Below are 144,179 nucleotides of genomic sequence, written 5' to 3'. Positions count from 1 at the left end.
GGGAAAAACATTCAGACCCTCATAGCAGTGTTTTGAAATCCTATGTGAGGGAAAAACTATCAGACCCTCGTTGAATTGTTCTGGAATCCAATATGAGGGACAAACACTCTGAACCCAGCAGCAGTGTTCTGGAATCCTTTGTGAGGGATAAACTTTCACAGCCTCATATCAGTGTTCTGGAATACTATTTGAGGGACACTCAGAACCCAGCAGCAGTGTTCTGGAATCCTATATGGGGGACAACCACTCAGAAACCAGCAGCAGTGCTCTGTAATCCTTTGTGGGGACAAACAGACAGATCCCAGCAGCAGTGTTTTGAAATACTACGTGAGGGACAAACACTCAGAACCCAGAAGCAGTGATCTAGAATCATTTGTGAGGGACAATCATTCAGAACCTCGTAGCAGTGTCCTGGAATCGAACGTGAGGGAGAAACACTATGAAACCAGTAGCAGTGTTCTGGAATCCCATGTGAGGGACAAACACTCAGAACCCAGCAGCCGTGTTCTGGAATCCTATATGACGGACAAACTCTCAGAACCCAGCTGCAGTGTTCTAGAATCCTTTGTGAGGGACAAACATTCAGAATGTCATAGCAGTGTTCTCGAATCCTATGTGAGGCACAAACACTCAGAACACAGCAGCAGTGTTCTGGAATCCTATCTGAGGGACAAACACTCAGAACCCAGCAGCACTGTTGGTGAATTCAATGTGAGGGATAGATATTCAGACTCTCGTAGCAGTGTTCTGGAATCCTATGTGAGAGACACTCAGAACCCAGCAGCAGTGTTCTGGAATCCTATATGAGGGACAAACTCTCAAATCCTCATAACAGTGTCCTGTAATCCTTTGTGAGAGACGAACTCTCAGAACAGAGCAGCTGTGTTCAGGAATCCTATGTGAGGGACAGTCGCTCAGAATCCAGTAGCAGTGTTCTTGAATCCTATATAAGGGACAAACTCTCAGACCCTCGTAGCAGTCTTCTGGAATCCTATGTGAGGGACAAACACTCAGAACCCAGCAGCAGTGTTCTGGAATACTTTGTGAGAGACAAACATTCAGATCATCGTAGCAGTGTTTTGGAATTTTATGCGAGGAACAAAGATTGAGACTCTCGTAGTAGTGTTCTGGAATCCTGTGGGAGGGACAAACACTCAGAACCTAGCAACAGTGTTCTTGAATCCTATGTGAGGGACAAACACTCAGAAACCAGCAGCAGTGTTCTGGAAACCTATGTGAGGGAGAAACACTCACAACCCATCAGCAGTGATCTGGAATCCTATATGAGAGACAAACACTCACAACCCAGCAGTAGTGATATGGAATCCTATGTGAGGGACAAACATTTTGAAACACGTAGCAGTATTCTGGAATCCTAGGTGAGGGACAAACTCTCAGAACCCAACAGCTGAGTTCTGGAATCCTCTGTCAGCTACAAATATTCAGACCCCAGCTGCCGTGTTCTGGAATCCTATCTAAGAGAGAATAATTCACACACTCGTAGCAGAGTTCTGGAATCCTATGTGAGCCACAAATATTCAACTCTCACATCTGTGTTCTGGAATACTATGTGAGGGACAAACATTCAAACCCTCGTTGCATTGTTCAGGAATCCTATCTGAGGGACAAACCCTCAGAACCCAGCAGCAGTGTTCTGGAATCCTATATGAGGGACAAGCATTCAGACCCTCGAAGCACTGTTCGGGAATCCTATGTTTGGGACAAACATTCAGACCCTAGTAGCAGTGTTCTGGAATCCTACTTGAAGGAAAAACTCTAAGAACCCAGCAGCACTGTTCTGCAATCTTTTGTGAGGGTCAAACATGCATTCATTCTTAGCTGTGTTCTGGAATCCTATGTGAGGGACTAACCCTCAGAACTAGGCAGCATTTTTCTGGAATCCTAATTGAGGGACAAACACTCAGAACCCAGGAGCAGTGTTCTGGAATCCTTTGTGAGGGACAAGCATTCAGACCCTCCTAACAATGTTATGAAATCCTATGTGAGGGACAAACCCTCTGAACCAAGCAGAAGAGTTCTGGAATTATATGTGAAGGACAAACACTCAGAACCTAGCAGCAGTGTTGTGGGGTCATATGTGAGGGAGAAACCCTCAGAGAGAAGCAGCAGTGGTGTGGAATCCTATCCTAGGGCAATGATTCAGACCCTCGAATCAGTGTTCTGGAAACCTATGTGAGCGACAATCACTTAGAACCCAGCCGCAGTGTTCTGGAATCCTATCTGAGGGACAAACATTGAGACCCTCATAGCAGTGTTCTGTAATCCTATATGAAGGACAAACACTCAGAAAAAACTAGCAGTGTTCTGGGATCCTATGTGAGGGACAAACACTCTGAAACCAGCAGTCGTGTTCTGGAATCCTATGTGAGGGACATACATTCATAACTTCGAAGCAGTGTTCTACAAATCTGCGTGAGGGACAAACACTCTCAACCCACGGGCAGTGTTCTGGAATCTTTTGTCCATGGACAAACATTCAGACACTTGTAGCAGTTTTCTGGAATCCTATGTGAGGAACAAACACTCAGAACTCTGCAGCAGTGTTCTGGAATCCTATGTGAGTTACAAACACTCAGAACCCAGCAGCAGTGTTCTGGAATCCAATGTGATCGAAAGACATTCAGACCCTCCTAGCAGTGTTCTGGAATCCTAGGTGAGAGACAAACACTCAGAAAACAGCTGTAGTGTACTGGAATCCTATGTGAGGGAAAAACACTCAGAACCCTGCAGCAGTGTTCTGGAATCCTTTGTGAGGGACAAACATTCAGACCCTTGGAGCATTGTTCTGGAATACCCTGTGAGGCCAAACACTCAGAACACTGCAGCAGTGTTCTGCAATTTTCTGTAAGAGATAAGCATTCAGACCCTCCTAGCACTGTTCTGGAATGCTATGTTTGGGACAAACTTTCAGACCATCGTAGCAGTTTTCTGGAATCCTATATGAGAGACAAACACTCAGAACACTTAAAGAGTGTTCTAGAATCCTTTGTGAGGGACAAACAATCGGAACTTAAAAGCAGTGTTCTGGAATCCCTTTGAGGGACAAACATTCAGACCCTTGTAGCAGTATTCCGGAACTACGTATGAGGGACAAAGATTCAGAACCCAGCAGCAGTGTTCTGGAATCCTTTGTAAGAAACAAACTTTCAGACCCTCCGAGAAGAGTTTTGGAATCCTATGTTTGGGACAAACACTCAGAAAACAGCAGCTGTGTTCTGCAATCCTATGTGAGGGAAAAACACTCAGAATCCACAAGCAGTGCTCTGGAATCCTTTGTGAGGGACAAACATTCAGACCCCTGTAGCAGTGTTCCAGAATCCCAGGTGATGGAGAAACCCTTAGAACCCAGCAGCAGAGTTCCAGAATACTATGAGAGGGACAAATGCTCAGAACGTAGCCGCAGTATTCTGCAATCCTATGTGAGGAACAAACCCTCAGAAACCCGCAGCAGTGTTCTGGAATCCTATGTGAGGGACAATCACTCAGAAACCAATAGCAGTGTTCTGGAATCCTTTGTGAGGGAAAAACATTCAGACACTCGAAGCAGTGTTCTGGAATCCTATGTGAGTGACAAACATTCAGAATTTCCTAACATTGTTCTGGAATCCTAGGTGAGGTACAAACACTCAGAACCCAGCCACTGTGTTCTGGAATCCTGTCTGCGGGACAAAGATTCAGACACTCGTAGAAGTGTTCTGGAATCCTACGTGAGGGACAAACACTCAGAAACCAGCAGCAGTGCTCTGGAATCCTTTGTGAGGGACATACATTCATAACTTCAAAGCAGTGTTCTACAAATCTACGTGAGGGACAAACAATCTGAGCCCACGGGCAGTGTTCTGGAATATTTTGTCCATGGACAAACATTCAGACCCTTGTAGCAGTTTTCTGGAATCCTATGTGAGGAACAAACACTCAGAACTCTGCAGCAGTGTTCTAGAATCCTATGTGAGTTACAAACACTCAGAACCCAGAAGCAGTGTCCTGGAATCTGATGTCACCGACAGAGGTTCCGTACTTCGTAGCAGTGTTCTGGAATCCAATATGAGGGACAAACACTCAGAACCCAGCAGCATTGTTCTGGAATCCTATGTGAGTAACAAACACTCATAACCAAGTAACAGTGTTCTGGAATCCTATGTGAGGGACAAACACTGAGAACCCAGAAGCAGTGTTCTGGAAAACTTTGTGAGGGACTAACATTCAGAAACTCGTAGCAGCATTCTGGAATCCTATGAGAGGGACAAACCCTCAGATCCCAACAGCAGTGTTCTGGAGTCCTTTACGATGGACAAACATTCACACCCTCCTAGGAGTTTTCTGGAATCCTATGTGAGGGACAAACACTAAGATCCCAGCAGCATTTTTCTGGAATCCTATGTGAAGGACAAAAACCCAGAACCCAGGAGTAGTGTTCTGGAGTCCTATGTGAGGGATGAGCACTCAGAACCCAGCCACTGTGTACTGGAACTCTATCTGAGTGAGAAACATTCAGACCCTCAGAGAAGTGTTCTGGAATCCTATGTGAGGAACAAACAAGAAGAAACCAGCAGCAGTTTCTTGTAATCCTATGTGAGAGACAAACAAACAGAACCCAGCAGGAGTGTTCTGGAATACTTTTTGAGCGAAAAACATTCAGAACCTCGAAGCAGTGTTCTGGAATCCTATGTGACAGAAAAATATTCAGACCATCCTAGCAGTGTTCTGCAATCCTATATGAGGGAAAAGCACTCAGAGCCCAACAGCAGTGTTCTGGAATCCTTTGTGAGGGAAAAACATTCAGACCCTCGTATCAGTGTTCTGGAATCCTACGTGAGGGAAAAACGTTAAGACCTTCGTAGCATTGTTCTGGAATCCAATATGAGGGACAAAAACAAAGAACACAGCAGCAGTGTTCTGGAATACGTTGTGAGAGAAAAATATTCAGACCCTCGTAGCAGTGTTCTGGAATCCTATGTGTGGGACAAACACTCAGAAACCAGCAGCAGTGTTCTGGAATCCAATGTGAGCGAAAGACATTCCAAACTTCGTAGCAGTGTTCTGGAATCCTATGTGAGGGGTAAACACTCAGAACCCAACAGCAGTGTTTTAGAATCCTAAGTGAGCGACAAACATTCAGAAATTTGTGGCAGTGTACTGGAATTCTATGTGAGGGAAAAACACTCAGAACCCTTTAGAAGTGTTCTGGAATCCTGTGTGATGGACAAACACTCAGAACCCAGCAGCAGTGTTCTGGAATCCTATGTGAGGGACAAACAATCAGAAACCAGCAGCAGTGCTCTGGAATCCTATGTGAGAAACAAGCAAACAGAACACAACAGCAGTGTTCTGGAATCCCTTTTTGAGGAGAAAATATTCTGATGCTCCTAACATTGTTCTGGATTCCTATGTGAGGGACAAACTTTCAGAACCCAGCAGCAGTGTTCTGGAATCCTATGTGAGAGACAAAGACTTAGAATCCAGCAGCAGTGTTCTGGAATCCTATGTAAGCAACCAACATTCAGAACTTCATAGCAGTGTTCTGGTATCCTATGTGAGGGACAAACACTCAGAACCCAACCACTGTGTTCTGGAATACGATATGAGGGACAAACATTGAGACACACGTATAAGTCTTCTGGAATCCTATGTGAGGGAAAAACACTCAGAAACGAGCAGCAGTGCTCTGTAATCCTTTGCAAGGGACAAACTAACAGAACTCAGCAGCAATGTTCTGGAATTCTATGTGAGGGACAAACATTCAGAATCTCCTAGCAGTGTTCTGGATTTGTATGTGAGGGACAAACACTCAGAACCCAACAGCAGTCTTCTGGAAAGTTATGTGAGTGACAAACACTCAGAAGCCAGCGGCAGTGTTCTATAATCCTTTGTGAGGGACAAACATTCAGACTCTCGAAGCAGCGTCCTGGAAATCTAAGTGAGGGACAAACATTCATAACCCAGCGGAAGTGTTTTGGAATCTTCTGTGACGGACAAACATTCAGACCCTCGTAGCAGTTTTTTGGAATCCTATTTGAGGGACAAACACTCAGAAAACAGCAGCCGTGTTCTGGAATCCTATGTGAGGGACAAACACACAGCATCCAGCAGCAATACATTGGAATCCTGTGTGAGCCAGAAAGATTCAGATCTTCGTAGCAGTGCTCTGGAATCCTATGTGAGGGACAAAAACTCAGAACCCAGCTGCAGTGTTCTGGAATCCTATGTGAGGGACAAACACTCAGAACCCAGCTGCAGTGTTCTGGAATCCTTTGTGAGGGACAAACACTCATATCCCACCAGCAGTGATCTGGAATCCCTTATGATGGACAAACATTCAGACCCTCATAGCAGATTTCTGGAATCCTATGTGAGGGACAAACACTCAGAACCCAGCCACTGTGTTCTGGAATCCTATCTGAGGGAAAAATACTCAGAACGCAGCCACTGTGTACAGCTACCCTACCTGAGTGACAAACATTCAGACCCTCGTAGAACAAACAATAAGAAACCAGCAGCAGTGCTCTGCAATCCTTTTTGAGGGACAAACAAACAGAACCCAGCAGGAATTTTCTGGAATTCTATCTGAGGGACAAACATTCAGACACTGGTAGAAGTGTTCTGGAAATCTATGTGAGGGACTAACACTCAGAAACCAGCAGCAGTGTTCTGGAATCCTTTTTGAGGGACAAACATACAGAACCCAGCAGCAGTGTTTTCGAATCCTCTGTGAGACACAAACATTCAGAACCTCCTAGCAGTGTTCTGGAATTGTATGTGAGCGACAAACCCTTAGAACCCGGCAGTAGTGTTCCAGAATTTTATGGGTGACAAACACTCTTAACTCAGCAGCATTGTTCTGGAATCCCATTGGAGGGACACACGCTGAGAACCCAGCAGCAGGGCTCTGGAATCCTATGTGACTGACAAACAATCAGAATCCAGCGGCAGTGCTTTAGAATCCTTTGTGAGGGACAATCCTTCAGATCCTCGAGGCAGTGTTCTGGAATCCTATGTGAGGGACAAAGACTCAGAACCCAGCAGCAGTGTTCTGGACTCCTTTATGATGAACAAACATGCAGACCCTCGTTGAAGTGTTCTGGAATCGTATGTGAGGGAGAAACATGCAGAACCCAACAGCAGTGTTCTGGAATCCTATGTGATTGACAAACAATCGCATCCCAGCAGCAGTGTTCTGGAATTTTATGTGTGGGACAAAGACTCAGATCCAAGCCACTGTACTCTGGAATCCTATATGATGGAAAAATTTCAGACCCTCCTAGAAGTGTTCTGGAATCCCATGTGAGGAAAAAACACTCAGAAACCAGCAGCAGTGCTCTGGAATCCTTTGGGAGAGAAAAACAAACAAGACCCAACAGCAGTGTCCTGGAATCCTTTGTGAGGGAAAACTTTCAGACCCTTGTAGTGGTTATCTGTAATCCTATGTGAGGACAATCCCTCAGAACCCAGCAGCAGTTTTTCGGAATCCTATGTGAGCGGCAAACATTCAGGACTTCGTAGCATTGTTCTGGAATCCTATGTGAGGGAAAAACACTCAGAATCCAGCCGCTGTGTTCTGGAATCCTATCTGAGAGACAAACATTCAGACACTCGTAGAAGTCTTCTGGAATCCCATCTGAGGGACAAACACTCAGAAACCAGCAGAGGTGCTCTGATATCCTTTGTAAGGGTAAAACAAACAGAATCCAGGAGGAGTGTTCTGGAATCCTATGTGAGGGACCAAGTCTCAGAAACCAGCAGCAGTGTTCTGGAATTTTTTGTGAGGGAAAAACACTCAGAACCCAGCAGCAGTGCTCTAGAGTCCTTTGTGGGGGACAAATACTCAGGACCCAGCAGCACTGTTTTAGACTCCTTGGTGAGCTGCAAACATTCAGATCTTTGTAGCAGTGTTCTGGAACCGTATGTGCGGGACGAACCCTCTGAACCCAGCAGCAGTGTTTTGGAATCCCATGTGAGGGACAAACACACAGAACCCAGCAGCAGTGCTCTGGAATCCTTTGTGAAGGACAAACACTCAGACCCTCGAAGCAGTGTTCTGGAATCCTATGGGAGAGACAAACAGTCGGAACCCAGCAGCAGTGTTCTGGAATCCTTTGCAATGAAAAAACATTCAGACCCTCATAGAAGTGTTCTGGATTCCTATGGGAAGGAAAAGCACGCAGAACCCAACAGCAGTGTTCTGGAATCCTATGTATTGACAAACATTCAGAACCCAGCAGCAGTGTTCTGGAATCCTATGTGAGGGACAAACACACAGAACCCAGCAGCAGTGTTCTGGAATTCAATGTGTGGGACAAAGACTCAGATCCCAGCCCTTGTGTTCGGGAATCCTATATGACGGAAAAATATTCAGACCCTCGTAGAAGTGTTCTGGAATCCTATCTAAGGGAAAAACACTCAGAGACCAGCGTCAGTGCTCAGGAGTACTATGTGAGGGAAAAACAAACAGAATCCAACAGTAGTGTCCTGGAATCCTTTGTGAGGGAAAAACATTCAGACCCTCGTAGCAGTGATCTGTAATCCTATGGGTGGGACAAACCCTCCGAAACCAGCAGCAGTGTTCTGGCATCCTACGCGGGGGACGATCTCTCAGAAACCAGCTGAAGTTTTCTGAAATCTTATGTGAGCGGCAAACATTCAGAACTTTGTAGCAGTGTTCTGTAACCTTATGTGAGGGAAAAACACTCAGAACACAGCCGTTGTGTTCTGGATTCCTATCTGAGAGACAAACATTGAGACACTCTTAGAAGTGTTCTGGAATCCCATGTGAGGGACAAACATTCAGAAACCAGCAGAAGTGCTCTGAAAGCCTTTGTAAGGGACAAAGAAACAGAATCCAGGAGGAGTGTTCTGGAATCCTATGGGAGGGAGAAACTCTCAGAAGCCAGCAGCAGTGTTCTACAATTCTTTGTGAGGGACAAACACTCAGAACCCAGAAGCAGTGCTCTGAATCCTACGTGAGGGAAAATCACACAGAACCAAGCAGAAGTGTTCTACAATACTTTGTGAGGGAAAAACATGCAGAACCCAGCAGCAGTGTTCTGGAATCTTTTGTGAGGGACAACATTGAGAACTTCGTGTCAGTGTTCTGGAGTTGTATTTGAGGGACAAACACTCTGAACCCAGAAGCAGTGTTTTGGAATCACATGTGTGGGACAAACACTCAGAACCCAGCAAGAGGGTTCTGGAATGATATGTGAGTGAAAAACACTCAGAACCCTGCAGCAGTGTTCCAAAATCCTTTGTGAGGGACAAACCTTCAGACTCTCGAAGCAATGTTCTGGAATAGTATGTGAAGAACAAACACTCAGAACCTAGCTGCAGGGATCTAGAATCCTATGTGAGGTACAAACTCTCAGACTCCAGCAGGATTGTTCTGTAATCCTATGTGAGGGACAAACACTCAGAACCCAGCCACTATGTTCTGGAATCCTATCTTAGGGACATGCATTCAGACACTCGTAGATGTGTTCAGGAATCACATGTGAGGGACAAACACTCAGAATCAAGCAGCAGTGCTCTGGAATCCCTTGTGAGGAAGAAACACTCAGAACCCTGCAGTAGTATTCTGGAATCCTTTGTGAAGGACAAACATTCAGAACCTCTTAGCAGTGTTCTGGAATCTTATGTGAGGGACAAACACTCTGAACAAAGCAGCAGACTTCTGGAATCCCATTTTGGGGACAAACACTCAGAGCCCAGCAGCAGTGTACTGGAATGCTATGTGAGTGACAAACACTCAGAACCTATAAGCAATGTTCTTGAATCCTTTGTGTGGGACAAAAATTCGCACCCTTGAAGCAGAGTTCTGGAATCTTATGTGACGAACAAACATTCAGAATCCAGCAGCAGTGTTGTGGGATCCTATGTGATTGAGAAGCACTCAGAACCGAGCAGCAGTGTTCTGGAATCCTATGTGAGGGAAAAACTCTCAGAATCCAGCAGCAGTTCTCTATAATCCTTTGTGAGGGGCAAACACTCAGAACACAAGCAGCAGTGTTCTGGAATCCTATGTGACGGACATACAATCAGAACCCACCAGCAGTGTTCTGGAATCCTATGTCAGAGACAAACACTTAGAACCCATTCACTCTGTTCTGGAATCCTATCTCAGGGACAAACATTCAGACACTCTTAGAAGTGTTCTGGAATCCTATGTGACGAACAAACTCTCTGAAACCTGCATTGGTGCTCTGGAAATCTTTGTGTGTGACAAACAAACAGAGCCCAGCCACTGTGTACTGGAACCCTATCTGAGGGAGAAACATTCAGACCCTTGTAGAAGTGTTCTGGAATCCTATGTGAGGAATAAACAAGAAGAAACCAGCAGCAGTGCTCTGGAATTCTTTGTGAGGGACAAACAAACAAAACCCAGCAAGAGTGTTCTGGATTCTTTTTGAGGGAAAAACATTCAGACCCTCGCAGCAGTGTTCTGGAATCCTGTGTGAGGGAAAAATATTCAAACCCTCGTAGCAGTGTTCTGGAATCCTATATGAGGGACAAACCCTCAAAACCCAGAAGCAGTGTTCTGGAATCCTATGTGAGGAAAACATTCAGACAGTTTTAGCATTCTTCTGGAATCCAATATGAGGGGCAAGTACTCAGAACCCAGCAGAAATGTTCTGGAATCCTTTGTGAGGGATAAACATTCAGACCCCCGCAGCAGTTTTCTGGAATCCTATGTGAGGGACAAACACTCAGAAACCAGCAGCATTGCTCAGGATTCCTTTGTGAGGGAAAAACAAACAGAAACCAGGAGCAGTGTTCTGGAATCCTATGTGAGGGACAAACTCTCAGAAACCAGTAGCAGTGCCCTGGAATCCTTTGTGAGGGACAAACATTCAGAACCTCGTAGAAGTGTTCTAGAATCATATGTGGGAGACAACACTCAGAACCCAGTAGCTGTGTACTGGAATCCTACGTGAGGGACAAAAACACACAAAACCCAGCAGCAGTGTTCTGGCATCCTAGATGAGGGACAAACACTAAGAACCCAGAAGAAGTGTTCTGGAATCCTTTGTGAGGGACAAACACGGAGAAACCATCAGCAGTGTTATAGAATCTTTTGTGAGGGACAAACATTCAGAACCCCGCAGCAGTGCTCTGGATTCCTTCTTGAGGGAAAAACAAAAAGAAACCCGGAGCAGTGTTCTGGAGGGAGAAACTCTCAGAAACCAGCGGCAGTGTCCTGGAATCCCTTCTGAGGGACAAACATTCAGACCCCCTTGGCTGTGTTCTGGAATTCTATGTGAGGGACAAACACTCTGAACCCAGCCACAGTGTTCTGGAATCCCATGAGAGGGACAAATACTCAGAACCCAGGAGAAGTGTTCTGGAATCATATGTGAGTGACAAACACTCAGAAGCCAGCAGCAGTGCTCTATAATCCTTTGTGAGGGACAAACTTTCATACCCTCTAAGCAGTGTTCTGGAATTATATATGAATGACAAACACTCAGAATCAAACCGCAGTGTTCTGGAATCCTTTGTGATGAACAAACTTTCAGACCCTCGTTGAAGTGTTCTGGTATCACTTGTGAGGGACAAACATGCAGAACTCAGCAGCAGTGCTCTGGAATCCTAGGTGAGGGAAAAACAAACAGAACACGGCAGCAGTGTTCTGGAATATTTTGTGAGAGAAAACCATTCAGACATTCGTTCCAGTGTGCTGCAATCCTTTGTAAGGGACAATCACTCAGAATCCAGCAGCAGTGTTCTAGAATCCTTTGTGAGGGACAAACATTCAGATCCTCAAATCTGTTTTCTGGAATCATATGTGAGAGACAAAGACTCAGAACCCAGCAGCAATGTTCTGGAATCTTTTGAGAGTGACCAACACCAAGGACCCAGAAGCAGAGTGGATAGCAGTGTTCTGGAAACCTATGTGAGTGACACTCTGAACCCAGCAGCAGTTAGGGACAAACATTCAGACCCTCGTAGCTGTGTTCTGGAATCCTATATGAGTGACAAATAATCAGAACCCAGCAGAAGTGTTCTAGAATCCTTTGTGAAGGACAAACATTCAGATCCTAGTAGCAGTTTTCTGGAATCTTATGTGAGAGACAAACGCAAAGAAAGCAGCAGAAGTGTTCTACCATCCTAAGTGTGGGACAAACACACAGAGCCCAGAAGCAGTTTTATGGAATCCTATGTGAGGGACAAACACTCAGAACCCTGCAACAGTGATCTGGATTCCTATGTGAGGGACAAGCATGCAGACCCTCATAGCACTGTTTTGCAATGCTCTGTGAGGGAGAAACTTTCAGAATCTCGTAGCAATATTCTGGAATACTATGTGAGGTACAAACCCTCAGAACTCAGCCACAGTGGTCTGGAATCCTATGTGAGTGACACACAGTCAGAAACCAGCAGCAGTGTTCTAGAATCCTTTGTGAGGGACAAACATTCAGACGCTCGAATCAGTGTTCTGTAATCCTATGTGAGGGTCAAACACTCAGATGCAGCAGCATACTTCTGGAACCCTTTGTGATGGACAAACATTCCGAACCTATGTGAGGGACAAATACTCAGAATACAGCAGCAGTGTTCTGGAATCCTATGTGAGGGACAAACACTCAGAACCCAGACACTGTGTACTGGAATCCTATCAGAGGGCAAACATTCTGAACCTCATAGAAGTGTTCTGCAATCCTATATGAGGGCCAAACACTAAAAAATCTGCAGCAGTGCTCTGGAATCCATTGTGAGGTACAAACAAACAGAACCAAGTAGCAGTGTTCTACAATCCTTTGTGAGAGAAAACATTCAGACACTCGTAGCATTGTTCTGGAATCTTTTATATGGGACTAACTCTCAGAACCCAGCAGCAGAGTTCTGGAATCCTTTGTGAGGGAAAAGCATTCAGACCATCTTAGCAGTGTTCTGGAATCCTAAGTGAGGGAAATACATTCAGACTCTCGTAGGATTGTTCTGGAATCGTATATGAGGGACAAACACTCAGAACCCAGCAGCAGTGTTCTGGAATCTTTGTAAGGGAAAAACACTCAGAACCCAGCAGCATTGCTCTGGAATCCTACGTGAGGGACAAACACTCAGAACCCTGCAGCAGTGTTCTGGAATCCAATGTGAGGGACAAATACCCAGAACCCAGCAGCAGTGTTCCAGAATTCTATGGGAGGGACAAACCTTCAGAACCCTGCAGCACTTTTCTGGATTCATTTGTGAGGGACAAACACTCAGACACTCATATCAGGGTTCTGTAACGCTATGTGAGGGAGAAACATTCAGACCATCGTAGCACTCTTCTGAAATCCAATGTGAGGTACAAACACTCATAAAACAGCAGCAGTGTTCTGTAATAATATGTGAGGGACGAACAGTCAGAAAACAGCAGTAGTGTTCAGGAATTCTATGTGAGGAAAAACCCTCAGAAACCAGCAGCAGCGTTCTGGAATCCTTTGTGAGCGACAAATGTTCAGACACTTAGAGCAGTATTCTGGAATCCTATGTGAGGGACAAACACTCAGAACCCTGCAGGAGTGTTCTGGAATCCTATGTGACGGACAAGCCTTCAGACCCTCATAGCACTCTTCTGGAATGCCCTGTGAGGGACAAACATTCAGACCCTCGTAACAGTGTTCTGCAATCCTATGTGAGGTAGAAACCCTCAGAACTCAGTAGCAGTGTTCTGGAATTCTATGTGAGGGACAATCCCTCTGAATCTAGCAGCAGTGTTCTGGAATCGTATGTGAGGGTCTAACACTCAGAACCCAGCAACAGAGTTCTGGATTGCTACGTGAGGGACAAACACCCAAAGCCCATCAGCAGTGTTCTGATATCCTATATGAGGGAAAACCACTCAGAAACCAGCAGAAATGTTCTGGAATCCTATGTGAGGGACAAACATTCAGACCCTCGGAGAATTGTTTTGGAATCCTATGTGAAGGGCAAACTGTCAGAACCCAGTAGCAGTGTTCTGGAATCAGATGTCAGGGACAAGCATTCAGACACTCGTAACAGTGATATGGAATGCTTTCTGAGGGAGAGACATTCAGCAGTTCTCTGGAATCCTATGTGAGAGACAAACACTGAGAACACAGCAGCAGTGTTCTGGAATTACTTTGAGGGACAAACATTCAGACCCTTGAAGAAGTGCTCGGGAATTATATATGAGGGAAAAACATTGAGAACCCAGCAGCAATGTTCTGGAATCCCTTTGTGAGACAAACATTCAGAGACTCGTAGCAGTGTTCTGGAATCCTAAGTGAAGGACAAGCATTCAGATCCTCATAGCACTGTTCTGAATTTCTATGTGAGTGACATTCAGACCCTCGTAGCAGTGTTCTGGAATCCTACATGAGGTACAAATCCTCAGAACCTAGCAGCAGCGTTCTGGAATTCTATGTGAGGGGGAAATCCTCGGAACCTAGCAGCATTGTTATGGAATCCAAAGTGAGGGACAAACACTCAGAACCCAGCAACGGTGTTCTGGAATCTTATGTGAGGGATAAACACTCAGAACACAGCAGCGCCAGTGTTCTGGAATCCTATGTGAGGGACAAACAATCAGAACTCAGCAACAGTGTTCTGGAATTCTATATGAGGGACAAACTCTCTGAACCCAGCAGGAGTGTTATGGAATCTCATGTGAGGGACAAACACTCAGAACCCAGTAGCAGTGTTCTGGAATCCTATGTGAAGGGGAAACACTCAGAACCCAGTAGCAGTGTTCTGGAATCTTATGTGAGGGACGAGCATTCAGACATTCGTAGCAGTGATACAGAATTGTATTAGAGGGACAAACATTCAGACCCTCGTTGCAGTGTTCTCTAGTCCTATCTGAGGGACAATCATTCAGACATACGTAGCAGTGATCTGGATTCCTATGTGAGGGACAAACACTGAGAACCCAGCAGAACTGTTTTGGAATCCTATGTGAGGGACAAACCCTCAGAACCTAGCAGCAGGGTTCTGTAATCCAATGTGAGGGACAAACAATCAGAACCCAGAAGAACAGTTCTGTAATACTTTGTGATAAAAAAAACATTCATATCCTTGTAGCAGTGTTCTGGAATCCCATGTGAGAGACAAACACTAAGAAACCAGCAGCTGTGGTCTGGAATCCTATGTGAGGAACAAGCCCTCAGAGCCCAGCAGCAGTGTTCTGGAATACTTTGTGAGGGTCAAACATCCCAGACACTCAGAGCAGTGTTCCGGAATCCTTTGCGAGGAACAAACACTCAGAAACCTGCAGTAGTGTTCTGGAATCCTATGTGAGGGAGAAGCATTCAGACCCTCATAGCCCTGTTCGCGAGTGCTCTGTGAGGGCAAACATTCAGACCCTCGTAGTAGTGTTCTGGAGTCTGATGTGAGGTTGAAACCCTTAGAACCCAGCAGCAGAGCTCTGGAATCCTATGTGAGGGACACACACTCAGAACCCAGCAGCGGTGTTCAGGAATGCTATTTGAGGGACAAACACTCAGAACCCAGCAGCATTGTTCTGGCATCCTATATAAGAGGGAAACACTCAGAACCCAGCAGAAATGTTCTTGAATCCTATGTGAGGGACATACACTCACAAACCAGCAGCAGTGCTCTGGAATCCCATGTAAGGGACAAACATTCAGATCCTCGGAGCAGTTTTCTGGAATCCTATGCAAAGGGCAAACCCTCAGAACCCAGTAGCAGTGTTCTGGAATCCTATGTGAGGGACCAGCGTTCAGACACTCGTAGGAGTGATGTGGAATCCTTTGTGAGGGACAAACATTCAGACCCTAGTAGCAGTGTTCCGGAATCCTATGTGAGGGACAAACACTCAGAACCCAGCAGCAGGGTTCTGGAATCCTTTGTGAAGGACAAACACTCAGAACTCAAAAGCAGTGTTCTGGATTCCCTTTGAGGGACAAACATTCAGACCCTCGCAGCAGTGTTCAGAAATCATATGTGAGGCACCAACACTCAGAAACCAGCAGCAGTGTTCTGGAATCCTTTGAGAGAGACAATCTTTCATACCCTTTTAGCAGTATTCTGGAATCCTATGTGAGGAATAACCTAGCAGCAGTGTTCTGGAATCCAAAGTGAGGGACAAACACTCAGGACCCAGCAACAGTGTTCCGGAATCCTGTGTGAGGGACAAACACTCAGAACACAGCAGCTGTGATCTGGAATCCTGTTAGAGACAAACACTCAGAACCCAGTAGCAGTGTTCTGGAATCCTATATGAGGGACAAACACTCAGAACACTGTAGCAGTGTTCTGGAATCCTATGTGATGGACAAACACTCAGAACCCAGCCACCGTGTTCTGAAATCCTCTGTGAAGAACAAACACTCAGAACCCTATAGCTGTGTTCTGGAATCCTATGTGAGGAACAAGAATTCAGACACTCGTAGCAATGATACAGAATGCTGTGTGAGGGACAACCATTCAGACCTTCGTAGCAGTTTTCTGTAATACTTTCAGAGGGTCAATCATTCAGACCTCCGTAGCATTGTTCTCGACCCCTATGTAAGGGACAAACACTCAGAACTCAGCAGCAGTTTTCTGGAATCCAAAGTGAGGGACAAACACTCAGAACCCTTCAGCAGTGTTCTGGAATACTTGGTGAGGGACAAATATTCAGACAATCGTAGCAGTGTTCTGGAATCCTATGTGAGGGACAAACACTCACAACCCAGCAGCAGTGTTCTGGAATCCTATGTGAGGGACAAACACTCAGAACCCAGCAGCACTGTCCTGTACTCCAATGTGAGGGACAAACACTCAGAACGAAGCAGCAGTGCTCTGGAATATTTTGTGAGGGACAAACATTCAGATAATCGTAGTAGTTTTCTGCAATCCTATGTGACAGACAAACATTAAGAAACCATCAGCAGTGTTCTGGAATACTTCGTGAGTGACAAACACTCAGACTCTCTTAGCAGTGTTCTGGAATCCTATGTAAGGGGTAAAAACTCAGAACTCAGCAGTAGTGTTCTGGAATCCTATGTCAGGGACAATTACTCAGAACCCAGCAGCAGTGTTCTGGACTTCTATGTGAGGGACAAACATTCAGACCCTCGTAGCAGTGTTCTGGAATCCTATGAGAAGGACAAACACTCAGAAAACATTAGCAGTGTTCTGGAATCCTATCTGAGGGGCAAACACTCAGAAACCAGCAGCAGTGTTCTGGAATCTTTGGTGTGGGTCTAACATTCAGACACTCCTGGCAGTGTTCTGGAATCCCATGTGAGGGACAACCATTCAGAACCCAGCTGCAGTGTTCTGGAATCCTATGTGTGGGACAAACACTCAGAGCCCTGCAGCAATGTTCTGGAATCCGATATGAGGGACAAACACTCTGAACCCAGCAGCAGTGCTCTGGAATCGTTTGTGAGGGACTAACATTTAGACCCTCTAATCAGTGTTCTGGAATCCCAGGTGAGGGACAAACACTCAGAACCCAGCTGTAGTGTTCCGGATTCCTATGTGAGGGAGAAACTCTCAGAACCCAGCAGCATTGTTCTGGAATCCTTTGTGAGGGACAAACATTCAGACACTCGGAGCATTATTCTAGAATCCTATGTAAGGGACAAACTTTCAGAACCCTACAAGAGTGTTCTGGCATTCTATGTGAGGGACAAGCACTCAGACCCTAATAGCACTGTTTTCGAGTGCTATGTGAGGGACAATAATTGAAACCCTTGTAGCCGTGTTCTGGAATCCTATGTAAGGTACAAACCCTCAGAACCCAGCATGCGTGTTCTGGAATTCTACGTGAGCTACAAACCCTCGGAACCTAGCAGCAGTGTTCTGGAATCCGGTGTGAGGGATTAATACTCAGAACCCAGCAGCAGTGCTCTGATTCCTGTGTGAGGGACAAACATTCAGACCCTTGAAGCAGTGTTCTGTCATCCTATGTGAGGGACAAACACTCAGATCCAGCAGAATTGTTCTGGATTCCTTTGTGATGGACAAATATTCAGACCGTCGTAGCCGTTTTCTGGAATCAAATATGAGGGACAAACACTCAGAATCCAGCAGCAGTGTTCTGGAATTCTATGTGAGGGACAATAACTCAGGACCCAGCAGCAGTGTTCTGCAATCCTATGTAAGGGACAAACACTCAGAACACAGCTGCAGTGTTTCGGAATCCTTTGTGAGGGACAAACGCTCAGAACTCAAAAGCAGTGTTCTGAAATCCCTTTGAGGGACGAACATTCAGACCCTCGTAACAGTGTTCCAGAATCTTATGTGAGGAACAATCATTCAGAACCCAGCAGCAGTGTTCTGGAATTCTTGGTGAGGAACTAAGTTTCAGACCCTCCGAGCAGAATTCTGGAATCTTATATTTGGGACAAACACTCAGAACCCAGCAGCCGTGTTCTGCAATCTTATGTGAGGGAGAAACACTCAGAACAAACAAGCAGTGCTCTGGAATCCTTTGTGAGGGACAAATATTCAGACCCCTGTAGCAATGTTCCGGAATCCATGTGATGGAGAAAACCTCAGAACCCAGCAGCAGAGTTCCAGGATTCTAAGTGAGGGACAAAGTCTCAGAACATAGCTATAGTATTCTGCAATCCTGTGTGAGGGACAAACCCTCAGAACCAAGCAGCAGTGTTCTGGAACCCTATGTGAGGGACAATCACTCAGAACCCAGCAGCATTGTTCTGGAATCCTATTAGAGGGACAAACATTCAGACCCTCGTAGCAGTGTTCTGGAATCCTATGTGAGGGACAAACACTAAAATCCCTGCAGCAGTGTTCTTGTATCCTACATGATGTACAAACACACAGAACCCAGCAGAAATGTCCTTGAATCCTGTGTTAGTGACAAACACTCACAACCCAGCAGCTGTGTTCTGGAGTCCTATGTGAGGGACAAATATTCAGACACTCGTTGCAGTGTTCTGGAATCCAACGTGAGGGAACAACACTCAGAACCCAGCAACAGTGTTCTGGAATCCTATGTGAGGGACAAATAACCAGAACACAGCAGCAGTGTTCAAGAAGTCTATGTGAGAGACATATATCAGAACCCAGCAGCCATGCTCCAAAATCCTTTTTGAGGGACAAACATACAGACACTCATAGCATTGTTCTGTAATGCTATGTGAGGCAGAAGCTTTCAGAACCTCATAGCAGTGTTCTGAAATCCTGTGTGAGGGACAAACACTTAGAAAACAACAGCAGTGTTCTGTAGTCTTATTTGATGGTCAAACACTTAGAACCCAGCAGCAATGTTCGGGATTTCTATGTGGGGGACAAACCCTAAGAACCCAGCAGCATTATTGTGGAATCCTTTGTGAGTGACAAATATTCAGACACTTAGAACAGTGTTTTGGAATCCTTTGTAAGGGACAAACACTCAGTAACCTGCAGCAGTGTTCTACAATGCTATTTGAGGGACAAGCATTCAAACCTTCATAGCACTGCTCTGGAATGCTCTGTGAGGGACAAACATTCAGACCGTCTTAGCAGTGTTCTGGAATCCTATGTGAGGTACAAACCCTGAGAACTCAGCAGCAGTGTTCTGGAATTCTGTGTGAGGGACAAACCCTCAGGACCTAGCAGCAGTGTTCTGGAATTGTCTGCGAGGGACTAACACTCAGAACCCAGCAGCATTGTTTTGGAATGCTATGTGAGGGACAAACAGAAAACCAAGCAACAGTGTTCTGGTATCCTATATGAGGGACAAACACTCAGAACCCAGCAGATATTTTCTGGAATCCTATGTGAGGGACAAACACTCACAAACCAGCAGCAGTGTTCTGGATTCTTATGTGAGGGACGAACATTCAGAACCTCGGAGCAGTGTTCTGGAATCCTATATCAAGGACAAACCCTCAGAACCCAGTAGCAGTGTTCTGGAAACCTATGTGAGGGACAAGCATTCAGATACTCGTAGCAGTGATACGGAATGCTTTCTGAGAGAGAAACTTTCAGACCCTCATAGCAGTGTTCTGGAATACTATGTGAGGGACAAACACTCACAACCCAGCAGCTATGTTCTGGAAACCTTTGTGAAGGACAAACATTCAGACACTCGCAGCATTTTTGTGAAATCCTGTGTAAGGGACAAACACTCAGAACCCTACAGCAGTGTTCTGGAGTCCTGTGTGAGGGACAAACATTCAGACCCTCATAGCACTGTTCTGGAACCCTATGTGAGGGACAAACATTCAGACACTCATAGCACTGTTTTGTAATGCTATGTGAGGGGAAATATTCAGCCCCTCATAGCAGTGTTCTGAAATCCTATGTGAGGAACAAACACTCAGAAAACAGCAACAATGTTCTGTAATCCTATGAGAAGGACAAACACTTAGAACCCAGCAGCAGTGTTCAGGAATTCTATGTAAGGGACAAACCCTTAGAACTCAGCAGCAGTGTTCTGGAATCCTATATGAGGGAAAAACATTCAAACACTCAGTGAAGTGTTTTGGAATCCTATGTAAGGGACAAACACTCAGAACCCTGCAGCAGTGTTCTGGAATCCTATGTGAGGGACAATCATCCAGACACTCATAGCACTGTTCTGGAAGGCTGTGTGAAGTACAAACTCTCAGAACTCAGCAGCAGTGTTCTGGAAGCCTATGTGAGTGACAAACACTCAGATACCAGCAGCAGTGTCCTAGTGTCCTTTGTGAGGGACAAACATTCAGACCCTCAAAACAGTGTTTTGTTATCCTATGTGAGGCACAAACACTCATATCCAGCAGTATTGTTCTGGAATCCTTTGTGATGGACAAACATTCAGACTCTTGTAGCTGTTTTCTGGAATCAAATGTGAGGGACAAACACTCAGAATCCAGCAGCAGTGTTCAGGAATTCTATGTGAGGGACAAACCCTCACAACTCAGCAGCAGTATTCTGTAATCTTATGTGAGGTACAAACATTCAGACACTCAGAGCAGTGTTTTGGAATCCCATGTGAGGGAGAAACCCTCAGAGCCCTGCAGAAGTGCTCTGGAATCCTATGTGAGGGAAAAGCATTCAGACCCTCATAGCACTGTTCTGGAATGCTCTGTGAGGTATAAACCCTCAGAACTCAGCAGCAGTGTTCTGGAATCCTATGTGAGTGACAAACATTCAGATATCAGCAGCAATGTTCTAGTGTCTTTTGTGAGGGAAAAACATTCAGACCCTCGAAAGAGTGTTCTGTTATCCTATGTGAGGCACAAACACTCAGATCCAGCAGCACTGTTCTGGAATCCTTTGTGATGGACAAATATTCAGACCCTCGTAGCAGTTTTCTGGAATCAAATGTGAGGGACAAACCCTCAGAACCCAGCAGCAGTGTTCTGGAATTCTATGTGAAGGACAAACCCTCACAACTCAGCAGCAGTGTTCTGTAATCTTATGTGAGGGACAAACATTCAGACACTCAGAGCAGTGTTTTGGAATCCTATGTGAGGGACAAACACTCAGAACCCTGCAGCAGTGTTCTGGAATCCTATGTGAGGGAAAAGCATTCAGACCCTCATAGCACTGTTCTGGAATGCTCTGTGAGGTATAAACCCTCAGAACTCAGCAGCAGTGTTCTAGAATCCTATGTGAGTGAGAAACACTGATATACCAGCAACAGTGTTGTATTGTCATTTGTGAGGGACAAACATTCAGACCCTTTAAGCAGTGTTCTCTTATCCTATGTGAGGGACAAACACTGGGATCCAGCAGTATAGTTTTGGAATCCTATTAGAGGGACAAACCTTCAGACCCTGGTAGCATTGTTCTGGAATCCTATGTGAAGGACAAACACTCAGAAAACACTAGCAGTGTTCTGGAATCCTATGTGAGGGACAAACACTCTGATCTCAGCAACAGTGTTCTGGAATCGTTGGTGAGGGACTAACATTCAGACCATCGTAGCAGTGTTCTGGAATCCTAGGTGAGAGACAAGCACTCAGAACCCAGCTGTAGTGTTCTGGAATCCTATGTGAGGGACAATCACTCAGAACCCAGCAGCAGTGTTCTGGAATCCTTTGTAAGGGACAATAATTCAGACCCTAGGATCATTGTTCTGGAATCCCATGTGAGGGACAAACACTCAGAACCCTGCAGCAGTGTTCTGTAACACTGTGTGTGGGACAAGCATTCAGACCCTCATAGAAGTGTTCTGGAATGCTATGTGGGGGACAATCATTCAGAACCTCATAGCAGTGTTCTCGAATCCTATGTGAGGCACAAACCCTCAGAACCTAGAAGCAGTGTCCTGGAATCCCATGTGAGGGACAAACTCTCAGAACTCAGCAGCAGTGTTCTGGATTCCTATGTGAGGGCAAACACTCAGAACCCAGCAGCAGTGTCCTGGAATCCCATGTGAGGGACAAACTCTCAGAACTCAGCAGCAGTGTTCTGGTTTCCTATGTGAGGGCAAACACTCAGAACCCAGCAGCAGTGTTCTGGAATCCTTTGTGAGGAACAAACACTCAGAACTCAAAAGCAGTGTTCCAGAATCCCTCTGAGGGACAAACATTCAGACCCCCGTAGTCGTGTTCCCAAATCGTATGTGAGGGACAAACATTCAGAACACAGAAGCAATGTTTTGGAATTCTTGATGAGGAACAACCTTTCAGACCCTCCGAGCAGAGTTCTGGAATCCTATGTTTCAGACAACCACTCAGAACCCAGCAGCTGTGTTCTGCAATCCTATGTAAGGAACAAACACTAAAAATCCACAAGCAGTGCTCTGGAATCCTTTGTGAGGGGCAAACATTCAGACCTCTGTAGGAGTGTTCCGGATTCCCTTGTGATGGAGAAATCCTCAGAACACAGCAGCAAAGTTCCAGAATTCTATGTGAGAGACAAAGCCTCAGAGCGTAGCCGCAGTATTCTGCATTCCTAAGTGTGGGACAAACCCTCAGAACACAGCAGCAGTGTTCCAGAACTCAATGACAGGGACAAACCCTGAGATCCCAGCAGCAGTTGTTTTGAATCCTATGTGAGGGACAAACACTCAGAACCCAGCAGCATTTTTCTGCAATCCTTTGTGACAGACAAACTTTTATACCCTTGTCCCAGTAGTCTGGAATCCTATGCGAGGGATAAACACTCAGAACCCAGCAGCAGTGGTTTCGATTCCTCTGTGAGGGAGAAACACTCAAAACCCAGCAGAAGTTTTATGGTATCATAAATGAGGGACAAACACTGAGAACCGAGCAGCAGTGTTCTGGAATTCTACGTGAGGGACAATCCTCAGAAACAAGCAGCAGTGTTCCGGAATCCAATGTGAGGGTCAAATACTCAGAACCCAACAGCAGTGCACTAAAATCGTTTGTGAGGGACAAACCTTCAGAAACTCGTAGCAGTGTTCTGGAATCATGTGTGAGGGACAACACTCTGAACCCATCAACAGTGTTTTCGAATCCCATGTGAGTGACAAACACTCAGAACCCCGCAGCATTGTTCTGGAATCCTATGTGAGTGACAAACAATCAGAACCCAGCAGCAGTGTTCTAGAATCCTTTGTGAAGGACAAACATTCAGACCCTCGAAGCAGTGTTCTGGAATCCTATGTGAGGGACAAACACTCAGAACCCAGCGGCAGTGTTCTGGGATCCTTTGTGTCGGACAAACATTCAGACCGTCGTAGCAGTGTTCTGGTATCCTATGTGAGGGAGAAACACTCAGAAACCAGCAGCAGTGCTCTGGATTCCTTTGTGAGGAACAAGCAAACAGAACCCAGCAGCAGATTTCTGGAATCCTATGTGAGCTACAAACACTCAGAACCCAGTAACAGTGTTCTGGAATCCTTTGTGAGGGATAAACATTCACACTCTCGAAGTAGTGTTCTGGAATCCTATGTGAGGGACAAACCCTCAGTACCCAGCAGCAGTGTTTTGGAATCCTATGTAAGGGATAGTCAGAACCCTGCAGCAGTGTTCTGCAATGCTATGTGAGGGACAAGCATTCAAACCCTCATAGCATTGCTCTGAAATGCTCTGTGAGGGCAAACATTCAGACCGTCTTAGCAGTGTTCTGGAATCCTATGTGAGGTACAAACCCTGAGAACTCAGCAGCAGTGTTCTGGAATTCTGTGTGAGGGTCAAAACCTCAGGACCTAGCAGCAGTGTTCTAGAATCGTATGCGAGGGACTAACACTCAGAACCCAGCAGCATTGTTTGGGAATGCTATGTGAGGGACAAACACAGAAAACCAAGCAACATTCTTCTGGTATCCTATATGAGGGACAAACACTGAGAACCCAGCAGAAGTTTTCTGGAATCCTATGTGAAGGACAAACACTCACAAACCAGCAGCAGTGTTCTGGAATCCTATGTGAGGGAGAAACATTCAGACCCTCGGAGCAGTGTTATGGAATCCTGTGTGAAGGACAAACAATCAGAACCCAGTAGTAGTGTTCTGGAAACCTATGTGAGAGACAAGCATTCAGACACTCGTAGCAGTGGTAAGGAATGCTTTCTGAGGGATAAACATTCAGACCCTCATAGCAGTGTTCTGGAATCCTATGTGATGGAAAAACACTCAGAACCCAGCAGCAGTGTTCTGCAATCCTTTGTGAGGTACAAACACTCAGAACTCAAAAGCAGTTTTGTGGAATCCCTTTGAGGGACGAACATTCAGACCCTCATAGCAGTGTTCTGGAAATAAATGTTAGGGACAAACATTCAAACTCAGCAGCAGTGTTCTTGATTCCTTGGTGAGGAACAAACTTCCAGACTCTCCAAGCAGAGTACCGGATTCCTATGTTTGGGACAAACACTCAAAACCCTCCAGCAGTGCTTTGGAATCCTTTTTGAGGGAGAAACACTCAGACCCCTGTAGCAGTGTTCTGGAATCCCATGTGATGGGGTAACCCTCAGAACCCAGCAGCAGAGTTCTAGAATTCTATGTGATTGACAAACCATCAGAATGTAGCCGCAGTATTCTGCAATCCTATTTGAGGGACAAACCCTCAGAACCCAGCAGCAGTGTTTTATAACTCAATGACAGCGAGAAACTCTCCGTTACCAGCAGCAATTTTCTGGCATCCTAAGTGAGGGACAAACACTCAGAATCCAGCAACAGTGTTCTGGAATCTAATGTGAAGGGAAAACCCTCAGAATCCAGCAGCAGTGTTCTGAATCCTATGTGAGGGACATACAATCAGAACCCAGCAGCATTTTTCTGCAATGCTTTGTGAGAGACAAACTTTCATACCCTTGTATCAGTGGTCTGGAATCCTATGTGAGGGACAAACACTGAGAACCCAGCAGCAGTGGTCTCAAATCATCTGTGAGGGACAAACACTCAGAAACAAGCAGCTGTGTTCTGGTATCCTAAGTGAGGGACAAACACTCAAAACCCAGCAGCAGTGTTCTGGATTCCAATGTGAGGGACAAACACTCAGCACCCAGCAGCAATTTTCTGGGATCCTATGTGAGGGACAGTCCCTCAGAACGCTGCAGCAGTGTTCTGGAATCCTATGTGCGGGAAAAGCATTCAGAACGTCATAGAAGTTTTCTGGAATTCTATGTGAGGGACAAACATTCAGATCCTCGTACCAATGTTCTGGAATCCATTATCAGGTAAAAACCCTCTGAACCGAGCAGCAGTGTTCTGGAATTCTATGTGAGGGAGAAACCCTTAGAACCTAACTGCAGTGTTCTGGAATCCAAAGTGAGGGACAAATACTCAGAACCCAACAACAGTGTTCTGGAATCTTATGTGAGGGAGAAAGACTCAGAATGCAGCAGCAGTGGTCTGGAATCCTATGTGAGGGACAAACACTCAGAACCCTGCAGCAGTGCTCTGGAATCCTATGTGAGGGACAAAGAGTATGAAACGAGCAGCTGTGTCCTGGAATGTTATGTGTGGGCCTAGCATTCAGGCACTCTTAGCAGTGACACAGAATCCTATGTGAGGGACAAACTTTCTGACCCTTGTAGCAGTGTTCTGGAATCCTCTGTTAGGGACAGACACTCAGAAGCCAGCAGCAGTGTTCTGGAATACTTTGTGAGGGACAAACATTCAGTCAATCGTAGCAGTGTTCTGGAATCCTATGTGAGGGACAAACATTTAAAACCCAGCGGCAGTGTTTCGGAATTCTACGTGAGGGACAAACTCTCAGAACCAAGCAACAGTGTTCCAGAAAACAATGTGAGGGACAAACACTCAGAACTCAGCAGCCGTGTTCTATAATCCTTTGTGAGGGACAAAAATTCAGATCCTCTTAGCAGTGCTCTGGAATCCTATGTGACCAACAAACACTAAGAATGCAGCAGCAGTGTTCTGGAATCCTATGTGAGGCACAAACACTCACAGCCCAGCAGCAGTGTATTGGAATCCTATGTGAGGGTCAATCACTCAGACACTCAGAGCACGTCTCTGGAATCCTGTGTGAAGGAAAAACACTCAGAAACCTGCAGAAGTGTTCTTGATTCCTGCGTGAGGGAAAAGCATTCAGACCCTCTTCTGGAATGCTCTGTGATGGAAAAACATTAAGACCCTCATTGCAGTGTTCTCGAAAACTATGTGAGGAACAAACCCTCGTAACTCAGCAGCTGTGTTCTGCAATCCTATGTGAGTGACAAACACTCACAAACCAGCAGCAGTGTTCTAGAATCCTTCGCGAGGGACAAACATTCAAACCCTCCAAGCAGTGTTCTGTTATCCTATGTGAGGGACTAACATTTAGATCCTGTAGCAGTGTTCTGGAATCCTTTGTGATGGACAAACATTCATACCCCCGAAGCAGTTTTCTGGAATCATACGTGAGGGATAAACACTCAGAACCCAGCAGCAGTGTTCTGGAATCGTACGTGAGGCACAAACACTCAGAACCCAGCCACTGTGTAGTGGAATCCTGTCTGAGGGACAAACTTTCAGACCTTAGCGAAGTGTTCTGGAATCCTATGTGCGGGACAAACACTAAGAAACCAGCAACAGTGCTCTGGAATCCTTTGTGAGGGACAAACAAACAGAAACCAGCAGCAGTGTTCTGGAATCCTATTTACGGGACAAACCCCCAAACCCCAGCAGCAGTGTTCTGGAATCTTTTGTGAATGAAAAATATTAAGACACTCTTAGCAGTGTTCTGGAATCCTATGTGAGGGAAAAACATTCAAACCCTCGCAGCTTTGTTCTGGAATTGTATATGAAGGAAACACACTCAGAACCCAGCAGCAGTGTTCTGTAACACTTTGTGAGGGAAAAAGATTCAGACACTCGAAGCAGTGTTTGGGAATCCTATGTGAGAGAAAAACACTCAGAACGCGGCAGCACTGTACTGGATCCTATGTGAGGGACAAACACTCAGAACACAACAGCAGTGTTCTGGAATCATATGCGAGCAACAAATATTCAGAACATCGTAGCAGTGTTCTGGAATCTTATGTGAGGGAAAAACTTTCAGAACCCAGCAGCAGTGATCTGGAATCCTATGTGAGGGACAAACACTCAGATCCCAGCAGCAGTGGTCTGGAGTCCTACGTGAGGGTCAAACACTCAGAACCCAGCAGGATTGTTCTGGAATCCTTTGTGAGGGACAAACCTTCGGAAACTCGTAGCAGTGTTCTGGAATCACATGTGAGGGACAACACTCTGAACCCAGCAGAAATGTTTTCAAATCCCATGTGAGGGACAAACACTTACAACCCTGCAGCATTGTTCAGGAACCCTATGTGAGTGACAAACACTCAGAACCCAGCAAGAGCGTTCTGGAATCCTTTGTGAAGGAGAATCATTCAGACCCTCAAAGCAGTGTTCTGGAATCGTATGTGAGGGACAAACACTCAGAACCGAGCAGCAGTGTTCTGTAATTCTTTGTGACGGACAAACATTCAGACCATCATAACAGAGTTATGGTATCCCATGAGAAGGACAAACACTCACAAACCAGCAGCGGCACTCCGGATTCCTTTGTGAGGGAAAAACAAACAGAACCCAGCATCAGAGTTCTAGAACCTTATGTGAAAGACAAACACTCAGAACCCAGCAGCTCTGTTCTGAAATCCTTTGTGAGGAACAAACATTCAGAACCTCTTAGCAGTGTTATGGAATTGTATGTGAGGAACAAGCACTCTGAACCCAGCAGCAGTGTTTTGGAATCCTATGTGAGGGACAAAGACTTAGAACCCAGCAACCGTATTCTGGAACACTATGTGATGGACAAACACTCAGAGAGCAGAAGCAGTGTTCTGCAATAATATGTGAGGGATAAACTGTCAGAAACTCGTAGCAAGGTTCTGGAATCCTATCTGTGGGACAAACACTCAGAATTGTGCATCAGTGTTGTAGATTTCTTTTTGAGATACAAACATTCAGACTCTCGTAGACGGGTTCTGGAATCGTATGTGAGTGAAACACTCTCAGAAACCAGCAGCAGTGCTGCGGAATCCTTTGTGAGGGAAAAACAAAACGCAGCAACAGTGTTCTGGAATCCATTTTGAGGGAAAAATATTCAGACCCTCGTAACAGTGTGAATGCATTCATCACAAAGAAGTTTCTGAGAATGCTTCTGTCTAGTTTTTATGCGAAGATATTCCCTTTTCAAGCATAGGCCTCAAATCGCTCCAAACATTCACTAGCAAATTCCAAAAAAGGAGTGTTTCAAAACTGCGCTATCAAAAGGAAGTTTCCACTATGTGAGTTGAATGCATAAAGCACACGGAAGTTTCTGAGAATGCTTCCGTCTAGTTCTCATGTGAAGATATTTCCTATTCCAGTGTTGGCCTCTTAGCACACCAAATATCCACTTGCAGATTATAGACAAAGAGTGTTTCAAAACTTCTCTATCAAAAGGAAGGTTCAACTCGGTGAGTTGAATGCGCACATCAGAAAAAGATTCTGAGAATGCTTCTGTCTAGTTTTTATGTGAAGATATTTCCTTTTCCAACATAGGCCTCAAGGTGCTCCGAATAAACACTTGTGGATTCTACAAACTTAGTGTTTCAAAACTGTTCTATCAAAAGGAACGTTCAAGTCTGTGAGTTGAATGCACTCATCACAAAGAAGTTTCTCAGAATGCTTCCGTCTAGTTTTCAGGTGAAGATATTTCATTTCCCAGCAAAGGCCTCAAAGCGCTCCAAATATCCACTTGCAGATTCTACAAAAAGAGTGTTACAAAACTGCTCTTTCAAAAGGAAGATTTAAGTCTGTGAGTTGAATGCACTAATCGCAAAGAAGTTTCTGAGAATGCTTCTGTCTACTTTTTATGTGAAGATATTTCCCTTTCCAGCATAGGCCTGAAATCCCTCCAAATATCAACTTGCAGATATTACCAAAACTGTGTTTCAAAACTGCTCTTTGAAAAGAAAGGTTCAACTCTGTGAGTTGAATGCACATATCGTGAAGAAGTTTCTGAGAATGCTTCTGTCTAGTTTTTAGGTGAAGATATTTCATTTCCCAGCGTAGGCCTCAAAGCACTCAAAATATCCACTTGCAGATTCTACAAAAAGAGTGTTTCAAAGCTGCTCTTTGAAAAGGAAGCTTCAAGTCTGTGAGTTGAATGCACTCATCAGAAAGAAGTTTCTGAGAATGATTCTATCTAGTTTTCATCTGCATGTATTTCCTTTTCCACTAGATGCCAAAATGGCACCAAATATCCACTTGCAGTTTCCACAAAAAGAGTGTTGCAGAACTGCTCCGTGAAAAGGAATGTTCAACTCTGCGAGTTCAATGCCCACATGACACAGAAGTTTCTGAGAATGCTTCTGTCTAGTTTGTATATGAAGATATCTCCTTTTCCAGCATAAGCCTCAAAGAGCTCCAAACATCCACTTGCGGATTCTACAAAAACAGTGTTTCAAACGTGGTCTATAAAAAGGAAGGTTCAACTCTGTGAGTTGAATGCACTCATCACAAAGAAGTTTCTGAGAATGCTTCCATCTAGCTTTTATGCAATGATATTTCCTTTTGCAGCATAGGCCTCAAAGCGCTCCAAATATGCACTTCCAGATTCTACAAAAAGAGGGTTCCAAAACTGTTCTATCAAAAGGCAGGATGAACTCTGTGAGTTGAACGCACAAAGCACAGGGAACTTTCTGAGAATGCTTTTGTCTACTTTCTACGTGAAGATATTTCCTTTTCCAGCATAGGCCCCAAAGCATTCCACACACCCATATGAAGATTCTACTAAAAGAGGGTTTCAAAACTTCTCTATAAAAAGAAAGGTACAAATCCGTGAGTTCAACACACACATCACAAAGAAGTTTCTGAGAATACTTCTGTCAAGTTTTTATGTGAAGATATTTCCTTTTAAAGCATAGACCTCAAAGTGCTCCAAATATCCACTTGCAGATTCTACAAAAAGAGTGTTTCAAAACTTCTCTATCAATTGGTAGCTTCAATTCTGTGACTTGAATGCACTCATCACAAATAAGTTTCCGAGAATGCTTCAGTCTAGTTTTATGTGAAGATATTTCCTTTTCCAACATAGCCCTCAAAGCGCTCCGAATAAACATTTGCAGATTGTACAAAAGGAGTGTTTCAAAACTGTTCTATAAAAAGGAACGTTCAAGTCTTTGAGTTGAATGCACTCATCACAAAGAGGTTTCTGAGAATGCTGCTGTCTAGTTTTTATGTGAAGATATTTCCTTTTCCAGCATAGGCCTCAAAGCGCTCCAAATAAGCGCTTGCAGATTCTACAAAGGAGTGTTTTGAAACTTCTCTATCAACTTTTTGGTTCAAGTCTGTGAGTTGAATGCACTCATCCAAAGAAGTTTCTGAGAATGCTTCTGTCCAGATTTTAGGTGAAGATATTTCCTTTTCCAACATAGGCCTCAAAGCTCTCCGAATACACAATTGCAGATGGTCCAAAAGGAGTGTTTCAAAACTGTTCTATCAAAAGGAACGTTCAAGTCTTCGAGTTGAATGCACTCATCACAAAGAGGTTTCTGAGAATGCTCCTGTCCAGTTTTGATGTGAAGATATTTCCTTTTCCTTGCATAGGCCACAAATTGCTGGAAATATCCAATTGCAGATTTCACAAAAAGAGAGTTTCCAAACTGCTCTCTCAAAATACCGGTTCAACTCTGTGAGCTGAATGAATGCATCGAGAAATACTTTCTGAGAATGCTTCTGTCTAGTTTTTAGGTGAAGATATTCCATTTCCCAGCATAGGCCTCAAAGTGATCCAATTTTCCACTTGCAGATTTTACAAAAAGAGTGTTTCAAAACTGCTCTTTCAAAAGAAAGATTCAAGTCTGTGATTTCAATGCACTGAACACAAAGAAGTTTCTGAGAATGCTTCTGTCAGGTTTTTATGTGAAGATATTTCCTTTTCCAGCATAGGCCTCAAAGCGCTCCAAATATCCACTTGCAGATTCTACAGAAAGAGTGTTTCCAAACTTCTCTATCAATTGGTAGGTTCAAGTCTGTGAGTTGAATGCACTCATCACAAAGAAGTTTCTGAGAATGCTTCTCTCTAGTTTTTATGTGAAGATATTTCCTTTTCCAACATAGGCCTCAAGGTGCTCCGAATAAACACTTGCGGATTCTACAAAATTAGTGTTTCAAAACTGTTCTATCAAAAGCCACGTTCAAGTCTGTGAGTTGAATGCACTCATCACAAAGAAGTTTCTCAGAATGCTTCAGTCTAGTTTTAAGGTGAAGATATTTCATTTCCCAGCATAGGCCAAAAAGTGCTCCAAATATCCACTTGCAGATTCTACAAAAAGAGTGTTTCAAAACTGCTCTTTCAAAAGAAAGCTTCAAGTCTGTGAGTTGAATGCACTCAACACAGAGAAGTTTCTGAGAATGCTTCTGTCTAGTTTTCAGGTGAAGATACTTCATTTCACAGCATAGGTCACAAATCGCTCCAAATATCCACTTGCAGATTCTACAAAAAGAGTGTTTCAAAACTGCTCTTTCAAAAGAAAGCTTCAAGTCTGTGAGTTGAATGCACTCAATACAAAGAAGTTTCTCAGAGTGCTTCTGTCTAGTTTTTATGTAAAGATATTTCCTTTTCCAGCATAGGCCTCAAAGCCCTCCAAATATCCACGTGCAGATTCTACAAAAAGAGTGTTTCAAAACTGTTCTATCAAAAGGAAAGATAAAGTCTGTGATTTGAATGCACTGAACACAAAGAAGTTTCTGAGAATGCTTCTCTCTAGTTTTTAGGTGAAGATATTTCCTTTTCCAACATAGGCCTCAAAGCGCTCCAAATATCCACTTGCAGATTCTACAAAAAGAGTGTTTCCAAACTTCTCTATCAATTGGTAGGTTCAATTCTGTGAGTTGAATGCACTCATCACAAAGAAGTTTCCGAGAATGCTTCTGTCTAGTTTTTAGGTGAAGATATTTCCTTTTCTAACATAGGCCTCAAAGCCCTCCGAATAAACAATTGCAGATTTTCCAAAAGGAGTGTTTCAAAACTGTTCTATCAAAAGGAACGTTCGAGTGTTCGAGTTGAATGCACTCATCACAAAGAGGTTTCTGAGAATGCTCCTGTCCAGTTTTGAAGTGAAGATATTTCCTTTTCCTTGCATAGGCCTCAAATCGCTGGAAATATCCAATTGCAGATTTCACAAAAAGAGTGTTTCCAAACCGCTCTATCAAAAGACAGGTTCAACTCTGTGAGTTGAATGCACGCATCGAGAAGAACTTTCTGAGGATGCTTCTGTCTAGTTTTTAGGTGAAGATATTCCATTTCCCAGCATAGGCCTCAAAGTGCTCCAAATATCCACTTGCAGATTTTACAAAAAGAGTGTTTCAAAACTGTTCTATCAAAAGGAACGTTCAAGTCTGTGATTTGAATGCACTGAACACAAAGAAGTTTCTGAGAATGCTTCTGTCAGGTTTTTATGTGAAGATATTTCCTTTTCCAGCATAGGCCTCAAAGCGCTCCAAATATCCACTTGCAGATTCTACGAAAAGAGTGTTTCCAAACTTTTCTATCAATTGGTAGGTTCAAGCCTGTGAGTTGAATGCACTCATCACAAAGAAGTTTCTGAGAATGCTTCTCTCTAGTTTTTATGTGAAGGTATTTCCTTTTCCAACATAGGCCTCACGGTGCTCCGAATAAACACTTGCGGATTCTACAAACTTAGTGTTTCAGAACTGTTCTATCAAAAGCAACGTTCAAGTCTGTGAGTTGAATGCACTCATCACAAAGAAGGTTCTCAGAATGCTTCAGTCTAGTTTTTAGGTGAAGATATTCCATTTCCCAGCATGGGCCTCAAAGCGCTCCAAATATCCACTTGCAGATTCTACAAAAAGAGTGTTTCAAAACTGCTCTTTCAAAAGAAAGCTTCAAGTCTGTGAGTTGAATGCACTCAAAACAAAGAAGTTTCTCAGAATGCTTCTGTCTAGTTTTTATGTGAAGATATTTCCTTTTCCAGCATAGGCCTCAAATCGCTCCAAATATCCACGTGCAGATTCTACAAAAAGAGTGTTTCAAAACTGTTCTCTCAAAAGGAACATTCAAGTCTTTGAGTTGAATGCACTCATCACAAAGAAGTTTCCCAGAATGCTTCTGTCTAGTTTTTAGGTGAAGATATTTCCTTTTCCAACATAGGCCTCAAAGCGCTCCAAATATCCACTTGCAGATTCTACAAAAAGAGTGTTTCCAAACTTCTCTATCAATTGGTAGGTTCAATTCTGTGAGTTGAATGCACTCATCACAAAGAAGTTTCCGAAATTGCTTCTGTCTAGTTTTTAGGTGAAGATACTTCTTTTTCTAACATAGGCCTCAAAGCGCTCTGAATAAACATTTGCAGATTGTCCAAAAGGAGTGTTTCAAAACTGTTCTATCAAAAGGAACGTTCAAGTCTTTGAGTTGAATGCACTCATCACAAAGAGGTTTCTGAGAATGCTCCTGTCCAGTTTTTAAGTGAAGATATTTCCTTTTCGTTTCATAGGCCTCAAATCGCTGGAAATATCCAATTGCAGATTTCACAAAAAGAGTGTTTCCAAACCGCTCTATCAAAAGACAGGTTCAACTCTGTGAGTTGAGTGCATGCATCGAGACGAACTTTCTGAGGATGCTTCTGTCTAGTTTTTAGGTGAAGATATTCCATTTCCCAGCATAGGCCTCAAAGTGCTCCAAATATCCACTTGCAGATTTTACAAAAAGAGTGTTTCAAACCTGCTCTTTCAAAAGAAAGATTCAAGTCTGTGATTTCAATGCACTGAACACAAAGAAGTTTCTGAGAATGCTTCTGTCAGGTTTTTATATGAAGATATTTAATTTTCAAGCATAGGCCTCAAAGTGCTCCAAATATCCACCTGCAGATTCTACGAAAAGAGTGTTTCCAAACTTCTCTATCAATTGGTAGGTTCAAGTCTGTGAGTTGAATGCACTCAACACAAAGAAGTTTCTGAGAATGCTTCTCTCTAGTTTTTATGTGAAGATATTTCCTTTTCCAACATAGGCCTCAAGGTGCTCCGAATAAACAGTTGCGGATTCTACAAACTTAGTGTTTCAGAACTGTTCTATCAAAAGCAACGTTCAAGTCTGTGAGTTGAATGCACTCATCACAAAGAAGTTTCTCAGAATGCTTCAGTCTAGTTTTTAGGTGAAGATATTCCATTTCCCAGCATGGGCCTCAAAGCGCTCCAAATATCCACTTGCAGATTCTACAAAAAGTGTGTTTCAAAACTGCTCTTTCAAAAGAAAGCTTCAAGTCTGTGAGTTGAATACACTCAATGCAAAGAAGTTTCTCAGAATGCTTCTGTCTAGTTTTTATGTGAAGATATTTCCTTTTCCAGCATAGGCCTCAAAGCGCTCCAAATATCCACTTGCAGATTCTACAAAAAGAGTGTTTCAAAACTGCTCTTTCAAAAGAAAACTTCAAGTCTGTGAGTTGAATGTACTCATCACAAATAAGTTTCCGAGAATGCTTCTGTCTGGTTTTTAGGTGAAGATATTTCCTTTTCCAACATAGGCCTCAAAGCGCTCCGAATAAACATTTGCAGATTGTCCAAAAGGAGTGTTTCAAAACTGTTCTATCAAAAGGAACGTTCAAGTCTTTGAGTTGAATGCACTCATCACAAAGAGGTTTCTGAGAATGCTCCTGTCCAGTTTTGAAGTGAAGATATTTCCTTTTCCTTGCATAGGCCCCAAATCGCTGGAAATATCCAATTGCAGATTTCACAAAGAGAGTGTTTCCAAACTGCTCTATCAAAAGACAGGTTCAACTCTCTGAGTTGAATGCACACATCGAGAAGAACTTTCTGAGGATGCTTCTGTCTAGTTTTTAGGTGAAGATATTCCATTTCCCAGCATAGGCCTCAAAGTGCTCCAAATATCCACTTGCAGATTTTACAAAAAGAGTGTTTCAAAACTGCTCTTTGAAAAGAAAGATTCAAGTCTGTGATTTCAAAGCACTGAACACAAAGAAGTTTCTGAGAATGCTTCTGTCAGGTTTTTTTGTTTTTGTTTTAGTTTTCTTTTATTTTTATTGTTATTATTATTATTATAATACTTTAGGTTTTATGGTACATGTGCGCAATGTTCAGGTAAGTTACATATGTATACATGTGCCATGCTGGTGCGCTGCACCCACCAACTCGTCATCTAGCATTAGGTATATCTCCCAATGCTCTCCCTCCCCCCTCCCCCCACCCCACAACCGTCCCCAGAGTGTGATGTTCCCCTTCCTGTGTCCATGTGTTCTCATTGTTCAATTCCCACTTTTGAGTGAGAATATGCGGTGTTTGGTTTTTTGTTCTTGCGATAGTTTACTGAGAATGATGATTTCCAATTTCACCCATGTCCCTACAAAGGACATGAACTCATCATTTTTTATGGCTGCGTAGTATTCCATGGTGTATATGTGCCACATTTTCTTAATCCAGTCTATCATTGTTGGACATTTGGGTTGGTTCCAAGTCTTTGCTATTGTGAATAATGCCGCAATAAACATACGTGTGCATGTGTCTTTATAGCAGCATGATTTATAGTCCTTTGGGTATATACCCAGTAATGGGATGGTTGGGTCGAATGGAATTTCTAGTTCTAGATCCCTGAGGAATCGCCACACTGACTTCCACAAGGGTTGAACTGGTTTACAGTCCCACCAACAGTGTAAAAGTGTTCCTATTTCTCCACATCCTCTCCAGCACCTGTTGTTTCCTGACTTTTTAATGATTGCCATTCTAACTGGTGTGAGATGGTATCTCATTGTGGTTTTGATTTGCATTTCTCTGATGGCCAGTGATGGTGAGCATTTTTTCATGTGTTTTTTGGCTGCATAAATGTCTTCTTTTGAGAAGTGTCTGTTCATGTCTTTCGCCCACTTTTTGATGGGGTTGTTTGTTTTTTTCTTGTAAATTTGTTGGAGTTCATTGTAGATTCTGGATATTAGCCCTTTGTCAGATGAGTAGGTTATGAAAATTTTCTCCCATTTAGTAGGTTGCCTGTTCACTCTGATGGTAGTTTCTTTTGCTGTGCAGAAGCTCTTGAGTTTAATTAGATCCCATTTGTCAATTTTGGCTTTTGTGACCATTGCTTTTGGTGTTTTAGACATGAAGTCCTTGCCCATGCCTATGTCCTGAATGGTAATGCCTAGGTTTTCTTCTAGGGTTTTTATGGTTTTAGGTCTAACATTTAAGTCTTTAATCCATCTTGAATTGATTTTTGTATAAGGTGTAAGGAAGGGATCCAGTTTCAGCTTTCTACATATGGCGAGCCAGTTTTCCCAGCACCATTTATTAAATAGGGAATCCTTTCCCCATTTCTTGTTTTTGTCAGGTTTGTCAAAGATCAGATACTTGTAGCTATGTGGCATTATTTCTGACGGCTCTGTTCTGTTCCATTGATCTATATCTCTGTTTTGGTACCAGTACCATGCTGTTTTGGTTACTGTAGCCTTGTTGTATAGTTTGAAGTCCGGTAGTGTGATGCCTCCAGCTTTGTTCTTTTTGCTTAGGATTGACTTGGTGATGCGGGCTCTTTTTCGCTAGCAAGATTAATAAAGAAAAAAAGAGAGAAGAATCAAATAGATGCAATAAAAAATGATAAAGGGGATATCACCACCGATCCCACAGAAATACAAACTACCATCAGAGAATATTACAAACACCTCTATGCAAATAAACTAGAAAATCTAGAAGAAATGGATAAATTCCTCAACACATACACACTCCCAAGACTAAACCAGGAAGAAGTTGAATCTCTGAATAGACCAATAACAGGATCTGAAATTGTGGCAATAATCAATAGCTTACCAACCAAAAAAAGTCCAGGTCCAGATGGATTCACAGCCGAATTCTACCAGAGGTACAAGGAGGAGCTGGTACCATTCCTTCTGAAACTATTCCAATCAATAGAAAAAGAGGGAATCCTCCCTAACTCATTTTATGAGGCCAGCATCATCCTGATACCAAAGCCTGGCAGAGACACAACAAAAAAAGAGAATTTTAGACCAATATCCTTGAAGAACATTGATGCAAAAATCCTCAATAAAATACTGGCAAACAGAAACCAGCAGCACATCAAAAAGCTTATCCACCATGATCAAGTGGGCTTCATCCCTGGGATGCAAGGCTGGTTCAATATACGCAAATCAATAAATGTAATCCAGCATATAAACAGAACGAAAGACAAAAACCACATGATTATCTCAATAGATGCAGAAAAGGCCTTTGACAAAATTCAACAACCCTTCATGCTAAAAACTCTCAATAAATTAGGAATTGATGGGACGTATTTCAAAATAATAAGAGCTATTTATGACAAACCCACAGCCAATATCATACTGAATGGGCAAAAACTGGAAGCATTCCCTTTGAAAACTGGCACAAGACAGGGATGCCCTCTCTCACCACTTCTATTCAACATAGTGTTGGAAGTTCTGGCCAGGGCAATTAGGCAGGAGAAGGAAATCAAGGGTATTCAATTAGGAAAAGAGGAAGTCAAATTGTCCCTGCTTGAAGATGACGTGATAGTATATCTACAAAACCCCATTGTCTCAGCCCAAAATCTCCTTAAGCTGATAAGCAACTTCAGCAAAGTCTCAGGATACAAAATCAATGTGCAAAAATCACAAGCATTCTTATACATCAATAACAGACAAACAGAGAGCCAAATCATGAGTGAACTCCCATTCACAATTGCTTCAAAGACAATAAAATACCTAGGAATCCAACTTACAAGGGATGTGAAAGACCTCTTCAAGGAGAACTACAAACCACTGCTGAAGGAAATAAAAGAGGATACAAACAAATGGAAGAATATTGCCTGCTCATGGGTAGGAAGAATCAATATCATGAAAATGGCCATCCTTCCCAAGGTAATTTACAGATTCAATGCCATCCCCATCAAGCTACCAATGACTTTCTGTCAGGTTTTTATGTGAAGATATTTCCTTTTCCAGCATAGGCCTCAAATCGCTCCAAATATCCACGTGCAGATTCTACAAAAAGAGTGTTTCAAAACTGTTCTCTGAAAAGGAACGTTCAGGTCTTTGAGTTGAATGCACTCATCACAAAGAAGTTTCCGAGAATGCTTCTGTCTAGTTTTTAGGTGAAGATATTTCCTTTTCCAACATAGGCCTCAAAGCGCTCCAAATATCCACTTGCAGATTCTACAAAAAGAGTGTTTCCAAACTTCTCTATCAATTGGTAGGTTCAATTCTGTGAGTTGAATGCACTCATCACAAAGAAGTTTCCGAGAATGCTTCTGTCTCGTTTTTAGGTGAAGATATTTCCTTTTCCAACATAGGCCTCAAAGCGCACTGAATAAACATTTGCAGATTGTCCAAAAGGAGTGTTTCAAAACTGTTCTATCAAAAGGAATGTTCAAGTCTTCGAGTTGAATGCACTCATCACAAAGAGGTTTCTGAGAATGCTCCTGTCCAGTTTTGAAGTGAAGATATTTCCTTTTCCTTGCATAGGCCTCAAATCGCTGGAAATATCCAATTGCAGATTTCACAAAGAGAGTGTTTCCAAACTGCTCTATCAAAAGACAGGTTCAACTCTGTGAGTTGAATGCATGCATCGAGAAGAACTTTCTGAGGATGCTTCTGTCTAGTTTTTAGGTGAAGATATTCCATTTCCCAGCATAGGCCTCAAAGTGCTCCAAATATCCACTTGCAGATTTTACAAAAAGAGTGCTTCAAAACTGCTCTTTCAAAAGAAAGATTCAAGTCTGTGATTTCAATGCACTGAACACAAAGAAGTGTCTGAGAATGCTTCTGCCAGGTTTTTATGTGAAGATATTTCCTTTTCCAGGAGAGGCCTCAAAGCGCTCCAAATATCCACCTGCAGATTCTACGAAAAGAGTGTTTCCAAACTTCTCTATGAATTGGTAGGTTCAAGTCTGTGAGTTGAATGCACTCATCACAAAGAAGTTTCTGAGAATGCTTCTCTCTAGTTTTTATGTGAAGATATTTCCTTTTCCAACATATGCCTCAAGGTGCTCCGAATAAACACTTGCGGATTCTACAAACTTAGTGTTTCAGAACTGTTCTATCAAAAGCAACGTTTAAGTCTGTGAGTTGAATGCACTCATCACAAAGAAGTTTCTCCGAAAGCTTCAGTCTAGTTTTTAGGTGAAGATATTCCATTTCCCAGCATGGCCCTCAATGCGCTCCAAATATCCACTTGCAGATTCTACAAAAAGAGTGTTTCAAAACTGCTCTTTCAAAAGAAAGCTTCAAGTCTGTGAGTTGAATGCACTCAACACAAAGAAGTTTCTCAGAATGCTTCTGTCTAGTTTTTATGTGAAGATATTTCCTTTTCCAGCATAGGCCTCAAATCGCTCCAAATATCCATGTGCAGAATCTACAAAAAGAGTGTTTCAAAACTGTTCTCTCAAAAGGAACGTTCAAGTCTTTGAGTTGAATGCACTCATCACAAAGAAGTTTCCGAGAATGCTTCTGTCTAGTTTTTAGGTGAAGATATTTCTTTTTCCAACATAGGCCTCAAAGCGCTCCAAATATCCAATTGCAGATTCTACAAAAAGAGTGTTTCCAAACTTCTCTATCAATTGGTAGGTTCAATTCTGTGAGTTGAATGCACTCATCACAAAGACGTTTCCGAGAATGCTTCTGTCTAGTTTTTAGGTGAAGATATTTCCTTTTCCAACATAGGCCTCAAAGCGCTCCAAATAAACATTTGCAGATTGTCCAAAAGGAGTGTTTCAAAACTGTTCTATCAAAAGGAACGTTCAAGTCTTCGAGTTGAATGCACTCATCACAAAGAGGTTTCTGAGAATGCTCCTGTCCAGTTTTGAAGTGAAGATAATTGCTTTTCCTTGCATAGGCCTCAAATCGCTGGAAATATCCAATTGCAGATTTCACAAAGATAGTGTTTCCAAACTGCTCTATCAAAAGACAGGTTCAACTGTGTGAGTTGAATGCACTCATCGAGAAGAACTTTCTGAGGATGCTTCTGTCTAGGTTTTAGGTGAAGGTATTCCATTTCCCAGCATAGGCCTCTAAGTGCTCCAAATATCCACTTGCAGATTTTACAAAAAGAGTGTTTCAAAACTGCTCTTTCAAAAGAAAGATTCAAGTCTGTGATTTCAATGCACTGAACACAAAGAAGTTTCTGAGAATGCTTCTGTCAGGTTTTTATGTGAGGATATTTCCTTTTCCAGCATAGGCCTCAAAGCGCTCCAAATATCCACCTGCAGATTCTATAAAAAGAGTGTTTCCAAACTTCTCTATCAATTGGTAGGTTCAAGTCTGTGAGTTGAATGCACTCATCACAAACAAGTTTCTGAGAATGCTTCTCTCTAGTTTTTATGTGAAGATATTTCCTTTTCCAACATAGGCCTCTAGGTGCTCCGAATAAACATTTGTGGATTCTAATAACTTAGTGTTTCAGAACTGTTCTATCAAAAGCCACGTTCAAGTCTGTGAGTTGAATGCACTCATCACAAAGAAGTTTCTCCGAATGCTTCAGTCTAGTTTTTAGGTGAAGATATTCCATTTCCCAGCATGGGCCTCAAAGCGCTCCAAATATCCACTTGCAGATTCCACAAAAAGAGTGTTTCAAAACTGCTCTTTCAAATGAAAGCTTCAAGTCTGTGAGTTGAATGCACTCAACACAAAGAAGTTTCTCAGAATGCTTCTGTCTAGTTTTTATGTGAAGATATTTCCTTTTCCAGCATAGGCCTCAAATCGCTCCAAATATCCACGTGCAGATTCTACAAAAAGAGTGTTTCAAAACTGTTCTCTCAAAAGGAACGTTCAAGTCTTTGAGTTGAATGCACTCATCACAAAGAAGTTTCCGAGAATGCTTCTGTCTAGTTTTTAGGTGAAGATATTTCCTTTTCCAAAATAGGCCTCAAAGCGCTCCAAATATCCACTTGCAGATTCTACAAAAAGAGTGTTTCCAAACTTCTCCATCAATTGGTAGGTTCAATTCCGTGAGTTGAATGCACTCATCACAAAGAAGTTTCCGAGAATGCTTCTGTCTCGTTTTTAGGTGAAGATATTTCCTTTTCCAACATAGGCCTCAAAGCGCTCTGAATAAACATTTGCAGATTGTCCAAAAGGAGTGTTTCAAAACTGTTCTATCAAAAGGAATGTTCAAGTCTTCGAGTTGAATGCACTCATCACAAAGAGGTTTCTGAGAATGCTCCTGTCCAGTTTTGAAGTGAAGATATTTCCTTTTCCTTGCATAGGCCTCAAATCGCTGGAAATATCCAATTGCAGATTTCACAAAGAGAGTGTTTCCAAACTGCTCTATCAAAAGACAGGTTCAACTCTGTGAGTTGAATGCATGCATCGAGAAGAACTTTCTGAGGATGCTTCTGTCTAGTTTTTAGGTGAAGATATTCCATTTCCCAGCATAGGCCTCAAAGTGCTCCAAATATCCACTTGCAGATTTTACAAAAAGAGTGTTTCAAAACTGCTCTTTCAAAAGAAAGATTCAAGTCTGTGATTTGAATGCACTGAACACAAAGAAGTTTCTGAGAATGCTTCTGTCAGGTTTTTATGTGAAGATATTTCCTTTTCCAGCATAGGCCTCAAAGCGCTCCAAATATCCACCTGCAGATTCTACGAAAAGAGTGTTTCCAAACTTCTCTATGAATTGGTAGGTTCAAGTCTGTGAGTTGAATGCACTCATCACAAAGAAGTTTCTGAGAATGCTTCTCTCTAGTTTTTATGTGAAGATATTTCCTTTTCCAACATAGGCCTCAAGGTGCTCCGAATAAACACTTGTGGATTCTACAAACTCAGTGTTTCAGAACTGTTCTATCAAAAGCAACGTTCAAGTCTGTGAGTTGAATGCACTCATCACAAAGAAGTTTCTCAGAATGCTTCAGTCTAGTTTTTAGGTGAAGATATTCCATTTCCCAGCATGGGCCTCAAAGCGCTCCAAATATCCACTTGCAGATTCTACAAAAAGAGTGTTTCAAAACTGCTCTTTCAAAAGAAATCTTCAAGTCTGTGAGTTGAATGCACTCAGCACAAAGAAGTTTCTCAGAATGCTTCTGTCTAGATTTTATGTGAAGATATTTCCTTTTCCAGCATAGGCCTCAAATCGCTCCAAATATCCACGTCCAGATTCTACAAAAAGAGTGTTTCAAAACTGTTCTCTCAAAAGTAACGTTCAAGTCTTTGAGTTGAATGCACTCATCACAAACAAGTTTCCGAGAATGCTTCTGTCTAGTTTTTAGGTGAAGATATTTCCTTTTCCAACATAGGCCTCAAAGCGCTCCAAATATCCACTTGCAGATTCTACAAAAAGAGTGTTTCCAAACTTCTCTATCAATTGGTAGGTTCAAATCTGTGAGTTGAATGCACTCATCACAAAGAAGTTTCTGAGAATGCTTCTGTCTAGTTTTTAGGTGAAGATATTTCCTTTAGCAACATAGGCCTCAAAGCGCACCGAATAAATATTTTCAGATTGTCCAAAAGGAGTGTATCAAAACTGTTCTATCAAAAGGAACATTCAAGTCTTCAAGTTGAATTCACTCATCACAAAGAGGTTTCTGAGAATGCTCCTGTCCAGTTTTGAAGTGAAGATATTTCCTTTTCCTCGCATAGGCCCCAAATCGCTAGAAATATCCAATTGCAGATTTCACAAAGAGAGTGTTTCCAAACTGCTCTATCAAAAGACAGGTTCAACTCCATGAGTTGAATGCACGCATCGAGAAGAACTTTCTGAGGATGCTTCTGTCTAATTTTTAGGTGAAGATATTCCATTTCCCAGCATAGGCCTCATAGTGCTCCAAATATCCACTTGCAGATTTTACAAAGAGAGTGTTTCAAAACTGCCCTTTCAAAAGAAAGGTTCAAGTCTGTGAATTGAATGCACTGAACACAAAGATGTTTCTGAGAATGCTTCTGTCAGGTTTTTATGTGAAGATATTTCCTTTTCCAGCATAGGCCTCAAAGCGCTCCAAATATCCACTTGCAGATTCTACGAAAAGAGTGTTTCCAAACTTCTCTATCAATTGGTAGGTTCAAGACTGTGAGTTGAATGCAATCATCACAAAGAAGTTTCTGAGAATGCTTCTCTCTAGTTTTTATGTGAAGATATTTCCTTTTCCAACACAGGCCTCAAGGTGTTCCGAATAAACACTTGCGGATTCTACAAACTTAGTGTTTCAGAACTGTTCTATTGACAGCAACGTTCAAGTCTGTGAGTTGAATGCACTCATCACAAAGAAGCTTCTTAGAATGCTTCAGTCTAGTTTTTAGGTGAAGATATTCCATTTCCCAGCATGGGCCTCAAAGCGCTCCAAATATCCACTTGCAGATTCTACGAAAAGAGTGTTTCCAAACTTCTCTATCAATTGGTAGGTTCAAGTCTGTGAGTTGAATGCACTCATCACACAGAAGTTTCTGAGAATGCTTCTCTCTAGTTTTTATGTGAAGATATTTCCTTTTCCAACATAGGCCTCAAGGTGCTCCGAATAAACACTTGAGGATTCTAATAACTTAGTGTTTCGGAACTGTTCTATCAAAAGCAATGTTCAAGTCTGTGAGTTGAATGCACTCAACACAAAGAAGTTTCTCAGAATGCTTCTGTCTAGTTTTTATGTGAAGATATTTCCTTTTCCAGCATAGGCCTCAAATCGCTCCAAATATCCACGTGCAGATTCTACAAAAAGAGTGTTTCAAAACTGTTCTCTCAAAAGGAACGTTCAAGTCACTGAGTTGAATGCACTCATCACAAAGAAGTTTCCGAGAATGCTTCTGTCTAGTTTTTAGGTGAAGATATTTCCTTTTCCAACATAGGCCTCAAAGCGCTCCAAATATCCACTTGCAGATTCTACAAAAAGGGTGTTTCCAAACTTCTCTATCAATTGGTAGGTTCAATTCTGTGAGTTGAATGCACTCATCACAAAGAAGTTTCCGAGAATGCTTCTGTCTAGTTTTTAGGTGAAGATATTTCCTTTTCCAACATAGGCCTCAAAGCACTCCGAATAAACAATTGCAGATTGTCCAAAAGGAGTGTTTCAAAACTGTTCTATCAAAAGGAACGTTCAAGTCTTCGAGTTGAATGCACTCATCACAAAGAGGTTTCTGAGAATGCTCCTGTCCAGTTTTGAAGTGAAGATATTTCCTTTTCCTTGCATAGGCCTCAAATCGCTGGAAATATCCAATTGCAGATTTCACAAAGAGAGTGTTTCCAAACCGCTCTATCAAAAGACAGGTTCAACTCTGTGAGTTGAATGCACGCATCGAGAAGAACTTTCTGAGGATGCTTCTGTCTAGTTTTTGGGTGAAGATATTCCATTTCCAGGCATAGGCCTCAAAGTGCTCTAAATATCCACTTGCAGATTTTACAAAAAGAGTGTTTCAAAACTGCTCTTTCAAAAGAAAGATTCAAGTCTGTGATTTCAATGCACTGAACACAAAGAAGTTTCTGAGAATGCTTCTGTCAGGTTTTTATGTGAAGATATTTCCTTTTCCAGGAGAGGCCTCAAAGCGCTCCAAATATCCACTTGCAGATTCTGCGAAAAGAGTGTTTCCAAACTTCTCTATCAATTCGTAGGTTCAAGTCTGTGAGTTGAATGCACTCATCACAAAGAAGTTTCTGAGAATGCTTCTCTCTAGTTGTTATGTGAAGATATTTCCTTTTCCAACAAAGGCCTGAAGGTGCTCCGAATAAACACTTGCGGATTCTACAAACTTAGTGTTTCAGAACTGTTCTATCAAAAGCAACGTTCAAGTCTGTGAGTTGAATGCACTCATCACAAAGAAGTTTCTCCGAATGCTTCAGTCTAGTTTTTAGGTGAAGATATTCCATTTCCCAGCATGGGCCTCAAAGCGCTCCAAATATCCACTTGCAGATTCTACAAAAAGAGTGTTTCAAAACTGCTCTTTCAAAAGAAAGCTTCAAGTCTGTGAGTTGAATGCACTCAACACAAAGAAGTTTCTCAGACTGCTTCTGTCTAGTTTTTATGTGAAGATATTTCCTTTTCCAGCATAGGCCTCAAATCGCTCCAAATTTCCACCTGCAGATTCTACAAAAAGAGTGTTTCAAAACTGTTCTCTCAAAAGGAACGTTCAAGTCTTTGAGTTGAATGCACTCATCACAAAGAAGTTTCCGAGAATGCTTCTGTCTAGTTTTTAGGTGAAGATATTTCCTTTTCCAACACAGGCCTCAAAGCGCTCCAAATATCCACTTGCAGATTCTACAAAAAGATTGTTTCCAAACTTCTCTATCAATTGGTAGGTTCAATTCTGTGAGTTGAATGCACTCATCGCAAAGAAGTTTCTCAGAATGCTTCAGTCTAGTTTTTAGGTGAAGAAATTCCATTTCCCAGCATGGGCCTCAAAGCGCTCCAAATATCCACGTGCAGATTCTACAAAAAGAGTGTTTCAAAACTCTTCTCTCAAAAGGAACGTTCAAGTCTTTGAGTTGAATGCACTCATCACAAAGAAGTTTCCGAGAATGCTTCTGTCTAGTTTTTAGGTGAAGATATTTTCTTTTCCCACATAGGCCTCAAAGCGCTCCAAGTATCCACTTCCAGATTCTACAAAAAGAGTGTTTCCAAACTTCTCTATCAATTGGTAGGTTCAATTCTGTGAGTTGAATGCACTCATCACAAAGAAGTTTCCGAGAATGCTTCTGTCTAGTTTTTAGGTGAAGATATTTCCTTTTCCAACATAGGCCTCAAAGCGCTCCGAATAAACATTTGCAGATTGTCCAAAAGGAGTGTTTCAAAACTGTTCTATCAAAAGGAACGTTCAAGTCTTCGAGTTGAATACACTCATCACAAAGAGGTTTCTCAGAATGCTCCTGTCCAGTTTTGAAGTGAAGATATTTCCTTTTCCTTGCATAGGCCTCAAATCGCTGGAAATATCCAATTGCAGATTTCACAAAGAGAGTGTTTCCAAACCGCTCTATCAAAAGACAGGTTCAACTCTGTGAGTTGAATGCACGCATCGAGAAGAACTTTCTGAGGATGCTTCTGTCTAGTTTTTAGGTGAAGATATTCCATTTCCCAGCATAGGCCCCAAAGTGCTCCAAATATCCACTTGCAGATTTTACAAAAAGAGTGTTTCAAAACTGCTCTTTCAAAAGAAAGATTCAAGTCTGTGATTTGAATGCACTGAACACAAAGAAGTTTCTGAGTATGCTTCTGTCAGGTTTTTATGTGAAGATATTTCCTTTTCCAGCATAGGTCTCAAAGCGCTCCAAATATCCACTTGCAGATTCTACGAAAAGAGTGTTTCCAAACTTCTCTATCAACTGGTAGGTTCAAGTCCGTGAGTTGAATGCACTCATCACAAAGAAGTTTCTGAGAATGCTTCTCTCTAGTTTTTATGTGAGGATATTTCCTTTTCCAACATAGGCCTCAAGGTGCTCCGAATAAACACTTGAGGATCCTACAAACTTAGTGTTTAAGAACTGTTCTATCAAAACAACGTTCAAGTCTGTGAGTTGAATGCACTCATCACAAAGAAGTTTCTCAGAATGCTTCAGTCTAGTTTTTAGGTGAAGATATTCCATTTCCCAGCATGGGCCTCAAGGCGCTCCAAATATCCACTTGCAGATTCTACAAAAAGAGTGTTTCAAAACTGCTCTTTCAAAAGAAAGCTTCAAGTCTGTGAGTTGAATGCACTCAACACAAAGAAGTTTCTCAGAATGCTTCTGTCTAGTTTTTAGGTGAAGATATTTCCTTTTCCAGCATAGGCCTCAAGTCGCTCCAAATATCCACGTGCAGATTCTACAAAAAGAGTGTTTCAAAACTGTTCTCTCAAAAGGAATGTTCAAGTCTTTGAGTTGAATGCACTCATCACAAAGAAGTTTGCGAGAATGCTTCTGTCTAGTTTTTAGGTGAAGATATTTCCTTTTCCAACATAGGCCTCAAAGCGCTCCAAATATCCACTTGCAGACTCTACAAAAAGAGTGTTTCCAAACTTCACTATCAATTGGTAGGTCCAATTCTGTGAGTTGAATGCACTCATCACAATGAAGTTTCCGAGAATGCTTCTGTCTAGTTTTTAGGTGAAGATATTTCCTTTTCCAACGTAGGCCTCAAAGCGCTCCGAATAAACATTTGCAGATTGTCCAAAAGGAGTGTTTCAAAACTGTTCTATCAAAAGGAACGTTCAAGTCTTCGAGTTGAATGCACTCATCACAAAGAGGTTTCTGAGAATGCTCCTGTCCAGTTTTGAAATGAAGATATTTCCTTTTCCTTGCATAGGCCTCAAATCGCTGGAAATATCCAATTGCAGATTTCACAAAGAGAGTGTTTCCACACCGCTCTATCAAAAGACAGGTTCAACTCTCTGAGCTGAATGCACGCATCAAGAAGAACTTTCTGAGGATGCTTCTGTCTAGTTTTTAGGTGAAGGTATTCCATTTCCCAGCATAGGCCTCAAAGTGCTCCAAATATCCACTTGCAGATTTTACAAAAAGAGTGTTTCAAAACTGCTCTTTGAAAAGAAAGATTCAAGTCTTTGATTTCAATGCACTGAACACAAAGAAGTTTCTAAGAATGCTTCTGTCAGGTTTTTATGTGAAGATATTTCCTTTTCCAGCATAGGCCTCAAAGCGCTCCAAATATCCACTTGCAGATTCTACGAACAGAGTGTTTCCAAACTTCTCTATCAATTGGTAGGTTCAACTCTGTGAGTTGAATGCACTCATCACAAAGAAGTTTCTGAGAATGCATCTTTCTACTTTTTATGTGAAGATATTTCCTTTTCCAACATAGGCCTCAAGGTGCTCCGAATAAACACTTGCGGATTCTACAAACTTAGTGTTTCAGAACTGTTCTATCAAAAGCCACGTTCAAGTCTGTGAGTTGAATGCACTCATCACAAACAAGTTTCTCAGAATGCTTCAGTCTAGTTTTTAGGTGAAGAAATTCCATTTCCCAGCATGGGCCTCAAAGCGCTCCAAATATCCACTTGCAGATTCTACAAAAAGAGTGTTTCAAAACTGCTCTTTGTAAAGAAAGCTTCAAGTCTGTGAGTTGAATGCACTCAACACAAAGAAGTTTCTCAGAATGCTTCTGTCTAGTTTTTATGTGAAGATATTTCCTTTTCCAGCATAGGCCTCAAATCGCTCCAAATATCCACGTGCAGATTCTACAAAAAGAGTGTCTCAAAAGTGTTCTCTCAAAAGGAACGTTCAAGTCTTTGAGTTGAATGCACTCATCACAAAGAAGTTTCCAAGAATGCTTCTGTCTAGTTTTTAGGTGAAGATATTTCCTTTTCCAACATAGGCCTCAAAGCGCTCCAAATATCCACTTGCAGATTCTACAAAAAGAGTGTTTCCAAACTTCTCTATCAATTGGTAGGTTCAATTCTGTGAGTTGAATGCACTCATCACAAAGAAGTTTCCGAGAATGCTTCTGTCTAGTTTTTAGGTGAAGATATTTCCTTTTCCAACATAGGCCACGAAGCGCTCCGAATAAACATTTGCAGATTGTCCAAACGGAGTGTTTCAAAACTGTTCTATCAAAAGGAACGTTCAAGTCTTCGAGTTTAATGCACTCATCACAAAGAGGTTTCTGAGAATGCTCCTGTCCAGATGTGAAGTGAAGATATTTCCTTTTCCTTGCATAGGCCTCAAATCGCTGGAAATATCCAATTGCAGATTTCACAAAGAGAGTATTTCCAAACCGCTCTATCAAAAGACAGGTTCAACTCTGTGAGTTGAATGCACGCATCAAGAAGAACTTTCTGAGGATGCTTCTGTCTAGTTTTTAGGTGAAGGTATTCCATTTCCCAGCATAGGCCTCAAAGTGCTCCAAATATCCACTTGCAGATTTTACAAAAAGAGTGTTTCAAAACTGCTCTTTCAAAAGAAAGATTCAAGTCCTTGATTTCAATGCACTGAACACAAAGAAGTTTCTGAGAATGCTTCTGTCAGGTTTTTATGTGAAGATATTCCATTTCCCAGCATGGGCCTGAAAGCGCTCCAAATATCCACTTGCAGATTCTACGAAAAGAGTGTTTCCGAACTTCTCTATCAATTGGTAGGTTCAAGTCGGTGAGTTGAATGCACTCAACAGAAAGAAGTTTCTCAGAATGCTTCTGTCTAGTTTTTATGTGAAGATATTTCCTTTTCCAGCATAGGCCTCAAAGCGCTCCAAATATCCACTTGCTGATTCTACGAAAAGAGTGTTTCCAAACTTCTCTCTCAATTGGTAGGTTCAAGTCTGTGAGTTGAATGCACTCATCACACAGAAGTTTCTGAGAATGCTTCTCTCTAGTTTTTATGTGAAGATATTTCCTTTTCCAACATAGGCCTCAAGGTGCTCCGAATAAACCGTTGCGGATTCTAATAACTTAGTGTTTCAGAACTGTTCTATCAAAAGCAACGTTCAAGTCTGTGAGTTGAATGCACTCAACACAAAGAAGTTTCTCAGAATGCTTCTGTCTAGTTTTTATGTGAAGATATTTCCTTTTCCAGCATTGGCCTCAAATCGCTCCAAATATCCACGTGCAGATTCTACAAAAAGAGTGGTTCAAAACTGTTCTCTCAAAAGGAACGTTCAAGTCTTTGAGTTGAATGCACTCATCACAAAGAAGTTTCCGAGAATGCTTCTGTCTAGTTTTTAGGTGAAGATATTTCCTTTTCCAACATAGGCCTCAAAGCGCACCAAATATCCACTTGCAGATTCTACAAAAAGAGTGTTTCCAAACTTCTCTATCAATTGGTAGGTTCAATTCTGTGAGTTGAATGCACTCATCACAAAGAAGTTTCCGAGAATGCTTCTGTCTAGTTTTTAGGTGAAGATATTTCCTTTTCCAACATAGGCCTCAAAGCACTCCGAATAAACATTTGCAGATTGTCCAAAAGGAGTGTTTCAAAACTGTTCTATCAAAAGGAACGTTCAAGTCTTCGAGTTGAATGCACTCATCACAAAGAGGTTTCTGAGAATGCTCCTGTCCAGTTTTGAAGTGAAGATATTTCCTTTTCCTTGCATAGGCCTCAAATCGCTGGAAATATCCAATTGCAGATTTCACAAAGAGAGTGTTTCCAAACTGCTCTATCAAACGACAGGTTCAAATCCGTGAGTTGAATGCACGCATTGAGAAGAAATTTCTGAGGATGCTTCTGTCTAGTTTTTAGGTGAAGATATTCCATTTCGCAGCATAGGCCTCAAAGTGCTCCAAATATCCACTTGCAGATTTTACAAAAAGAGTGGCTCAAAACTGCTCTTTCAAAAGAAAGATTCATGTCTGTGATTTGATTGCACTGAACACAAAGAAGTTTCTGAGAATGCTTCTGTCAGGTTTTTATGTGAAGATATTTCCTTTTCCAGCCTAGGCCTCAAAGCGCTCCAAATATCCACTTGCAGATTCAACGAAAAGAGTGTTTCCAAACTTCTTTCTCAATTGGTAGGTTCAAGTCTGTGAGTTGAATGCACTCATCACAAAGAAGTTTCTGAGAATGCTTCTCTCTAGTTTTTATGTGAAGATATTTCCTTTTCCAACAAAGGCCTGAAGGTGCTCCGAATAAACACTTGCGGATTCTACAAACTTAGTGTTTCAGAACTGTTCTATCAAAAGCAACGTTCAAGTCTGTGAGTTGAATGCACTCATCACAAAGAAGTTTCTCCGAATGCTTCAGTCTAGTTTTTAGGTGAAGATATTCCATTTCCCAGCATGGGCCTGAAAGCGCTCCAAATATCCACTTGCAGATTCTACAAAAAGAGTGTTTCAAAACTGCTCTTTCAAAAGAAAGCTTCAAGTCTGTGAGTTGAATGCACTCAACACAAAGAAGTTTCTCAGAATGCTTCTGTCTAGTTTTTATGTGAAGATATTTCCTTTTCCAGCATAGGCCCCAAATCGCTCCAAATATCCACGTGCAGATTCTACAAAAAGAGTGTTTCAAAACTGTTCTCTCAAAAGGAACATTCAAGTCTTTGAGTTGAATGCACTCATCACAAAGAAGATTCCGAGAATGCTTCTGTCTAGTTTTTAGGTGAAGATATTTCCTTTTCCAACACAGGCCTCAAACCGCTCCAAATATCCACTTGCAGATTCTACAAAAAGAGTGTTTCCAAACTACTCTATCAATTGGTAGGTTCAATTCTGTGAGTTGAATGCACTCATCACAAAGACGTTTCCGAGAAGGCTTCTGTCTCGTTTTTAAGTGAAGATATTTCCTTTTCCAACGTAGGCCTCAAAGCGCTCCGAATAAACATTTGCAGATTGTCCAAAAGGAGTGTTTCAAAACTGTTCTATCAAAAGGAACGTTCAAGTCTTCGAGTTTAATGCACTCATCACAAAGAGGTTTCTGAGAATGCTCCTGCCCAGTTTTGAAGTGAAGATATTTCCTTTTCCTTGCATAGGCCTCAAATCGCTGGAAATATCCAATTGCAGATTTCACAAAGAGAGTGTTTCCAAACTGCTCTATCAAACGACAGGTTCAAATCCGTGAGTTGAATGCACGCATTGAGAAGAAATTTCTGAGGATGCTTCTGTCTAGTTTTTAGGTGAAGATATTCCATTTCCCAACATAGGCCTCAAAGTGCTCCAAATATCCACTTGCAGATTTTACAAAAAGAGTGTTTCAAAACTGCTCTTTCAAAAGAAAGATTCAAGTCTGTGATGTGAATGCACTGAACACAAAGATGTTTCTGAGAATGCTTCTGTCAAGTTTTTATGTGAAGATATTTCCTTTTCCAGCCTAGGCCTCAAAGCGCTCCAAATATCCACTTGCAGATTCTACGAAAAGAGTGTTTCCAAACTTCTCTATCAATTGGTAGGTTCAAGTCTGTGAGTTGAATGCACTCATCACAAAGAAGTTTCTGAGAATGCTTCTCTCTAATTTTTATGTGAAGATATTTCCTTTTCCAACATAGGCCTCAAGGTGCTCCGAATAAACACTTGCGGATCCTACAAACTTAGTGTTTCAGAACTGTTCTATCAAAAGCAACGTTCAAGTCTGTGAGTTGAATGCACTCATCACAAAGAAGTGTCTCAGAATGCTTCAGTCTAGTTTTTAGGTGAAGATATTCCATTTCCCAGCATGGGCCTCAAAGCGCTCCAAATATCCACTTGCAGATTCTACAAAAAGAGTGTTTCAAAACTGCTCCTTCAAAAGAAAGTTTCAAGTCTGTGAGTTGAATGCACTCAACACAAAGTAGTTTCTCGGAATGCTTCTGTCTATTTTTTATGTGAAGTTATTTCCTTTTCCAGCATAGGCCTCAAGTCTCTCCAAATATGCACGTGCAGATTCTACAAAAAGATTGTTTCAAAACTGTTCTCTCAAAAGGAATGTTCAAGTCTTTGAGTTGAATGCACTCATCACAAAGTAGTTTCCGAGAATGCTTCTGTCTAATTTTTAGGTGAAGATATTTCCTTTTCCAACATAGGCCTCAAAGCGCTCCAAATATCCACTTGCAGATTCTACAAAAAGAGTGTTTCCAAACTTCTCTATCAATTTTGTAGATTGAATTCTGTGAGTTGAATGCACTCATCACAAAGAAGTTTCCGAGAATGGTTCTGTCTCGTTTTTAGGTGAAGATATTTCCTTTTCCAACATAGGCCACAAAGCGCTCCGAATAAACATTTGCAGATTGTCCAAAAGGAGTTTTTCAAAACTGTTCTATCAAAAGGAACGTTCAAGTCTTCGAGTTGAATGCACTCATCACAAAGAGGTTTCTGAGAATGCTCCTGTCCAGTTTTGAAGTGAAGATATTTCCTTTTCCTTGCATAGGCCTCAAATTGCTGGAAATATCCAATTGCAGATTTCGCAAAGAGAGTGTTTCCAAACTGCTCTATCAAACGACAGGTTCAAATCTGTGAGTTGAATGCACGCATTGAGAAGAACTTTCTGAGGATGCTTCTGTCTAGTTTTTAGGTGAAGATATTCCATTTCCCAGCATAGGCCTCAAAGTGCTCCAAATATCCACTTGCAGATTTTACAAAAAGAGTGTTTCAAAACTGCTCTTTCAAAAGAAAGATTCAAGTCTGTGATATGAATGCACTGAACACAAAGAAGTTTCTGAGAATGCTTCTGTCAGGTTTTTATGTGAAGATATTTCCTTTTCCAGCCTAGGCCTCAAAGCGCCCCAAATATCCACTTGCAGATTCTTCGAAAAGAGTGTTTCCAAACTTCTCTCTTAATTGGTAGGTTCAAGTCTGTGAGTTGAATGCACTCATCACAAAGAAGTTTCTGAGAATGCTTCTCTCTAGTTTTTATGTGAAGATATTTCCTTTTCCAACAAAGGCCTGAAGTTGCTCCGAATAAATACTTGCGGATACTACAAACTTAGTGTTTCAGAACTGTTCTATCAAAAGCAAAGTTCAAGTCTGTGAGTTGAATGCACTCATCACAAAGAAGTTTCTCAGAATGCTTCAGTCTAGTTTTTAGGTGAAGATATTCCATTTCCCAGCATGGGCCTCAAAGCGCTCCAAATATCCACTTGCAGATTCTACAAAAAGAGTGTTTCAAAACTGCTCTTTCAAAAGAAAGCTTCAAGTCTGTGAGTTGAATGCACTCAACACAAAGAAGTTTCTCAGAATGCTTCTGTCTAGTTTTTATGTGAAGATATTTCCTTTTCCTGCATAGGCCTCAAATCGCTCCAAATATCCACGTGCAGATTCTACAAAAAGGGTGTTTCAAAACTGTTCTCTCAAAAGGAACGTTCAAGTCTTTGAGTTGAATGCACTTATCACAAAGAAGTTTCCGAGAATGCTTCTCTCTAGTTTTTAGGTGAAGATATTTTCTTTTCCAACATAGGGCTCAAAGCGCACCGAATAAACATTTGCAGATTGTCCAAAAGGAGTGTTTCAAAACTGTTCTATCAAAAGGAACGTTCAAGTCTTCGAGTTGAATGCACTCATCACAAAGTGGTTTCTGAGAATGCTCCTGTCCAGTTTTGAAGTGAAGATATTTCCTTTTCCTTGCATAGGCCTCAAATCGCTGGAAATATCCAATTGCAGATTTCACAAAGAGAGTGTTTCCAAACTGCTCTATCAAAAGACAGGTTCAACTCTGTGAGTTGAATGCACGCATCGAGAAGAACTTTCTGAGGATGCTTCTGTCTAGTTTTTAGGTGAAGATATTCCATTTCCCAGCATAGGCCTCAAAGTGCTCCAAATATCCACTTGCAGATTTTACAAAAAGAGTGTTTCAAAACTGCTCTTTCAAAAGAAAGATTGAAGTCTGTGATTTGAATGCACTGAACACAAAGAAGTTTCTGAGAATGCTTCCGTCAGGTTTTTATGTGAAGATATTTCCTTTTGCAGCATAGGCCTCAAAGCGCTCCAAATATCCACTTGCAGATTCTACGAAAAGAGTGTTTCCAAACATCTCTATCAATTGGTAGGTTCAAGTCTGTGAGTTGAATGCACTCATGACAAAGAAGTTTCTTAGAATGCTTCTCTCTAATTTTTATGTGAAGATATTTCCTTTTCCAACATAGGCCTCAAGGTGCTCCGAATAAACACTTGCAGATCCTACAAACTTAGTGTTTCAGAACTGTTCTATCAAAAGCAACGTTCAAGTCTGTGAGTTGAATGCACTCATCACAAAGAAGTTTCTCAGAATGCTTCAGTCTAGTTTTTAGGTGAAGATATTCCATTTCCCAGCATGGGCCTCAAAGCGCTCCAAATATCCACTTGCAGATTCTACAAAAAGAGTGTTTCAAAACTGCTCTTTCAAAAGAAAGCTTCAAGTCTGTGAGTTGAATGCACTCAGCACCAAGAAGTTTCTCAGAATGCTTCTGTCTAGTTTTTATGTGAAGATATTTCCTTTTCCAGCATAGGCCTCAAATCGCTCCAAATATCCACGTCCAGATTCTACAAAAAGAGTGCTTCCAAACTTCTCTATCAATTGGTAGGTTCAAATTTGTGAGTTGAATGCACTCATCACAAACAAGTTTCCGAGAATGCTTCTGTCTAGCTTTTAGGTGAAGATATTTCCTTTTCCAACATAGGCCTCAAAGCGCTCCAAATATCCACTTGCAGATTCTACAAAAAGAATGTTTCCAAACTTCTCTATCAATTGGTAGGTTCAATTCTGTGAGTTGAATGCACTCATCACAAAGAAGTTTCTGAGAATGCTTCTGTCTAGTTTTCAGGTGAAGATATTTCCTTTAGCAACATAGGCCTCAAAGCGCACCGAATAAACAGTTTCAGATTGTCCAAAAGGAGTGTTTCAAAACTGTTCTATCAAAAGGAACGTTCAAGTCTTCAAGTTGAATTCACTCATCACAAAGAGGTTTCTGAGAATGCTCCTGTCCAGTTTTGAAGTGAAGATATTTCCTTTTCCTCGCATAGGCCCCAAATCGCTGGAAATATCCATTTGCAGATTTCACAAAGAGAGTGTTTCCAAACTGCTCTATCAAAAGACAGGTTGAACTCTGTGAGTTGAATGCACGCATCGGGAAGAACTTTCTGAGGATGCTTCTGTCTAGTTTTTAGTTGAAGATATTCCATTTCCCAGGATAGGCCTCATAGTGCTCCAAATATCCACTTGCAGATTTTACAAAAAGAGTGTTTCAAAACTGCCCTTTCAAAAGAAAGGTTCAAGTCTGTGATTTGAATACACTGAACACAAAGAAGTTTCTGAGAATGCTTCTGTCAGGTTTTTATGTGAAGATATTTCCTTTTCCAGCATAGGCCTCAAAGCGCTCCAAATATCCACTTGCAGATTCTTCGAAAAGAGTGTTTCCAAACTTCTCTATCAATTGGTAGGTTCAAGACTGTGAGTTGCATGCACTCATCACAAAGAAGTTTCCGAGAGTGCTTCTGTCTCGTTTTTAGGTGAAGATATTTCCTTTTCCAACATAGGCCACAAAGCGCTCCGAATAAACATTTGCAGATTGTCCAAAAGGAGTGTTTCAAAACTGTTCTATCAAAAGGAACGTTCAAGTCTTCGAGTTTAATGCACTCATCCGAAAGAGGTTTCTGAGAATGCTCCTGTCCTGTTTTGAAGTGAAGATATTTCCTTTTCCTTGCATAGGCCTCAAATCGCTGGAAATATCTAATTGCAGATTTCACAAAGAGAGTGTTTCCAAACTGCTCTATCAAACGACAGGTTCAAATCCGTGAGTTGAATGCTCGCATTGAGAAAAACTTTCTGAGGATGCTTCTGTCTAGTTTTTAGGTGAAGATATTCCATTTCCCAGCATAGGCCTCAAAGTGCTCCAAATATCCACTTGCAGATTTTACAAAAAGAGTGTTTCAAAACTGCTCTTTCAAAAGAAAGATTCAAGTCTGTGATTTGAATGCACTGAACACAAAGAAGTTTCTGAGAATGCTTCTGTCAGGTTTTTATGTGAAGATATTTCCTTTTCCAGCATAGGCCTCAAAGCGCTCCAAATATCCACTTGCAGATTCTACGAACAGAGTGTTTCCAAACTTCTCTCTCAATTGGTAGGTTCCAGTCTGTGAGTTGAATGCACTCATCACAAAGAAGTTTCTGAGAATGCTTCTCTCTAGTTTTTATGTGAAGATATTTCCTTTTCCAACAAAGGCCTGAAGGTGCTCCGAATAAACACTTGCGGATTCTACAAACTTAGTGTTTCAGAACTGTTCTATCAAAAGCAACGTTCAAGTCTGTTAGTTGAATGCACTCATCCAAAGAAGTTTCTCCGAATGCTTCAGTCTAGTTTTTAGGTGAAGATATTCCATTTCCCAGCATGGGCCTCAAAGCGCTCCAAATATCCACTTGCAGATTCTACAAAAAGAGTGTTTCAAAACGGCTCTTTCTAAAGAAAACTTCAAGTCTGTGAGTTGAATGCACTCAACACAAAGAAGTTTCTCAGAATGCTTCTGTCTTGTTTTTATGTGAAGATATTTCCTTTTCCAGCATAGGCCTCAAGTCGCTCCAAATATCCACGTGCAGATTCTACAAAAAGAGTGTTTCAAAACTGTTCTCTCAAAAGGAACGTTCAAGTCTTTGAGTTGAATGCACTCATCACAAAGAAGTTTCCGAGAATGCTTCTGTCTAGTTTTTAGGTGAAGATATTTCCTTTTCCAACACAGGCCTCAAAGCGCTCCAAATATCCACTTGCAGATTCTACAAAAAGAGTGTTTCCAAACTTCTCTATCAATTGGTAGGTTCAATTCTGTGAGTTGAATGCACTCATCACAAAGACGTTTCCGAGAAGGCTTCTGTCTCGTTTTTAAGTGAAGATATTTCCTTTTCCAACATAGGCCTCAAAGCGCTCCGAATAAACATTTGCAGATTGTCCAAAAGGAGTGTTTCAAAACTGTTCTATCAAAAGGAACGTTCAAGTCTTCGAGTTGAATGCACTCATCACAAAGAGGTTTCTGAGAATGCTCCTGTCCAGTTTTGAAGTGAAGATATTTCCTTTTCCTTGCATAGGCCTCAAATCGCTGGAAATATCCAATTGCAGATTTCACAAAGAGAGTGTTTCCAAACTGCTCTATCAAACGACAGGTACAAATCCGTGAGTTGAATGCACGCATTGAGAAGAAATTTCTGAGGATTCTTCTGTCTAGTTTTTAGGTGAAGATATTCCATTTCCCAGCATAGGCCTCAAAGTGCTCCAAATATCCACTTGCAGATTTTCCAAAAAGAGTGTTTCAAAACTGCTCTTTCAAAAGAAAGATTCAAGTCTGTGATTTGAATACACTGAACACAAAGATGTTTCTGAGAATGCTTCTGTCAAGTTTTTATGTGAAGATATTTCCTTTTCCAGCCTAGGCCTCAAAGCGCTCCAAATATCCACTTGCAGATTCTACGAAAAGAGTGTTTCCAAACTTCTCTATGAATTGGTAGGTTCAAGTCTGTGAGTTGAATGCACTCATCACAAAGAAGTTTCTGAGAATGCTTCTCTCTAGTTGTTATGTGAAGATATTTCCTTTTCCAACAAAGGCCTGAAGGTGCTCCGAATAAACACTTGCGGATTCTACAAACTTAGTGTTTCAGAACTGTTCTATCAAAAGCAACGTTCAAGTCTGTGAGTTGAATGCACTCATCACAAAGAAGTTTCTCCGAATGCTTCAGTCTAGTTTTTAGGTGAAGATATTCCATTTCCCAGCATGGGCCTCAAAGCGCTCCAAATATCCACTTGCAGATTCTACAAAAAGAGTGTTTCAAAACTGCTCTTTCAAAAGAAAGCTTCAAGTCTGTGAGTTGAATGCACTCAACACAAAGAAGTTTCTCAGAATGCTTCTGTCTAGTTTTTATGTGAAGATATTTCCTTTTCCAGCATAGGCCTCAAATCGCTCCAAATTTCCACCTGCAGATTCTACAAAAAGAGTGTTTCAAAACTGTTCTCTCAAAAGGAACGTTCAAGTCTTTGAGTTGAATGCACTCATCACAAAGAAGTTTCCGAGAATGCTTCTGTCTAGTTTTTAGGTGAAGATATTTCCTTTTCCAACACAGGCCTCAAAGCGCTCCAAATATCCACTTGCAGATTCTACAAAAAGATTGTTTCCAAACTTCTCTATCAATTGGTAGGTTCAATTCTGTGAGTTGAATGCACTCATCGCAAAGAAGTTTCTCAGAATGCTTCAGTCTAGTTTTTAGGTGAAGATATTCCATTTCCCAGCATGGGCCTCAAAGCGCTCCAAATATCCACGTGCAGATTCTACAAAAAGAGTGTTTCAAAACTCTTCTCTCAAAAGGAACGTTCAAGTCTTTGAGTTGAATGCACTCATCACAAAGAAGTTTCCGAGAATGCTTCTGTCTAGTTTTTAGGTGAAGATATTTTCTTTTCCCACATAGGCCTCAAAGCGCTCCAAGTATCCACTTCCAGATTCTACAAAAAGAGTGTTTCCAAACTTCTCTATCAATTGGTAGGTTCAATTCTGTGAGTTGAATGCACTCATCACAAAGAAGTTTCCGAGAATGCTTCTGTCTAGTTTTTAGGTGAAGATATTTCCTTTTCCAACATAGGCCTCAAAGCGCTCCGAATAAACATTTGCAGATTGTCCAAAAGGAGTGTTTCAAAACTGTTCTATCAAAAGGAACGTTCAAGTCTTCGAGTTGAATACACTCATCACAAAGAGGTTTCTCAGAATGCTCCTGTCCAGTTTTGAAGTGAAGATATTTCCTTTTCCTTGCATAGGCCTCAAATCGCTGGAAATATCCAATTGCAGATTTCACAAAGAGAGTGTTTCCAAACCGCTCTATCAAAAGACAGGTTCAACTCTGTGAGTTGAATGCACGCATCGAGAAGAACTTTCTGAGGATGCTTCTGTCTAGTTTTTAGGTGAAGATATTCCATTTCCCAGCATAGGCCCCAAAGTGCTCCAAATATCCACTTGCAGATTTTACAAAAAGAGTGTTTCAAAACTGCTCTTTCAAAAGAAAGATTCAAGTCTGTGATTTGAATGCACTGAACACAAAGAAGTTTCTGAGTATGCTTCTGTCAGGTTTTTATGTGAAGATATTTCCTTTTCCAGCATAGGTCTCAAAGCGCTCCAAATATCCACTTGCAGATTCTACGAAAAGAGTGTTTCCAAACTTCTCTATCAACTGGTAGGTTCAAGTCCGTGAGTTGAATGCACTCATCACAAAGAAGTTTCTGAGAATGCTTCTCTCTAGTTTTTATGTGAGGATATTTCCTTTTCCAACATAGGCCTCAAGGTGCTCCGAATAAACACTTGAGGATCCTACAAACTTAGTGTTTAAGAACTGTTCTATCAAAACAACGTTCAAGTCTGTGAGTTGAATGCACTCATCACAAAGAAGTTTCTCAGAATGCTTCAGTCTAGTTTTTAGGTGAAGATATTCCATTTCCCAGCATGGGCCTCAAAGCGCTCCAAATATCCACTTGCAGATTCTACAAAAAGAGTGTTTCAAAACGGCTCTTTCTAAAGAAAACTTCAAGTCTGTGAGTTGAATGCACTCAACACAAAGAAGTTTCTCAGAATGCTTCTGTCTTGTTTTTATGTGAAGATATTTCCTTTTCCAGCATAGGCCTCAAGTCGCTCCAAATATCCACGTGCAGATTCTACAAAAAGAGTGTTTCAAAACTGTTCTCTCAAAAGGAACGTTCAAGTCTTTGAGTTGAATGCACTCATCACAAAGAAGTTTCCGAGAATGCTTCTGTCTAGTTTTTAGGTGAAGATATTTCCTTTTCCAACACAGGCCTCAAAGCGCTCCAAATATCCACTTGCAGATTCTACAAAAAGAGTGTTTCCAAACTTCTCTATCAATTGGTAGGTTCAATTCTGTGAGTTGAATGCACTCATCACAAAGACGTTTCCGAGAAGGCTTCTGTCTCGTTTTTAAGTGAAGATATTTCCTTTTCCAACGTAGGCCTCAAAGCGCTCCGAATAAACATTTGCAGATTGTCCAAAAGGAGTGTTTCAAAACTGTTCTATCAAAAGGAACGTTCAAGTCTTCGAGTTGAATGCACTCATCACAAAGAGGTTTCTGAGAATGCTCCTGTCCAGTTTTGAAGTGAAGATATTTCCTTTTCCTTGCATAGGCCTCAAATCGCTGGAAATATCCAATTGCAGATTTCACAAAGAGAGTGTTTCCAAACTGCTCTATCAAACGACAGGTACAAATCCGTGAGTTGAATGCACGCATTGAGAAGAAATTTCTGAGGATTCTTCTGTCTAGTTTTTAGGTGAAGATATTCCATTTCCCAGCATAGGCCTCAAAGTGCTCCAAATATCCACTTGCAGATTTTCCAAAAAGAGTGTTTCAAAACTGCTCTTTCAAAAGAAAGATTCAAGTCTGTGATTTGAATACACTGAACACAAAGATGTTTCTGAGAATGCTTCTGTCAAGTTTTTATGTGAAGATATTTCCTTTTCCAGCCTAGGCCTCAAAGCGCTCCAAATATCCACTTGCAGATTCTACGAAAAGAGTGTTTCCAAACTTCTCTATGAATTGGTAGGTTCAAGTCTGTGAGTTGAATGCACTCATCACAAAGAAGTTTCTGAGAATGCTTCTCTCTAGTTGTTATGTGAAGATATTTCCTTTTCCAACAAAGGCCTGAAGGTGCTCCGAATAAACACTTGCGGATTCTACAAACTTAGTGTTTCAGAACTGTTCTATCAAAAGCAACGTTCAAGTCTGTGAGTTGAATGCACTCATCACAAAGAAGTTTCTCCGAATGCTTCAGTCTAGTTTTTAGGTGAAGATATTCCATTTCCCAGCATGGGCCTCAAAGCGCTCCAAATATCCACTTGCAGATTCTACAAAAAGAGTGTTTCAAAACTGCTCTTTCAAAAGAAAGCTTCAAGTCTGTGAGTTGAATGCACTCAACACAAAGAAGTTTCTCAGAATGCTTCTGTCTAGTTTTTATGTGAAGATATTTCCTTTTCCAGCATAGGCCTCAAATCGCTCCAAATTTCCACCTGCAGATTCTACAAAAAGAGTGTTTCAAAACTGTTCTCTCAAAAGGAACGTTCAAGTCTTTGAGTTGAATGCACTCATCACAAAGAAGTTTCCGAGAATGCTTCTGTCTAGTTTTTAGGTGAAGATATTTCCTTTTCCAACACAGGCCTCAAAGCGCTCCAAATATCCACTTGCAGATTCTACAAAAAGATTGTTTCCAAACTTCTCTATCAATTGGTAGGTTCAATTCTGTGAGTTGAATGCACTCATCGCAAAGAAGTTTCTCAGAATGCTTCAGTCTAGTTTTTAGGTGAAGATATTCCATTTCCCAGCATGGGCCTCAAAGCGCTCCAAATATCCACGTGCAGATTCTACAAAAAGAGTGTTTCAAAACTCTTCTCTCAAAAGGAACGTTCAAGTCTTTGAGTTGAATGCACTCATCACAAAGAAGTTTCCGAGAATGCTTCTGTCTAGTTTTTAGGTGAAGATATTTTCTTTTCCCACATAGGCCTCAAAGCGCTCCAAGTATCCACTTCCAGATTCTACAAAAAGAGTGTTTCCAAACTTCTCTATCAATTGGTAGGTTCAATTCTGTGAGTTGAATGCACTCATCACAAAGAAGTTTCCGAGAATGCTTCTGTCTAGTTTTTAGGTGAAGATATTTCCTTTTCCAACATAGGCCTCAAAGCGCTCCGAATAAACATTTGCAGATTGTCCAAAAGGAGTGTTTCAAAACTGTTCTATCAAAAGGAACGTTCAAGTCTTCGAGTTGAATACACTCATCACAAAGAGGTTTCTCAGAATGCTCCTGTCCAGTTTTGAAGTGAAGATATTTCCTTTTCCTTGCATAGGCCTCAAATCGCTGGAAATATCCAATTGCAGATTTCACAAAGAGAGTGTTTCCAAACCGCTCTATCAAAAGACAGGTTCAACTCTGTGAGTTGAATGCACGCATCGAGAAGAACTTTCTGAGGATGCTTCTGTCTAGTTTTTAGGTGAAGATATTCCATTTCCCAGCATAGGCCCCAAAGTGCTCCAAATATCCACTTGCAGATTTTACAAAAAGAGTGTTTCAAAACTGCTCTTTCAAAAGAAAGATTCAAGTCTGTGATTTGAATGCACTGAACACAAAGAAGTTTCTGAGTATGCTTCTGTCAGGTTTTTATGTGAAGATATTTCCTTTTCCAGCATAGGTCTCAAAGCGCTCCAAATATCCACTTGCAGATTCTACGAAAAGAGTGTTTCCAAACTTCTCTATCAACTGGTAGGTTCAAGTCCGTGAGTTGAATGCACTCATCACAAAGAAGTTTCTGAGAATGCTTCTCTCTAGTTTTTATGTGAGGATATTTCCTTTTCCAACATAGGCCTCAAGGTGCTCCGAATAAACACTTGAGGATCCTACAAACTTAGTGTTTAAGAACTGTTCTATCAAAACAACGTTCAAGTCTGTGAGTTGAATGCACTCATCACAAAGAAGTTTCTCAGAATGCTTCAGTCTAGTTTTTAGGTGAAGATATTCCATTTCCCAGCATGGGCCTCAAGGCGCTCCAAATATCCACTTGCAGATTCTACAAAAAGAGTGTTTCAAAACTGCTCTTTCAAAAGAAAGCTTCAAGTCTGTGAGTTGAATGCACTCAACACAAAGAAGTTTCTCAGAATGCTTCTGTCTAGTTTTTAGGTGAAGATATTTCCTTTTCCAGCATAGGCCTCAAGTCGCTCCAAATATCCACGTGCAGATTCTACAAAAAGAGTGTTTCAAAACTGTTCTCTCAAAAGGAATGTTCAAGTCTTTGAGTTGAATGCACTCATCACAAAGAAGTTTGCGAGAATGCTTCTGTCTAGTTTTTAGGTGAAGATATTTCCTTTTCCAACATAGGCCTCAAAGCGCTCCAAATATCCACTTGCAGACTCTACAAAAAGAGTGTTTCCAAACTTCACTATCAATTGGTAGGTCCAATTCTGTGAGTTGAATGCACTCATCACAATGAAGTTTCCGAGAATGCTTCTGTCTAGTTTTTAGGTGAAGATATTTCCTTTTCCAACGTAGGCCTCAAAGCGCTCCGAATAAACATTTGCAGATTGTCCAAAAGGAGTGTTTCAAAACTGTTCTATCAAAAGGAACGTTCAAGTCTTCGAGTTGAATGCACTCATCACAAAGAGGTTTCTGAGAATGCTCCTGTCCAGTTTTGAAATGAAGATATTTCCTTTTCCTTGCATAGGCCTCAAATCGCTGGAAATATCCAATTGCAGATTTCACAAAGAGAGTGTTTCCACACCGCTCTATCAAAAGACAGGTTCAACTCTCTGAGCTGAATGCACGCATCAAGAAGAACTTTCTGAGGATGCTTCTGTCTAGTTTTTAGGTGAAGGTATTCCATTTCCCAGCATAGGCCTCAAAGTGCTCCAAATATCCACTTGCAGATTTTACAAAAAGAGTGTTTCAAAACTGCTCTTTGAAAAGAAAGATTCAAGTCTTTGATTTCAATGCACTGAACACAAAGAAGTTTCTAAGAATGCTTCTGTCAGGTTTTTATGTGAAGATATTTCCTTTTCCAGCATAGGCCTCAAAGCGCTCCAAATATCCACTTGCAGATTCTACGAACAGAGTGTTTCCAAACTTCTCTATCAATTGGTAGGTTCAACTCTGTGAGTTGAATGCACTCATCACAAAGAAGTTTCTGAGAATGCATCTTTCTACTTTTTATGTGAAGATATTTCCTTTTCCAACATAGGCCTCAAGGTGCTCCGAATAAACACTTGCAGATTCTACAAACTTAGTGTTTCAGAACTGTTCTATCAAAAGCCACGTTCAAGTCTGTGAGTTGAATGCACTCATCACAAACAAGTTTCTCAGAATGCTTCAGTCTAGTTTTTAGGTGAAGAAATTCCATTTCCCAGCATGGGCCTCAAAGCGCTCCAAATATCCACTTGCAGATTCTACAAAAAGAGTGTTTCAAAACTGCTCTTTGTAAAGAAAGCTTCAAGTCTGTGAGTTGAATGCACTCAACACAAAGAAGTTTCTCAGAATGCTTCTGTCTAGTTTTTATGTGAAGATATTTCCTTTTCCAGCATAGGCCTCAAATCGCTCCAAATATCCACGTGCAGATTCTACAAAAAGAGTGTCTCAAAAGTGTTCTCTCAAAAGGAACGTTCAAGTCTTTGAGTTGAATGCACTCATCACAAAGAAGTTTCCAAGAATGCTTCTGTCTAGTTTTTAGGTGAAGATATTTCCTTTTCCAACATAGGCCTCAAAGCGCTCCAAATATCCACTTGCAGATTCTACAAAAAGAGTGTTTCCAAACTTCTCTATCAATTGGTAGGTTCAATTCTGTGAGTTGAATGCACTCATCACAAAGAAGTTTCCGAGAATGCTTCTGTCTAGTTTTTAGGTGAAGATATTTCCTTTTCCAACATAGGCCACGAAGCGCTCCGAATAAACATTTGCAGATTGTCCAAACGGAGTGTTTCAAAACTGTTCTATCAAAAGGAACGTTCAAGTCTTCGAGTTTAATGCACTCATCACAAAGAGGTTTCTGAGAATGCTCCTGTCCAGATTTGAAGTGAAGATATTTCCTTTTCCTTGCATAGGCCTCAAATCGCTGGAAATATCCAATTGCAGATTTCACAAAGAGAGTATTTCCAAACCGCTCTATCAAAAGACAGGTTCAACTCTGTGAGTTGAATGCACGCATCAAGAAGAACTTTCTGAGGATGCTTCTGTCTAGTTTTTAGGTGAAGGTATTCCATTTCCCAGCATAGGCCTCAAAGTGCTCCAAATATCCACTTGCAGATTTTACAAAAAGAGTGTTTCAAAACTGCTCTTTCAAAAGAAAGATTCAAGTCCTTGATTTCAATGCACTGAACACAAAGAAGTTTCTGAGAATGCTTCTGTCAGGTTTTTATGTGAAGATATTCCATTTCCCAGCATGGGCCTGAAAGCGCTCCAAATATCCACTTGCAGATTCTACGAAAAGAGTGTTTCCGAACTTCTCTATCAATTGGTAGGTTCAAGTCGGTGAGTTGAATGCACTCAACAGAAAGAAGTTTCTCAGAATGCTTCTGTCTAGTTTTTATGTGAAGATATTTCCTTTTCCAGCATAGGCCTCAAAGCGCTCCAAATATCCACTTGCTGATTCTACGAAAAGAGTGTTTCCAAACTTCTCTCTCAATTGGTAGGTTCAAGTCTGTGAGTTGAATGCACTCATCACACAGAAGTTTCTGAGAATGCTTCTCTCTAGTTTTTATGTGAAGATATTTCCTTTTCCAACATAGGCCTCAAGGTGCTCCGAATAAACCGTTGCGGATTCTAATAACTTAGTGTTTCAGAACTGTTCTATCAAAAGCAACGTTCAAGTCTGTGAGTTGAATGCACTCAACACAAAGAAGTTTCTCAGAATGCTTCTGTCTAGTTTTTATGTGAAGATATTTCCTTTTCCAGCATTGGCCTCAAATCGCTCCAAATATCCACGTGCAGATTCTACAAAAAGAGTGGTTCAAAACTGTTCTCTCAAAAGGAACGTTCAAGTCTTTGAGTTGAATGCACTCATCACAAAGAAGTTTCCGAGAATGCTTCTGTCTAGTTTTTAGGTGAAGATATTTCCTTTTCCAACATAGGCCTCAAAGCGCACCAAATATCCACTTGCAGATTCTACAAAAAGAGTGTTTCCAAACTTCTCTATCAATTGGTAGGTTCAATTCTGTGAGTTGAATGCACTCATCACAAAGAAGTTTCCGAGAATGCTTCTGTCTAGTTTTTAGGTGAAGATATTTCCTTTTCCAACATAGGCCTCAAAGCACTCCGAATAAACATTTGCAGATTGTCCAAAAGGAGTGTTTCAAAACTGTTCTATCAAAAGGAACGTTCAAGTCTTCGAGTTGAATGCACTCATCACAAAGAGGTTTCTGAGAATGCTCCTGTCCAGTTTTGAAGTGAAGATATTTCCTTTTCCTTGCATAGGCCTCAAATCGCTGGAAATATCCAATTGCAGATTTCACAAAGAGAGTGTTTCCAAACTGCTCTATCAAACGACAGGTTCAAATCCGTGAGTTGAATGCACGCATTGAGAAGAAATTTCTGAGGATGCTTCTGTCTAGTTTTTAGGTGAAGATATTCCATTTCGCAGCATAGGCCTCAAAGTGCTCCAAATATCCACTTGCAGATTTTACAAAAAGAGTGGCTCAAAACTGCTCTTTCAAAAGAAAGATTCATGTCTGTGATTTGATTGCACTGAACACAAAGAAGTTTCTGAGAATGCTTCTGTCAGGTTTTTATGTGAAGATATTTCCTTTTCCAGCCTAGGCCTCAAAGCGCTCCAAATATCCACTTGCAGATTCAACGAAAAGAGTGTTTCCAAACTTCTTTCTCAATTGGTAGGTTCAAGTCTGTGAGTTGAATGCACTCATCACAAAGAAGTTTCTGAGAATGCTTCTCTCTAGTTTTTATGTGAAGATATTTCCTTTTCCAACAAAGGCCTGAAGGTGCTCCGAATAAACACTTGCGGATTCTACAAACTTAGTGTTTCAGAACTGTTCTATCAAAAGCAACGTTCAAGTCTGTGAGTTGAATGCACTCATCACAAAGAAGTTTCTCCGAATGCTTCAGTCTAGTTTTTAGGTGAAGATATTCCATTTCCCAGCATGGGCCTGAAAGCGCTCCAAATATCCACTTGCAGATTCTACAAAAAGAGTGTTTCAAAACTGCTCTTTCAAAAGAAAGCTTCAAGTCTGTGAGTTGAATGCACTCAACACAAAGAAGTTTCTCAGAATGCTTCTGTCTAGTTTTTATGTGAAGATATTTCCTTTTCCAGCATAGGCCCCAAATCGCTCCAAATATCCACGTGCAGATTCTACAAAAAGAGTGTTTCAAAACTGTTCTCTCAAAAGGAACATTCAAGTCTTTGAGTTGAATGCACTCATCACAAAGAAGATTCCGAGAATGCTTCTGTCTAGTTTTTAGGTGAAGATATTTCCTTTTCCAACACAGGCCTCAAACCGCTCCAAATATCCACTTGCAGATTCTACAAAAAGAGTGTTTCCAAACTACTCTATCAATTGGTAGGTTCAATTCTGTGAGTTGAATGCACTCATCACAAAGACGTTTCCGAGAAGGCTTCTGTCTCGTTTTTAAGTGAAGATATTTCCTTTTCCAACGTAGGCCTCAAAGCGCTCCGAATAAACATTTGCAGATTGTCCAAAAGGAGTGTTTCAAAACTGTTCTATCAAAAGGAACGTTCAAGTCTTCGAGTTTAATGCACTCATCACAAAGAGGTTTCTGAGAATGCTCCTGCCCAGTTTTGAAGTGAAGATATTTCCTTTTCCTTGCATAGGCCTCAAATCGCTGGAAATATCCAATTGCAGATTTCACAAAGAGAGTGTTTCCAAACTGCTCTATCAAACGACAGGTTCAAATCCGTGAGTTGAATGCACGCATTGAGAAGAAATTTCTGAGGATGCTTCTGTCTAGTTTTTAGGTGAAGATATTCCATTTCCCAACATAGGCCTCAAAGTGCTCCAAATATCCACTTGCAGATTTTACAAAAAGAGTGTTTCAAAACTGCTCTTTCAAAAGAAAGATTCAAGTCTGTGATGTGAATGCACTGAACACAAAGATGTTTCTGAGAATGCTTCTGTCAAGTTTTTATGTGAAGATATTTCCTTTTCCAGCCTAGGCCTCAAAGCGCTCCAAATATCCACTTGCAGATTCTACGAAAAGAGTGTTTCCAAACTTCTCTATCAATTGGTAGGTTCAAGTCTGTGAGTTGAATGCACTCATCACAAAGAAGTTTCTGAGAATGCTTCTCTCTAATTTTTATGTGAAGATATTTCCTTTTCCAACATAGGCCTCAAGGTGCTCCGAATAAACACTTGCGGATCCTACAAACTTAGTGTTTCAGAACTGTTCTATCAAAAGCAACGTTCAAGTCTGTGAGTTGAATGCACTCATCACAAAGAAGTGTCTCAGAATGCTTCAGTCTAGTTTTTAGGTGAAGATATTCCATTTCCCAGCATGGGCCTCAAAGCGCTCCAAATATCCACTTGCAGATTCTACAAAAAGAGTGTTTCAAAACTGCTCCTTCAAAAGAAAGTTTCAAGTCTGTGAGTTGAATGCACTCAACACAAAGTAGTTTCTCGGAATGCTTCTGTCTATTTTTTATGTGAAGTTATTTCCTTTTCCAGCATAGGCCTCAAGTCTCTCCAAATATGCACGTGCAGATTCTACAAAAAGATTGTTTCAAAACTGTTCTCTCAAAAGGAATGTTCAAGTCTTTGAGTTGAATGCACTCATCACAAAGTAGTTTCCGAGAATGCTTCTGTCTAATTTTTAGGTGAAGATATTTCCTTTTCCAACATAGGCCTCAAAGCGCTCCAAATATCCACTTGCAGATTCTACAAAAAGAGTGTTTCCAAACTTCTCTATCAATTTTGTAGATTGAATTCTGTGAGTTGAATGCACTCATCACAAAGAAGTTTCCGAGAATGGTTCTGTCTCGTTTTTAGGTGAAGATATTTCCTTTTCCAACATAGGCCACAAAGCGCTCCGAATAAACATTTGCAGATTGTCCAAAAGGAGTTTTTCAAAACTGTTCTATCAAAAGGAACGTTCAAGTCTTCGAGTTGAATGCACTCATCACAAAGAGGTTTCTGAGAATGCTCCTGTCCAGTTTTGAAGTGAAGATATTTCCTTTTCCTTGCATAGGCCTCAAATTGCTGGAAATATCCAATTGCAGATTTCGCAAAGAGAGTGTTTCCAAACTGCTCTATCAAACGACAGGTTCAAATCTGTGAGTTGAATGCACGCATTGAGAAGAACTTTCTGAGGATGCTTCTGTCTAGTTTTTAGGTGAAGATATTCCATTTCCCAGCATAGGCCTCAAAGTGCTCCAAATATCCACTTGCAGATTTTACAAAAAGAGTGTTTCAAAACTGCTCTTTCAAAAGAAAGATTCAAGTCTGTGATATGAATGCACTGAACACAAAGAAGTTTCTGAGAATGCTTCTGTCAGGTTTTTATGTGAAGATATTTCCTTTTCCAGCCTAGGCCTCAAAGCGCCCCAAATATCCACTTGCAGATTCTTCGAAAAGAGTGTTTCCAAACTTCTCTCTTAATTGGTAGGTTCAAGTCTGTGAGTTGAATGCACTCATCACAAAGAAGTTTCTGAGAATGCTTCTCTCTAGTTTTTATGTGAAGATATTTCCTTTTCCAACAAAGGCCTGAAGTTGCTCCGAATAAATACTTGCGGATACTACAAACTTAGTGTTTCAGAACTGTTCTATCAAAAGCAAAGTTCAAGTCTGTGAGTTGAATGCACTCATCACAAAGAAGTTTCTCAGAATGCTTCAGTCTAGTTTTTAGGTGAAGATATTCCATTTCCCAGCATGGGCCTCAAAGCGCTCCAAATATCCACTTGCAGATTCTACAAAAAGAGTGTTTCAAAACTGCTCTTTCAAAAGAAAGCTTCAAGTCTGTGAGTTGAATGCACTCAACACAAAGAAGTTTCTCAGAATGCTTCTGTCTAGTTTTTATGTGAAGATATTTCCTTTTCCTGCATAGGCCTCAAATCGCTCCAAATATCCACGTGCAGATTCTACAAAAAGGGTGTTTCAAAACTGTTCTCTCAAAAGGAACGTTCAAGTCTTTGAGTTGAATGCACTTATCACAAAGAAGTTTCCGAGAATGCTTCTCTCTAGTTTTTAGGTGAAGATATTTTCTTTTCCAACATAGGGCTCAAAGCGCACCGAATAAACATTTGCAGATTGTCCAAAAGGAGTGTTTCAAAACTGTTCTATCAAAAGGAACGTTCAAGTCTTCGAGTTGAATGCACTCATCACAAAGTGGTTTCTGAGAATGCTCCTGTCCAGTTTTGAAGTGAAGATATTTCCTTTTCCTTGCATAGGCCTCAAATCGCTGGAAATATCCAATTGCAGATTTCACAAAGAGAGTGTTTCCAAACTGCTCTATCAAAAGACAGGTTCAACTCTGTGAGTTGAATGCACGCATCGAGAAGAACTTTCTGAGGATGCTTCTGTCTAGTTTTTAGGTGAAGATATTCCATTTCCCAGCATAGGCCTCAAAGTGCTCCAAATATCCACTTGCAGATTTTACAAAAAGAGTGTTTCAAAACTGCTCTTTCAAAAGAAAGATTGAAGTCTGTGATTTGAATGCACTGAACACAAAGAAGTTTCTGAGAATGCTTCCGTCAGGTTTTTATGTGAAGATATTTCCTTTTGCAGCATAGGCCTCAAAGCGCTCCAAATATCCACTTGCAGATTCTACGAAAAGAGTGTTTCCAAACATCTCTATCAATTGGTAGGTTCAAGTCTGTGAGTTGAATGCACTCATGACAAAGAAGTTTCTTAGAATGCTTCTCTCTAATTTTTATGTGAAGATATTTCCTTTTCCAACATAGGCCTCAAGGTGCTCCGAATAAACACTTGCAGATCCTACAAACTTAGTGTTTCAGAACTGTTCTATCAAAAGCAACGTTCAAGTCTGTGAGTTGAATGCACTCATCACAAAGAAGTTTCTCAGAATGCTTCAGTCTAGTTTTTAGGTGAAGATATTCCATTTCCCAGCATGGGCCTCAAAGCGCTCCAAATATCCACTTGCAGATTCTACAAAAAGAGTGTTTCAAAACTGCTCTTTCAAAAGAAAGCTTCAAGTCTGTGAGTTGAATGCACTCAGCACCAAGAAGTTTCTCAGAATGCTTCTGTCTAGTTTTTATGTGAAGATATTTCCTTTTCCAGCATAGGCCTCAAATCGCTCCAAATATCCACGTCCAGATTCTACAAAAAGAGTGCTTCCAAACTTCTCTATCAATTGGTAGGTTCAAATTTGTGAGTTGAATGCACTCATCACAAACAAGTTTCCGAGAATGCTTCTGTCTAGCTTTTAGGTGAAGATATTTCCTTTTCCAACATAGGCCTCAAAGCGCTCCAAATATCCACTTGCAGATTCTACAAAAAGAATGTTTCCAAACTTCTCTATCAATTGGTAGGTTCAATTCTGTGAGTTGAATGCACTCATCACAAAGAAGTTTCTGAGAATGCTTCTGTCTAGTTTTCAGGTGAAGATATTTCCTTTAGCAACATAGGCCTCAAAGCGCACCGAATAAACAGTTTCAGATTGTCCAAAAGGAGTGTTTCAAAACTGTTCTATCAAAAGGAACGTTCAAGTCTTCAAGTTGAATTCACTCATCACAAAGAGGTTTCTGAGAATGCTCCTGTCCAGTTTTGAAGTGAAGATATTTCCTTTTCCTCGCATAGGCCCCAAATCGCTGGAAATATCCATTTGCAGATTTCACAAAGAGAGTGTTTCCAAACTGCTCTATCAAAAGACAGGTTGAACTCTGTGAGTTGAATGCACGCATCGGGAAGAACTTTCTGAGGATGCTTCTGTCTAGTTTTTAGTTGAAGATATTCCATTTCCCAGGATAGGCCTCATAGTGCTCCAAATATCCACTTGCAGATTTTACAAAAAGAGTGTTTCAAAACTGCCCTTTCAAAAGAAAGGTTCAAGTCTGTGATTTGAATACACTGAACACAAAGAAGTTTCTGAGAATGCTTCTGTCAGGTTTTTATGTGAAGATATTTCCTTTTCCAGCATAGGCCTCAAAGCGCTCCAAATATCCACTTGCAGATTCTTCGAAAAGAGTGTTTCCAAACTTCTCTATCAATTGGTAGGTTCAAGACTGTGAGTTGCATGCACTCATCACAAAGAAGTTTCCGAGAGTGCTTCTGTCTCGTTTTTAGGTGAAGATATTTCCTTTTCCAACATAGGCCACAAAGCGCTCCGAATAAACATTTGCAGATTGTCCAAAAGGAGTGTTTCAAAACTGTTCTATCAAAAGGAACGTTCAAGTCTTCGAGTTTAATGCACTCATCCGAAAGAGGTTTCTGAGAATGCTCCTGTCCTGTTTTGAAGTGAAGATATTTCCTTTTCCTTGCATAGGCCTCAAATCGCTGGAAATATCTAATTGCAGATTTCACAAAGAGAGTGTTTCCAAACTGCTCTATCAAACGACAGGTTCAAATCCGTGAGTTGAATGCTCGCATTGAGAAAAACTTTCTGAGGATGCTTCTGTCTAGTTTTTAGGTGAAGATATTCCATTTCCCAGCATAGGCCTCAAAGTGCTCCAAATATCCACTTGCAGATTTTACAAAAAGAGTGTTTCAAAACTGCTCTTTCAAAAGAAAGATTCAAGTCTGTGATTTGAATGCACTGAACACAAAGAAGTTTCTGAGAATGCTTCTGTCAGGTTTTTATGTGAAGATATTTCCTTTTCCAGCATAGGCCTCAAAGCGCTCCAAATATCCACTTGCAGATTCTACGAACAGAGTGTTTCCAAACTTCTCTCTCAATTGGTAGGTTCCAGTCTGTGAGTTGAATGCACTCATCACAAAGAAGTTTCTGAGAATGCTTCTCTCTAGTTTTTATGTGAAGATATTTCCTTTTCCAACAAAGGCCTGAAGGTGCTCCGAATAAACACTTGCGGATTCTACAAACTTAGTGTTTCAGAACTGTTCTATCAAAAGCAACGTTCAAGTCTGTTAGTTGAATGCACTCATCCAAAGAAGTTTCTCCGAATGCTTCAGTCTAGTTTTTAGGTGAAGATATTCCATTTCCCAGCATGGGCCTCAAAGCGCTCCAAATATCCACTTGCAGATTCTACAAAAAGAGTGTTTCAAAACGGCTCTTTCTAAAGAAAACTTCAAGTCTGTGAGTTGAATGCACTCAACACAAAGAAGTTTCTCAGAATGCTTCTGTCTTGTTTTTATGTGAAGATATTTCCTTTTCCAGCATAGGCCTCAAGTCGCTCCAAATATCCACGTGCAGATTCTACAAAAAGAGTGTTTCAAAACTGTTCTCTCAAAAGGAACGTTCAAGTCTTTGAGTTGAATGCACTCATCACAAAGAAGTTTCCGAGAATGCTTCTGTCTAGTTTTTAGGTGAAGATATTTCCTTTTCCAACACAGGCCTCAAAGCGCTCCAAATATCCACTTGCAGATTCTACAAAAAGAGTGTTTCCAAACTTCTCTATCAATTGGTAGGTTCAATTCTGTGAGTTGAATGCACTCATCACAAAGACGTTTCCGAGAAGGCTTCTGTCTCGTTTTTAAGTGAAGATATTTCCTTTTCCAACATAGGCCTCAAAGCGCTCCGAATAAACATTTGCAGATTGTCCAAAAGGAGTGTTTCAAAACTGTTCTATCAAAAGGAACGTTCAAGTCTTCGAGTTGAATGCACTCATCACAAAGAGGTTTCTGAGAATGCTCCTGTCCAGTTTTGAAGTGAAGATATTTCCTTTTCCTTGCATAGGCCTCAAATCGCTGGAAATATCCAATTGCAGATTTCACAAAGAGAGTGTTTCCAAACTGCTCTATCAAACGACAGGTACAAATCCGTGAGTTGAATGCACGCATTGAGAAGAAATTTCTGAGGATTCTTCTGTCTAGTTTTTAGGTGAAGATATTCCATTTCCCAGCATAGGCCTCAAAGTGCTCCAAATATCCACTTGCAGATTTTCCAAAAAGAGTGTTTCAAAACTGCTCTTTCAAAAGAAAGATTCAAGTCTGTGATTTGAATACACTGAACACAAAGATGTTTCTGAGAATGCTTCTGTCAAGTTTTTATGTGAAGATATTTCCTTTTCCAGCCTAGGCCTCAAAGCGCTCCAAATATCCACTTGCAGATTCTACGAAAAGAGTGTTTCCAAACTTCTCTATGAATTGGTAGGTTCAAGTCTGTGAGTTGAATGCACTCATCACAAAGAAGTTTCTGAGAATGCTTCTCTCTAGTTGTTATGTGAAGATATTTCCTTTTCCAACAAAGGCCTGAAGGTGCTCCGAATAAACACTTGCGGATTCTACAAACTTAGTGTTTCAGAACTGTTCTATCAAAAGCAACGTTCAAGTCTGTGAGTTGAATGCACTCATCACAAAGAAGTTTCTCCGAATGCTTCAGTCTAGTTTTTAGGTGAAGATATTCCATTTCCCAGCATGGGCCTCAAAGCGCTCCAAATATCCACTTGCAGATTCTACAAAAAGAGTGTTTCAAAACTGCTCTTTCAAAAGAAAGCTTCAAGTCTGTGAGTTGAATGCACTCAACACAAAGAAGTTTCTCAGAATGCTTCTGTCTAGTTTTTATGTGAAGATATTTCCTTTTCCAGCATAGGCCTCAAATCGCTCCAAATTTCCACCTGCAGATTCTACAAAAAGAGTGTTTCAAAACTGTTCTCTCAAAAGGAACGTTCAAGTCTTTGAGTTGAATGCACTCATCACAAAGAAGTTTCCGAGAATGCTTCTGTCTAGTTTTTAGGTGAAGATATTTCCTTTTCCAACACAGGCCTCAAAGCGCTCCAAATATCCACTTGCAGATTCTACAAAAAGATTGTTTCCAAACTTCTCTATCAATTGGTAGGTTCAATTCTGTGAGTTGAATGCACTCATCGCAAAGAAGTTTCTCAGAATGCTTCAGTCTAGTTTTTAGGTGAAGATATTCCATTTCCCAGCATGGGCCTCAAAGCGCTCCAAATATCCACGTGCAGATTCTACAAAAAGAGTGTTTCAAAACTCTTCTCTCAAAAGGAACGTTCAAGTCTTTGAGTTGAATGCACTCATCACAAAGAAGTTTCCGAGAATGCTTCTGTCTAGTTTTTAGGTGAAGATATTTTCTTTTCCCACATAGGCCTCAAAGCGCTCCAAGTATCCACTTCCAGATTCTACAAAAAGAGTGTTTCCAAACTTCTCTATCAATTGGTAGGTTCAATTCTGTGAGTTGAATGCACTCATCACAAAGAAGTTTCCGAGAATGCTTCTGTCTAGTTTTTAGGTGAAGATATTTCCTTTTCCAACATAGGCCTCAAAGCGCTCCGAATAAACATTTGCAGATTGTCCAAAAGGAGTGTTTCAAAACTGTTCTATCAAAAGGAACGTTCAAGTCTTCGAGTTGAATACACTCATCACAAAGAGGTTTCTCAGAATGCTCCTGTCCAGTTTTGAAGTGAAGATATTTCCTTTTCCTTGCATAGGCCTCAAATCGCTGGAAATATCCAATTGCAGATTTCACAAAGAGAGTGTTTCCAAACCGCTCTATCAAAAGACAGGTTCAACTCTGTGAGTTGAATGCACGCATCGAGAAGAACTTTCTGAGGATGCTTCTGTCTAGTTTTTAGGTGAAGATATTCCATTTCCCAGCATAGGCCCCAAAGTGCTCCAAATATCCACTTGCAGATTTTACAAAAAGAGTGTTTCAAAACTGCTCTTTCAAAAGAAAGATTCAAGTCTGTGATTTGAATGCACTGAACACAAAGAAGTTTCTGAGTATGCTTCTGTCAGGTTTTTATGTGAAGATATTTCCTTTTCCAGCATAGGTCTCAAAGTGCTCCAAATATCCACTTGCAGATTCTACGAAAAGAGTGTTTCCAAACTTCTCTATCAACTGGTAGGTTCAAGTCCGTGAGTTGAATGCACTCATCACAAAGAAGTTTCTGAGAATGCTTCTCTCTAGTTTTTATGTGAGGATATTTCCTTTTCCAACATAGGCCTCAAGGTGCTCCGAATAAACACTTGAGGATCCTACAAACTTAGTGTTTAAGAACTGTTCTATCAAAACAACGTTCAAGTCTGTGAGTTGAATGCACTCATCACAAAGAAGTTTCTCAGAATGCTTCAGTCTAGTTTTTAGGTGAAGATATTCCATTTCCCAGCATGGGCCTCAAAGCGCTCCAAATATCCACTTGCAGATTCTACAAAAAGAGTGTTTCAAAACGGCTCTTTCTAAAGAAAACTTCAAGTCTGTGAGTTGAATGCACTCAACACAAAGAAGTTTCTCAGAATGCTTCTGTCTTGTTTTTATGTGAAGATATTTCCTTTTCCAGCATAGGCCTCAAGTCGCTCCAAATATCCACGTGCAGATTCTACAAAAAGAGTGTTTCAAAACTGTTCTCTCAAAAGGAACGTTCAAGTCTTTGAGTTGAATGCACTCATCACAAAGAAGTTTCCGAGAATGCTTCTGTCTAGTTTTTAGGTGAAGATATTTCCTTTTCCAACACAGGCCTCAAAGCGCTCCAAATATCCACTTGCAGATTCTACAAAAAGAGTGTTTCCAAACTTCTCTATCAATTGGTAGGTTCAATTCTGTGAGTTGAATGCACTCATCACAAAGACGTTTCCGAGAAGGCTTCTGTCTCGTTTTTAAGTGAAGATATTTCCTTTTCCAACGTAGGCCTCAAAGCGCTCCGAATAAACATTTGCAGATTGTCCAAAAGGAGTGTTTCAAAACTGTTCTATCAAAAGGAACGTTCAAGTCTTCGAGTTGAATGCACTCATCACAAAGAGGTTTCTGAGAATGCTCCTGTCCAGTTTTGAAGTGAAGATATTTCCTTTTCCTTGCATAGGCCTCAAATCGCTGGAAATATCCAATTGCAGATTTCACAAAGAGAGTGTTTCCAAACTGCTCTATCAAACGACAGGTACAAATCCGTGAGTTGAATGCACGCATTGAGAAGAAATTTCTGAGGATTCTTCTGTCTAGTTTTTAGGTGAAGATATTCCATTTCCCAGCATAGGCCTCAAAGTGCTCCAAATATCCACTTGCAGATTTTCCAAAAAGAGTGTTTCAAAACTGCTCTTTCAAAAGAAAGATTCAAGTCTGTGATTTGAATACACTGAACACAAAGATGTTTCTGAGAATGCTTCTGTCAAGTTTTTATGTGAAGATATTTCCTTTTCCAGCCTAGGCCTCAAAGCGCTCCAAATATCCACTTGCAGATTCTACGAAAAGAGTGTTTCCAAACTTCTCTATGAATTGGTAGGTTCAAGTCTGTGAGTTGAATGCACTCATCACAAAGAAGTTTCTGAGAATGCTTCTCTCTAGTTGTTATGTGAAGATATTTCCTTTTCCAACAAAGGCCTGAAGGTGCTCCGAATAAACACTTGCGGATTCTACAAACTTAGTGTTTCAGAACTGTTCTATCAAAAGCAACGTTCAAGTCTGTGAGTTGAATGCACTCATCACAAAGAAGTTTCTCCGAATGCTTCAGTCTAGTTTTTAGGTGAAGATATTCCATTTCCCAGCATGGGCCTCAAAGCGCTCCAAATATCCACTTGCAGATTCTACAAAAAGAGTGTTTCAAAACTGCTCTTTCAAAAGAAAGCTTCAAGTCTGTGAGTTGAATGCACTCAACACAAAGAAGTTTCTCAGAATGCTTCTGTCTAGTTTTTATGTGAAGATATTTCCTTTTCCAGCATAGGCCTCAAATCGCTCCAAATTTCCACCTGCAGATTCTACAAAAAGAGTGTTTCAAAACTGTTCTCTCAAAAGGAACGTTCAAGTCTTTGAGTTGAATGCACTCATCACAAAGAAGTTTCCGAGAATGCTTCTGTCTAGTTTTTAGGTGAAGATATTTCCTTTTCCAACACAGGCCTCAAACCGCTCCAAATATCCACTTGCAGATTCTACAAAAAGATTGTTTCCAAACTTCTCTATCAATTGGTAGGTTCAATTCTGTGAGTTGAATGCACTCATCGCAAAGAAGTTTCTCAGAATGCTTCAGTCTAGTTTTTAGGTGAAGATATTCCATTTCCCAGCATGGGCCTCAAAGCGCTCCAAATATCCACGTGCAGATTCTACAAAAAGAGTGTTTCAAAACTCTTCTCTCAAAAGGAACGTTCAAGTCTTTGAGTTGAATGCACTCATCACAAAGAAGTTTCCGAGAATGCTTCTGTCTAGTTTTTAGGTGAAGATATTTTCTTTTCCCACATAGGCCTCAAAGCGCTCCAAGTATCCACTTCCAGATTCTACAAAAAGAGTGTTTCCAAACTTCTCTATCAATTGGTAGGTTCAATTCTGTGAGTTGAATGCACTCATCACAAAGAAGTTTCCGAGAATGCTTCTGTCTAGTTTTTAGGTGAAGATATTTCCTTTTCCAACATAGGCCTCAAAGCGCTCCGAATAAACATTTGCAGATTGTCCAAAAGGAGTGTTTCAAAACTGTTCTATCAAAAGGAACGTTCAAGTCTTCGAGTTGAATACACTCATCACAAAGAGGTTTCTCAGAATGCTCCTGTCCAGTTTTGAAGTGAAGATATTTCCTTTTCCTTGCATAGGCCTCAAATCGCTGGAAATATCCAATTGCAGATTTCACAAAGAGAGTGTTTCCAAACCGCTCTATCAAAAGACAGGTTCAACTCTGTGAGTTGAATGCACGCATCGAGAAGAACTTTCTGAGGATGCTTCTGTCTAGTTTTTAGGTGAAGATATTCCATTTCCCAGCATAGGCCCCAAAGTGCTCCAAATATCCACTTGCAGATTTTACAAAAAGAGTGTTTCAAAACTGCTCTTTCAAAAGAAAGATTCAAGTCTGTGATTTGAATGCACTGAACACAAAGAAGTTTCTGAGTATGCTTCTGTCAGGTTTTTATGTGAAGATATTTCCTTTTCCAGCATAGGTCTCAAAGCGCTCCAAATATCCACTTGCAGATTCTACGAAAAGAGTGTTTCCAAACTTCTCTATCAACTGGTAGGTTCAAGTCCGTGAGTTGAAGGCACTCATCACAAAGAAGTTTCTGAGAATGCTTCTCTCTAGTTTTTATGTGAGGATATTTCCTTTTCCAACATAGGCCTCAAGGTGCTCCGAATAAACACTTGAGGATCCTACAAACTTAGTGTTTAAGAACTGTTCTATCAAAACAACGTTCAAGTCTGTGAGTTGAATGCACTCATCACAAAGAAGTTTCTCAGAATGCTTCAGTCTAGTTTTTAGGTGAAGATATTCCATTTCCCAGCATGGGCCTCAAGGCGCTCCAAATATCCACTTGCAGATTCTACAAAAAGAGTGTTTCAAAACTGCTCTTTCAAAAGAAAGCTTCAAGTCTGTGAGTTGAATGCACTCAACACAAAGAAGTTTCTCAGAATGCTTCTGTCTAGTTTTTAGGTGAAGATATTTCCTTTTCCAGCATAGGCCTCAAGTCGCTCCAAATATCCACGTGCAGATTCTACAAAAAGAGTGTTTCAAAACTGTTCTCTCAAAAGGAATGTTCAAGTCTTTGAGTTGAATGCACTCATCACAAAGAAGTTTGCGAGAATGCTTCTGTCTAGTTTTTAGGTGAAGATATTTCCTTTTCCAACATAGGCCTCAAAGCGCTCCAAATATCCACTTGCAGACTCTACAAAAAGAGTGTTTCCAAACTTCACTATCAATTGGTAGGTCCAATTCTGTGAGTTGAATGCACTCATCACAATGAAGTTTCCGAGAATGCTTCTGTCTAGTTTTTAGGTGAAGATATTTCCTTTTCCAACGTAGGCCTCAAAGCGCTCCGAATAAACATTTGCAGATTGTCCAAAAGGAGTGTTTCAAAACTGTTCTATCAAAAGGAACGTTCAAGTCTTCGAGTTGAATGCACTCATCACAAAGAGGTTTCTGAGAATGCTCCTGTCCAGTTTTGAAATGAAGATATTTCCTTTTCCTTGCATAGGCCTCAAATCGCTGGAAATATCCAATTGCAGATTTCACAAAGAGAGTGTTTCCACACCGCTCTATCAAAAGACAGGTTCAACTCTCTGAGCTGAATGCACGCATCAAGAAGAACTTTCTGAGGATGCTTCTGTCTAGTTTTTAGGTGAAGGTATTCCATTTCCCAGCATAGGCCTCAAAGTGCTCCAAATATCCACTTGCAGATTTTACAAAAAGAGTGTTTCAAAACTGCTCTTTGAAAAGAAAGATTCAAGTCTTTGATTTCAATGCACTGAACACAAAGAAGTTTCTAAGAATGCTTCTGTCAGGTTTTTATGTGAAGATATTTCCTTTTCCAGCATAGGCCTCAAAGCGCTCCAAATATCCACTTGCAGATTCTACGAACAGAGTGTTTCCAAACTTCTCTATCAATTGGTAGGTTCAACTCTGTGAGTTGAATGCACTCATCACAAAGAAGTTTCTGAGAATGCATCTTTCTACTTTTTATGTGAAGATATTTCCTTTTCCAACATAGGCCTCAAGGTGCTCCGAATAAACACTTGCGGATTCTACAAACTTAGTGTTTCAGAACTGTTCTATCAAAAGCCACGTTCAAGTCTGTGAGTTGAATGCACTCATCACAAACAAGTTTCTCAGAATGCTTCAGTCTAGTTTTTAGGTGAAGAAATTCCATTTCCCAGCATGGGCCTCAAAGCGCTCCAAATATCCACTTGCAGATTCTACAAAAAGAGTGTTTCAAAACTGCTCTTTGTAAAGAAAGCTTCAAGTCTGTGAGTTGAATGCACTCAACACAAAGAAGTTTCTCAGAATGCTTCTGTCTAGTTTTTATGTGAAGATATTTCCTTTTCCAGCATAGGCCTCAAATCGCTCCAAATATCCACGTGCAGATTCTACAAAAAGAGTGTCTCAAAAGTGTTCTCTCAAAAGGAACGTTCAAGTCTTTGAGTTGAATGCACTCATCACAAAGAAGTTTCCAAGAATGCTTCTGTCTAGTTTTTAGGTGAAGATATTTCCTTTTCCAACATAGGCCTCAAAGCGCTCCAAATATCCACTTGCAGATTCTACAAAAAGAGTGTTTCCAAACTTCTCTATCAATTGGTAGGTTCAATTCTGTGAGTTGAATGCACTCATCACAAAGAAGTTTCCGAGAATGCTTCTGTCTAGTTTTTAGGTGAAGATATTTCCTTTTCCAACATAGGCCACGAAGCGCTCCGAATAAACATTTGCAGATTGTCCAAACGGAGTGTTTCAAAACTGTTCTATCAAAAGGAACGTTCAAGTCTTCGAGTTTAATGCACTCATCACAAAGAGGTTTCTGAGAATGCTCCTGTCCAGATGTGAAGTGAAGATATTTCCTTTTCCTTGCATAGGCCTCAAATCGCTGGAAATATCCAATTGCAGATTTCACAAAGAGAGTATTTCCAAACCGCTCTATCAAAAGACAGGTTCAACTCTGTGAGTTGAATGCACGCATCAAGAAGAACTTTCTGAGGATGCTTCTGTCTAGTTTTTAGGTGAAGGTATTCCATTTCCCAGCATAGGCCTCAAAGTGCTCCAAATATCCACTTGCAGATTTTACAAAAAGAGTGTTTCAAAACTGCTCTTTCAAAAGAAAGATTCAAGTCCTTGATTTCAATGCACTGAACACAAAGAAGTTTCTGAGAATGCTTCTGTCAGGTTTTTATGTGAAGATATTCCATTTCCCAGCATGGGCCTGAAAGCGCTCCAAATATCCACTTGCAGATTCTACGAAAAGAGTGTTTCCGAACTTCTCTATCAATTGGTAGGTTCAAGTCGGTGAGTTGAATGCACTCAACAGAAAGAAGTTTCTCAGAATGCTTCTGTCTAGTTTTTATGTGAAGATATTTCCTTTTCCAGCATAGGCCTCAAAGCGCTCCAAATATCCACTTGCTGATTCTACGAAAAGAGTGTTTCCAAACTTCTCTCTCAATTGGTAGGTTCAAGTCTGTGAGTTGAATGCACTCATCACACAGAAGTTTCTGAGAATGCTTCTCTCTAGTTTTTATGTGAAGATATTTCCTTTTCCAACATAGGCCTCAAGGTGCTCCGAATAAACCGTTGCGGATTCTAATAACTTAGTGTTTCAGAACTGTTCTATCAAAAGCAACGTTCAAGTCTGTGAGTTGAATGCACTCAACACAAAGAAGTTTCTCAGAATGCTTCTGTCTAGTTTTTATGTGAAGATATTTCCTTTTCCAGCATTGGCCTCAAATCGCTCCAAATATCCACGTGCAGATTCTACAAAAAGAGTGGTTCAAAACTGTTCTCTCAAAAGGAACGTTCAAGTCTTTGAGTTGAATGCACTCATCACAAAGAAGTTTCCGAGAATGCTTCTGTCTAGTTTTTAGGTGAAGATATTTCCTTTTCCAACATAGGCCTCAAAGCGCACCAAATATCCACTTGCAGATTCTACAAAAAGAGTGTTTCCAAACTTCTCTATCAATTGGTAGGTTCAATTCTGTGAGTTGAATGCACTCATCACAAAGAAGTTTCCGAGAATGCTTCTGTCTAGTTTTTAGGTGAAGATATTTCCTTTTCCAACATAGGCCTCAAAGCACTCCGAATAAACATTTGCAGATTGTCCAAAAGGAGTGTTTCAAAACTGTTCTATCAAAAGGAACGTTCAAGTCTTCGAGTTGAATGCACTCATCACAAAGAGGTTTCTGAGAATGCTCCTGTCCAGTTTTGAAGTGAAGATATTTCCTTTTCCTTGCATAGGCCTCAAATCGCTGGAAATATCCAATTGCAGATTTCACAAAGAGAGTGTTTCCAAACTGCTCTATCAAACGACAGGTTCAAATCCGTGAGTTGAATGCACGCATTGAGAAGAAATTTCTGAGGATGCTTCTGTCTAGTTTTTAGGTGAAGATATTCCATTTCGCAGCATAGGCCTCAAAGTGCTCCAAATATCCACTTGCAGATTTTACAAAAAGAGTGGCTCAAAACTGCTCTTTCAAAAGAAAGATTCATGTCTGTGATTTGATTGCACTGAACACAAAGAAGTTTCTGAGAATGCTTCTGTCAGGTTTTTATGTGAAGATATTTCCTTTTCCAGCCTAGGCCTCAAAGCGCTCCAAATATCCACTTGCAGATTCAACGAAAAGAGTGTTTCCAAACTTCTTTCTCAATTGGTAGGTTCAAGTCTGTGAGTTGAATGCACTCATCACAAAGAAGTTTCTGAGAATGCTTCTCTCTAGTTTTTATGTGAAGATATTTCCTTTTCCAACAAAGGCCTGAAGGTGCTCCGAATAAACACTTGCGGATTCTACAAACTTAGTGTTTCAGAACTGTTCTATCAAAAGCAACGTTCAAGTCTGTGAGTTGAATGCACTCATCACAAAGAAGTTTCTCCGAATGCTTCAGTCTAGTTTTTAGGTGAAGATATTCCATTTCCCAGCATGGGCCTGAAAGCGCTCCAAATATCCACTTGCAGATTCTACAAAAAGAGTGTTTCAAAACTGCTCTTTCAAAAGAAAGCTTCAAGTCTGTGAGTTGAATGCACTCAACACAAAGAAGTTTCTCAGAATGCTTCTGTCTAGTTTTTATGTGAAGATATTTCCTTTTCCAGCATAGGCCCCAAATCGCTCCAAATATCCACGTGCAGATTCTACAAAAAGAGTGTTTCAAAACTGTTCTCTCAAAAGGAACATTCAAGTCTTTGAGTTGAATGCACTCATCACAAAGAAGATTCCGAGAATGCTTCTGTCTAGTTTTTAGGTGAAGATATTTCCTTTTCCAACACAGGCCTCAAACCGCTCCAAATATCCACTTGCAGATTCTACAAAAAGAGTGTTTCCAAACTACTCTATCAATTGGTAGGTTCAATTCTGTGAGTTGAATGCACTCATCACAAAGACGTTTCCGAGAAGGCTTCTGTCTCGTTTTTAAGTGAAGATATTTCCTTTTCCAACGTAGGCCTCAAAGCGCTCCGAATAAACATTTGCAGATTGTCCAAAAGGAGTGTTTCAAAACTGTTCTATCAAAAGGAACGTTCAAGTCTTCGAGTTTAATGCACTCATCACAAAGAGGTTTCTGAGAATGCTCCTGCCCAGTTTTGAAGTGAAGATATTTCCTTTTCCTTGCATAGGCCTCAAATCGCTGGAAATATCCAATTGCAGATTTCACAAAGAGAGTGTTTCCAAACTGCTCTATCAAACGACAGGTTCAAATCCGTGAGTTGAATGCACGCATTGAGAAGAAATTTCTGAGGATGCTTCTGTCTAGTTTTTAGGTGAAGATATTCCATTTCCCAACATAGGCCTCAAAGTGCTCCAAATATCCACTTGCAGATTTTACAAAAAGAGTGTTTCAAAACTGCTCTTTCAAAAGAAAGATTCAAGTCTGTGATGTGAATGCACTGAACACAAAGATGTTTCTGAGAATGCTTCTGTCAAGTTTTTATGTGAAGATATTTCCTTTTCCAGCCTAGGCCTCAAAGCGCTCCAAATATCCACTTGCAGATTCTACGAAAAGAGTGTTTCCAAACTTCTCTATCAATTGGTAGGTTCAAGTCTGTGAGTTGAATGCACTCATCACAAAGAAGTTTCTGAGAATGCTTCTCTCTAATTTTTATGTGAAGATATTTCCTTTTCCAACATAGGCCTCAAGGTGCTCCGAATAAACACTTGCGGATCCTACAAACTTAGTGTTTCAGAACTGTTCTATCAAAAGCAACGTTCAAGTCTGTGAGTTGAATGCACTCATCACAAAGAAGTGTCTCAGAATGCTTCAGTCTAGTTTTTAGGTGAAGATATTCCATTTCCCAGCATGGGCCTCAAAGCGCTCCAAATATCCACTTGCAGATTCTACAAAAAGAGTGTTTCAAAACTGCTCCTTCAAAAGAAAGTTTCAAGTCTGTGAGTTGAATGCACTCAACACAAAGTAGTTTCTCGGAATGCTTCTGTCTATTTTTTATGTGAAGTTATTTCCTTTTCCAGCATAGGCCTCAAGTCTCTCCAAATATGCACGTGCAGATTCTACAAAAAGATTGTTTCAAAACTGTTCTCTCAAAAGGAATGTTCAAGTCTTTGAGTTGAATGCACTCATCACAAAGTAGTTTCCGAGAATGCTTCTGTCTAATTTTTAGGTGAAGATATTTCCTTTTCCAACATAGGCCTCAAAGCGCTCCAAATATCCACTTGCAGATTCTACAAAAAGAGTGTTTCCAAACTTCTCTATCAATTTTGTAGATTGAATTCTGTGAGTTGAATGCACTCATCACAAAGAAGTTTCCGAGAATGGTTCTGTCTCGTTTTTAGGTGAAGATATTTCCTTTTCCAACATAGGCCACAAAGCGCTCCGAATAAACATTTGCAGATTGTCCAAAAGGAGTTTTTCAAAACTGTTCTATCAAAAGGAACGTTCAAGTCTTCGAGTTGAATGCACTCATCACAAAGAGGTTTCTGAGAATGCTCCTGTCCAGTTTTGAAGTGAAGATATTTCCTTTTCCTTGCATAGGCCTCAAATTGCTGGAAATATCCAATTGCAGATTTCGCAAAGAGAGTGTTTCCAAACTGCTCTATCAAACGACAGGTTCAAATCTGTGAGTTGAATGCACGCATTGAGAAGAACTTTCTGAGGATGCTTCTGTCTAGTTTTTAGGTGAAGATATTCCATTTCCCAGCATAGGCCTCAAAGTGCTCCAAATATCCACTTGCAGATTTTACAAAAAGAGTGTTTCAAAACTGCTCTTTCAAAAGAAAGATTCAAGTCTGTGATATGAATGCACTGAACACAAAGAAGTTTCTGAGAATGCTTCTGTCAGGTTTTTATGTGAAGATATTTCCTTTTCCAGCCTAGGCCTCAAAGCGCCCCAAATATCCACTTGCAGATTCTTCGAAAAGAGTGTTTCCAAACTTCTCTCTTAATTGGTAGGTTCAAGTCTGTGAGTTGAATGCACTCATCACAAAGAAGTTTCTGAGAATGCTTCTCTCTAGTTTTTATGTGAAGATATTTCCTTTTCCAACAAAGGCCTGAAGTTGCTCCGAATAAATACTTGCGGATACTACAAACTTAGTGTTTCAGAACTGTTCTATCAAAAGCAAAGTTCAAGTCTGTGAGTTGAATGCACTCATCACAAAGAAGTTTCTCAGAATGCTTCAGTCTAGTTTTTAGGTGAAGATATTCCATTTCCCAGCATGGGCCTCAAAGCGCTCCAAATATCCACTTGCAGATTCTACAAAAAGAGTGTTTCAAAACTGCTCTTTCAAAAGAAAGCTTCAAGTCTGTGAGTTGAATGCACTCAACACAAAGAAGTTTCTCAGAATGCTTCTGTCTAGTTTTTATGTGAAGATATTTCCTTTTCCTGCATAGGCCTCAAATCGCTCCAAATATCCACGTGCAGATTCTACAAAAAGGGTGTTTCAAAACTGTTCTCTCAAAAGGAACGTTCAAGTCTTTGAGTTGAATGCACTTATCACAAAGAAGTTTCCGAGAATGCTTCTCTCTAGTTTTTAGGTGAAGATATTTTCTTTTCCAACATAGGGCTCAAAGCGCACCGAATAAACATTTGCAGATTGTCCAAAAGGAGTGTTTCAAAACTGTTCTATCAAAAGGAACGTTCAAGTCTTCGAGTTGAATGCACTCATCACAAAGTGGTTTCTGAGAATGCTCCTGTCCAGTTTTGAAGTGAAGATATTTCCTTTTCCTTGCATAGGCCTCAAATCGCTGGAAATATCCAATTGCAGATTTCACAAAGAGAGTGTTTCCAAACTGCTCTATCAAAAGACAGGTTCAACTCTGTGAGTTGAATGCACGCATCGAGAAGAACTTTCTGAGGATGCTTCTGTCTAGTTTTTAGGTGAAGATATTCCATTTCCCAGCATAGGCCTCAAAGTGCTCCAAATATCCACTTGCAGATTTTACAAAAAGAGTGTTTCAAAACTGCTCTTTCAAAAGAAAGATTGAAGTCTGTGATTTGAATGCACTGAACACAAAGAAGTTTCTGAGAATGCTTCCGTCAGGTTTTTATGTGAAGATATTTCCTTTTGCAGCATAGGCCTCAAAGCGCTCCAAATATCCACTTGCAGATTCTACGAAAAGAGTGTTTCCAAACATCTCTATCAATTGGTAGGTTCAAGTCTGTGAGTTGAATGCACTCATGACAAAGAAGTTTCTTAGAATGCTTCTCTCTAATTTTTATGTGAAGATATTTCCTTTTCCAACATAGGCCTCAAGGTGCTCCGAATAAACACTTGCAGATCCTACAAACTTAGTGTTTCAGAACTGTTCTATCAAAAGCAACGTTCAAGTCTGTGAGTTGAATGCACTCATCACAAAGAAGTTTCTCAGAATGCTTCAGTCTAGTTTTTAGGTGAAGATATTCCATTTCCCAGCATGGGCCTCAAAGCGCTCCAAATATCCACTTGCAGATTCTACAAAAAGAGTGTTTCAAAACTGCTCTTTCAAAAGAAAGCTTCAAGTCTGTGAGTTGAATGCACTCAGCACCAAGAAGTTTCTCAGAATGCTTCTGTCTAGTTTTTATGTGAAGATATTTCCTTTTCCAGCATAGGCCTCAAATCGCTCCAAATATCCACGTCCAGATTCTACAAAAAGAGTGCTTCCAAACTTCTCTATCAATTGGTAGGTTCAAATTTGTGAGTTGAATGCACTCATCACAAACAAGTTTCCGAGAATGCTTCTGTCTAGCTTTTAGGTGAAGATATTTCCTTTTCCAACATAGGCCTCAAAGCGCTCCAAATATCCACTTGCAGATTCTACAAAAAGAATGTTTCCAAACTTCTCTATCAATTGGTAGGTTCAATTCTGTGAGTTGAATGCACTCATCACAAAGAAGTTTCTGAGAATGCTTCTGTCTAGTTTTCAGGTGAAGATATTTCCTTTAGCAACATAGGCCTCAAAGCGCACCGAATAAACATTTTCAGATTGTCCAAAAGGAGTGTTTCAAAACTGTTCTATCAAAAGGAACGTTCAAGTCTTCAAGTTGAATTCACTCATCACAAAGAGGTTTCTGAGAATGCTCCTGTCCAGTTTTGAAGTGAAGATATTTCCTTTTCCTCGCATAGGCCCCAAATCGCTGGAAATATCCATTTGCAGATTTCACAAAGAGAGTGTTTCCAAACTGCTCTATCAAAAGACAGGTTGAACTCTGTGAGTTGAATGCACGCATCGGGAAGAACTTTCTGAGGATGCTTCTGTCTAGTTTTTAGTTGAAGATATTCCATTTCCCAGGATAGGCCTCATAGTGCTCCAAATATCCACTTGCAGATTTTACAAAAAGAGTGTTTCAAAACTGCCCTTTCAAAAGAAAGGTTCAAGTCTGTGATTTGAATACACTGAACACAAAGAAGTTTCTGAGAATGCTTCTGTCAGGTTTTTATGTGAAGATATTTCCTTTTCCAGCATAGGCCTCAAAGCGCTCCAAATATCCACTTGCAGATTCTTCGAAAAGAGTGTTTCCAAACTTCTCTATCAATTGGTAGGTTCAAGACTGTGAGTTGCATGCACTCATCACAAAGAAGTTTCCGAGAGTGCTTCTGTCTCGTTTTTAGGTGAAGATATTTCCTTTTCCAACATAGGCCACAAAGCGCTCCGAATAAACATTTGCAGATTGTCCAAAAGGAGTGTTTCAAAACTGTTCTATCAAAAGGAACGTTCAAGTCTTCGAGTTTAATGCACTCATCCGAAAGAGGTTTCTGAGAATGCTCCTGTCCTGTTTTGAAGTGAAGATATTTCCTTTTCCTTGCATAGGCCTCAAATCGCTGGAAATATCTAATTGCAGATTTCACAAAGAGAGTGTTTCCAAACTGCTCTATCAAACGACAGGTTCAAATCCGTGAGTTGAATGCTCGCATTGAGAAAAACTTTCTGAGGATGCTTCTGTCTAGTTTTTAGGTGAAGATATTCCATTTCCCAGCATAGGCCTCAAAGTGCTCCAAATATCCACTTGCAGATTTTACAAAAAGAGTGTTTCAAAACTGCTCTTTCAAAAGAAAGATTCAAGTCTGTGATTTGAATGCACTGAACACAAAGAAGTTTCTGAGAATGCTTCTGTCAGGTTTTTATGTGAAGATATTTCCTTTTCCAGCATAGGCCTCAAAGCGCTCCAAATATCCACTTGCAGATTCTACGAACAGAGTGTTTCCAAACTTCTCTCTCAATTGGTAGGTTCCAGTCTGTGAGTTGAATGCACTCATCACAAAGAAGTTTCTGAGAATGCTTCTCTCTAGTTTTTATGTGAAGATATTTCCTTTTCCAACAAAGGCCTGAAGGTGCTCCGAATAAACACTTGCGGATTCTACAAACTTAGTGTTTCAGAACTGTTCTATCAAAAGCAACGTTCAAGTCTGTTAGTTGAATGCACTCATCCAAAGAAGTTTCTCCGAATGCTTCAGTCTAGTTTTTAGGTGAAGATATTCCATTTCCCAGCATGGGCCTCAAAGCGCTCCAAATATCCACTTGCAGATTCTACAAAAAGAGTGTTTCAAAACGGCTCTTTCTAAAGAAAACTTCAAGTCTGTGAGTTGAATGCACTCAACACAAAGAAGTTTCTCAGAATGCTTCTGTCTTGTTTTTATGTGAAGATATTTCCTTTTCCAGCATAGGCCTCAAGTCGCTCCAAATATCCACGTGCAGATTCTACAAAAAGAGTGTTTCAAAACTGTTCTCTCAAAAGGAACGTTCAAGTCTTTGAGTTGAATGCACTCATCACAAAGAAGTTTCCGAGAATGCTTCTGTCTAGTTTTTAGGTGAAGATATTTCCTTTTCCAACACAGGCCTCAAAGCGCTCCAAATATCCACTTGCAGATTCTACAAAAAGAGTGTTTCCAAACTTCTCTATCAATTGGTAGGTTCAATTCTGTGAGTTGAATGCACTCATCACAAAGACGTTTCCGAGAAGGCTTCTGTCTCGTTTTTAAGTGAAGATATTTCCTTTTCCAACATAGGCCTCAAAGCGCTCCGAATAAACATTTGCAGATTGTCCAAAAGGAGTGTTTCAAAACTGTTCTATCAAAAGGAACGTTCAAGTCTTCGAGTTGAATGCACTCATCACAAAGAGGTTTCTGAGAATGCTCCTGTCCAGTTTTGAAGTGAAGATATTTCCTTTTCCTTGCATAGGCCTCAAATCGCTGGAAATATCCAATTGCAGATTTCACAAAGAGAGTGTTTCCAAAGTGCTCTATCAAACGACAGGTACAAATCCGTGAGTTGAATGCACGCATTGAGAAGAAATTTCTGAGGATTCTTCTGTCTAGTTTTTAGGTGAAGATATTCCATTTCCCAGCATAGGCCTCAAAGTGCTCCAAATATCCACTTGCAGATTTTCCAAAAAGAGTGTTTCAAAACTGCTCTTTCAAAAGAAAGATTCAAGTCTGTGATTTGAATACACTGAACACAAAGATGTTTCTGAGAATGCTTCTGTCAAGTTTTTATGTGAAGATATTTCCTTTTCCAGCCTAGGCCTCAAAGCGCTCCAAATATCCACTTGCAGATTCTACGAAAAGAGTGTTTCCAAACTTCTCTATGAATTGGTAGGTTCAAGTCTGTGAGTTGAATGCACTCATCACAAAGAAGTTTCTGAGAATGCTTCTCTCTAGTTGTTATGTGAAGATATTTCCTTTTCCAACAAAGGCCTGAAGGTGCTCCGAATAAACACTTGCGGATTCTACAAACTTAGTGTTTCAGAACTGTTCTATCAAAAGCAACGTTCAAGTCTGTGAGTTGAATGCACTCATCACAAAGAAGTTTCTCCGAATGCTTCAGTCTAGTTTTTAGGTGAAGATATTCCATTTCCCAGCATGGGCCTCAAAGCGCTCCAAATATCCACTTGCAGATTCTACAAAAAGAGTGTTTCAAAACTGCTCTTTCAAAAGAAAGCTTCAAGTCTGTGAGTTGAATGCACTCAACACAAAGAAGTTTCTCAGAATGCTTCTGTCTAGTTTTTATGTGAAGATATTTCCTTTTCCAGCATAGGCCTCAAATCGCTCCAAATTTCCACCTGCAGATTCTACAAAAAGAGTGTTTCAAAACTGTTCTCTCAAAAGGAACGTTCAAGTCTTTGAGTTGAATGCACTCATCACAAAGAAGTTTCCGAGAATGCTTCTGTCTAGTTTTTAGGTGAAGATATTTCCTTTTCCAACACAGGCCTCAAAGCGCTCCAAATATCCACTTGCAGATTCTACAAAAAGATTGTTTCCAAACTTCTCTATCAATTGGTAGGTTCAATTCTGTGAGTTGAATGCACTCATCGCAAAGAAGTTTCTCAGAATGCTTCAGTCTAGTTTTTAGGTGAAGATATTCCATTTCCCAGCATGGGCCTCAAAGCGCTCCAAATATCCACGTGCAGATTCTACAAAAAGAGTGTTTCAAAACTCTTCTCTCAAAAGGAACGTTCAAGTCTTTGAGTTGAATGCACTCATCACAAAGAAGTTTCCGAGAATGCTTCTGTCTAGTTTTTAGGTGAAGATATTTTCTTTTCCCACATAGGCCTCAAAGCGCTCCAAGTATCCACTTCCAGATTCTACAAAAAGAGTGTTTCCAAACTTCTCTATCAATTGGTAGGTTCAATTATGTGAGTTGAATGCACTCATCACAAAGAAGTTTCCGAGAATGCTTCTGTCTAGTTTTTAGGTGAAGATATTTCCTTTTCCAACATAGGCCTCAAAGCGCTCTGAATAAACATTTGCAGATTGTCCAAAAGGAGTGTTTCAAAACTGTTCTATCAAAAGGAACGTTCAAGTCTTCGAGTTGAATACACTCATCACAAAGAGGTTTCTCAGAATGCTCCTGTCCAGTTTTGAAGTGAAGATATTTCCTTTTCCTTGCATAGGCCTCAAATCGCTGGAAATATCCAATTGCAGATTTCACAAAGAGAGTGTTTCCAAACCGCTCTATCAAAAGACAGGTTCAACTCTGTGAGTTGAATGCACGCATCGAGAAGAACTTTCTGAGGATGCTTCTGTCTAGTTTTTAGGTGAAGATATTCCATTTCCCAGCATAGGCCCCAAAGTGCTCCAAATATCCACTTGCAGATTTTACAAAAAGAGTGTTTCAAAACTGCTCTTTCAAAAGAAAGATTCAAGTCTGTGATTTGAATGCACTGAACACAAAGAAGTTTCTGAGTATGCTTCTGTCAGGTTTTTATGTGAAGATATTTCCTTTTCCAGCATAGGTCTCAAAGCGCTCCAAATATCCACTTGCAGATTCTACGAAAAGAGTGTTTCCAAACTTCTCTATCAACTGGTAGGTTCAAGTCCGTGAGTTGAATGCACTCATCACAAAGAAGTTTCTGAGAATGCTTCTCTCTAGTTTTTATGTGAGGATATTTCCTTTTCCAACATAGGCCTCAAGGTGCTCCGAATAAACACTTGAGGATCCTACAAACTTAGTGTTTAAGAACTGTTCTATCAAAACAACGTTCAAGTCTGTGAGTTGAATGCACTCATCACAAAGAAGTTTCTCAGAATGCTTCAGTCTAGTTTTTAGGTGAAGATATTCCATTTCCCAGCATGGGCCTCAAAGCGCTCCAAATATCCACTTGCAGATTCTACAAAAAGAGTGTTTCAAAACGGCTCTTTCTAAAGAAAACTTCAAGTCTGTGAGTTGAATGCACTCAACACAAAGAAGTTTCTCAGAATGCTTCTGTCTTGTTTTTATGTGAAGATATTTCCTTTTCCAGCATAGGCCTCAAGTCGCTCCAAATATCCACGTGCAGATTCTACAAAAAGAGTGTTTCAAAACTGTTCTCTCAAAAGGAACGTTCAAGTCTTTGAGTTGAATGCACTCATCACAAAGAAGTTTCCGAGAATGCTTCTGTCTAGTTTTTAGGTGAAGATATTTCCTTTTCCAACACAGGCCTCAAAGCGCTCCAAATATCCACTTGCAGATTCTACAAAAAGAGTGTTTCCAAACTTCTCTATCAATTGGTAGGTTCAATTCTGTGAGTTGAATGCACTCATCACAAAGACGTTTCCGAGAAGGCTTCTGTCTCGTTTTTAAGTGAAGATATTTCCTTTTCCAACGTAGGCCTCAAAGCGCTCCGAATAAACATTTGCAGATTGTCCAAAAGGAGTGTTTCAAAACTGTTCTATCAAAAGGAACGTTCAAGTCTTCGAGTTGAATGCACTCATCACAAAGAGGTTTCTGAGAATGCTCCTGTCCAGTTTTGAAGTGAAGATATTTCCTTTTCCTTGCATAGGCCTCAAATCGCTGGAAATATCCAATTGCAGATTTCACAAAGAGAGTGTTTCCAAACTGCTCTATCAAACGACAGGTACAAATCCGTGAGTTGAATGCACGCATTGAGAAGAAATTTCTGAGGATTCTTCTGTCTAGTTTTTAGGTGAAGATATTCCATTTCCCAGCATAGGCCTCAAAGTGCTCCAAATATCCACTTGCAGATTTTCCAAAAAGAGTGTTTCAAAACTGCTCTTTCAAAAGAAAGATTCAAGTCTGTGATTTGAATACACTGAACACAAAGATGTTTCTGAGAATGCTTCTGTCAAGTTTTTATGTGAAGATATTTCCTTTTCCAGCCTAGGCCTCAAAGCGCTCCAAATATCCACTTGCAGATTCTACGAAAAGAGTGTTTCCAAACTTCTCTATGAATTGGTAGGTTCAAGTCTGTGAGTTGAATGCACTCATCACAAAGAAGTTTCTGAGAATGCTTCTCTCTAGTTGTTATGTGAAGATATTTCCTTTTCCAACAAAGGCCTGAAGGTGCTCCGAATAAACACTTGCGGATTCTACAAACTTAGTGTTTCAGAACTGTTCTATCAAAAGCAACATTCAAGTCTGTGAGTTGAATGCACTCATCACAAAGAAGTTTCTCCGAATGCTTCAGTCTAGTTTTTAGGTGAAGATATTCCATTTCCCAGCATGGGCCTCAAAGCGCTCCAAATATCCACTTGCAGATTCTACAAAAAGAGTGTTTCAAAACTGCTCTTTCAAAAGAAAGCTTCAAGTCTGTGAGTTGAATGCACTCAACACAAAGAAGTTTCTCAGAATGCTTCTGTCTAGTTTTTATGTGAAGATATTTCCTTTTCCAGCATAGGCCTCAAATCGCTCCAAATTTCCACCTGCAGATTCTACAAAAAGAGTGTTTCAAAACTGTTCTCTCAAAAGGAACGTTCAAGTCTTTGAGTTGAATGCACTCATCACAAAGAAGTTTCCGAGAATGCTTCTGTCTAGTTTTTAGGTGAAGATATTTCCTTTTCCAACACAGGCCTCAAAGCGCTCCAAATATCCACTTGCAGATTCTACAAAAAGATTGTTTCCAAACTTCTCTATCAATTGGTAGGTTCAATTCTGTGAGTTGAATGCACTCATCGCAAAGAAGTTTCTCAGAATGCTTCAGTCTAGTTTTTAGGTGAAGATATTCCATTTCCCAGCATGGGCCTCAAAGCGCTCCAAATATCCACGTGCAGATTCTACAAAAAGAGTGTTTCAAAACTCTTCTCTCAAAAGGAACGTTCAAGTCTTTGAGTTGAATGCACTCATCACAAAGAAGTTTCCGAGAATGCTTCTGTCTAGTTTTTAGGTGAAGATATTTTCTTTTCCCACATAGGCCTCAAAGCGCTCCAAGTATCCACTTCCAGATTCTACAAAAAGAGTGTTTCCAAACTTCTCTATCAATTGGTAGGTTCAATTCTGTGAGTTGAATGCACTCATCACAAAGAAGTTTCCGAGAATGCTTCTGTCTAGTTTTTAGGTGAAGATATTTCCTTTTCCAACATAGGCCTCAAAGCGCTCCGAATAAACATTTGCAGATTGTCCAAAAGGAGTGTTTCAAAACTGTTCTATCAAAAGGAACGTTCAAGTCTTCGAGTTGAATACACTCATCACAAAGAGGTTTCTCAGAATGCTCCTGTCCAGTTTTGAAGTGAAGATATTTCCTTTTCCTTGCATAGGCCTCAAATCGCTGGAAATATCCAATTGCAGATTTCACAAAGAGAGTGTTTCCAAACCGCTCTATCAAAAGACAGGTTCAACTCTGTGAGTTGAATGCACGCATCGAGAAGAACTTTCTGAGGATGCTTCTGTCTAGTTTTTAGGTGAAGATATTCCATTTCCCAGCATAGGCCCCAAAGTGCTCCAAATATCCACTTGCAGATTTTACAAAAAGAGTGTTTCAAAACTGCTCTTTCAAAAGAAAGATTCAAGTCTGTGATTTGAATGCACTGAACACAAAGAAGTTTCTGAGTATGCTTCTGTCAGGTTTTTATGTGAAGATATTTCCTTTTCCAGCATAGGTCTCAAAGCGCTCCAAATATCCACTTGCAGATTCTACGAAAAGAGTGTTTCCAAACTTCTCTATCAACTGGTAGGGTCAAGTCCGTGAGTTGAATGCACTCATCACAAAGAAGTTTCTGAGAATGCTTCTCTCTAGTTTTTATGTGAGGATATTTCCTTTTCCAACATAGGCCTCAAGGTGCTCCGAATAAACACTTGAGGATCCTACAAACTTAGTGTTTAAGAACTGTTCTATCAAAACAACATTCAAGTCTGTGAGTTGAATGCACTCATCACAAAGAAGTTTCTCAGAATGCTTCAGTCTAGTTTTTAGGTGAAGATATTCCATTTCCCAGCATGGGCCTCAAGGCGCTCCAAATATCCACTTGCAGATTCTACAAAAAGAGTGTTTCAAAACTGCTCTTTCAAAAGAAAGCTTCAAGTCTGTGAGTTGAATGCACTCAACACAAAGAAGTTTCTCAGAATGCTTCTGTCTAGTTTTTAGGTGAAGATATTTCCTTTTCCAGCATAGGCCTCAAGTCGCTCCAAATATCCACGTGCAGATTCTACAAAAAGAGTGTTTCAAAACTGTTCTCTCAAAAGGAATGTTCAAGTCTTTGAGTTGAATGCACTCATCACAAAGAAGTTTGCGAGAATGCTTCTGTCTAGTTTTTAGGTGAAGATATTTCCTTTTCCAACATAGGCCTCAAAGCGCTCCAAATATCCACTTGCAGACTCTACAAAAAGAGTGTTTCCAAACTTCACTATCAATTGGTAGGTCCAATTCTGTGAGTTGAATGCACTCATCACAATGAAGTTTCCGAGAATGCTTCTGTCTAGTTTTTAGGTGAAGATATTTCCTTTTCCAACGTAGGCCTCAAAGCGCTCCGAATAAACATTTGCAGATTGTCCAAAAGGAGTGTTTCAAAACTGTTCTATCAAAAGGAACGTTGAAGTCTTCGAGTTGAATGCACTCATCACAAAGAGGTTTCTGAGAATGCTCCTGTCCAGTTTTGAAATGAAGATATTTCCTTTTCCTTGCATAGGCCTCAAATCGCTGGAAATATCCAATTGCAGATTTCACAAAGAGAGTGTTTCCACACCGCTCTATCAAAAGACAGGTTCAACTCTCTGAGCTGAATGCACGCATCAAGAAGAACTTTCTGAGGATGCTTCTGTCTAGTTTTTAGGTGAAGGTATTCCATTTCCCAGCATAGGCCTCAAAGTGCTCCAAATATCCACTTGCAGATTTTACAAAAAGAGTGTTTCAAAACTGCTCTTTGAAAAGAAAGATTCAAGTCTTTGATTTCAATGCACTGAACACAAAGAAGTTTCTAAGAATGCTTCTGTCAGGTTTTTATGTGAAGATATTTCCTTTTCCAGCATAGGCCTCAAAGCGCTCCAAATATCCACTTGCAGATTCTACGAACAGAGTGTTTCCAAACTTCTCTATCAATTGGTAGGTTCAACTCTGTGAGTTGAATGCACTCATCACAAAGAAGTTTCTGAGAATGCATCTTTCTACTTTTTATGTGAAGATATTTCCTTTTCCAACATAGGCCTCAAGGTGCTCCGAATAAACACTTGCGGATTCTACAAACTTAGTGTTTCAGAACTGTTCTATCAAAAGCCACGTTCAAGTCTGTGAGTTGAATGCACTCATCACAAACAAGTTTCTCAGAATGCTTCAGTCTAGTTTTTAGGTGAAGAAATTCCATTTCCCAGCATGGGCCTCAAAGCGCTCCAAATATCCACTTGCAGATTCTACAAAAAGAGTGTTTCAAAACTGCTCTTTGTAAAGAAAGCTTCAAGTCTGTGAGTTGAATGCACTCAACACAAAGAAGTTTCTCAGAATGCTTCTGTCTAGTTTTTATGTGAAGATATTTCCTTTTCCAGCATAGGCCTCAAATCGCTCCAAATATCCACGTGCAGATTCTACAAAAAGAGTGTCTCAAAAGTGTTCTCTCAAAAGGAACGTTCAAGTCTTTGAGTTGAATGCACTCATCACAAAGAAGTTTCCAAGAATGCTTCTGTCTAGTTTTTAGGTGAAGATATTTCCTTTTCCAACATAGGCCTCAAAGCGCTCCAAATATCCACTTGCAGATTCTACAAAAAGAGTGTTTCCAAACTTCTCTATCAATTGGTAGGTTCAATTCTGTGAGTTGAATGCACTCATCACAAAGAAGTTTCCGAGAATGCTTCTGTCTAGTTTTTAGGTGAAGATATTTCCTTTTCCAACATAGGCCACGAAGCGCTCCGAATAAACATTTGCAGATTGTCCAAACGGAGTGTTTCAAAACTGTTCTATCAAAAGGAACGTTCAAGTCTTCGAGTTTAATGCACTCATCACAAAGGGGTTTCTGAGAATGCTCCTGTCCAGATTTGAAGTGAAGATATTTCCTTTTCCTTGCATAGGCCTCAAATCGCTGGAAATATCCAATTGCAGATTTCACAAAGAGAGTATTTCCAAACCGCTCTATCAAAAGACAGGTTCAACTCTGTGAGTTGAATGCACGCATCAAGAAGAACTTTCTGAGGATGCTTCTGTCTAGTTTTTAGGTGAAGGTATTCCATTTCCCAGCATAGGCCTCAAAGTGCTCCAAATATCCACTTGCAGATTTTACAAAAAGAGTGTTTCAAAACTGCTCTTTCAAAAGAAAGATTCAAGTCCTTGATTTCAATGCACTGAACACAAAGAAGTTTCTGAGAATGCTTCTGTCAGGTTTTTATGTGAAGATATTCCATTTCCCAGCATGGGCCTGAAAGCGCTCCAAATATCCACTTGCAGATTCTACGAAAAGAGTGTTTCCGAACTTCTCTATCAATTGGTAGGTTCAAGTCGGTGAGTTGAATGCACTCAACAGAAAGAAGTTTCTCAGAATGCTTCTGTCTAGTTTTTATGTGAAGATATTTCCTTTTCCAGCATAGGCCTCAAAGCGCTCCAAATATCCACTTGCTGATTCTACGAAAAGAGTGTTTCCAAACTTCTCTCTCAATTGGTAGGTTCAAGTCTGTGAGTTGAATGCACTCATCACACAGAAGTTTCTGAGAATGCTTCTCTCTAGTTTTTATGTGAAGATATTTCCTTTTCCAACATAGGCCTCAAGGTGCTCCGAATAAACCGTTGCGGATTCTAATAACTTAGTGTTTCAGAACTGTTCTATCAAAAGCAACGTTCAAGTCTGTGAGTTGAATGCACTCAACACAAAGAAGTTTCTCAGAATGCTTCTGTCTAGTTTTTATGTGAAGATATTTCCTTTTCCAGCATAGGCCTCAAATCGCTCCAAATATCCACGTGCAGATTCTACAAAAAGAGTGGTTCAAAACTGTTCTCTCAAAAGGAACGTTCAAGTCTTTGAGTTGAATGCACTCATCACAAAGAAGTTTCCGAGAATGCTTCTGTCTAGTTTTTAGGTGAAGATATTTCCTTTTCCAACATAGGCCTCAAAGCGCACCAAATATCCACTTGCAGATTCTACAAAAAGAGTGTTTCCAAACTTCTCTATCAATTGGTAGGTTCAATTCTGTGAGTTGAATGCACTCATCACAAAGAAGTTTCCGAGAATGCTTCTGTCTAGTTTTTAGGTGAAGATATTTCCTTTTCCAACATAGGCCTCAAAGCACTCCGAATAAACATTTGCAGATTGTCCAAAAGGAGTTTTTCAAAACTGTTCTATCAAAAGGAACGTTCAAGTCTTCGAGTTGAATGCACTCATCACAAAGAGGTTTCTGAGAATGCTCCTGTCCAGTTTTGAAGTGAAGATATTTCCTTTTCCTTGCATAGGCCTCAAATTGCTGGAAATATCCAATTGCAGATTTCGCAAAGAGAGTGTTTCCAAACTGCTCTATCAAACGACAGGTTCAAATCTGTGAGTTGAATGCACGCATTGAGAAGAACTTTCTGAGGATGCTTCTGTCTAGTTTTTAGGTGAAGATATTCCATTTCCCAGCATAGGCCTCAAAGTGCTCCAAATATCCACTTGCAGATTTTACAAAAAGAGTGTTTCAAAACTGCTCTTTCAAAAGAAAGATTCAAGTCTGTGATATGAATGCACTGAACACAAAGAAGTTTCTGAGAATGCTTCTGTCAGGTTTTTATGTGAAGATATTTCCTTTTCCAGCCTAGGCCTCAAAGCGCCCCAAATATCCACTTGCAGATTCTTCGAAAAGAGTGTTTCCAAACTTCTCTCTTAATTGGTAGGTTCAAGTCTGTGAGTTGAATGCACTCATCACAAAGAAGTTTCTGAGAATGCTTCTCTCTAGTTTTTATGTGAAGATATTTCCTTTTCCAACAAAGGCCTGAAGGTGCTCCGAATAAATACTTGCGGATACTACAAACTTAGTGTTTCAGAACTGTTCTATCAAAAGCAAAGTTCAAGTCTGTGAGTTGAATGCACTCATCACAAAGAAGTTTCTCAGAATGCTTCAGTCTAGTTTTTAGGTGAAGATATTCCATTTCCCAGCATGGGCCTCAAAGCGCTCCAAATATCCACTTGCAGATTCTACAAAAAGAGTGTTTCAAAACTGCTCTTTCAAAAGAAAGCTTCAAGTCTGTGAGTTGAATGCACTCAACACAAAGAAGTTTCTCAGAATGCTTCTGTCTAGTTTTTATGTGAAGATATTTCCTTTTCCTGCATAGGCCTCAAATCGCTCCAAATATCCACGTGCAGATTCTACAAAAAGGGTGTTTCAAAACTGTTCTCTCAAAAGGAACGTTCAAGTCTTTGAGTTGAATGCACTTATCACAAAGAAGTTTCCGAGAATGCTTCTCTCTAGTTTTTAGGTGAAGATATTTTCTTTTCCAACATAGGGCTCAAAGCGCACCGAATAAACATTTGCAGATTGTCCAAAAGGAGTGTTTCAAAACTGTTCTATCAAAAGGAACGTTCAAGTCTTCGAGTTGAATGCACTCATCACAAAGTGGTTTCTGAGAATGCTCCTGTCCAGTTTTGAAGTGAAGATATTTCCTTTTCCTTGCATAGGCCTCAAATCGCTGGAAATATCCAATTGCAGATTTCACAAAGAGAGTGTTTCCAAACTGCTCTATCAAAAGACAGGTTCAACTCTGTGAGTTGAATGCACGCATCGAGAAGAACTTTCTGAGGATGCTTCTGTCTAGTTTTTAGGTGAAGATATTCCATTTCCCAGCATAGGCCTCAAAGTGCTCCAAATATCCACTTGCAGATTTTACAAAAAGAGTGTTTCAAAACTGCTCTTTCAAAAGAAAGATTGAAGTCTGTGATTTGAATGCACTGAACACAAAGAAGTTTCTGAGAATGCTTCCGTCAGGTTTTTATGTGAAGATATTTCCTTTTGCAGCATAGGCCTCAAAGCGCTCCAAATATCCACTTGCAGATTCTACGAAAAGAGTGTTTCCAAACATCTCTATCAATTGGTAGGTTCAAGTCTGTGAGTTGAATGCACTCATGACAAAGAAGTTTCTTAGAATGCTTCTCTCTAATTTTTATGTGAAGATATTTCCTTTTCCAACATAGGCCTCAAGGTGCTCCGAATAAACACTTGCAGATCCTACAAACTTAGTGTTTCAGAACTGTTCTATCAAAAGCAACGTTCAAGTCTGTGAGTTGAATGCACTCATCACAAAGAAGTTTCTCAGAATGCTTCAGTCTAGTTTTTAGGTGAAGATATTCCATTTCCCAGCATGGGCCTCAAAGCGCTCCAAATATCCACTTGCAGATTCTACAAAAAGAGTGTTTCAAAACTGCTCTTTCAAAAGAAAGCTTCAAGTCTGTGAGTTGAATGCACTCAGCACCAAGAAGTTTCTCAGAATGCTTCTGTCTAGTTTTTATGTGAAGATATTTCCTTTTCCAGTATAGGCCTCAAATCGCTCCAAATATCCACGTCCAGATTCTACAAAAAGAGTGTTTCCAAACTTCTCTATCAATTGGTAGGTTCAAATTTGTGAGTTGAATGCACTCATCACAAACAAGTTTCCGAGAATGCTTCTGTCTAGCTTTTAGGTGAAGATATTTCCTTTTCCAACATAGGCCTCAAAGCGCTCCAAATATCCACTTGCAGATTCTACAAAAAGAATGTTTCCAAACTTCTCTATCAATTGGTAGGTTCAATTCTGTGAGTTGAATGCACTCATCACAAAGAAGTTTCTGAGAATGCTTCTGTCTAGTTTTCAGGTGAAGATATTTCCTTTAGCAACATAGGCCTCAAAGCGCACCGAATAAACATTTTCAGATTGTCCAAAAGGAGTGTTTCAAAACTGTTCTATCAAAAGGAACGTTCAAGTCTTCAAGTTGAATTCACTCATCACAAAGAGGTTTCTGAGAATGCTCCTGTCCAGTTTTGAAGTGAAGATATTTCCTTTTCCTCGCATAGGCCCCAAATCGCTGGAAATATCCATTTGCAGATTTCACAAAGAGAGTGTTTCCAAACTGCTCTATCAAAAGACAGGTTGAACTCTGTGAGTTGAATGCACCCATCGGGAAGAACTTTCTGAGGATGCTTCTGTCTAGTTTTTAGTTGAAGATATTCCATTTCCCAGCATAGGCCTCATAGTGCTCCAAATATCCACTTGCAGATTTTACAAAAAGAGTGTTTCAAAACTGCCCTTTCAAAAGAAAGGTTCAAGTCTGTGATTTGAATACACTGAACACAAAGAAGTTTCTGAGAATGCTTCTGTCAGGTTTTTATGTGAAGATATTTCCTTTTCCAGCATAGGCCTCAAAGCGCTCCAAATATCCACTTGCAGATTCTTCGAAAAGAGTGTTTCCAAACTTCTCTATCAATTGGTAGGTTCAAGACTGTGAGTTGCATGCACTCATCACAAAGAAGTTTCCGAGAGTGCTTCTGTCTCGTTTTTAGGTGAAGATATTTCCTTTTCCAACATAGGCCACAAAGCGCTCCGAATAAACATTTGCAGATTGTCCAAAAGGAGTGTTTCAAAACTGTTCTATCAAAAGGAACGTTCAAGTCTTCGAGTTTAATGCACTCATCAGAAAGAGGTTTCTGAGAATGCTCCTGTCCTGTTTTGAAGTGAAGATATTTCCTTTTCCTTGCATAGGCCTCAAATCGCTGGAAATATCCAATTGCAGATTTCACAAAGAGAGTGTTTCCAAACTCCTCTATCAAACGACAGGTTCAAATCCGTGAGTTGAATGCACGCATTGAGAAGAAATTTCTGAGGATGCTTCTGTCTAGTTTTTAGGTGAAGATATTCCATTTCCCAGCATAGGCCTCAAAGTGCTCCAAATATCCACTTGCAGATTTTACAAAAAGAGTGTTTCAAAACTGCTCTTTCAATAGAAAGATTCAAGTCTGTGATTTGAATGCACTGAACACAAAGAAGTTTCTGAGAATGCTTCTGTCAGGTTTTTATGTGAAGATATTTCCTTTTCCAGCCTAGGCCTCAAAGCGCTCCAAATATTCACTTGCAGATTCTACGAAAAGAGTGTTTCCAAACTTCTCTCTCAATTGGTAGGTTCAACTCTGTGATTTGAATGCACTCATCACAAAGAAGTTTCTGAGAATGCTTCTCTCTAGTTTTTATGTGAAGATATTTCCTTTTCCAACAAAGGCCTGAAGGTGATCCGAATAAACACTTGCGGATTCTACAAACTTAGTGTTTCAGAACTGTTCTATCAAAAGCAACGTTCAAGTCTGTGAGTTGAATGCACTCATCACAAAGAAGTTTCTCCGAATGCTTCAGTCTAGTTTTTAGGTGAAGATATTCCATTTCCCAGCATGGGCCTCAAAGCGCTCCAAATATCCACTTGCAGATCCTACAGAAAGAGTGTTTCAAAACTGCTCTTTCAAAAGAAAGCTTCAAGTCTGTGAGTTGAATGCACTCAACACAAAGAAGCTTCTCAGAATGCTTCTGTCTAGTTTTTATATGAAGAGATTTCCTTTTCCAGCATAGGCCTCAAATCGCTCCAAATATCCACGTGCAGATTCTACAAAAAGAGTGTTTCAAAACTGTTCTCTCAAAAGGAACGTTCAAGTCTTTGAGTTGAATGCACTCATCACAAAGAAGGTTCCGAGAATGCTTCTGTCTAGTTTTCAGGTGAAGATATTTCCTTTTCCAACATAGGCCTCAAAGCGCTCCAAATATCCACTTGCAGATTCTGCAAAAAGAGTGTTTCCAAACTTCTCTATCAATTGGTAGGTTCAATTCTGTGAGTTGAATGCACTCATCACAAAGACGTTTGCGAGAAGGCTTCTGTCTCGTTTTTAGGTGAAGATATTTCCTTTTCCAACATAGTCCTCAAAGCGCTCCGAATAAACATTTGCAGATTGTCCAAAAGGAGTGTTTCAAAACTGTTCTACCAAAAGGAACGTTCAAGTCTTCGAGTTGAATGCACTCATCACAGAGAGGTTTCTGAGAATGCACCTGTCCAGTTTTGAAGTGAAGATATTTCCTTTTCCTTGCATAAGCCTCAAATCGCTGGAAATATCCAATTGCAGATTTCACAAAGAGAGTGTTTCCAAACTGCTCTATCAAACGACAGGTTCAAATCCGTGAGTTGAATGCACGCATTGAGAAGAACTTTCTGAGGATGCTTCTGTCTAGTTTTTAGGTGAAGATATTCCATTTCCCAGCATAGGCCTCAAAGTGCTCCAAATATCCACTTGCAGATTTTACAAAAAGAGTGTTTCAAAACTGCTCTTTCAAAAGAAAGATTCAAGTCTGTGACATGAATGCACTGAACACAAAGAAGTTTCTGAGAATGCTTCTGTCAGGTTTTTATGTGAAGATATTTCCTTTTCCAGCCTAGGCCTCAAAGCGCTCCAAATATCCACTTGCAGATTCTACGAAAAGAGTGTTTCCAAACTTCTCTCTCAATTGGTAGGTTCCAGTCTGTGAGTTGAATGCACTCATCACAAAGAAGTTTCTGAGAATGCTTCTCTCTAGTTTTTATGTGAAGATATTTCCTTTTCCAACAAAGGCCTGAAGGTGCTCCGAATAAACACTTGCGGATTCTACAAACTTCGTGTTTCAGAACTGTTCTATCAAAAGCAACGTTCAAGTCTGTGAGTTGAATGCACTCATCACAAAGAAGTTTCTCCGAATGCTTCAGTCTAGTTTTTAGGTGAAGATATTCCATTTCCCAGCATGGGCCTCAAAGTGCTCCAAATATCCACTTGCAGATTCTACAAAAAGAGTGTTTCAAAACTGCTCTTTCAAAAGAAAGCTTCAAGTCTGTGAGTTGAATGCACTCAACACAAAGAAGTTTCTCAGAATGCTTCTGTCTAGTTTTTATGTGAAGATATTTCCTTTTCCAGCATAGGCCTCAAGTCGCTCCAAATATCCACGTGCAGATTCTACAAAAAGAGTGTTTCAAAACTGTTCTCTCAAAAGGAACGTTCAAGTCTTTGAGTTGAATGCACTCATCACAAAGAAGTTTCCGAGAATGCTTCTGTCTAGTTTTTAGGTGAAGATATTTCCTTTTCCAACACAGGCCTCAAAGCGCTCCAAATATCCACTTGCTGATTCTACAAAAAGAGTGTTTCCAAACTTCTCTATCAATTGGTAGGTTCAATTCTGTGAGTTGAATGCACTCATCACAAAGACGTTTCCGAGAAGGCTTCTGTCTCGTTTTTAAGTGAAGATATTTCCTTTTCCAATGTAGGTCTCAAAGCGCTCCGAATAAACATTTGCAGATTGTCCAAAAGGAGTGTTTCAAAACTGTTCTATCAAAAGGAACGTTCAAGTCTTCGAGTTGAATGCACTCATCACAAAGAGGTTTCTGAGAATGCTCCTGTCCAGTTTTGAAGTGAAGATATTTCCTTTTCCTTGCATAGGCCTCAAATCGCTGGAAATATCCAGTTGCAGATTTCACAAAGAGAGTGTTTCCAATCCGCTCTATCAAAAGACAGGTTCAACTCTGTGAGTTGAATGCACGCATTGAGAAGAACTTTCTGAGGATGCTTCTGTATTGTTTTTTGGTGAAGATATTCCATTTCCCAGCATAGGCCTCAAAGTGCTCCAAATATCCACTTGCAGATTTTACAAAAAGAGTGTTTCAAAACTGCTCTTTCAAAAGAAATATTCAAGTCTGTGATTTGAATGCACTGAACACAAAGAAGTTTCTGAGAATGCTTCTGTTCAGTTTTTATGTGAAGGTATTTCCTTTTCCAGCATAGGCCTCACACGGCTCCAAATATCCACTTGCAGATTCTACAAAAAGAGTGTTTCCAAACTTCTCTATCAGTTGGTAGGTTCAACTCTGTGAGTTGAATGAACTCATCACAAAGAAGTTTCTGAGAATCCTTCTCTCTAGTTTTTATGTGAAGATATTTCCTTTTCCAACATAGGCCTCAAGGTGCTCCGAATAAACAATTGCAGATTCTACAAACGTAATGTTTCAAAACTGTTCTATCAAAAGAAACGTTCAAGTCTGTGAGTTGAATGCACTCATCACACAGAAGTTTATAAGAATGCTTCTGTCTAGTTTTTAGGTGAAGATATTTCCTTTTCCAGCATAGGCCTCAAAACGCTCCAAATATCCTCTTGCAGCTTCTACAAAAAGAGTGTTTCAAAACTGTTCTATCCAAAGGAAGGTTCAAGTCTGTGAGTTGAATGAATGCATCGTGAAGAGCTTTCTGAGAATGATTCTCTGTAGTTTTTAGGTGAAGATATTCCATATCCCAGCACAGGCCTCGAAGTGCTCCAAATAACCACTTGCAGATTTTACCAAAAGAGTGTTTCAAAACTGTTCTTTCTACAGGTAAGTTCAAGTCTGTGAGTTGAATGCACTCAACACAAAGAAGTTTCTGAGAATGCTTCTGTTCAGTTTTTATGTGAAGATATTTCCTTTTACAGCATAGGCCTCAAACGGCTCCAAATATCCACTTGCAGATTCTACAAAAAGAGTGTTTCCAAACTTCTCTATCAATTGGTAGGTTCAACTCTGTGAGTTGAATGAACTCGTCACAAAGAAGTTTCTGAGAATCCTTCTCTCTAGTTTTTATGTGAAGATATTTCCTTTTCCGACATAGGCCTCAAGGTGCTCCGAATAAACACTTGCAGATTCTACAAACGTAATGTTTCAAAACTGTTCTATCAAAAGAAACGTTCAAGTCTGTGAGTTGAATGCACTCATCACACAGAAGTTTCTGAGAATGCTTCTGTCTAGTTTTCAGGTGAAGATATTTCCTTTTCCAGCATAGGCCTCAAAACGCTCCAAGTATCCTCTTGCAGATTCTACAAAAAGAGTGTTTCAAAACTGTTCTATCAAAAGGAAGGTTCAACTCTGTGAGTTGAATGGATGCATCGTGAAGAACTTTCTGAGAATGCTTCTCTGTAGTTTTTAGGTGAAGATATTCCATATCCCAGCACAGGCCTCGAAGTGCTCCAAATAACCACTTGCAGATTTTACCAAAAGAGTGTTTCAAAACTGCTCTTTCTATAGGTAAGTTCAAGTCTGTGAGTTGAATGCACTCAACACAAAGAAGTTTCTGAGAATGCTTCTGTTCAGTTTTTATGTGAAGATATTTCCTTTTCCAGCATAGGCCTCAAACGGCTCCAAATATCCACTTGCAGATTCTACAAAAAGAGTGTTTCCAAACTTCTCTATCAATTGGTAGGTTCAACTCTGTGAGTTGAATGAACTCATCACAAAGAAGTTTCTGAGAATCCTTCTCTCTAGTTTTTATGTGAAGATATTTCCTTTTCCAACATAGGCCTCAAGGTGCTCCGAATAAACACTTGCAGATTCTACAAACGTAATGTTTCAAAACTGTTCTATCAAAAGAAACGTTCAAGTCTGTGAGTTGAATGCACTCATCACACAGAAGTTTCTGAGAATGCTTCTTTCTAGTTTTTAGGTGAAGATATTTCCTTTTCCAGCATAGGCCTCAAAACGCTCCAAATATCCTCTTGCAGATTCTACAAAAAGAGTGTTTCAAAACTGTTCTATCAAAAGGAAGGTTCAACTCTGTGAGTTGAATGGATGCATCATGAAGAACCTTCTGAGAATGCTTCTCTGTAGTATTTAGGTGAAGATATTCCATATCCCAGCACAGGCCTCGAAGTGCTCCAAATAACCACTTGCAGATTTTACCAAAAGAGTGTTTCAAAACTGCTCTTTCTATAGGTAAGTTCAAGTCCGTGAGTTGAATGCACTCAACACAAAGAAGTTTCTGAGAATGCTTCTGTTCAGTTTCTATGTGAAGATATTTCCTTTTCAAGCATAGGCCTCAAACGGCTCCAAATATCCACTTGCAGATTCTACAAAAAGAGTGTTTCCAAACTTCTCTATCAATTGGTAGGTTCAACTCTGTGAGTTGAATGAACTCATCACAAAGATGTTTCTGAGAGTCCTTCTCTCTAGTTTTTATGTGAAGATATTTCCTTTTCCAACATAGGCCTCAAGGTGCTCCGAATAAACACTTGCAGATTCTACAAACGTAATGTTTCAAAACTGTTCTATCAAAAGAAACGTTCAAGTCTGTGAGTTGAATGCACTCATCACACAGAAGTTTCTGAGAATGCTTCTATGTAGTTTTTAGGTGAAGATATTTCCTTTTGCAGCATAGGCCTCAAAACGCTTCAAATATCCTCTTGCAGATTCTACAAAAAGAGTGTTTCAAAACTGTTCTATCAAAAGGAAGGTTCAACTCTGTGGGTTGAATGGATGCATCATGAAGAAAGTTCTGAGAATGCTTCTCTGTAGTTTTTAGGTGAAGATATTCCATATCCCAGCACAGGCCTCGAAGTGCTCCAAATAACCACTTGCAGATTTTACCAAAAGAGTGTTTCAAAACTGCTCTTTCTATAGGTAAGTTCAAGTCTGTGAGTTGAATGCACTCAACACAAAGAAGTTTCTGAGAATGCTTCTGTTCAGTTTTTATGTGAAGATATTTCCTTTTCCAGCATAGGCCTCAAACGGCTCCAAATATCCACTTGCAGATTCTACAAAAAGAGTGTTTCCAAACTTCTCTATCAATTGGTAGGTTCAACTCTGTGAGTTGAATGAACTCATCGAAGAAGTTTCTGAGAGTCCTTCTCTCTAGTTTTTATGTGAAGATATTTCCTTTTCCAACATAGGCCTCAAGGTGCTCCGAATAAACACTTGCAGATTCTACAAACGTAATGTTTCAAAACTGTTCTATCAAAAGAAACGTTCAAGTCTGTGAGTTGAATGCACTCATCACCCAGAAGTTTCTGAGAATGCTTCTGTCTAGTTTTTAGGTGAAGATATTTCCTTTTCCAGCATAGGCCTCAAAACGCTCCAAATATCCTCTTGCAGATTCTACAAAAAGAGTGTTTCAAAACTGTTCTTTCAAAAGGAAGGTTCAACTCTGTGAGTTGAGTGGATGCATCGTGAAGAACTTTCTGAGAATGCTTCTCTGTAGTTTTTAGGTGAAGATATTCCATATCCCAGCACAGGCCTCGAAGTGCTCCAAATAACCACTTGCAGATTTTACCAAAAGAGTGTTTCAAAACTGCTCTTTCTATAGGTAAGTTCAAGTCCATGAGTTGAATGCACTCAACACAAAGAAGTTTCTGAGAATGCTTCTGTTCAGTTTTTATGTGAAGATATTTCCTTTTCCAGCATAGGCCTCAAACGGCTCCAAATATCCACTTGCAGATTCTACAAAAGGAGTGTTTCCAAACTTCTCTATCAATTGGTAGGTTCAACTCTGTGCGTTGAATGAACTCGTCACAAAGAAGTTTCTGAGAATCCGTCTCTCTAGTTTTTATGTGAAGATATTTCCTTTTCCGACATAGGCCTCAAGGTGCTCCGAATAAACACTTGCAGATTCTACAAACGTAAGGTTTCAAAACTGTTCTATCAAAAGAAACTTTAAAGTCTGTGAGTTGAATGCACTCATCACACAGAAGTTTCTGAGAATGCTTCTGTCTAGTTTTTAGGTGAAGATATTTCCTTTTCCAGCATAGGCCTCAAAACGCTCCAAATATCCTCTTGCAGATTCTACAAAAAGAGTGTTTCAAAACTGTTCTATCAAAAGGAAGGTTCAACTCTGTGAGTTGAATGGATGCATCGTGAAGAACTTTCTGAGAATGCTTCTCTGTAGTTTTTAGGTGAAGATATTCCATATCCCAGCACAGGCCTCGAAGTGCTCCAAATAACCACTTGCAGATTTCAGCAAAAGAGTGTTTCAAAACTGCTCTTTCTATAGGTAATTTCAAGCCTCTGAGTTGAATGCACTCAACACAAAGAAGTTTCTGAGAATGCTTCTGTTCAGTTTTTATGTGAAGATATTTCCTTTTCCAGCGTAGGCCTCAAACGGCTCCAAATATCGACTTGCAGATTGTACAAAAAGAGTGTTTCCAAACTTCTCTATCAATTGGTAGGTTCAACTCTGTGAGTTGAATGAACTCGTCACAAAGAAGTTTCTGAGAATCCTTCTCTCTAGTTTTTATGTGAAGATATTTCCTTTTCCGACATAGGACTCAAGGTGCTCCGAATAAACACTTGCAGATTCTACAAACGTAATGTTTCAAAACTGTTCTATCAAAAGAAACGTTCAAGTCTGTGAGTTGAATGCACTCATCACACAGAAGTTTCTGAGAATGCTTCTGTCTAGTTTTTAGGTGAAGATATTTCCTTTTCCAGCATAGGCCTCAAAACGCTTCAAATATCCTCTTGCAGATTCTACAAAAAGAGTGTTTCAAAACTGTTCTATCAAAAGGAAGGTTCAACTCTGTGGGTTGAATGGATGCATCATGAAGAACGTTCTGAGAATGCTTCTCTGTAGTTTTTAGGTGAAGATATTCCATATCCCAGCACAGGCCTCGAAGTCCTCCAAATAACCACTTGCAGATTTTACCAAAAGAGTGTTTCAAAACTGCTCTTTCTATAGGTAAGTTCAAGTCCGTGAGTTGAATGCACTCAACACAAAGAAGTTTCTGAGAATGCTTCTGTTCAGTTTTTATGTGAAGATATTTCCTTTTCCAGCATAGGCCTCAAACGGCTCCAAATATCCACTTGCAGATTCTACAAAAAGAGTGTTTCCAAACTTCTCTATCAATTGGTAGGTTCAACTCTGTGAGTTGAATGAACTCATCACAAAGAAGTTTCTGAGAATCCTTCTCTCTAGTTTTTATGTGAAGATATTTCCTTTTCCAACATAGGCCTCAAGGTGCTCCGAATAAACACTTGCAGATTCTACAAACGTAATGTTTCAAAACTGTTCTATCAAAAGAAACGTTCAAGTCTGTGAGTTGAATGCACTCATCACACAGAAGTTTCTGAGAATGCTTCTGTCTAGTTTTTAGGTGAAGATATTTCCTTTTCCAGCATAGGCCTCAAAACGCTCCAAATATCCTCTTGCAGATTCTACAAAAAGAGTGTTTCAAAACTGTTCTATCAAAAGGAAGGTTCAACTCTGTGAGTTGAATGGATGCATCGTGAAGAACTTTCTGAGAATGCTTCTCTGTAGTTTTTAGGTGAAGATATTCCATATCCCAGCACAGGCCTCGAAGTGCTCCAAATAACCACTTGCAGATTTTACCAAAAGAGTGTTTCAAAACTGCTCTTTCTATAGGTAAGTTCAAGTCTGTGAGTTGAATGCACTCAACACAAAGAAGTTTCTGAGAATGCTTCTGTTCAGTTTTTATGTGAAGATATTTCCTTTTCCAGCATAGGCCTCAAACGGCTCCAAATATCCACTTGCAGATTCTACAAAAAAAGTGTTTCCAAACTTCTCTATCAATTGGTAGGTTCAACTCTGTGAGTTGAATGAACTCATCAAAGAAGTTTCTGAGAGTCCTTCTCTCTAGTTTTTATGTGAAGATATTTCCTTTTCCAACATAGGCCTCAAGGTGCTCCGAATAAACACTTGCAGATTCTACAAACGTAATGTTTCAAAACTGTTCTATCAAAAGGAACGTTCAAGTCTGTGAGTTGAATGCACTCATCACACAGAAGTTTCTGAGAATGCTTCTGTCTAGTTTTTAGGTGAAGACATTTCCTTTTCCAGCATAGGCCTCAAAACGCTCCAAATATCCTCTTGCAGATTCTACAAAAAGAGTGTTTCAAAACTGTTCTTTCAAAAGGAAGGTTCAACTCTGTGAGTTGAATGGATGCATCGTGAAGAACTTTCTGAGAATGCTTCTCTGTAGTTTTTAGGTGAAGATATTCCATATCCCAGCACAGGCCTCGAAGTGCTCCAAATAACCACTTGCAGATTTTACCAAAAGAGTGTTTCAAAACTGCTCTTTCTATAGGTAAGTTCAAGTCCGTGAGTTGAATGCACTCAACACAAAGAAGTTTCTGAGAATGCTTCTGTTCAGTGTTTATGTGAAGATATTTCCTTTTCCAGCATAGGCCTCAAACGGCTCCAACTATCCCCTTTCAGATTCTACAAAAAGAGTGTTTCCAAACTTCTCTATCAATTGGTAGGTTCAACTCTGTGAGTTGAATGAACTCATCACAAAGATGTTTCTGAGAGTCCTTCTCTCTAGTTTTTATGTGAAGATATTTCCTTTTCCAACATAGGCCTCAAGGTGCTCCGAATAAACACTTGCAGATTCTACAAACGTAATGTTTCAAAACTGTTCTATCAAAAGAAACGTTCAAGTCTGTGAGTTGAATGCGCTCATCACACAGAAGTTTCTGAGAATGCTTCTGTCTAGTTTTTAGGTGAAGATATTTCCTTTTCCAGCATAGGCCTCAAAACGCTCCAAGTATCCTCTTGCAGATTCTACAAAAAGAGTGTTTCAAAACTGTTCTATCAAAAGGAAGGTTCAACTCTGTGAGTTGAACGGATGCATCGTGAAGAACTTTCTGAGAATGCTTCTCTGTAGTTTTTAGGTGAAGATATTCCATATCCCAGCAGAGGCCTCGAAGTGCTCCAAATAACCACTTGCAGATTTTACCAAAAGAGTGTTTCAAAACTGCTCTTTCTATAGGTAAGTTCAAGTCCGTGAGTTGAATGCACTCAACACAAAGAAGTTTCTGAGAATGCTTCTGTTCAGTTTTTATGTGAAGATATTTCCTTTTCCAGCATAGGCCTCAAACGGCTCCAAATATCCACTTGCAGATTCTACAAAAAGAGTGTTTCCAAACTTCTCTATCAATTGGTAGGTTCAACTCGGTGATTTGAATGAACTCATCACAAAGAAGTTTCTGAGAATCCTTCTCTCTAGTTTTTATGTGAAGATATTTCCTTTTCCAACATAGGCCTCAAGGTGCTCCGAATAAACACTTGCAGATTCTACAAACGTAATGTTTCAAAACTGTTCTATCAAAAGAAAAGTTCAAGTCTGTGAGTTGAATGCACTCATCACACAGAAGTTTCTGAGAATGCTTCTGTCTAGTTTTTAGGTGAAGATATTTCCTTTTCCAGCATAGGCCTCAAAACGCTCCAAATACCCTCTTGCAGATTCTACAAAAAGAGTGTTTCAAAACTGTTCTATCGAAAGGAAGGTTCAACTCTGTGAGTTGACTGGATGCATCGGGAAGAACTTTCTGAGAATGCTTCTCTGTAGTATTAAGGTGAAGATATTCCATATCCCAGCACAGGCCTCGAAGTGCTCCAAATAACCACTTGCAGATTTTACCAAAAGAGTGTTTCAAAACTGCTCTTTCTATAGGTCAGTTCTAGTCCGTGAGTTGAATGCACTCAACACAAAGAAGTTTCTGAGAATGCTTCTGTTCAGTTTTTATGTGAAGATATTTCCTTTTCCAGCATAGGCCTCAAACGGCTCCAAATATCCACTTGCAGATTCTACAAAAAGAGTGTTTCCAAACTTCTCTATCAATTGGTAGGTTCAACTCTGTGAGTTGAATGAACTCATCACAAAGAAGTTTCTGAGAATCCTTCTCTCTAGTTTTTATGTGAAGATATTTCCTTTTCCAACATAGGCCTCAAGGTGCTCCGAATAAACACTTGCAGATTCTACAAACGTAATGTTTCAAAACTGTTCTATCAAAAGAAACTTTCAAGTCTGTGAGTTGAATGCACTCATCACACAGAAGTTTCTGAGAATGCTTCTGTCTAGTTTTTAGGTGAAGATATTTCCTTTTCCAGCATAGGCCTCAAAACGCTCCAAATATCCTCTTGCAGATTCTACAAAAAGAGTGTTTCAAAACTGTTCTATCAAAAGGAAGGTTGAACTCTGTGAGTTGAATGGATGCATCGTGAAGAACTTTCTGAGAATGCTTCTCTGTAGTTTTTAGGTGAAGATATTCCATATCCCAGCACAGGCCTCGAAGTGCTCCAAATAACCACTTGCAGATTTTAGCAAAAGAGTGTTTCAAAACTGCTCTTTCTATAGGTAATTTCAAGCCTCTGAGTTGAATGCACTCAACACAAAGAAGTTTCTGAGAATGCTTCTGTTCAGTTTTTATGTGAAGATATTTCCTTTTCCAGCATAGGCCTCAAACGGCTCCAAATATCCACTTGCAGATTCTACAAAAAGAGTGTTTCCAAACTTCTCTATCAATTGGCAGGTTCAACTCGGTGATTTGAATGAACTCATCACAAAGAAGTTTCTGAGAATCCTTCTCTCTAGTTTTTATGTGAAGATATTTCCTTTTCCAACATAGGCCTCAAGTTGCTCCGAATAAACACTTGCAGATTCTACAAACGTAATGTTTCAAAACTGTTCTATCAAAAGAAACGTTCAAGTCTGTGAGTTGAATGCACTCATCACACAGAAGTTTCTGAGAATGCTTCTGTCTAGTTTTTAGGTGAAGATATTTCCTTTTCCAGCATAGGCCTCAAAACGCTCCAAATACCCTCTTGCAGATTCTACAAAAGAGTGTTTCAAAACTGTTCTATCAAAAGGAAGGTTCAACTCTGTGAGTTGACTGGATGCATCGGGAAGAACCTTCTGAGAATGCTTCTCTGTAGTATTTAGGTGAAGATATTCCATATCCCAGCACAGGCCTCGAAGTGCTCCAAATAACCACTTGCAGATTTTACCAAAAGAGTGTTTCAAAACTGCTCTTTCTATAGGTAAGTTCAAGTCTGTGAGTTGAATGCACTCAACACAAAGAAGTTTCTGAGAATGCTTCTGTTCAGTTTTTATGTGAAGATATTTCCTTTACCAGCATAGGCCTCAAACGGCTCCAAATATCCACTTGCAGATTCTACAAAAAGAGTGTTTCCAAACTTCTCTATCAATTGGTAGGTTCAACTCTGTGAGTTGAATGAACTCATCACAAAGAAGTTTCTGAGAATCCTTCTCTCTAGTTTTTATGTGAAGATATTTCCTTTTCCAACATAGGCCTCAAGGTGCTCCGAATAAACACTTGCAGATTCTACAAACGTAATGTTTCAAAACTGTTCTATCAAAAGAAACGTTCAAGTCTGTGAGTTGAATGCACTCATCACACAGAAGTTTCTGAGAATGCTTCTGTCTAGTTTTTAGGTGAAGATATTTCCTTTTCCAGCATAGGCCTCAAAACGCTCCAAATATCCTCTTGCAGATTCTACAAAAAGAGTGTTTCAAAACTGTTCTATCAAAAGGAAGGTTCAACTCTGTGAGTTGAATGGATGCATCGTGAAGAACTTTCTGAGAATGCTTCTCTGTAGTTTTGAGGTGAAGATATTCCATATCCCAGCACAGGCCTCGAAGTGCTCCAAATAACCGCTTGCAGATTTTAGCAAAAGAGTGTTTCAAAACTGCTCTTTCTATAGGTAATTTCAAGCCTCTGAGTTGAATGCACTCAACACAAAGAAGTTTCTGAGAATGCTTCTGTTCAGTTTTTATGTGAAGATATTTCCTTTTCCAGCATAGGCCTCAAACGGCTCCAAATATCCACTTGCAGATTCTACAAAAAGAGTGTTTCCAAACTTCTCTATCAATTGGTAGGTTCAACTCTGTGAGTTGAATGAACTCCTCACAAAGAAGTTTCTGAGAATCCTTCTCTCTAGTTTTTATGTGAAGATATTTCCTTTTCCGACATAGGCCTCAAGGTGCTCCGAATAAACACTTGCAGATTCTACAAACGTAATGTTTCAAAACTGTTATATCAAAAGAAACGTTCAAGTCTGTGAGTTGAATGCACTCATCACACAGAAGTTTCTGAGAATGCTTCTGTCTAGTTTTTAGGTGAAGATATTTCCTTTTCCAGCATAGGCCTCAAAACGCTTCAAATATCCTCTTGCAGATTCTACAAAAAGAGTGTTTCAAAACTGTTCTATCAAAAGGAAGGTTCAACTCTTTGGGTTGAATGGATGCATCATGAAGAACGTTCTGAGAATGCTTCTCTGTAGTTTTTAGGTGAAGATATTCCATATCCCAGCACAGGCCTCGAAGTGCTCCAAGTAACCACTTGCAGATTTTACCAAAAGAGTGTTTCAAAACTGCTCTTTCTATAGGTAAGTTCAAGTCCGTGAGTTGAATGCACTCAACACAAAGAAGTTTCTGAGAATGCTTCTGTTCAGTTTTTATGTGAAGATATTTCCTTTTCCAGCATAGGCCTCAAACGGCTCCAAATATCCACTTGCAGATTCTACAAAAAGAGTGTTTCCAAACTTCTCTATCAATTGGTAGGTTGAACTCTGTGAGTTGAATGAACTCATCACAAAGAAGTTTCTGAGAATCCTTCTCTCTAGTTTTTATGTGAAGATATTTCCTTTTCCAACATAGGCCTCAAGGTGCTCCGAATAAACACTTGCAGATTCTACAAACGTAATGTTTCAAAACTGTTCTATCAAAAGAAACGTTCAAGTCTGTGAGTTGAATGCACTCATCACACAGAAGTTTCTGAGAATGCTTCTGTCTAGTTTTTAGGTGAAGATATTTCCTTTTCCCGCATAGGCCTCAAAACGCTCCAAATATCCTTTTGCAGATTCTACAAAAAGAGTGTTTCAAAACTGTTCTTTCCAAAGGAAGGTTCAACTCTGTGAGTTGAATGGATGCATCGTGAAGAACTTTCTGAGAATGCTTCTCTGTTGTTTTTAGGTGAAGATATTCCATATCCCAGCACAGGCCTCGAAGTGCTCCAAATAACCACTTGCAGATTTTACCAAAAGAGTGTTTCAAAACTGCTCTTTCTATAAGTAAGTTCATGTCTGTGAGTTGAATGCACTCAACATAAAGAAGTTTCTGAGAATGCTTCTGTTCAGTTTTTATGTGAAGATATTTCCTTTTCCAGCATAGGCCTCAAACGGCTCCAAATATCCACTTGCAGATTCTACAAAAAGAGTGTTTCCAAACTTCTCTATCAATTGGTAGGTTCAACTCTGAGAGTTGAATGAACTCATCACAAAGGAGTTTCTGAGAATCCTTCTCTCTAGTTTTTATGTGAAGATATTTCCTTTTCCGACATAGGCCTCAAGGTGCTCCGAATAAACACTTGCAGATTCTACAAACGTAATGTTTCAAAACTGTTCTATCAAAAGAAACGTTCAAGTCTGTGAGTTGAATGCACTCATCACACAGAAGTTTCTGAGAATGCTTCTGTCTAGTTTTTAGGTGAAGATATTTCCTTTTCCAGCATAGGCCTCAAAACGCTCCAAATATCCTCTTGCAGATGCTACAAAAAGAGTGTTTCAAAACTGTTCTATCAAAAGGAAGGTTCAACTCTGTGAGTTGAATGGATGCATCATGAAGAACCTTCTGAGAATGCTTCTCTGTAGTATTTAGGTGAAGATATTCCATATCCCAGCACAGGCCTCGAAGTGCTCCAAATAACCACTTGCAGATTTTACCAAAAGAGTGTTTCAAAACTGCTCTTTCTATAGGTAAGTTCAAGTCCGTGAGTTGAATGCACTCAACACAAAGAAGTTTCTGAGAATGCTTCTGTTCAGTTTTTATGTGAAGATATTTCCTTTTCCAGCATAGGCCTCAAACGGCTCCAAATATCCACTTGCAGATTCTACAAAAAGAGTGTTTCCAAGCTTCTCTATCAATTGGTCGGTTCAACCCTGTGAGTTGAATGAACTCATCACAAAGATGTTTCTGAGAGTCCTTCTCTCTAGTTTTTATGTGAAGATATTTCCTTTTCCAACATAGGCCTCAAGGTGCTCCGAATAAACACTTGCAGATTCTACAAACGTAATGTTTCAAAACTGTTCTATCAAAAGAAACGTTCAAGTCTGTGAGTTGAATTCACTCATCACACAGAAGTTTCTGAGAATGCTTCTGTCTAGTTTTTAGGTGAAGATATTTCCTTTTCCAGCATAGGCCTCAAAACGCTCCAAATATCCTCTTGCAGATTCTACAAAAAGAGTGTTTCAAAACTGTTCTATCAAAAGGAAGGTTCAACTCTTTGGGTTGAATGGATGCATCATGAAGAACGTTCTGAGAATGCTTCTCTGTAGTTTTTAGGTGAAGATATTCCATATCCCAGCACAGGCCTCGAAGTGCTCCAAGTAACCACTTGCAGATTTTACCAAAAGAGTGTTTCAAAACTGCTCTTTCTATAGGTAAGTTCAAGTCCGTGAGTTGAATGCACTCAACACAAAGAAGTTTCTGAGAATGCTTCTGTTCAGTTTTTATGTGAAGATATTTCCTTTTCCAGCATAGGCCTCAAACGGCTCCAAATATCCACTTGCAGATTCTACAAAAAGAGTGTTTCCAAACTTCTCTATCAATTGGTAGGTTGAACTCTGTGAGTTGAATGAACTCATCACAAAGAAGTTTCTGAGAATCCTTCTCTCTAGTTTTTATGTGAAGATATTTCCTTTTCCAACATAGGCCTCAAGGTGCTCCGAATAAACACTTGCAGATTCTACAAACGTAATGTTTCAAAACTGTTCTATCAAAAGAAACGTTCAAGTCTGTGAGTTGAATGCACTCATCACACAGAAGTTTCTGAGAATGCTTCTGTCTAGTTTTTAGGTGAAGATATTTCCTTTTCCCGCATAGGCCTCAAAACGCTCCAAATATCCTTTTGCAGATTCTACAAAAAGAGTGTTTCAAAACTGTTCTTTCCAAAGGAAGGTTCAACTCTGTGAGTTGAATGGATGCATCGTGAAGAACTTTCTGAGAATGCTTCTCTGTTGTTTTTAGGTGAAGATATTCCATATCCCAGCACAGGCCTCGAAGTGCTCCAAATAACCACTTGCAGATTTTACCAAAAGAGTGTTTCAAAACTGCTCTTTCTATAAGTAAGTTCATGTCTGTGAGTTGAATGCACTCAACATAAAGAAGTTTCTGAGAATGCTTCTGTTCAGTTTTTATGTGAAGATATTTCCTTTTCCAGCATAGGCCTCAAACGGCTCCAAATATCCACTTGCAGATTCTACAAAAAGAGTGTTTCCAAACTTCTCTATCAATTGGTAGGTTCAACTCTGAGAGTTGAATGAACTCATCACAAAGGAGTTTCTGAGAATCCTTCTCTCTAGTTTTTATGTGAAGATATTTCCTTTTCCGACATAGGCCTCAAGGTGCTCCGAATAAACACTTGCAGATTCTACAAACGTAATGTTTCAAAACTGTTCTATCAAAAGAAACGTTCAAGTCTGTGAGTTGAATGCACTCATCACACAGAAGTTTCTGAGAATGCTTCTGTCTAGTTTTTAGGTGAAGATATTTCCTTTTCCAGCATAGGCCTCAAAACGCTCCAAATATCCTCTTGCAGATGCTACAAAAAGAGTGTTTCAAAACTGTTCTATCAAAAGGAAGGTTCAACTCTGTGAGTTGAATGGATGCATCATGAAGAACCTTCTGAGAATGCTTCTCTGTAGTATTTAGGTGAAGATATTCCATATCCCAGCACAGGCCTCGAAGTGCTCCAAATAACCACTTGCAGATTTTACCAAAAGAGTGTTTCAAAACTGCTCTTTCTATAGGTAAGTTCAAGTCCGTGAGTTGAATGCACTCAACACAAAGAAGTTTCTGAGAATGCTTCTGTTCAGTTTTTATGTGAAGATATTTCCTTTTCCAGCATAGGCCTCAAACGGCTCCAAATATCCACTTGCAGATTCTACAAAAAGAGTGTTTCCAAGCTTCTCTATCAATTGGTCGGTTCAACCCTGTGAGTTGAATGAACTCATCACAAAGATGTTTCTGAGAGTCCTTCTCTCTAGTTTTTATGTGAAGATATTTCCTTTTCCAACATAGGCCTCAAGGTGCTCCGAATAAACACTTGCAGATTCTACAAACGTAATGTTTCAAAACTGTTCTATCAAAAGAAACGTTCAAGTCTGTGAGTTGAATGCACTCATCACACAGAAGTTTCTGAGAATGCTTCTGTCTAGTTTTTAGGTGAAGATATTTCCTTTTCCAGCATAGGCCTCAAAACGCTCCAAATATCCTCTTGCAGATTCTACAAAAAGAGTGTTTCAAAACTGTTCTATCAAAAGGAAGGTTCAACTCTGTGAGTTGAATGGATGCATCGTGAAGAACTTTCTGAGAATGCTTCTCTGTAGTTTTTAGGTGAAGATATTCCATATCCCAGCACAGGCCTCGAAGTGCTCCAAATAACCACTTGCAGATTTTACCAAAGAGTGTTTCAAAACTGCTCTTTCTATAGGTAAGTTCAAGTCCGTGAGTTGAATGCACTCAACACAAAGAAGTTTCTGAGAATGCTTCTGTTCAGTGTTTATGTGAAGATATTTCCTTTTCCAGCATAGGCCTCAAACGGCTCCAAATATCCACTTGCAGATTCTACAAAAAGAGTGTTTCCAAACTTCTCTATCAATTGGTAGGTTCAACTCTGTGAGTTGAATGAACTCATCACAAAGAAGTTTCTGAGAATCCTTCTCTCTAGTTTTTATGTGAAGATATTTCCTTTTCCAACATAGGCCTCAAGGTGCTCCGAATAAACACTTGCAGATTCTACAAACGTAATGTTTCAAAACTGTTCTATCAAAAGAAACTTTAAAGTCTGTGAGTTGAATGCACTCATCGCACAGAAGTTTCTGAGAATGCTTCTGTCTAGTTTTTAGGTGAAGATATTTCCTTTTCCAGCATAGGCCTCAAAACGCTCCAAATATCCTCTTGCAGATTCTACAAAAAGAGTGTTTCAAAACAGTTCTATCAAAAGGAAGGTTCAACTCTGTGAGTTGAATGGATGCATCGTGAAGAAGTTTCTGAGAATGCTTCTCTGTAGTTTTTAGGTGAAGATATTCCATATCCCAGCACAGGCCTCGAAGTGCTCCAAATAACTACTTGCAGATTTCAGCAAAAGAGTGTTTCAAAACTGCTCTTTCTATAGGTAATTTCAAGCCTCTGAGTTGAATGCACTCAACACAAAGAAGTTTCTGAGAATGCTTCTGTTCAGTTTTTATGTGAAGATATTTCCTTTTCCAGCATAGGCCTCAAACGGCTCCAAATATCCACTTGCAGATTGTACAAAAAGAGTGTTTCCAAACTTCTCTATCAATTGGTAGGTTCAACTCTGTGAGTTGAATGAACTCGTCACAAAGAAGTTTCTGAGAATCCTTCTCTCTAGTTTTTATGTGAAGATATTTCCTTTTCCGACATAGGCCTCAAGGTGCTCCGAATAAACACTTGCAGATTCTACAAACGTAATGTTTCAAAACTGTTCTATCAAAAGAAACGTTCAAGTCTGTGAGTTGAATGCACTCATCACACAGAAGTTTCTGAGAATGCTTCTGTCTAGTTTTTAGGTGAAGATATTTCCTTTTCCAGCATAGGCCTCAAAACGCTTGAAATATCCTCTTGCAGATTCTACAAAAAGAGTGTTTCAAAACTGTTCTATCAAAAGGAAGGTTCAACTCTGTGGGTTGAATGGATGCATCATGAAGAACGTTCTGAGAATGCTTCTCTGTAGTTTTTAGGTGAAGATATTCCATATCCCAGCACAGGCCTCGAAGTGCTCCAAATAACCACTTGCAGATTTTACCAAAAGAGTGTTTCAAAACTGCTCTTTCTATAAGTAAGTTCATGTCTGTGAGTTGAATGCACTCAACAGAAAGAAGTTTCTGAGAATGCTTCTGTTCAGTTTTTATGTGAAGATATTTCCTTTTCCAGCATAGGCCTCAAACGGCTCCAAATATCCACTTGCAGATTCTACAAAAAGAGTGTTTCCAAACTTCTCTATCAATTGGTAGGTTCAACTCCGTGAGTTGAATGAACTCATCACAAAGGAGTTTCTGAGAATCCTTCTCTCTAGTTTTTATGTGAAGATATTTCCTTTTCCAACATAGGCCTCAAGGTGCTCCGAATAAACACTTGCAGATTCTACAAACGTAATGTTTCAAAACTGTTCTATCAAAAGAAACGTTCAAGTCTGTGAGTTGAATGCACTCATCACACAGAAGTTTCTGAGAATGCTTCTGTCTAGTTTTCAGGTGAAGATATTTCCTTTTCCAGCATAGGCCTCAAAACGCTCCAAGTATCCTCTTGCAGATTCTACAAAAAGAGTGTTTCAAAACTGTTCTATCAAAAGGAAGGTTCAACTCTGTGAGTTGAATGGATGCATCGTGAAGAACTTTCTGAGAATGCTTCTCTGTAGTTTTTAGGTGAAGATATTCCATATCCCAGCACAGGCCTCGAAGTGCTCCAAATAACCACTTGCAGATTTTACCAAAAGAGTGTTTCAAAACTGCTCTTTCTATAGGTAAGTTCAAGTCCGTGAGTTGAATGCACTCAACACAAAGAAGTTTCTGAGAATGCTTCTGTTCAGTGTTTATGTGAAGATATTTCCTTTTCCAGCATAGGCCTCAAACGGCTCCAAATATCCACTTGCAGATTCTACAAAAAGAGTGTTTCCAAACTTCTCTATCAACTGGTAGGTTCAACTCTGTGAGTTGAATGAACTCATCACAAAGAAGTTTCTGAGAATCCTTCTCTCTAGTTTTTATGTGAAGATATTTCCTTTTCCAACATAGGCCTCAAGGTGCTCCGAATAAACACTTGCAGATTCTACAAACGTAATGTTTCAAAACTGTTCTATCAAAAGAAACTTTAAAGTCTGTGAGTTGAATGCACTCATCACACAGAAGTTTCTGAGAATGCTTCTGTCTAGTTTTTAGGTGAAGATATTTCCTTTTCCAGCATAGGCCTCAAAACGCTCCAAATATCCTCTTGCAGATTCTACAAAAAGAGTGTTTCAAAACTGTTCTATCAAAAGGAAGGTTCAACTCTGTGAGTTGAATGGATGCATCGTGAAGAACTTTCTGAGAATGCTTCTCTGTAGTTTTTAGGTGAAGATATTCCATATCCCAGCACAGGCCTCGAAGTGCTCCAAATAACCACTTGCAGATTTTAGCAAAAGAGTGTTTCAAAACTGCTCTTTCTATAGGTAATTTCAAGCCTCTGAGTTGAATGCACTCAACACAAAGAAGTTTCTGAGAATGCTTCTGTTCAGTTTTTATGTGAAGATATTTCCTTTTCCAGCATAGGCCTCAAACGGCTCCAAATATCCACTTGCAGATTCTACAAAAAGAGTGTTTCCAAACTTCTCTATCAATTGGTAGGTTCAACTCGGTGATTTGAATGAACTCATCACAAAGAAGTTTCTGAGAATCCTTCTCTCTAGTTTTTATGTGAAGATATTTCCTTTTCCATCATAGGCCTCAAGTTGCTCCGAATAAACACTTGCAGATTCTACAAACGTAATGTTTCAAAACTGTTCTATCAAAAGAAACGTTCAAGTCTGTGAGTTGAATGCACTCATCACACAGAAGTTTCTGAGAATGCTTCTGTCTAGTTTTTAGGTGAAGACATTTCCTTTTCCAGCATAGGCCTCAAAACGCTCCAAATATCCTCTTGCAGATTCTACAAAAAGAGTGTTTCAAAACTGTTCTTTCAAAAGGAAGGTTCAACTCTGTGAGTTGAATGGATGCATCATGAAGAACTTTCTGAGAATGCTTCTCTGTAGTTTTTAGGTGAAGATATTCCATATCCCAGCACAGGCCTCGAAGTGCTCCAAATAAACACTTGCAGATTTTACCAAAAGAGTGTTTCAAAACTGCTCTTTCTATAGGTAAGTTCAAGTCCGTGAGTTGAATGCACTCAACACAAAGAAGTTTCTGAGAATGCTTCTGTTCAGTTTTTATGTGAAGATATTTCCTTTTCCAGCATAGGCCTCAAACGGCTCCAACTATCCCCTTTCAGATTCTACAAAAAGAGTGTTTCCAAACTTCTCTATCAATTGGTAGGTTCAACTCTGTGAGTTGAATGAACTCATCACAAAGATGTTTCTGAGAGTCCTTCTCTCTAGTTTTTATGTGAAGATATTTCCTTTTCCAACATAGGCCTCAAGGTGCTCCGAATGAACACTTGCAGATTCTACAAACGTAATGTTTCAAAACTGTTCTATCAAAAGAAACGTTCAAGTCTGTGAGTTGAATGCACTCATCACACAGAAGTTTCTGAGAATGCTTCTGTCTAGTTTTCAGGTGAAGATATTTCCTTTTCCAGCATAGGCCTCAAAACGCTCCAAGTATCCTCTTGCAGATTCTACAAAAAGAGTGTTTCAAAACTGTTCTATCAAAAGGAAGGTTCAACTCTGTGAGTTGAACGGATGCATCGTGAAGAACTTTCTGAGAATGCTTCTCTGTAGTTTTTAGGTGAAGATATTCCATATCCCAGCAGAGGCCTCGAAGTGCTCCAAATAACCACTTGCAGATTTTACCAAAAGAGTGTTTCAAAACTGCTCTTTCTATAGGTAAGTTCAAGTCCGTGAGTTGAATGCACTCAACACAAAGAAGTTTCTGAGAATGCTTCTGTTCAGTTTTTATGTGAAGATATTTCCTTTTCCAGCATAGGCCTCAAACGGCTCCAAATATCCACTTGCAGATTCTACAAAAAGAGTGTTTCCAAACTTCTCTATCAATTGGTAGGTTCAACTCGGTGATTTGAATGAACTCATCACAAAGAAGTTTCTGAGAATCCTTCTCTCTAGTTTTTATGTGAAGATATTTCCTTTTCCAACATAGGCCTCAAGGTGCTCCGAATAAACACTTGCAGATTCTACAAACGTAATGTTTCAAAACTGTTCTATCAAAAGAAAAGTTCAAGTCTGTGAGTTGAATGCACTCATCACACAGAAGTTTCTGAGAATGCTTCTGTCTAGTTTTTAGGTGAAGATATTTCCTTTTCCAGCATAGGCCTCAAAACGCTCCAAATACCCTCTTGCAGATTCTACAAAAAGAGTGTTTCAAAACTGTTCTATCAAAAGGAAGGTTCAACTCTGTGGGTTGAATGGATGCATCATGAAGAACGTTCTGAGAATGCTTCTCTGTAGTTTTTAGGTGAAGATATTCCATATCCCAGCACAGGCCTCGAAGTGCTCCAAGTAACCACTTGCAGATTTTACCAAAAGAGTGTTTCAAAACTGCTCTTTCTATAGGTAAGTTCAAGTCCGTGAGTTGAATGCACTCAACACAAAGAAGTTTCTGAGAATGCTTCTGTTCAGTTTTTATGTGAAGATATTTCCTTTTCCAGCATAGGCCTCAAACGGCTCCAAATATCCACTTGCAGATTCTACAAAAAGAGTGTTTCCAAACTTCTCTATCAATTGGTAGGTTCAACTCTGTGAGTTGAATGAACTCATCACAAAGAAGTTTCTGAGAATCCTTCTCTCTAGTTTTTATGTGAAGATATTTCCTTTTCCAACATAGGCCTCAAGGTGCTCCGAATAAACACTTGCAGATTCTACAAACGTAATGTTTCAAAACTGTTCTATCAAAAGAAACGTTCAAGTCTGTGAGTTGAATGCACTCATCACACAGAAGTTTCTGAGAATGCTTCTGTCTAGTTTTTAGGTGAAGATATTTCCTTTTCCCGCATAGGCCTCAAAACGCTCCAAATATCCTCTTGCAGATTCTACAAAAAGAGTGTTTCAAAACTGTTCTTTCCAAAGGAAGGTTCAACTCTGTGAGTTGAATGGATGCATCGTGAAGAACTTTCTGAGAATGCTTCTCTGTAGTTTTTAGGTGAAGATATTCCATATCCCAGCACAGGCCTCGAAGTGCTCCAAATAACCACTTGCAGATTTTACCAAAAGAGTGTTTCAAAACTGCTCTTTCTATAAGTAAGTTCATGTCTGTGAGTTGAATGCACTCAACATAAAGAAGTTTCTGAGAATGCTTCTGTTCAGTTTTTATGTGAAGATATTTCCTTTTCCAGCATAGGCCTCAAACGGCTCCAAATATCCACTTGCAGATTCTACAAAAAGAGTGTTTCCAAACTTCTCTATCAATTGGTAGGTTCAACTCTGTGAGTTGAATGAACTCATCACAAAGGAGTTTCTGAGAATCCTTCTCTCTAGTTTTTATGTGAAGATATTTCCTTTTCCAACATAGGCCTCAAGGTGCTCCGAATAAACACTTGCAGATTCTACAAACGTAATGTTTCAAAACTGTTCTATCAAAAGAAACGTTCAAGTCTGTGAGTTGAATGCACTCATCACACAGAAGTTTCTGAGAATGCTTCTGTCTAGTTTTCAGGTGAAGATATTTCCTCTTCCAGCATAGGCCTCAAAACGCTCCAAGTATCCTCTTGCAGATTCTACAAAAAGAGTGTTTCAAAACTGTTCTATCAAAAGGAAGGTTCAACTCTGTGAGTTGAATGGATGCATCGTGAAGAACTTTCTGAGAATGCTTCTCTGTAGTTTTTAGGTGAAGATATTCCATATCCCAGCACAGGCCTCGAAGTGCTCCAAATAACCACTTGCAGATTTTACCAAAAGAGTGTTTCAAAACTGCTCTTTCTATAGGTAAGTTCAAGTCCGTGAGTTGAATGCACTCAACACAAAGAAGTTTCTGAGAATGCTTCTGTTCAGTTTTTATGTGAAGATATTTCCTTTTCCAGCATAGGCCTCAAACGGCTCCAAATATCCACTTGCAGATTCTACAAAAAGAGTGTTTCCAAACTTCTCTATCAACTGGTAGGTTCAACTCTGTGAGTTGAATGAACTCATCACAAAGAAGTTTCTGAGAATCCTTCTCTCTAGTTTTTATGTGAAGATATTTCCTTTTCCAACATAGGCCTCAAGGTGCTCCGAATAAACACTTGCAGATTCTACAAACCTAATGTTTCAAAACTGTTCTATCAAAAGAAACTTTAAAGTCTGTGAGTTGAATGCACTCATCACACAGAAGTTTCTGAGAATGCTTCTGTCTAGTTTTTAGGTGAAGATATTTCCTTTTCCAGCATAGGCCTCAAAACGCTCCAAATATCCTCTTGCAGATTCTACAAAAAGAGTGTTTCAAAACTGTTCTATCAAAAGGAAGGTTCAACTCTGTGAGTTGAATGGATGCATCGTGAAGAACTTTCTGAGAATGCTTCTCTGTAGTTTTTAGGTGAAGATATTCCATATCCCAGCACAGACCTCGAAGTGCTCCAAATAACCACTTGCAGATTTTAGCAAAAGAGTGTTTCAAAACTGCTCTTTCTATAGGTAATTTCAAGACTCTGAGTTGAATGCACTCAACACAAAGAAGTTTCTGAGAATGCTTCTGTTCAGTTTTTATGTGAAGATATTTCCTTTTCCAGCATAGGCCTCAAACGGCTCCAAATATCGACTTGCAGATTGTACAAAAAGAGTGTTTCCAAACTTCTCTATCAATTGGTAGGTTCAACTCTGTGAGTTGAATGAACTCGTCACAAAGAAGTTTCTGAGAATCCTTCTCTCTAGTTTTTATGTGAAGATATTTCCTTTTCCGACATAGGCCTCAAGGTGCTCCGAATAAACACATGCAGATTCTACAAACGTAATGTTTCAAAACTGTTATATCAAAAGAAACGTTCAAGTCTGTGAGTTGAATGCACTCATCACACAGAAGTTTCTGAGAATGCTTCTGTCTAGTTTTTAGGTGAAGATATTTCCTTTTCCAGCATAGGCCTCAAAACGCTTCAAATATCCTCTTGCAGATTCTACAAAAAGAGTGTTTCAAAACTGTTCTATCAAAAGGAAGGTTCAACTCTGTGGGTTGAATGGATGCATCATGAAGAAAGTTCTGAGAATGCTTCTCTGTAGTTTTTAGGTGAAGATATTCCATATCCCAGCACAGGCCTCGAAGTGCTCCAAATAACCACTTGCAGATTTTACCAAAAGAGTGTTTCAAAACTGCTCTTTCTATAGGTAAGTTCAAGTCCGTGAGTTGAATGCACTCAACACAAAGAAGTTTCTGAGAATGCTTCTGTTCAGTTTTTATGTGAAGATATTTCCTTTTCCAGCATAGGCCTCAAACGGCTCCAAATATCCACTGGCAGATTCTACAAAAAGAGTGTTTCCAAACTTCTCTAACAATTGGTAGGTTCAACACTGTGAGTTGAATGAACTCATCACAAAGTAGTTTCTGAGAATCCTTCTCTCTAGTTTTTATGTGAAGATATTTCCTTTTCCAACATAGGCCTCAAGGTGCTCCGAATAAACACTTGCAGATTCTACAAACGTAATGTTTCAAAACTGTTCTATCAAAAGAAACGTTCAAGTCTGTGAGTTGAATGCACTCATCACACAGAAGTTTCTGAGAATGCTTCTGTCTAGTTTTTAGGTGAAGATATTTCCTTTTCCCGCATAGGCTTCAAAACGCTCCAAATATCCTCTTGCAGATTCTACAAAAAGAGTGTTTCAAAACTGTTCTATCAAAAGGAAGGTTCAACTCTGTGAGTTGAATGGATGCATCGTGAAGAACTTTCTGAGAATGCTTCTCTGTAGTTTTTAGGTGAAGATATTCCATATCCCAGCACAGGCCTCGAAGTGCTCCAAATAACCACTTGCAGATTTTACCAAAAGAGTGTTTCAAAACTGCTCTTTCTATAGGTAAGTTCAAGTCTGTGAGTTGAATGCACTCAACACAAAGAAGTTTCTGAGAATGCTTCTGTTCAGTTTTTATGTGAAGATATTTCCTTTTCCAGCATAGGCCTCAAACGGCTCCAAATATCCACTTGCAGATTCTACAAAAAGAGTGTTTCCAAACTTCTCTATCAATTGGTAGGTTCAACTCTGTGAGTTGAATGAACTCATCGAAGAAGTTTCTGAGAGTCCTTCTCTCTAGTTTTTATGTGAAGATATTTCCTTTTCCAACATAGGCCTCAAGGTGCTCCGAATAAACACTTGCAGATTCTACAAACGTAATGTTTCAAAACTGTTCTATCAAAAGAAACGTTCAAGTCTGTGAGTTGAATGCACTCATCACCCAGAAGTTTCTGAGAATGCTTCTGTCTAGTTTTTAGGTGAAGATATTTCCTTTTCCAGCATAGGCCTCAAAACGCTCCAAATATCCTCTTGCAGATTCTACAAAAAGAGTGTTTCAAAACTGTTCTTTCAAAAGGAAGGTTCAACTCTGTGAGTTGAATGGATGCATCGTGAAGAACTTTCTGAGAATGCTTCTCTGTAGTTTTTAGGTGAAGATATTCCATATCCCAGCAAAGGCCTCGAAGTGCTCCAAATAACCACTTGCAGATTTTACCAAAAGAGTGTTTCAAAACTGCTCTTTCTATAGGTAAGTTCAAGTCCGTGAGTTGAATGCACTCAACACAAAGAAGTTTCTGAGAATGCTTCTGTTCAGTTTTTATGTGAAGATATTTCCTTTTCCAGCATAGGCCTCAAACGGCTCCAAATATCCACTTGCAGATTCTACAAAAGGAGTGTTTCCAAACTTCTCTATCAATTGGTAGGTTCAACTCTGTGCGTTGAATGAACTCGTCACAAAGAAGTTTCTGAGAATCCGTCTCTCTAGTTTTTATGTGAAGATATTTCCTTTTCCGACATAGGCCTCAAGGTGCTCCGAATAAACACTTGCAGATTCTACAAACGTAATGTTTAAAAACTGTTCTATCAAAAGAAACGTTCAAGTCTGTGAGTTGAATGCACTCATCACACAGAAGTTTCTGAGAATGCTTCTGTCTAGTTTTTAGGTGAAGATACTTCCTTTTCCAGCATAGGCCTCAAAACGCTCCAAATATCCTCTTGCAGATTCTACAAAAAGAGTGTTTCAAAACTGTTCTATCAAAAGGAAGGTTCAACTCTGTGGGTTGAATGGATGCATCATGAAGAACGTTCTGAGAATGCTTCTCTGTAGTTTTTAGGTGAATATATTCCATATCCCAGCACAGGCCTCGAAGTGCTCCAAATAACCACTTGCAGATTTTACCAAAAGAGTGTTTCAAAACTGCTCTTTCTATAAGTAAGTTCATGTCTGTGAGTTGAATGCACTCAACATAAAGAAGTTTCTGAGAATGCTTCTGTTCAGTTTTTATGTGAAGATATTTCCTTTTCCAGCATAGGCCTCAAACGGCTCCAAATATCCACTTGCAGATTCTACAAAAAGAGTGTTTCCAAACTTCTCTATCAATTGGTAGGTTCAACTCTGTGAGTTGAATGAACTCATCACAAAGAAGTTTCTGAGAATCCGTCTCTCTAGTTTTTATGTGAAGATATTTCCTTTTCCAACATAGGCCTCAAGGTGCTCCGAATAAACACTTGCAGATTCTACAAACGTAATGTTTCAAAACTGTTCTATCAAAAGAAACGTTCAAGTCTGTGAGTTGAATGCACTCATCACACAGAAGTTTCTGAGAATGCTTCTGTCTAGTTTTTAGGTGAAGATATTTCCTTTTCCAGCATAGGCCTCAAAACGCTCCAAATATCCTCTTGCAGATGCTACAAAAAGAGTGTTTCAAAACTGTTCTATCAAAAGGAAGGTTCAACTCTGTGAGTTGAATGGATGCATCATGAAGAACCTTCTGAGAATGCTTCTCTGTAGTATTTAGGTGAAGATATTCCATATCCCAGCACAGGCCTCGAAGTGCTCCAAATAACCACTTGCAGATTTTACCAAAAGAGTGTTTCAAAACTGCTCTTTCTATAGGTAAGTTCAAGTCCGTGAGTTGAATGCACTCAACACAAAGAAGTTTCTGAGAATGCTTCTGTTCAGTTTTTATGTGAAGATATTTCCTTTTCCAGCATAGGCCTCAAACGGCTCCAAATATCCACTTGCAGATTCTACAAAAAGAGTGTTTCCAAGCTTCTCTATCAATTGGTCGGTTCAACCCTGTGAGTTGAATGAACTCATCACAAAGATGTTTCTGAGAGTCCTTCTCTCTAGTTTTTATGTGAAGATATTTCCTTTTCCAACATAGGCCTCAAGGTGCTCCGAATAAACACTTGCAGATTCTACAAACGTAATGTTTCAAAACTGTTCTATCAAAAGAAACGTTCAAGTCTGTGAGTTGAATGCACTCATCACACAGAAGTTTCTGAGAATGCTTCTGTCTAGTTTTTAGGTGAAGATATTTCCTTTTCCAGCATAGGCCTCAAAACGCTCCAAATATCCTCTTGCAGATTCTACAAAAAGAGTGTTTCAAAACTGTTCTATCAAAAGGAAGGTTCAACTCTGTGAGTTGAATGGATGCATCGTGAAGAACTTTCTGAGAATGCTTCTCTGTAGTTTTTAGGTGAAGATATTCCATATCCCAGCACAGGCCTCGAAGTGCTCCAAATAACCACTTGCAGATTTTACCAAAAGAGTGTTTCAAAACTGCTCTTTCTATAGGTAAGTTCAAGTCCGTGAGTTGAATGCACTCAACACAAAGAAGTTTCTGAGAATGCTTCTGTTCAGTGTTTATGTGAAGATATTTCCTTTTCCAGCATAGGCCTCAAACGGCTCCAAATATCCACTTGCAGATTCTACAAAAAGAGTGTTTCCAAACTTCTCTATCAACTGGTAGGTTCAACTCTGTGAGTTGAATGAACTCATCACAAAGAAGTTTCTGAGAATCCTTCTCTCTAGTTTTTATGTGAAGATATTTCCTTTTCCAACATAGGCCTCAAGGTGCTCCGAATAAACACTTGCAGATTCTACAAACGTAATGTTTCAAAACTGTTCTATCAAAAGAAACTTTAAAGTCTGTGAGTTGAATGCACTCATCACACAGAAGTTTCTGAGAATGCTTCTGTCTAGTTTTTAGGTGAAGATATTTCCTTTTCCAGCATAGGCCTCAAAACGCTCCAAATATCCTCTTGCAGATTCTACAAAAAGAGTGTTTCAAAACTGTTCTATCAAAAGGAAGGTTCAACTCTGTGAGTTGAATGGATGCATCGTGAAGAACTTTCTGAGAATGCTTCTCTGTAGTTTTTAGGTGAAGATATTCCATATCCCAGCACAGGCCTCGAAGTGCTCCAAATAACCACTTGCAGATTTTACCAAAAGAGTGTTTCAAAACTGCTCTTTCTATAAGTAAGTTCATGTCTGTGAGTTGAATGCACTCAACAGAAAGAAGTTTCTGAGAATGCTTCTGTTCAGTTTTTATGTGAAGATATTTCCTTTTCCAGCATAGGCCTCAAACGGCTCCAAATATCCACTTGCAGATTCTACAAAAAGAGTGTTTCCAAACTTCTCTATCAATTGGTAGGTTCAACTCCGTGAGTTGAATGAACTCATCACAAAGGAGTTTCTGAGAATCCTTCTCTCTAGTTTTTATGTGAAGATATTTCCTTTTCCAACATAGGCCTCAAGGTGCTCCGAATAAACACTTGCAGATTCTACAGACGTAATGTTTCAAAACTGTTCTATCAAAAGAAACGTTCAAGTCTGTGAGTTGAATGCACTCATCACACAGAAGTTTCTGAGAATGCTTCTGTCTAGTTTTCAGGTGAAGATATTTCCTTTTCCAGCATAGGCCTCAAAACGCTCCAAATATCCTCTTGCAGATTCTACAAAAAGAGTGTTTCAAAACTGTTCTATCAAAAGGAAGGTTCAACTCTGTGAGTTGAATGGATGCATCGTGAAGAACTTTCTGAGAATGCTTCTCTGTAGTTTTTAGGTGAAGATATTCCATATCCCAGCACAGGCCTCGAAGTGCTCCAAATAACCACTTGCAGATTTTACCAAAAGAGTGTTTCAAAACTGCTCTTTCTATAGGTAAGTTCAAGTCCGTGAGTTGAATGCACTCAACACAAAGAAGTTTCTGAGAATGCTTCTGTTCAGTTTTTATGTGAAGATATTTCCTTTTCCAGCATAGGCCTCAAACGGCTCCAAATATCGACTTGCAGATTGTACAAAAAGTGTGTTTGCAAACTTCTCTATCAATTGGTAGGTTCAACTCTGTGAGTTGAATGAACTCGTCACAAAGAAGTTTCTGAGAATCCTTCTCTCTAGTTTTTATGTGAAGATATTTCCTTTTCCGACATAGGCCTCAAGGTGCTCCGAATAAACACTTGCAGATTCTACAAACGTAATGTTTCAAAACTGTTCTATCAAAAGAAACGTTCAAGTCTGTGAGTTGAATGCACTCATCACACAGAAGTTTCTGAGAATGCTTCTGTCTAGTTTTTAGGTGAAGATATTTCCTTTTCCAGCATACGCCTCAAAACGCTCCAAATATCCTCTTGCAGATTCTACAAAAAGAGTGTTTCAAAACTGTTCTATCAAAAGGAAGGTTCAACTCTGTGAGTTGAATGGATGCATCGTGAAGAACTTTCTGAGAATGCTTCTCTGTAGTTTTTAGGTGAAGATATTCCATATCCCAGCACAGGCCTCGAAGTGCTCCAAATAACCACTTGCAGATTTTAGCAAAAGAGTGTTTCAAAACTGCTCTTTCTATAGGTAATTTCAAGCCTCTGAGTTGAATGCACTCAACACAAAGAAGTTTCTGAGAATGCTTCTGTTCAGTTTTTATGTGAAGATATTTCCTTTTCCAGCATAGGCCTCAAACGGCTCCAAATATCGACTTGCAGATTGTACAAAAAGAGTGTTTCCAAACTTCTCTATCAATTGGTAGGTTCAACTCTGTGAGTTGAATGAACTCGTCACAAAGAAGTTTCTGAGAATCCTTCTCTCTAGTTTTTATGTGAAGATATTTCCTTTTCCGACATAGGCCTCGAGGTGCTCCGAATAAACACATGCAGATTCTACAAACGTAATGTTTCAAAACTGTTCTATCAAAAGAAACGTTCAAGTCTCTGAGTTGAATGCACTCATCACACAGAAGTTTCTGAGAATGCTTCTGTCTAGTTTTTAGGTGAAGATATTTCCTTTTCCAGCATAGGCCTCAAAACGCTTCAAATATCCTCTTGCAGATTCTACAAAAAGAGTGTTTCAAAACTGTTCTATCAAAAGGAAGGTTCAACTCTGTGGGTTGAATGGATGCATCAGGAAGAAAGTTCTGAGAATGCTTCTCTGTAGTTTTTAGGTGAAGATATTCCATATCCCAGCACAGGCCTCGAAGTGCTCCAAATAACCACTTGCAGATTTTACCAAAAGAGTGTTTCAAAACTGCTCTTTCTATAGGTAAGTTCAAGTCCGTGAGTTGAATGCACTCAACACAAAGAAGTTTCTGAGAATGCCTCTGTTCAGTTTTTATGTGAAGATATTTCCTTTTCCAGCATAGGCCTCAAACGGCTCCAAATATCCACTTGCAGATTCTACAAAAAGAGTGTTTCCAAACTTCTCTATCAATTGGTAGGTTCAACTCTGTGAGTTGAATGAACTCATCACAAAGAAGTTTCTGAGAATCCTTCTCTCTAGTTTTTATGTGAAGATATTTCCTTTTCCAACATAGGCCTCAAGGTGCTCCGAATAAACACTTGCAGATTCTACAAACGTAATGTTTCAAAACTGTTCTATCAAAAGAAACGTTCAAGTCTGTGAGTTGAATGCACTCATCACACAGAAGTTTCTGAGAATGCTTCTGTCTAGTTTTTAGGTGAAGATATTTCCTTTTCCCGCATAGGCTTCAAAACGCTCCAAATATCCTCTTGCAGATTCTACAAAAAGATTGTTTCAAAACTGTTCTATCAAAAGGAAGGTTCAACTCTGTGAGTTGAATGGATGCATCGTGAAGAACTTTCTGAGAATGCTTCTCTGTAGTTTTTAGGTGAAGATATTCCATATCCCAGCACAGGCCTCGAAGTGCTCCAAATAACCACTTGCAGATTTTACCAAAAGAGTGTTTCAAAACTGCTCTTTCTATAGGTAAGTTCAAGTCTGTGAGTTGAATGCACTCAACACAAAGAAGTTTCTGAGAATGCTTCTGTTCAGTTTTTATGTGAAGATATTTCCTTTTCCAGCATAGGCCTCAAACGGCTCCAAATATCCACTTGCAGATTCTACAAAAAGAGTGTTTCCAAACTTCTCTATCAATTGGTAGGTTCAACTCTGTGAGTTGAATGAACTCATCGAAGAAGTTTCTGAGAGTCCTTCTCTCTAGTTTTTATGTGAAGATATTTCCTTTTCCAACATAGGCCTCAAGGTGCTCCGAATAAACACTTGCAGATTCTACAAACGTAATGTTTCAAAACTCTTCTATCAAAAGAAACGTTCAAGTCTGTGAGTTGAATGCACTCATCACCCAGAAGTTTCTGAGAATGCTTCTGTCTAGTTTTTAGGTGAAGATATTTCCTTTTCCAGCATAGGCCTCAAAACGCTCCAAATATCCTCTTGCAGATTCTACAAAAAGAGTGTTTCAAAACTGTTCTTTCAAAAGGAAGGTTCAACTCTGTGAGTTGAATGGATGCATCGTGAAGAACTTTCTGAGAATGCTTCTCTGTAGTTTTTAGGTGAAGATATTCCATATCCCAGCACAGGCCTCGAAGTGCTCCAAATAACCACTTGCAGATTTTACCAAAAGAGTGTTTCAAAACTGTTCTATCAAAAGGAAGGTTCAACTCTGTGAGTTGAATGAATGCATCGTGAAGAACTTTCTGAGAATGCTTCTCTGTAGTTTTTAGGTGAAGATATTCCATATCCCAGCACAGGCCTCGAAGTGCTCCAAATAACCACTTGCAGATTTTAGCAAAAGAGTGTTTCAAAACTGCTCTTTCTGTAGGTAATTTCAAGCCTATGAGTTGAATGCACTCAACACAAAGAAGTTTCTGAGAATGCTTCTGTTCAGTTTTTATGTGAAGATATTTCCTTTTCCAGCATAGGCCTCAAACGGCTCCAAATATCGACTTGCAGATTGTACAAAAAGAGTGTTTCCAAACTTCTCTATCAATTGGTAGGTTCAACTCTGTGAGTGGAATGAACTCGTCACAAAGAAGTTTCTGAGAATCCGTCTCTCTAGTTTTTATGTGAAGATATTTCCTTTTCCGACATAGGCCTCAAGGTGCTCCGAATAAACACTTGCAGATTCTACAAACGTAATGTTTCAAAACTGTTCTATCAAAAGAAACGTTCAAGTCTGTGAGTTGAATGCACTCATCACACAGAAGTTTCTGAGAATGCTTCTGTCTAGTTTTTAGGTGAAGATATTCCTTTTCCAGCATAGGCCTCAAAACGCTCCAAATATCCTCTTGCAGATTCTACAAAAAGAGTGTTTCAAAACTGTTCTATCAAAAGGAAGGTTCAACTCTGTGGGTTGAATGGATGCATCATGAAGAACGTTCTGAGAATGCTTCTCTGTAGTTTTTAGGTGAATATATTCCATATCCCAGCACAGGCCTCGAAGTGCTCCAAATAACCACTTGCAGATTTTACCAAAAGAGTGTTTCAAAACTTCTCTTTCTATAGGTAAGTTCATGTCTGTGAGTTGAATGCACTCAACACAAAGAAGTTTCTGAGAATGCTTCTGTACAGTTTTTATGTGAAGATATTTCCTTTTCCAGCATAGGCCTCAAACGGCTCCAAATATCCACTTGCAGATTCTACAAAAAGAGTGTTTCCAAACTTCTCTATCAATTGGTAGGTTCAACTCTGTGAGTTGAATGAACTCATCACAAAGAAATTTCTGAGAATCCTTCTCTCTAGTTTTTATGTGAAGATATTTCCTTTTCCACCATAGGCCTCAAGGTGCTCCGAATAAACACTTGCAGATTCTACAAACGTAATGTTTCAAAACTGTTCTATCAAAAGAAACGTTCAAGTCTGTGAGTTGAATGCACTCATCACACAGAAGTTTCTGAGAATGCTTCTGTCTAGTTTTCAGGTGAAGATATTTCCTTTTCCAGCATAGGCCTCAAAACGCTCCAAGTATCCTCTTGCAGATTCTACAAAAAGAGTGTTTCAAAACTGTTCTATCAAAAGGAAGGTTCAACTCTGTGAGTTGAATGAATGCATCGTGAAGAACTTTCTGAGAATGCTTCTCTGTAGTTTTTAGGTGAAGATATTCCATATCCCAGCAGAGGCCTCGAAGTGCTCCAAATAACCACTTGCAGATTTTACCAAAAGAGTGTTTCAAAACTGCTCTTTCTATAGGTAAGTTCAAGTCCGTGAGTTGAATGCACTCAACACAAAGAAGTTTCTGAGAATGCTTCTGTTCAGTTTTTATGTGAAGATATTTCCTTTTCCAGCATAGGCCTCAAACGGCTCCAAATATCCACTTGCAGATTCTACAAAAAGAGTGTTTCCAAACTTCTCTATCAATTGGTAGGTTCAACTCGGTGATTTGAATGAACTCATCACAAAGAAGTTTCTGAGAATCCTTCTCTCTAGTTTTTATGTGAAGATATTTCCTTTTCCAACATAGGCCTCAAGGTGCTCCGAATAAACACTTGCAGATTCTACAAACGTAATGTTTCAAAACTGTTCTATCAAAAGAAACGTTCAAGTCTGTGAGTTGAATGCACTCATCACACAGAAGTTTCTGAGAATGCTTCTGTCTAGTTTTTAGGTGAAGATATTTCCTTTTCCAGCATAGGCCTCAAAACGCTCCAAATACCCTCTTGCAGATTCTACAAAAAGAGTGTTTCAAAACTGTTCTATCAAAAGGAAGGTTCAACTCTGTGGGTTGAATGGATGCATCATGAAGAACGTTCTGAGAATGCTTCTCTGTAGTTTTTAGGTGAAGATATTCCATATCCCAGCACAGGCCTCGAAGTGCTCCAAGTAACCACTTGCAGATTTTACCAAAAGAGTGTTTCAAAACTGCTCTTTCTATAGGTAAGTTCAAGTCCGTGAGTTGAATGCACTCAACACAAAGAAGTTTCTGAGAATGCTTCTGTTCAGTTTTTATGTGAAGATATTTCCTTTTCCAGCATAGGCCTCAAACGGCTCCAAATATCCACTTGCAGATTCTACAAAAAGAGTGTTTCCAAACTTCTCTATCAATTGGTAGGTTGAACTCTGTGAGTTGAATGAACTCATCACAAAGAAGTTTCTGAGAATCCTTCTCTCTAGTTTTTATGTGAAGATATTTCCTTTTCCAACATAGGCCTCAAGGTGCTCCGAATAAACACTTGCAGATTCTACAAACGTAATGTTTCAAAACTGTTCTATCAAAAGAAACGTTCAAGTCTGTGAGTTGAATGCACTCATCACACAGAAGTTTCTGAGAATGCTTCTGTCTAGTTTTTAGGTGAAGATATTTCCTTTTCCCGCATAGGCCTCAAAACGCTCCAAATATCCTCTTGCAGATTCTACAAAAAGAGTGTTTCAAAACTGTTCTTTCCAAAGGAAGGTTCAACTCTGTGAGTTGAATGGATGCATCGTGAAGAACTTTCTGAGAATGCTTCTCTGTAGTTTTTAGGTGAAGATATTCCATATCCCAGCACAGGCCTCGAAGTGCTCCAAATAACCACTTGCAGATTTTACCAAAAGAGTGTTTCAAAACTGCTCTTTCTATAAGTAAGTTCATGTCTGTGAGTTGAATGCACTCAACATAAAGAAGTTTCTGAGAATGCTTCTGTTCAGTTTTTATGTGAAGATATTTCCTTTTCCAGCATAGGCCTCAAACGGCTCCAAATATCCACTTGCAGATTCTACAAAAAGAGTGTTTCCAAACTTCTCTATCAATTGGTAGGTTCAACTCTGTGAGTTGAATGAACTCATCACAAAGGAGTTTCTGAGAATCCTTCTCTCTAGTTTTTATGTGAAGATATTTCCTTTTCCAACATAGGCCTCAAGGTGCTCCGAATAAACACTTGCAGATTCTACAAACGTAATGTTTCAAAACTGTTCTATCAAAAGAAACGTTCAAGTCTGTGAGTTGAATGCACTCATCACACAGAAGTTTCTGAGAATGCTTCTGTCTAGTTTTCAGGTGAAGATATTTCCTCTTCCAGCATAGGCCTCAAAACGCTCCAAGTATCCTCTTGCAGATTCTACAAAAAGAGTGTTTCAAAACTGTTCTATCAAAAGGAAGGTTCAACTCTGTGAGTTGAATGGATGCATCGTGAAGAACTTTCTGAGAATGCTTCTCTGTAGTTTTTAGGTGAAGATATTCCATATCCCAGCACAGGCCTCGAAGTGCTCCAAATAACCACTTGCAGATTTTACCAAAAGAGTGTTTCAAAACTGCTCTTTCTATAGGTAAGTTCAAGTCCGTGAGTTGAATGCACTCAACACAAAGAAGTTTCTGAGAATGCTTCTGTTCAGTTTTTATGTGAAGATATTTCCTTTTCCAGCATAGGCCTCAAACGGCTCCAAATATCCACTTGCAGATTCTACAAAAAGAGTGTTTCCAAACTTCTCTATCAACTGGTAGGTTCAACTCTGTGAGTTGAATGAACTCATCACAAAGAAGTTTCTGAGAATCCTTCTCTCTAGTTTTTATGTGAAGATATTTCCTTTTCCAACATAGGCCTCAAGGTGCTCCGAATAAACACTTGCAGATTCTACAAACCTAATGTTTCAAAACTGTTCTATCAAAAGAAACTTTAAAGTCTGTGAGTTGAATGCACTCATCACACAGAAGTTTCTGAGAATGCTTCTGTCTAGTTTTTAGGTGAAGATATTTCCTTTTCCAGCATAGGCCTCAAAACGCTCCAAATATCCTCTTGCAGATTCTACAAAAAGAGTGTTTCAAAACTGTTCTATCAAAAGGAAGGTTCAACTCTGTGAGTTGAATGGATGCATCGTGAAGAACTTTCTGAGAATGCTTCTCTGTAGTTTTTAGGTGAAGATATTCCATATCCCAGCACAGACCTCGAAGTTCTCCAAATAACCACTTGCAGATTTTAGCAAAAGAGTGTTTCAAAACTGCTCTTTCTATAGGTAATTTCAAGACTCTGAGTTGAATGCACTCAACACAAAGAAGTTTCTGAGAATGCTTCTGTTCAGTTTTTATGTGAAGATATTTCCTTTTCCAGCATAGGCCTCAAACGGCTCCAAATATCGACTTGCAGATTGTACAAAAAGAGTGTTTCCAAACTTCTCTATCAATTGGTAGGTTCAACTCTGTGAGTTGAATGAACTCGTCACAAAGAAGTTTCTGAGAATCCTTCTCTCTAGTTTTTATGTGAAGATATTTCCTTTTCCGACATAGGCCTCAAGGTGCTCCGAATAAACACATGCAGATTCTACAAACGTAATGTTTCAAAACTGTTATATCAAAAGAAACGTTCAAGTCTGTGAGTTGAATGCACTCATCACACAGAAGTTTCTGAGAATGCTTCTGTCTAGTTTTTAGGTGAAGATATTTCCTTTTCCAGCATAGGCCTCAAAACGCTTCAAATATCCTCTTGCAGATTCTACAAAAAGAGTGTTTCAAAACTGTTCTATCAAAAGGAAGGTTCAACTCTGTGGGTTGAATGGATGCATCATGAAGAAAGTTCTGAGAATGCTTCTCTGTAGTTTTTAGGTGAAGATATTCCATATCCCAGCACAGGCCTCGAAGTGCTCCAAATAACCACTTGCAGATTTTACCAAAAGAGTGTTTCAAAACTGCTCTTTCTATAGGTAAGTTCAAGTCCGTGAGTTGAATGCACTCAACACAAAGAAGTTTCTGAGAATGCTTCTGTTCAGTTTTTATGTGAAGATATTTCCTTTTCCAGCATAGGCCTCAAACGGCTCCAAATATCCACTTGCAGATTCTACAAAAAGAGTGTTTCCAAACTTCTCTAACAATTGGTAGGTTCAACACTGTGAGTTGAATGAACTCATCACAAAGTAGTTTCTGAGAATCCTTCTCTCTAGTTTTTATGTGAAGATATTTCCTTTTCCAACATAGGCCTCAAGGTGCTCCGAATAAACACTTGCAGATTCTACAAACGTAATGTTTCAAAACTGTTCTATCAAAAGAAACGTTCAAGTCTGTGAGTTGAATGCACTCATCACACAGAAGTTTCTGAGAATGCTTCTGTCTAGTTTTTAGGTGAAGATATTTCCTTTTCCCGCATAGGCTTCAAAACGCTCCAAATATCCTCTTGCAGATTCTACAAAAAGAGTGTTTCAAAACTGTTCTATCAAAAGGAAGGTTCAACTCTGTGAGTTGAATGGATGCATCGTGAAGAACTTTCTGAGAATGCTTCTCTGTAGTTTTTAGGTGAAGATATTCCATATCCCAGCACAGGCCTCGAAGTGCTCCAAATAACCACTTGCAGATTTTACCAAAAGAGTGTTTCAAAACTGCTCTTTCTATAGGTAAGTTCAAGTCTGTGAGTTGAATGCACTCAACACAAAGAAGTTTCTGAGAATGCTTCTGTTCAGTTTTTATGTGAAGATATTTCCTTTTCCAGCATAGGCCTCAAACGGCTCCAAATATCCACTTGCAGATTCTACAAAAAGAGTGTTTCCAAACTTCTCTATCAATTGGTAGGTTCAACTCTGTGAGTTGAATGAACTCATCGAAGAAGTTTCTGAGAGTCCTTCTCTCTAGTTTTTATGTGAAGATATTTCCTTTTCCAACATAGGCCTCAAGGTGCTCCGAATAAACACTTGCAGATTCTACAAACGTAATGTTTCAAAACTGTTCTATCAAAAGAAACGTTCAAGTCTGTGAGTTGAATGCACTCATCACCCAGAAGTTTCTGAGAATGCTTCTGTCTAGTTTTTAGGTGAAGATATTTCCTTTTCCAGCATAGGCCTCAAAACGCTCCAAATATCCTCTTGCAGATTCTACAAAAAGAGTGTTTCAAAACTGTTCTTTCAAAAGGAAGGTTCAACTCTGTGAGTTGAATGGATGCATCGTGAAGAACTTTCTGAGAATGCTTCTCTGTAGTTTTTAGGTGAAGATATTCCATATCCCAGCAAAGGCCTCGAAGTGCTCCAAATAACCACTTGCAGATTTTACCAAAAGAGTGTTTCAAAACTGCTCTTTCTATAGGTAAGTTCAAGTCCGTGAGTTGAATGCACTCAACACAAAGAAGTTTCTGAGAATGCTTCTGTTCAGTTTTTATGTGAAGATATTTCCTTTTCCAGCATAGGCCTCAAACGGCTCCAAATATCCACTTGCAGATTCTACAAAAGGAGTGTTTCCAAACTTCTCTATCAATTGGTAGGTTCAACTCTGTGCGTTGAATGAACTCGTCACAAAGAAGTTTCTGAGAATCCGTCTCTCTAGTTTTTATGTGAAGATATTTCCTTTTCCGACATAGGCCTCAAGGTGCTCCGAATAAACACTTGCAGATTCTACAAACGTAATGTTTAAAAACTGTTCTATCAAAAGAAACGTTCAAGTCTGTGAGTTGAATGCACTCATCACACAGAAGTTTCTGAGAATGCTTCTGTCTAGTTTTTAGGTGAAGATATTTCCTTTTCCAGCATAGGCCTCAAAACGCTCCAAATATCCTCTTGCAGATTCTACAAAAAGAGTGTTTCAAAACTGTTCTATCAAAAGGAAGGTTCAACTCTGTGGGTTGAATGGATGCATCATGAAGAACGTTCTGAGAATGCTTCTCTGTAGTTTTTAGGTGAATATATTCCATATCCCAGCACAGGCCTCGAAGTGCTCCAAATAACCACTTGCAGATTTTACCAAAAGAGTGTTTCAAAACTGCTCTTTCTATAAGTAAGTTCATGTCTGTGAGTTGAATGCACTCAACATAAAGAAGTTTCTGAGAATGCTTCTGTTCAGTTTTTATGTGAAGATATTTCCTTTTCCAGCTTAGGCCTCAAACGGCTCCAAATATCCACTTGCAGATTCTACAAAAAGAGTGTTTCCAAACTTCTCTATCAATTGGTAGGTTCAACTCTGTGAGTTGAATGAACTCATCACAAAGAAGTTTCTGAGAATCCGTCTCTCTAGTTTTTATGTGAAGATATTTCCTTTTCCAACATAGGCCTCAAGGTGCTCCGAATAAACACTTGCAGATTCTACAAACGTAATGTTTCAAAACTGTTCTATCAAAAGAAACGTTCAAGTCTGTGAGTTGAATGCACTCATCACACAGAAGTTTCTGAGAATGCTTCTGTCTAGTTTTTAGGTGAAGATATTTCCTTTTCCAGCATAGGCCTCAAAACGCTCCAAATATCCTCTTGCAGATGCTACAAAAAGAGTGTTTCAAAACTGTTCTATCAAAAGGAAGGTTCAACTCTGTGAGTTGAATGGATGCATCATGAAGAACCTTCTGAGAATGCTTCTCTGTAGTATTTAGGTGAAGATATTCCATATCCCAGCACAGGCCTCGAAGTGCTCCAAATAACCACTTGCAGATTTTACCAAAAGAGTGTTTCAAAACTGCTCTTTCTATAGGTAAGTTCAAGTCCGTGAGTTGAATGCACTCAACACAAAGAAGTTTCTGAGAATGCTTCTGTTCAGTTTTTATGTGAAGATATTTCCTTTTCCAGCATAGGCCTCAAACGGCTCCAAATATCCACTTGCAGATTCTACAAAAAGAGTGTTTCCAAGCTTCTCTATCAATTGGTCGGTTCAACCCTGTGAGTTGAATGAACTCATCACAAAGATGTTTCTGAGAGTCCTTCTCTCTAGTTTTTATGTGAAGATATTTCCTTTTCCAACATAGGCCTCAAGGTGCTCCGAATAAACACTTGCAGATTCTACAAACGTAATGTTTCAAAACTGTTCTATCAAAAGAAACGTTCAAGTCTGTGAGTTGAATGCACTCATCACACAGAAGTTTCTGAGAATGCTTCTGTCTAGTTTTTAGGTGAAGATATTTCCTTTTCCAGCATAGGCCTCAAAACGCTCCAAATATCCTCTTGCAGATTCTACAAAAAGAGTGTTTCAAAACTGTTCTATCAAAAGGAAGGTTCAACTCTGTGAGTTGAATGGATGCATCGTGAAGAACTTTCTGAGAATGCTTCTCTGTAGTTTTTAGGTGAAGATATTCCATATCCCAGCACAGGCCTCGAAGTGCTCCAAATAACCACTTGCAGATTTTACCAAAAGAGTGTTTCAAAACTGCTCTTTCTATAGGTAAGTTCAAGTCCGTGAGTTGAATGCACTCAACCCAAAGAAGTTTCTGAGAATGCTTCTGTTCAGTGTTTATGTGAAGATATTTCCTTTTCCAGCATAGGCCTCAAACGGCTCCAAATATCCACTTGCAGATTCTACAAAAAGAGTGTTTCCAAACTTCTCTATCAATTGGTAGGTTCAACTCTGTGAGTTGAATGAACTCATCACAAAGAAGTTTCTGAGAATCCTTCTCTCTAGTTTTTATGTGAAGATATTTCCTTTTCCAACATAGGCCTCAAGGTGCTCCGAATAAACACTTGCAGATTCTACAAACGTAATGTTTCAAAACTGTTCTATCAAAAGAAACTTTAAAGTCTGTGAGTTGAATGCACTCATCGCACAGAAGTTTCTGAGAATGCTTCTGTCTAGTTTTTAGGTGAAGATATTTCCTTTTCCAGCATAGGCCTCAAAACGCTCCAAATATCCTCTTGCAGATTCTACAAAAAGAGTGTTTCAAAACAGTTCTATCAAAAGGAAGGTTCAACTCTGTGAGTTGAATGGATGCATCGTGAAGAACTTTCTGAGAATGCTTCTCTGTAGTTTTTAGGTGAAGATATTCCATATCCCAGCACAGGCCTCGAAGTGCTCCAAATAACCACTTGCAGATTTTACCAAAAGAGTGTTTCAAAACTGCTCTTTCTATAAGTAAGTTCATGTCTGTGAGTTGAATGCACTCAACAGAAAGAAGTTTCTGAGAATGCTTCTGTTCAGTTTTTATGTGAAGATATTTCCTTTTCCAGCATAGGCCTCAAACGGCTCCAAATATCCACTTGCAGATTCTACAAAAAGAGTGTTTCCAAACTTCTCTATCAATTGGTAGGTTCAACTCCGTGAGTTGAATGAACTCATCACAAAGGAGTTTCTGAGAATCCTTCTCTCTAGTTTTTATGTGAAGATATTTCCTTTTCCAACATAGGCCTCAAGGTGCTCCGAATAAACACTTGCAGATTCTACAAACGTAATGTTTCAAAACTGTTCTATCAAAAGAAACGTTCAAGTCTGTGAGTTGAATGCACTCATCACACAGAAGTTTCTGAGAATGCTTCTGTCTAGTTTTCAGGTGAAGATATTTCCTTTTCCAGCATAGGCCTCAAAACGCTCCAAATATCCTCTTGCAGATTCTACAAAAAGAGTGTTTCAAAACTGTTCTATCAAAAGGA

The sequence above is a fragment of the Pongo pygmaeus genome, chromosome 16 (assembly GCF_028885625.2).
Source record: "Pongo pygmaeus isolate AG05252 chromosome 16, NHGRI_mPonPyg2-v2.0_pri, whole genome shotgun sequence".
Classification (NCBI taxonomy): Eukaryota; Metazoa; Chordata; class Mammalia; order Primates; family Hominidae; genus Pongo; species Pongo pygmaeus.
This window is presented reverse-complemented; position numbering follows the sequence as displayed.